Source organism: Erpetoichthys calabaricus, chromosome 3, assembly GCF_900747795.2.
Source record: "Erpetoichthys calabaricus chromosome 3, fErpCal1.3, whole genome shotgun sequence".
Taxonomy (NCBI): Eukaryota; Metazoa; Chordata; class Cladistia; order Polypteriformes; family Polypteridae; genus Erpetoichthys; species Erpetoichthys calabaricus.
In genome coordinates, this window is record NC_041396.2 from 43,593,342 (window position 1) to 43,735,643 (window position 142,302).

At 41.0% G+C, this 142,302-nt stretch overlaps 1 protein-coding gene across 2 annotated transcripts; it reads right to left on the reverse strand.

Annotated features, from left to right (window-relative positions):
• Positions 1-66,042: 66,042 nt before the first annotated feature.
• zgc:158258 (uncharacterized protein LOC791186 homolog) lies at positions 66,043-118,362 on the reverse strand. 2 transcript variants are annotated; one of them, XM_028796705.2, is made up of 4 exons: positions 118,204-118,362; positions 90,205-90,348; positions 89,965-90,115; positions 66,043-68,602 (listed from the first exon to the last, which is right to left on the reverse strand). In XM_028796705.2, the coding sequence occupies exons 2-4, from the start codon at positions 90,304-90,306 to the stop codon at positions 67,122-67,124; spliced, it is 1,734 nt and encodes a 577-aa protein (XP_028652538.1). In that variant the 5' UTR covers positions 90,307-90,348; positions 118,204-118,362; the 3' UTR covers positions 66,043-67,121. The 2 variants fall into 2 exon arrangements, with proteins under 2 accessions (XP_028652538.1, XP_051780521.1); XM_051924561.1 differs by lacking the exon at positions 118,204-118,362 and adding an exon at positions 90,474-90,495.
• Positions 118,363-142,302: the final 23,940 nt, after the last annotated feature.

Genomic DNA, 142,302 nt, shown 5'->3' on the forward strand with positions numbered 1-142,302 from the left:
GGGTGGCAAAGTGTCTGGGAGTGTGGAGGATTGATTATTGATTATTGTGGTTTGTTATTGAGTATTGTGGAGAGGAGGGTGCTTTGTGCACTTATTTATAATAATAAATATTATATTTGGACTTTTACCTGGTGTCTGACGTCTAGTCTGAGGGTTCAAGGGGTCACGGAGACCTCTATCTATCACAATGTATATGTATATATATATGTTTATGTGTGTGTGTGTGTGTGTATATTATATATATATATATGACAGCAACACTCATAACAATGACAACACAATTACATATATATATATATATATATATGTAGATATGTATATATATATATATATATATATGTGTCAATGTATGTATGTATGTATGTCTAGATATTAATATATATATATATATGTAGATATGTATATATATATGTGTATATATATGTAGATGTGTATATATATGTAGATATGTGTATATATGTAGATATGTACATATATATGTATATATATGTGTGTGTGTGTGTGTGTATGTATGTGTGTATATATATGTATGTGTATGTATGTATGTATGTGTACAATGATCCCTCGCTATATCACGCTTCGTCTTTCGCGGCTTCACTCCATCGCGGATTTTAAATGTAACCATATGTGAATATATATCGCGGATTTTTCACTGCTTCGCGGATGTCTGCGGTCTACAGTACGTGTGCTTCCTCAATTGATTTGCCCTTTTGAATTCAAACAAGGGTTCGCATTTGAATTCAAACAAGGGACGCTATTGGCGGATGGCTGAGAAGCTACCCAATCAGAGCACGAGGTTAAGTTCCTGTGTGCTGCTGATTGGCTCAGCAACGGAGTGCTGCATTAACCAGGAAGTCTAATCTCACTCATTCAGCATTAACGTGCCCAAGCGCCAACAGAAGATGCAAATGATTGCAGAAAAGGTAAAAGTTTTGGATATGTTGAAGGAAGGAAACAGCTACACCGCTGCAGGACACCATTACAGCATAAATGAGTCCACGATTCTTTTTATTTAAAAAAGGAGGAAAAGCATATAAGATCTACGGCCGCAGTGTCCTTTAACCAGGGTGCAAAACGAGTTGCAAGTGGACGTGATAAGGCAGTAGTCTGGATGGAATCTGCTTTATGGATTTGGATTGAAGAGTGCTGGAAGAAGAACAACGGCGGTGCTAAACAGTCGCCTGAAGAGGCTCCTTTAGAAGAGCTGTAACGCTATCCTTTGTTGTGCAGTAAAATTAAACTCATCGTTATTGGACAAGTCGTCGTGTCATTGTTGGTGAGTAACCATAATTAATTATTTACGTACAGTACTTATTACATGTACATAGTTTAGTGTCACTGTACACACATTTTACTGTATACAATTTTTCTTGCATTGTACGTATTTATTACTGGTGGCCTGTCTGTCGTAATGGCTGTAACATATGTGATATTGGAGATGTTCGATATCTTTAAAATAATATTTAGGTTTTACTGTATGTAAACTGTGTTTACATACATAATTTCAACGAATCTTACCTAATATCTAGATAGATAGATAGATAGATAGATACTTTATTAATCCCAATGGGAAATTCACATTCTTCAGCAGCAGCATACTGATACAATAAATAATATTAAATTAAAGAATGATAATAATACAGGTGAAAAAAACAGACAATAACTATGTATAATGTTAAATATTAACGTTTACCCCCCCCTGGTGGAATTAAAGAGTCGCATAGTTTGGGGGAGGAACGATCTCCTCAATCTGTCTGTGGAGCAGGACAGTGACAGCAGTCTGTCGCTGAAGCTGCTCTTCTGTCTGGAGATGACATTATTTAGTGGATGCAGTGGATTCTCCATAATTGATAGGAGCCTGCTGAGTGCCCTTTGCTCTGCCACAGATGTTAAACTGTCCAGCTCCATGCCATCTTTCCTCTTAATGCTGCCTCCCCAGCACACCACTGCGTAGAAGAGGGCGCTCGCCACAACTGTTTGATAGAACATCTGCAGCATCTTAATGCAGATGTTGAAGGAAGCCAGCCTTCTAAGGAAGTATAACCGGCTTTGTCCTTTCTTGCACAGCGCATCAGTATTGGCAGTCCAGTCTAAATCTAAGAGAATACAAAGGGTTTATGCTGTATAATTGTGCGTGAAATGTTTATAATAGTGTGGGAGAGTTTATAAGGGCTTAAAATATATAAAAATAACCATATAAACATATGGTTTCTACTTCACAGATTTTCTTATTTCGCGGGTGGCTCTGGAACGCAACCCCCGCGATGGAGGAGGGATTACTGTATATGTGTGTGTGTATATATATGTTGATATGTGTATATATATATATGTATATATATGTGGATGTGTATATGTATATATATATGTAGATATGTGTATATGTAGATATGTGTATATGTAGATATGTATATATATGTATATATGTATATGTATATATATGTTTATGTGTGTGTGTGTGTGTGTATATTATATATATAAAAGACAGCAACAAAATTACATTGACAATCATGTTACATTATTTTTAAAATGTTTCCTTTTCTTTTTCATAACCTCTTTAACACACTACTTCTCCGCTGCGAAGCGCGGGTATTTTGCTAGTGTATATATATATATATATATATATATATATATATATATATATATTCACGGCATTTGTAGTCTGTGTCACAATCTGATTGTATGGGTGGTTACCTACCAGGTAATGCTTGTGGTTGGCCAGCAATCTGCTAACATCCGCCACGGTGCCCTCAGTTTGTGATAAATATATATATATATATATATATATATATATATATATATATATATATATATATATATATATATACAGTGCATCCAGAAAGTATTCACAGCGCATCACTTTTTCCACATTTTTTTATGTTACAGCCTTATTCCAGAATGGATTAAATTTATTTTTGTCCTCAGAATTCTACACACAACACCTCGCCTCCACTCCTCTCCTCTCCTCTGAGCTCCGTCCTACTTCCACCCGACTCTTGCCAATGACTGGAGGAAGGCGGCCCACATTGTGTTGTGTGGCGAAGGACTTAAGGGGTGATTGGTGCTGCAGCACTGGGAGTGTGCACTTTAATAACTGTAAATATGTATAATAAACGTGTGTGTGGTGAAACCAACATGTCTACCTGTCTGTGTCTGGGCTGTTCCCCACAATGGCATCCCAGATGGGACTCTGCCTGCTACAAGGCAGGGACCCCATAAAAATAATTTTGTGGGCAGTCTGGTACAGCAGGTAAACCCACACACGCGTCACGGGAGCAGGTAGGGACTGTCCAGGTCTGCGTCGGTGGCAGACTTGCACTGATCTGCGGGGCTTTCCGGAGGCGACAGCAGGGGGGAGACCCGATTGGGCCGGAGGAAGAGGCCCACAGGAAGCAGTCTGCGCCTGCTGACTTCCTGTCCTTGCCTGTAGTGCTGCATGCGCTGGAGGACTCCCTTCAGGCCGTAGCGCCGCTGTTGCAGGGGCTCAGTACGCTCCATGCAGACCTGCAGGAGCTGGAGGTGAAGGCAGGCGCGTCATTACAGACGCTGCATGCTGCGGTAGAAGGGTGCGTCGCTGGATCCTTTGGCCGGAGCTGTACGGCGGGGAAGGTAGGTAAAGCCGACCCCATAAAGCATAAGGGAGAACCAACTGAAGGGGCCCATGACATTCGTGGACGGAACCAAGTAGGTGGGTCTCCAGCAACGGAGGTGACGGTGAAGGCTGTGAGTGAGGTGAGGGGAGAAAGATCGAGAGGGCAGGCAGGACAGAGGCTGATGAGTGGCCTGGGTCCTAGCGCCCGATGGCCCTGCCTGCGACAGTCTCCCGTCGTTCTGTATGGACGCAGACGGGCTTGGATCTGTGCGTTTCCCATGCGCAGACCCAGACCGTCGGGGTGTCCAAGAGTGACAGGAGGAATCAAGGGGTGAATGCCGGTTCCTCCGATAGGAAGGGACGTGCAGCTGGGTGCGCACGTCCAGAGAAGGGACGATCCCCAAAGTCAGCAGAGAAGAAAAGAGTGCAGGCGGTCCCGTCAGTGTCGTCATCAGGAGGGACACGGAACCCGCGGAAGGGGGTGCTGAACAGGCAAGTTCCGGGGTGCCCGTCAGAGGAGGGAGCGCTGCCAGTGCATGGCACAGAGGGACGCCAGGGAAGGGTGTCCAGGCAGCGGTTCTGCCCTCTTGTTTCTGTGTGTTGCAGGAACGGACCTGGGACGAGCAGTAGGACCTGCTTTGTGGGCAGCCGGCCCTCATCGGACGGACCGTCTGGCAGGAGGACTCTTCGCTGGCGATGGGGTGCCACCACAGCTGGTGGAGGGCTACAGAGGGGTGAGTGGCGCTAACAAAAGGGGGTGCGCCAGCCTCGGAGGGGGTGCCGAAGGAGTAGGCCCCGGGGTGCCGAGTTGGACCCCGGCGTTTCAGGAGTAGGACCCACTTCAGGGGGTGTGCCGCTCCTCCCGATTGGTCCTTCGCTGGCTGTGGGGCCACTGTGGCACCCGGCTGGGGTTCCTACCCGGCCGGGATGCCCAGGGAGACAGGAGGATGGCTCATGCCTACTCCAGACCACGAGGGGGCAACCGCCCTGGTTGTATTGGGGGCCACGGGTACAGGGCTTAGAAGCTCAACCCTGTAGGGGCCCGTGGTCACCACCAGGGGGCGTCCCCGTGCCTAATGGACCCTGGACCCCAGCACTTCTGCCACACCAGGATGTGCTGTGGGTAAGAAGAGAGGGGAACACCCGGAATGCTTCCGGGAAGACAGCCGGCACTTCCGCCACACTGGGGCGCGTCGGGTGGAAGATTGCCAGTGCACACCTGGAGCACTTCCGGGTATGAACAAAAGGGGCCGCCTCCCTTCATTCGGGGCTGGAGTCAGGTGGAAGAGGACGAGGCCTGGAAGGAGAGAGAAGGAGGCGGTCTGAAGGAAAGGCATTGTGGTATTGGCCTGGACTTTGGGGGAGTCTCTGGGTTGTGTGGCACAATAATTGTAAATAATAGTTGTATAATAAATGTGTGTTGGGTGACAAAATGATGTCTGCCTGCCTGTGTCCGGGCTGTTCCCCACAATATATATATATATATATATAATATATATATATATATATATATATATATATATATATATATATATATATATATATATATATATATGTATATATATATATATATAGTAGATTTTACTCCCTCTGAAATATAAAGAAAGGAACTTTAAAGTTTGGACTGCCATATGTTTTTATCCCACACATCCTAGCCACCTGCAGATGACCTCTGTCTGTAGTAGACAGAGAGGAGCTCGGTGCTGACAAGGTCAGTCACGACAGATTGAGCCTGAGAGACTGAACCTGATTTGTCCGGTGAGGTCGGGGACGAATCCTTACCTCAGAGTCCAGGACAACTACATCAGCGCATCTGGTGCTCGCACCTTCAATCTTCACAAGCCAAATAGCAGTTACGGGCCCCGAAGAAACAATGGCTGGAGAAGAGCAAGTTGCTGCATCGGGTCCTAGGGAAGTGGGAACTGATACTATACAACTGAGTTTGCATGCCTGCAATGGGCCAACAGCAGTTTAGAGTTTGCAAATGACTCTTACTATATGTGAGTGAGATAACCCAAAGCTCAAAACACCACACTTTATGATTAAGGATGGTTTCTTACATCGGGTGATTTCTGATTGCATAGGGGAAGGGCCTGCGGTGGGTTGGCACCATGCCTGGGATTGGTTCCTGCCTTGTGCCCTGTGTTGGCTGGGATTGGCTCCAGCAGACCCCCCATGACCCTGTGTTCGGATTCAGCGGGTTGGAAAATGGATGGATGGATAGGGGAAGGGCAGATTGAGTAGTTGGTGGTCCTGGGCCGGTATAGAGAGTTGCTTTTAAAAATTGCTCACACCCATTTCCTGGGGAGTCATTTCAGTTGGAGAAGACAAGGGATCTCATTTTGAAAAGCTTTTATTGGCTGAACATGGGCTGAGATGTGGAGTAGTTTTGTAGAGCCTTCCTCTACTATCACGTTGTTTCTGCTCATAGACCTGCTAACCTATCTCTGGATGTCCCTTTTGAGAGGGTTGGTTATCAGTACATGCTTGTGTTGGTTGATTATGCAATAAAGTACCCTGAGGTGCAACACCTAAGCTGTTGCTAAGGATTTATCAGAAATATTCACGCATATTGGCATTCCTCGTGAGATTTTAACTGACCAGGGTACACCCTTCACTTCCATGCCATGAAGCAGCTGTGTGAGAACTTTGCAATTAAACAATTGAGCACCACTGTTTACCACCCACAGACGAATGGCCTGACTGAGCGATTTAACAAGACATTAACAAAGATGATTTGGCGGGTGGACCGTGACGATCTGACTTTCTGGGACACTGTGCTACCCTTCCTCCTGTTTGCTGTTCCTCCCAGCTTGAGTCCATTTGAACTGTTATTTGGCCGCTGACCACGAGGGATGTTTAAAAAAATGGGTACGATTTGTGGTCTTTTCGCTCTTGGAGGCACAAAAATGTAATCATGACAAGAAAAGCAAACTTTACGAATTTAGAAGGGGTGATCGGGTATAGGTTTTGATCTCGTCAGACCCACATAAATTTCAGGACAAGTGACTGGATCCGGCAGTTGTGGAAGAACGCATGTCTCCTGTTAATTATTAGGTCAGGATTCCTGGCCAACGAGAGCCTGTACAAGTCTTGCATGTGAATCTTTTGAAAGAGTGGCACAAACCCCAGGAGGTGTTGGCCATGTCAGTGTCAGTCTCTCAGACTGAGGTTATTATTGGTGATTGTCATGGTCCAGCCAAGATTTTCACCCTAGCTGGTGTTCAAAGTTGTGTCCTTGTGAACTCAGTCATTACGTAACAGAATAACCGCCCTTCAAAAAAAAAACCTGTCATCTTCGTATTTGCAATGTACAAATTGTCAATGTGCAATTTTGTTCCCATTATGAGGCCTGTATGATCAGCCTCTCACCTCTGATTCGGCTCAAAAAATATAATGAAATAAAGGAAATTGAGGACCAGTTGTTTGAGGCCACGGCATCCTTGGCTAGAATGCAAGATTTGGAGGAGGACAATATTTTTCATGATTTGGATGATCGTGTTGCTTACAGTCAGGATAAAATTTCTTATCTGCTGAAGCAGTATGCTGTTCAGGTGGTGAAGAACCAGACAAATGCTACAGCTGCGAAAAGTATGCCAAAAGCTGTTGCACTGGCATTGGAGTACAGATTGTCTGCTCCAGTCAAGCCCATGGGGGCTCTCCAGTCAAGCTTGAGGCCAGAACAGCACAAAAGTCATAAGTAAAAAAACAAGTTATTGGACCCTATGTATGCTACGGAGTGCTTAGAACCAGCTACTCCTGTTTTCTTAGAAGAGGTTTTTTAATTGCCTAATTAACAGCACACTGATTTTTCAATTGTGCCATCTGTGATTTTGTCTAGAACTGAGTCAAGCAATCCTGCATCCGAAGTTATGTACCCTGGATTCGCTACAGATTGTTGTGATTTTGCTACTCCTATTTTCTTTGCAGAGATGTTCGAATTGTCAAAGCCACAGCATTCCAGTATAACGTTCGAACCCTCTCAGATTATGTTCAAGGTTAAAACAAGTAAACCTGCATCTACATCTCCAGTCCTCAATACAGAATGCTGTGAGTCTGCCTTACCTATTTTCATTGCTGAGTTTTTCAAATCACCTGTCTCAATGTTTGGTGCTAAAAATAAAGTGCCAATTACCTCGACATATATCATTTATTTTGCTGAAGCCCCTTCAGAGCTCACGTGGATTGCTAAAGCCCCACCAGAGAACACAAGGAGTGTCAAGGCAGTCAAGCCATGTCCTGAGCAGGCTGAAGGTTGTGGAAATGAAAACTTTAAAGTTTCTTTAAATTGGCAAGGAGGAGATTGTCACTTCATTACAGTATGGAACAAAAGAAATGTTAAGAGGCGAGTAAAACCCACAAATATTCATCTCTTAGCCTTGGTGTTTCGTTTGAGTCATCCATGCTGGGGGGCAAGTGGCTGCCTGCGATGGCCCTAAGAGGGAGCACCTTGCCCAAGTTTCTGTCTGAGATGACCCTAGAAGGGGCTGCCCTGCCTGTGTTCCTGTCCCTTGTGACCCTTGGAGACGCCACCTTACAATGAGTTGTTGTCCGAGATGACGCCTGGAGGGGGCATCCTGCCCAAGTTGCTGTCTGGAAATGACCCCTGGAGAGGGCACCCTGCCTGAGTTGCTGTCTGGGATGACCCCTGGATGGGACACCTTGCCTGAGTTGCTGTTTGGGATAGCACCTGGAGAGGGCAACATGCCAGATTGTTATTCCTGTTAAGAAGCATCCCATCTGTTCTGCTGAGACCACTAAGAGGAGGTGCTTAGCCATCAGGGGGTGGTGCCCAGCCAACGGTCCTGCCAAAACCACCAGGGGGTTGTCCCCAGCCAGCTGTCCAGTCTGCCCAGATGAGACCACCAGGGAGTGGTGCTCTGCCACCTTTCTCGTCCCCGACTATCCCGTCTGCCCTGCAGGGAACAACAGGAGGTGGTGCCCAGATACCTGTCCTGTCTGCCCTGCTCAGACCACCAGAAGGTGGGTACCCAGTCAGCTGTCCTGTCCCAGCTGTCTGCCTCTCCTGCTTTGTTGGGACCACCAGGAGATGGTACCCAGCCGTCCATCTCTCCTACCTTGCAGGTACCTCCAGGAGGTGGTGCCCAGATGTCTGTCTCATGTGCCTTGCAGAGACCACCAGTAGGTGGTGCCCAGATGCCTGTCTTGTCTGCCTCGCTGGGACTGCCAGGAGGTGGTGAATTGTTTGGATCACTCACCCTGATAGTTCCAGTTCTTCTTTCTACTCCAGGTTTTCTCTTCATGTCTCCACAGGGGTCCCTTGTTAATTATGGACATTTTGGACTTCATGATTGTGATTGGGGTTTCTGGAAGGGGTACTGTCATGATTAAGCCTGCATTTTCCCTCTGCCTGGTAATCAAAGTTGTGTTCCTTGTTTGTTTTGTGTAATTTTATACCATTTACTTATATTAATGTTTATTTTACTTATTATATCTGTTTTTCTATGTGTGGGTTGGTAAAAGGGAATGACCTTTGTTATGTCCCTTATGCTTTGTGGATGGCTCCCTAAGGGGTAGGGCCACCTGTCAATCACCGCCAGGAATGGCCCTCCATCCTATTTAAGGGAAGGCATCCCATAGTTCCTGCTGGTTCATTGAATGCACTGGAGTGGAGAATTCTTGTGTATTGGGACTATGTAACTGATCTTTTGAACCTCTGCTCTGTTTTGACTACGACTTTTTGGATATTGTATTGGGTTTTCTGTGTTTACTCTTGCCTTTCATGCAACTCTTTGTGTTCTTCGGAGCTTTGTGCCTGTAGAGGCTATTGTGAAAATAAACCTTTTACTTTTATCAAGACTTGCCCTTAGAGATATTAGTTGGGGTATTTTGGCGGTGTTTTACCCCTCTAGTGGGCAACACTGGAAGTTGTTTTGCAGCTGTGCTTTTTGAACTCAGCTATTTCATGACAGTGATGATTTGATGAACACCCAGAAGGCTGAGTTGCTGTGGCTGATCAAAAGGAAATCTGATGTCTTTCCCGGCCGTACCCGGCCAGACTGAAATTGCAGAAAACTAGATCAGAACGGCAATCGGCGTTAAAGTACAGATGTGCTCGTATCATCTTCCAGAAGCAACAAGGAAGGTGATACGTGAGGAGCTGAAGCAGGTGCTCAAACTGGGTGTAATTCGTGAAAGTAAAAGTAAGTGGTGAAGCCCAGATGTTCCGGTCCCAATACCAGATGGCTTGGTTCAGTTCTGTATATATTTTAGATGCTTGAATAAGCATACCCAATACCACATATTGATAACTTGTTGGAGAAGCTTTGGCAAGCCTCGTATATTTCCAGCCTGGATCTCACAAAGGGGTACTGGTAAGTGCCCCTAGAGGAGTCGAGTTGCAAGAAGATTGCATTTGCACCCCAAATGGGTTGTTCAAATTCACCAGGCTTCCTTTTGGTCTCCATGGTACGCCACTGACTTTTCAGCGGATGATGCATCAGATTCCATTCCATCTATGCTGGAGCGAATCTCAATGATGTGGTCATTTTTAGTAATGATTGGAGGTCGCATCTCGATCGCCTGCAAGCAGTGCTTGACAGTCTGAGGCTGGCTGGGGTGACAGCTAATCCTAAGAAGTGTAAATTGGGTGGGTCAGAAACGCATTATTTAGGGAACCTCAGTTGGACAAGGTGGGTGAAGTGCCTATGTATCTGCATATGGAAACACAGAAGCAGTTTTGAGCTTGCCTCAGACTTGCTGGTTATTACAAATTATTCATTCTGAATTTTGCACTTACAACCAACTGACAAAGGGACGAAAAAAAAACACACTACTGTATTGTCTGGACTGATGATTGTGAGAGGGTCTTCTCTGACTTGAAAGCCGTTTTGTCTTTGTTCCCATCATTCCCAATTCTGCAGAATCCAGACTTTTCTAAGGGATTCATTCCACAGATGGATGAGAGTGCTTTCAGTTTGGGGCAGTGCACTCTCACTGTTTTGATAGGAAGGAACATCTCATCACATTTCTGAGCAGGAAATTGCTCCTCATAGAGCATAGTTACTCAACCATTGAGAACAAAATGTTTGGCTATTAAGTGGGCAGTGAAGACCCTCCGCTTCTACTTATGGGGTTGGCAGTTTACCCTGGTGACTGACCATGATCCATTCCAGGGGCTCTACAGACAGAAGGATACAAATACCTGCTGGTTTATTAAGTTTATTAAGTATTAACCCCCGCAAGAAAGCCATAAAGACATATGATCTTGGGGGTGGCAGGTTTTAAGATGCTGTATTCCCCCATTGGTCTGAAGTATGGCATTTTGGAATTGGCTTGGATCAGAAGCTTTTAAGTACTTTGACGTCCTATTGGCTCTAGGGGTTGGACAGAGAATCTATAAATCTGCTTGCTCAACCACATTATCTCTCTCTTACTAACCTCTGATGATGAAGAAGCATATCTCTCTTACCAAACTGATGAAGACCATCACACCATGAACTGAAGAAGACAACACAATGGAGAGCATAACTTGGCAGCCATATTGAACAGGCTTTCAGCCTGTTCTGAAGAAAGCTGAGCACCAATGATGCTTTAACTAGAGACATTTTAAATTACAAGTCTGTGTGCCGCCTGAAACTACACATCACCATTTAATCAGGTTGTATGGTTGCCAATACTCAAATGTACTTTGCATATTATTATTATTTATGAATATTACCAATAATACATTGTTTTTATGTGCAACTTAACTCCTGCTTGTCTTTTACTATACATATAGAAGGGAAGGTGGGGATAAGTTATATACTATAATACCTTATAAACAGTGGTAAGTCGGGGGAGATTAGGCATTCTGACAAAGGCTACTTATTAATAATACAATAGGGGAAAGTAGAGCAATATATTACTCTACCAAGACAAAACAGTTGCTTTGAGATTTTTGCACTCTTTTTGAGACCCTCCCCAAGTGTGCTACAACATGGTTGATGCATCTGTTGAGGGTTGCTTGTCCGTCATCGAGGCAACTGGTTGATCCGGGGAACAATCTAACCCAGCCACTGACCTGGCCCTGCCGCTGCTTCTTTGCTGTGTCTGTGTGCATTGAAGTGTTTGCTCCGGTTTGAATAAATACCCTGACTGTTCCTGTTTTACTGGAAAAAGTTGGTTTTCTTGAAGCCTTTGGACTCAGAGTCTTCTCTTGGGTGCAAGACAGTGACTTGCACATCACGATATAAACATATACTGTAAATATATATCATTTTATAATGGGAAATTCTTTAAGACTGAACAGCTGCTAATGTCCTGTTTATCATCAGCATCAGCAGTTCCGTTTTACAGCTAATTTCTTGATAACCCAATTTGGCCGTTTTACGCCAAATTCTTCTTCTCCGTCAAATTATACCATGCGTTTCAGTATCTGTAAACTATAGTTTCATTATATCCCATGTCACCTTATCAGTCCAACATTTCTGCAGCCTACCTCTAGGGCTCTTACCATCCAGATAGTTCAAGATTATGCTTCAGCCAGTCATCACATACTTTCATACCATGATGATTTCTGCAGATTCAACAATCAACATTCTCCCTGTTGCACAGATGTTCATTCTTTAATGTATCTTTCAGAGACACATCACACATCTACCTTATCATACACATCTCACTTCTCTCTAACTTCCTCAGGTGTTCAGATTTTAACACCCAGGTCTCCCTACCATACAGCATACAGGCTTGGACTTTTGTAATAACAGTATCTATGTTTGTTTTGCTAGTCATGTGGGTGGACTGCTGCAGACTTTTGCAACTGGATGCCCTTCCTAATGTCAACTGTCACCAATTTATCCAGGTTTGGGGCCAGTGACAATGAGTCAGTGGTTGGTATAGATGTTGTCCCATTATCTAAGATATATCATTAGAGTGACCTCAGTAACTATAGACTATAATGTTTGATTAACACTAGTATGTATGAGTATGTTTGTATTAGGAAACAGCCAACTTCATTTTAGACAATGGAGACCCAGCTTCACTGACATATTAGTGTTTAATGAGTAAGCAACAAGAGCAGTTGGTCATAGTGCCACATACAATATTACCAATCTAGATTTTCAAAATGCTCAAATGCTAGAATACTTTATGAGAGCCTGTCAGTTGAATTACAAGAAATGGGAGTCCAATATACAGCACTGAGATGAATACACAAATGGCCCAAACACAAAAAGTAAACTGTTATGGCGTGAGGACTGTGTTCAACAATTCATTTCTTTTTTGTCTCAAAAATTCTAGTTCCTGTATTTAAAGCAAATCTGATTTCATCTAATATCTTTTCCCTATCACTAAGCCAGTAATACTAACACAAATGATTCCTAAAAATATAAACACTGGGGCTTCACTGTTCAATTCCCCATTAAGCTGAATTGGGTTTTGAATATTAGTGTAAAATCGCCAATTGTCTCACTCCCCAGTTTCCATTAAACAGCAACTATTAGTGGGTGAAAAACTAATCTGAATTGTAACATGAAATTATTACTGTGAAAAAAAAATTACATCTGAGATCTGTGTTTATTCACAGTAGTTAAAAAAAAAAACTATGAACTGCGGACTCTGGGTATTCTTAGAGTTGATTGTACATTTACAAAGTCTTTTTTTGTACCATCTCATCTTCTTATTTTTACTTATCTCCAACTCCTCTTTTGCTTTTACTTCAACTTTTTAACTATACGTATCTAAAAAATCTTTGTGGCCAAAGTTGATACATTTTCCTTTAAAGTTTTCCTCATGACAAGAAATTGTAATATGATTTAGGATGATCAACACAGGTAGGAAAATGATAAGAAATTCAACAGGTAGTGAATCTTAGGTCTGGCAAAGACACAATGGGGGTAAGAGTTCAAACCTGTTCTCTCTTACTGGGGTGCAAGAAGGGAATACATTCTAGACTCTGAAAATGTCGTCTATTAATCTGTTGTTTGAATTTGCCTGTTCCTTTAAGATTGTGGTTGAGCCTATTACTGCTGCAAACATGAAATAAGGAACACACCCTAGATGGGATGCCAACTCATTTCAGGTATCTGAAATGTACAGAACAATATTCAGTACTTACTCATTACTGGACACAAACCCAGCCACAGAGGATGCACAAACCACTGTGTTTCTTCGTGCTGGTCCCAAGCCCGGATAAATGGGGAGGGTTACATCAGGAAGGGCATCCGGTGTAAAATTTTGCCAAATCAATATGCGGACAACAATACAAATTTCCATACCGGATCGGTCGAGCCCCGGGTTAACAACGACCGCCACCAGTACTGTTAGCTAACAGGGTGTTGGCAGATATTGGGCTACTGTTGGCCGAAGAAGAAGAAGGAGAAGAACAGGGGGAAGATGTGTCCGGAGGCAGGAGGAGAAGAGGAAAGTAAAGAGAGTGGAACTGAGGGTAGGAACTTTGAATGTTGGCAGTATGACTGGTAAGGGGAGAGAGTTAGCAGATATCATGGAGAGAAGGAAGGTTGATTTATTGTGCGTGCAAGAGACTAAATGGAAAGGGAGTAAGGCCAGGTGGATTGGAGGTGGATTCAAATTGTTCTATTATGGTGTGAATGGGAGGAGAAATGGGGTAGGAGTTATTCTGAAGAAACAGTATGTCAAGAGTGTTTTGGAGGTGAAAAGAGTGTCAGGCAGAGTAATGATTATGAAGCTGGAAATTGGAGGTGTGATGATGAATGTTGTTAGTGCATATGAACCCCAAGTTGGGTGTGCAATGGGTGAGAAAGAAGATTTTTGGAGTTAGTTGGATTAAGTGATGAACAGTGTACCCAAGGGACAGAAAGTGGTGATTGGAGCGTATTTCAATGGGCATGTTGGTGAAGGGAACAGTGGTGATGGGTAGGTATGGTGTCAAGGAGAGGAATGAAGAAGGTCAGAGGATACTGGATTTTGCCAAAAGGATGGACATGGCTGTGGTGAATACATATTTTAAGAAGAGGGAGGAACATAGGGTCACGTACAAGAGTGGAGGAAGATGCACACAGGTAGATTACATCCTATGCAGAAGAGTTGATCTGAAGGAGATTGAAGACTGCAAAGTGGTGGCAGGGGAAAGTGTAGTTAAGAAGCATAGGATGGTGGTCTGTAGGATGACATTGAAGATCAAGAAGAGGAAGAGAGTGAGGACAGAGCCAAGGATCAAATGGTGGAAGTTGAAAAAGGAAGACTGCAAGGTTGAGTTTAGGGAGGAGGTGAGACAGGGACTGGGTGGCAGTGAAGAGTTACCAGACAGCTGGGAAACTACAGCAGATGTAGTAAGGGTGACAGCAAGAAGGGTGCTGGGTGTGACATCTGGAAAGAGGAAGGAGGAAAAGGAAACCTGGTAGTGGAATGAGGAAATATAGGAGAGTATACAGAGGAAGAGGATGGCAAAGAAGAAGTGGGATAGTCAGAGAGATGCAGAAAATAGACAAGAGTACAAGAAGATAAGGCGCAAGGTGAAGAGAGAGGTGGCAAAGGCTAAAGAAAAGGTGTATGATGAGTTGTATGAGAGGTTGGACACTAAGGAGGGAGAAAAGGACCTGTACCGATTGGCTAGACAGAGGGACCGGGCTGGGAAAGATGTGCAGCAGGTTATGGTGATAAAGGATAAAGATGGAAATGTATTCACAAGCGAGGAGAGTGTGTTGAGCAGATGGAAAGAGTACTTTGAGAGGCTGATGAATGAAGAGAACAAGAGAGAGAAGAGGTTGGATGATGTGGAGTAGGGGTGGGCGGTATGACCAAAATTCTGTATCACAGTATTTTTCTAAATTATCCCGGTTTCACAGTATTCGACGGTATTTTTTCCCCATGCATGAGTGGATGTTAACCACATTTTCCACTGCAATTACTGCAGTAGACTGGCTAAGAATAACCTATTCCACTGTCATGAGCACTGTACATTGTACAAAAAAAACATTTTAATGTGCACACAAGTATTAATACAGGTTTGCATGGCCCCATAAAGTGATAGTTTTCAAGGGGGTGGCACTAATGAAGAGAAGGAATCACATTGCATGACAGATGCTGTCAAAATATAGAACCTTTTTATTGAACAAATTTTGCAAAAACTTAAACTATAATTTTGACAACATATTTTCAACCATCCAAAGAGGCATTTAGACTTAGTAAAATATCCAGAGGTGCTTGTCAAAAGTTGTATTGCACTGAACATGTCTTAGAAAAGGAATAAATAGTAAATATTTTTTGTAAACCAACTACACTTTCTGTTAATGTTAACCATCTCTGTCCGCTGACACGTTAAAGTGACTTTTTAAACAGCTTTACCATCATTAAACTACATAATAGTTAAACTAATAAATAATAACAATAAAATAAATAATAGTATTATTACTGATAGTTGCACTGTTACTTCAAGCCAGGTGCATTACACAGTATTCACCAAATTACAATAAAAATAAAATAAAACAAGTGCAACTTGGTGATGACATCTTTACCAACTGAACCATCATTTAGGCAAACTGCATTAATATGGACCTTGCTTCACGCTAAGCTATATACATAAATAATAAAACTGCAACTTGCATTTATAATGCTATTTGTGGTATAGTGGTATAGCCCTACGGAATTGTATTAGGGCCATGGTGAAGAAAAAAAAATATGGACACAGTGAAGAAAAAAACAAACTATATGTCGAGAATAAAGTCGACATGTTGACTTTATTCTCGACATTTCCACTTTATTCTCATAGTTTATTTTATAACTAAAGTAGAATGTCGTAAATTAAACTTCATCCTAAAATCAATATTTAATTTACTAGATTTTCTCAAACCCCATCATAAGTTATGTAGCACATTAAATGCTTTGTGTTAAGTATTCCCCGAGCCATGTTAAATCGGTACGTGCTTCTTAAACTGACTTCCTCCGCACTAAGAGGAGGCGCCAGCAGCAATCACTGCACAGAATCCATTCACTTCATGATATTCCTGCTCCCTGAACATTTAGAATGCTAAGATAAATACTTGATATCATTTTCATGATGAAATGCACTAAAGCATGTATTAATCATGTGGGGGCACAGCAGCATGGAGGTTGCACTGCTGCCTCACAGCAAGGGTGTCTCGGGTGTACCCTGCCTTGAATTTGCATGTTTTTCTGGTGGGTTTACTTGGCGTGCTTCAGTTTCCTTTCAAAGTCATGTAGGATGTGGGGTTTTGTTATGCTATATTGACCCTGCTAGTGTACGATTTGCTTGTATTCACCCTAAGATGTGCTGGCAACTTGTTCAGGATTTGCTCCTGACTGACACACAGTGCTTACTGGGATGGGCGCAACCCTGAATGGCATAATTAAACATGTATAACGAAGATATTTTTAAAGTTCTGAACACTCCATGAGCTAAGTTTATAACTAGTTTTAATTTCACAAAGACGTTTATCGTGTGGTATGTGGAGAAAGAAAAAGGAAGGATAGGAACAGGGGTTTTGGTACATCAGACAGACAGCACGCGTGCAATAAAGAAAGCCCGCTCAGAAGAACATCCATTGAATTCTGTGTTCGTGTCTCCGACCACCAGATCACAAATCCAACATTTACACAATATTTAAGTTAAACCTTTGCAATACCCATTCATATATCCAGTTTTTTGGAGCCTCGTCACACCTGCCATAAAGTTCTCTACACTGAACATACACCTGGGGAGCCCTTACTGCGAGGGAGCAGCACTACCACCACTCTACCGTGCATGTTTAATACCTGCTTTAATGCATTTCATCATGAACATGATATCAAGTATTTATCTTAGCATTCTAAATTTACAGAGAGCAGGAATATCATGAAGTGAATGGATTCTGTGTGGTGATTGCTGCCAGCGCCTCCTCTTAGTGCGGAGGAAGTCAGTTTAAGAAGCGTAGTGATTAACAACTGGGTCGGGGAACACAACACAAAGCATTTAATGTGCTGCATTAACTTATGACAGGGTTTGAGAAAATCTAGTAAATTAAACATTGATTTTAGGATGAAGTTTAATTTACGACATTCTACTTTAGTTATAAAATAAACTATGAGAATAAAGTGGAAATGTCGCGAATAAAGTCAACATGTCGTCACACTATTACACAGTACCCAGGTTCATTACACTGTACTGGAAACAAATAAAACAAATACAACTTGGCTTGCAGTATTATCCAGTAATATAGAAACAGTATTTACACATTTGAACATAATGGTCCACATCCGACCTTTTAAAACCAAAGTATCTCCAGGCAACGGACGTGACTCCTTTTTTACGGCAAAAGTTCTTCTGTGTCATTATGTTCAACTTTATCGTCAGCTACAGCATCAGTTTCGGAATGTTCTCTGTCCATTTTCACCGTGCAATACCTACACTACCTATTTAGCGGTGTAGCAGTGAAAAAGAGCCCCCGCGCAACACCTCTGTGATTAGCGGTGTAGCAGTGAAAAAGGTCCCCACTTGAACAGTTTCCCGCTGCGCTACATTCCGAATGTCATTTAGGCAATTTAAACCGGTGTTGCGGTATAAGAAAAATCCATATCATAACAAAAATAAAAAACGGTTTTCAGTATGAACTGGTATACCGCACAGCACTAATGTGGAGATAGTGAATCAGGAAGTGCAATGGATTAGCAAGGAGGAAGTAAGGACAGCTATGAAGAGGATGAAAAATGGAAAGGCTGTTGGTCCAGATGACATACCTATGGAAGCATGGAGGTGTTTAGGAGAGATGGCAGTGAAATTTTTAACCAGATTGTTTAATGGAATCTTGAAAAGTGAGAGGATGCCTGAGGAGTGGAGAAGAAGTGTACTGGTGCCAATATTTAAGAATAAGGGGGATGTGCAGGACTGTAGTAACTACAGGGGAATAAAATTGATGAGCCACAGCATGAATCTATGGGAAAGAGTAGTGGAAGCTAGGTTAAGAAGTGAGGTGATGATTAGTGAGCAGCAGTATGGTTTCATGCCAAGAAAGAGCACCACAGATGCAATGTTTGCTCCGAGGATGTTGATGGAGAAGTTTAGAGAAGGCCAGAAGGAGTTGCATTGCATCTTTGTGGACTTGGAGAAAGCATCTGACAGGGTGCCTCGAGAAGAGCTGTGGTATTGTATGAGGAAGTCGGGAGTGGCAGAGAAGTACATAAGAGTTGTACAGGATATGTACGAGGGAAGTGTGACAGTGGTGAGGTCTGCAGTAGGAGCAACAGATGCATTCAAGGTGGAGGTGAGATTACATCAGGGATTGGCTCTGAGCCCTTTCTTATCTGCAATGGTGATGGACAGGTTGACAGACGAGATTAGACAGGAGTCAACGTGGACTATGATGTTTGCTGATAACATTGTGATCGGTAGCGATAGTAGGGAGCAGGCTGAGGAGACCCTGGAGAGGTGGAGATATGCTCTAGAGAAGAGAGGAATGAAGGTCAGTAGGAACAAGACAGAATACATGTGTGTAAATGAGAGGGAGGTCAGTGGAATGGTGAGGATGCAGGGAGTAGAGTTGACGAAGGTGGATGAGTTTAAATATTTGGGATCAACAGTATAGAGTAATGGGGATTGTGGAAGAGAGGTGAAAAAGAGAGTGCAGGCAGGGTGGAATGGGTGGAGAAGAATGTCAGGAGTAATTTGAAACAGATGGGTAACAGCAAGAGTGAAAGGGAAGGTCTACAGGACAGTAGTAAGACCAGCAATGTTATATGGTTGGAGACGGTGGCACTGACCAGAAAGCAGGAGACAGAGCTGGAGGTAGCAAATCTTAAAAATGCTAAGATTTGCACTGGGTGTGACGAGGATAGATAGGATTAGAAATGAGTACATTAGAGGGTCAGCTCAAGTTGGACGGTTGGGAGACAAAGTCAGAGAGGCGAGATTGCATTGGTTTGGACATGTGCAGAGGAGAGATGCTGGGAGAAGGATGCTAAGGATAGAGCTGCCAGGGAAGAGGAGATAGGACATGCAAGTGATGGGTGTAACAGAACAAGATGCAGAGGACAAAAAGATATGGAAGAAGATGATCCGCTGTGGCAACCCCTAACGGGAGCAGCCGAAAGAAGAAGAAGACACATTACTGGACACAGATCCAGTCAATGGGATCAAATGTCTGAAATGTTCTCTCTCCGGATTGCTTCCAGATCTCATGCCTAATGAGACATATTAAGTTATAAAACATTTACATTTCTTGCGTTCAATATGTTTACATATTGGCAAGTCTCAGTGATGAAAACGGTGAAGTATATCTATGGTGTCAAACTCCCATTGTCTCAAAAATCACTTACCCAAATTTTCCCCCTAATCCAACAAATGGTCTAATAATATTCAGGATCATCCCCTTAAAATTGCAAATAGTGTTTTATCCCTAGGTTATTAAAATCTTAACTTGTATAGAGTCAAGACTCCATTACCTATGCATTACCTCTGGAGCGAAGTGGTGGCTCTGAGGCTAATGATCTGCGTTGGTATCCAGAAGGTTACTGGTTTGAATCCCTGTCACTGCCAAAAGAGATCCTACTCTGCTGGGCCCTTGAGCAAGACCCTTAACCTGTAATTGCTCAAGGGGCGCTGTAAAATGGCTGACCCTGCGCTCTGACCCCAAGGGGTATGCAAAAACTAACAAATTCCTAATACAAGAAATTGCATAATGCGAAATAAAGAACAAATACATATATATATATATATATATATATATATATATATATATATATATATATACATATATATATACAGTAATCCCTCCTCCATCGCGGGGGTTGCGTTCCAGAGCCACCCGCGAAATAAGAAAATTCGCGAAGTAGAAACCATATGTTTATATGGTTATTTTTATATTGTCATGCTTGGGTCACAAATTTTCGCAGAAACACAGGAGGTTGTAGAGAGACAGGAACGTTATTCAAACACTGCAAACAAACATTTGTCTCTTTTTCAAAAGTTTAAACTGTGCTCCATGACAAGACAGTGATGACAGTTCTGTCTCACAATTAAAAGAATGCAAGCATATCTTCCTCTTCAAAGGAAACAGAGAGGAACGCAAACAAATCAATAGGGCTGTTTGGCTTAAGTATGCGAAGCACCGCCGGTACAAAGCTGTTGAAGGCGGCAGCTCACACCCCCTCCGTCAGGAGCAGAGAGAGAGAGAGAGAGAAAAACAAAGTCAAAAATCAATACATGCCCTTTGAGCTTTTAAGTATGCGAAGCACCGTGCAGCATACTTAAAAGCTGCACACAGAAGGTAGCAACGTGAAAATAATCTTTCAGCATTTTTAGACGAGCGTCCGTATCGTCTAGGTGTGCGAACAGCCCCCCTGCTCACACCCCCTACGTCAGGATCACAGATAGTCAGCGCAAGAGAGAGAGAAAGAAAAGTAAGTTGGGTAGCTTCTCAGCCATCTGCCAATAGCGTCCCTTGTATGAAATCAACTAGGCAAACCAACTGAGGAAGCATGTACCAGAAATTAAAAGACCCATTGTCCTCAGAAATCCGTGAACCTGCAAAAAATCCGCGATATATATTTAAATATGCTTACATATAAAATCCACGATAGAGTGAAGCCGCGAAAGGCGAAGCGCGATATAGCAAGGGATCACTGTATACAGTATATATATAAAGAAAGTAAAATAAAATCATTACAGTCCCAACATGTGCTACAAATTGTCCACCAGAGGGAGCCAATGTCTCACATTTCACTCTCTATGCCATAACACGTGTGAAAAATTATAAACTTACAAAGAATTGTTTCAATTGTGAAGTTATAGACATAGAGGACATAGAATCTCTTTGGTGTGGTGAAAGTCAATAACCAGTCACTTGGCTTTCCTGATGTTAAGATGCACACAATTCTTTTTGCACCAACTAACAAACTTTTCCACCTGACTCTTATCCTCTTTCTCATCCCCTTATTAATACACCCCCATAAGTGCAGAATCCTCCAAGGATTTCTTCAATTGACATGACCTGGTGTTATATTATAGTCTGAGATGTACAAAGTGAAGAGAAAAGGAGACAGGACTGTTCCTTGTGGTGCTCCAGTGCTGCTCACAGTCCTTGAGCCTCACAAACTACTTCTGCTGGACAGATATCCAGGACAGCATAGGCTCATCCACCTACATACATCTGAGCTTACTGCTAAATAGTGCGGGATGGAATTGAAGGCACTAGAAAAATAAAAAAACACAATCCTCACAGTGCTGTCAGCTTTGTCTAGGTGAGAATATGCCTTGTGAAGCAGAGAGACAATTGCATCCTCCAATCCAATTTTTGTGTGACAGGCAAACTACAGTGGGTCCAGGTGGTCTACCACAAAAGAACTTCTATATTTCAGGACCAGCCTCGCAAAGGTTTTCATGATGTCAGACATAAATGCCACTTAAACTTAACTAGTTAATTTTTCACAATTTATTTATAGTTTGTATCTTCAGTGTTACCTAAAAACTTTCATTCCAGGTTATTCATCACACCATCAAATTCAGCATCAGAAATCAGTTATGCGATATCAGGTCCGGCAAAAATGTTCTTTTTCAAAAATCGTAAACTTTCTCCACAAATACATAAAACAAGCATCATCGTTTGATAGGACTTTTATCAGCTCTTTATCTGACTCCACCAAGCTATGTGTGATGATGTTTTACCAAACTAACTTTTTTTCTAGCTGGCCAGTCCTTCTGAACCCAATGTAAATTCTTGACTCTGTCCTCCCACAGAAATTATCATTAAAGTAAAATTTTGATATTAAATTAATTGAAGTGTGAAGACAATAAAAAAACTATAACTGACAGCTAAAACATTTGTTTTGTGAAAAAAAGTTTAAGAGATTTAGAAAAATGATTTTCATTTTTAAATTTATCACTCAAAATATATATAAAGAAAAAAATCACATGAGATAGTCAAAACAGCTTTTCAATGTATTCCTGTGTAATGTTTCTTCCAAATACAATACTCTCAGACCTGCTTCATCCAAATTCAGGCCAAAACTTAACCTGTCCATTGCTGTCCTCATTTCCTCACACCATGACACTTTAGACTTAACAAGTCAACACGCACATTTTTAAGAGGTGGGAAGAATCATGAAGGCTTACAAGCTAAGGGAGCACACATACAAATGCCATACAGGCTGTGAATGGGGTGCAAGATTTGGACACTGGACTCTTGAGGCAGCAAAGCTAACTACTGCATTACTGTGCCAATTCTGACTAAAACTCCTTTCATTTTTATGATTAATCCTCACAGAAATCCTATACAGTTAGGTCCATAAATATTCGGACAGAGACAACTTTTTTCTAATTTTGGTTCTGTACATTACCACAATGAATTTTACATGAAACAGCTCAGATGCAGTTGAAGTGCAGACTTTCAGCTTTAATTCAGTGGGGTGAACAAAACGATTGCATAAAAATGTGAGGCAACTAAAGCATTTTTTTAACACAATCCCTTCATTTCAGTGGCTCAAAAGTAATTGGACAAATTAAATAACTGGAAATAAAATGTTAATTTCTAATACTTGGTTGAAAACCCTTTGCTGGCAATGACAGCCTGAAGTCTTGAACTCATGGACATCACCAGATGCTGGGTTTCCTCCTTTTAATGCTCTGCCAGGCCTTTACTGCAACAGCTTTCAGTTGTTGTTTGTTTGTGGGCCTTACTGTCTGAAGTTTAGTCTTCAACAAGTGAAATGCATGCTCAATTGGGTTAAGATCAGGTGACTGACTTGGCCATTCAAGAATTTTCCACTTCTTTGCTTTAATAAACTCCTGGGTTGCTTTGGCTGTATGTTTTGGGTCATTGTCCATCTGTATCATGAATTGCCGCCCAATCAATTTGACTGCATTTAGCTGGATTTGAGCAGACAGTATGTCTCTGAACACCTCAGAATTCATTCGGCTGCTTCTGTCCTGTGTCACATCATCGATAAACACTAGTGTCCCAGTGCCACTGGCAGCCATGCACGCCCAAGCACACTGCCTCCACCGTGTTTTACAGATGATGTGGTATGCTTTGGATAATGAGCTGTTCCACGCCTTCTCCATACTTTTTTCTTGTCATCATTCTGGTAGAGTTGATCTTGGTTTCATCTGTCCAAAGAATGTTTTTCCAGAACTGTGCTGGCTTTTTTAGATGTTCTTTAGCAAAGTCCAATCTAGCCTTTCTATTCTTGAGGTTTATGAGTGGCTTGCACCTTGCAGTGCACCCTCTGTATTTACTTTCATGCAGTCTTCTCTTTATGGTAGACTTGGATATCGATATGCCTACCCCCTGGAGAGTGTTGTTCACTTGGTTGGCTGTTGTGAAGGGGTTTCTCTTCATCATGGAAATGATTCTGCGATCATCCACCACTGTTGTCTTCTGTGGACGTCCAGGTCTTTTTGTGTTGCTGCGTTCACCAGTGCTTGCTTTCTTTCTCAGGATGTACCAAACTGTAGATTTTGCCACTCGTAATATTGTAGCAATTTCTCGGATGGGTTTTTTCTGTTTTCGCAGCTTAAGGATGGCTTTTTTCACCTGCATGGAGAGCTCCTTTGACCGCATGTTGTCTGTTCACAGCAAAATCTTCCAAATGCAAGCACCACACCTCAAATCAACTCCAGGCCTTTTATCTGCTTAATTAATAATGACATAATGACAGACTTGTCCACACCTGCCCATGAAATAGCCTTTGAGTCAATTGTCCAATTACTTTTGAGCCCCTGAAATGAAGGGATTGTGTTAAAAAAAATGCTTCAGTTGCCTCACATTTTTATGCAATCATTTTGTTCACTCCACTGAATTAAAGCTGAAAGTCTGCACTTCAGCTGCATCTGAGTTGTTTCATTTAAAATTTATTGTGGTGATGTACAGAACCAAAATTAGAAAAAAATTGTCTCTGTCCAAATATTTATGGACCTAACTGTATGAGAGGAAAAATGTTTCTTATTTAGTGCGGTTTAAATATTTCTGCATGGGAACAGACTATACATTCATTCATTTAATTCAATTTATTTTTATATAAGATATTTCTGAGTATAGGGTCAGAGTGCTGAAATGAATATTTAAATTACAAGTGGAAAGCCAGGAACCAACCGAAGGAGGGTTACCAGTCTATCACCGGATACACTCATACACACTTATTATCCCCAGTTATCTGATAGTTGCCAGTGCCAGTGATGTGCATTGCTAGGTAGGCAGAAAGTGGACTGATCTGAGAAGACCTCCACAGACTGTGTGGTATAGTGGCCAAGGAAGTCACCCTTAAAGCACAACACTGTCCGTTCAATTCCAACCTCTGCTTCATTATTTGACACTGAGCAAGCAACTTAAGCCCAAAAAAAACATATCCTAATGTAATTCATCTTGGAGGAAGGCAGCACTCATATATACAAAAATAATAATTGTAACTGTGTGGGATATCCAACAGTGGTCACTAATAAATGTGAGGAAGGGGAGCCCCTATTGTGCTGTCATACTACATGTCCTAAATTGTGGTATGACTTGTTCAGTGTGTTATTCATAGGCTCCGATTACTTTCTCAAAAGTATTTTTTTGCTTTTAGGTTTTATCAGTTTTTGAAGAAGAAACTTCATGGTGGATACAAATGACATATGTACACAATGTCTCTGTTTTCCTGTAAATGCAGTCAGACAGTTCATGCTAGCCATCTGGCAGACTCCTTCAGAAGTTCACATTCAGCAATCTAATTCACATGCCTGTACTGATACCTAAAGGAAGCTATTTTACTGTGATTTTTGTGTACAACAATAGTGAGTGCATTGGCCATGCACTTACTGTTTAAGCCCTGCAGATGGAGCACAATGAGCATTAGTGCCAGCCTCCAAAAGGTAGTGTGGTCTACCGTCAAAGACAATGCTCTGTAAACCTCAAGACTGCTGGTTCAGTCCCCTTCTTTAACTAATTGCGACACCCTGAACAAGTCACTCAACTAGCCTGTATGCCAATCTTACAAACCAATATGACCAAATGGACTACAGCTCTGCAATTGTATGGTGCCTTGGGGCAGCCTTCAATATAGAAAGGTGCTATTGTTACAACAGACAGTGTAATACTGTGAAATATTTTAAAGCATTTAAAGTTTAAATGTAACAGGCGACACACCACTGGTTAAAGATGTCATAATTTAGCTCAGATGAAGTAATATGGCTGATAGATAAGTACCTATTAAAATTACCAGATGAGAGTACCCCTTTGGTAAAGCTGACCAGGTAAAATCACAAAACCATTGTGCTGGGGTGCTTTTGTCACAAATGCAGGAAACAGATTAACGATTATGCTGAAGCAACCAATGGGAAAAACCTTAGAAAGCAGACTTAACATTTTCCAAAAGCCTTGCAATTTTTCAGCTGAGGTGTGGCTGCCTGCTTCAGGATTTGCTGACTGAATACAAAGCTCTTCTTTCATAACTTCTTAACACCTAAACATTCTCATTGTAAAGTATATTTGTGGTGCATTGCCTCTGTAGGGAGGTGTTTTTCGAAGCCATCTGTACCCAGAAATACACCAACGTAGTGAAAATGTAATGTAAATAAGCTCAAAGGAGGAACAAGTACATGGAACAAAAAATCTACCCATAAAAAAAAATAGACATGATGGCTTTCCAGACATTCCACAAAGATTACTAAACACTTGTCTAAATGGTGGCAGGGTGCTAGTTCAGTTTTTCACCTCAAAGTATGGCAGCACACAATTTCCTTCTCAACTTCCCGCACTTCTTTTTAGATCCTGGTCCTTTTTCTCCCAAAGTTTAACCGTCTTCCTGAATCAACAGGTCCCTGCCCATTGGCTTTAAATCCCTTCCCATCCTCACTTCCAGGGACAATGGTGGCCCTACATTTACTCTGGAAACACCAGGGTACAGCTCCCACTGAGCCTTTAGGTATCCTTAAAGGGTCAGATCTCTAAAGCTGATGCACAACACAGGTCCTCTGTATGCACCTTTATGGGAATATGTGCTCTCTAATTGACAGGTACTGCCATCTCTTAATGTTCTCTTACTGACTTTACTGTCTAAATTTGGATACAGATTAACATAATTGCTGACAACTGCTGGGTCATCTGTCCTTTAGGGTCCTGGAGAAATTTGTACACTTCTACCCAGCCCAGTGCTCTCTTGTGCTCACAATGGTGCCCCTCCCCAATGCTCTTCCACAACTAACACAACACATACAAGGCCTAACATCCCCTCAAAAGACACGGCTGCCACTGGTTTTCTCTGTTATAACTGAATGACTTCAATGAGACTGAGAGTTGACCTGTATCATCCTGGTGGTGCCTTTGTCCCAATATCTGCTTTACAGCTCAGTCTTCACAGCACACAAAGAAAAATTCCAGTCCATGGCAGATTTCAACTGATGAGTACAAGTCTGGTGGTGACAAAAACATGTGTTACATGTGTTGTACTGCCAACAGTGTGAGAATCAGGTCTTTCAATTTCTTCAGTGCCATCAGTACCATTCAGCCATCCCTGTTAAGAGGTAAGCTCAAAGGTATGCAGGTGGATGATCCTATGGTGCCCTGGATAATGGACTGTCAGGCAGATCGCAGTTTGTGAGGTTTGTCCTGTTTCTGATATGAATGGGAGCAACACTAGAGCACAAAAAGGAACAATCCTGTCTGCTTTTCCCCAAATCATTTCCTGTAAACCTGCCTATTATTTCAATGGGACTTCTTGTTTATTATAAGATATCTTAAAATGTATTTGAGATATCTTGAAATGAGCAGGAAGTGATTTTGGGATATCTGAAAATGTATTTGAGATATCTGAAAATGGACAGGAAGCTGTTTTGAGATATCTGGAAATGTATTTCAGATATCTTAAAAATTGTATTGTAGATATCTGAAAATACTATTGAGATATCTTGAAATAATTAACCCTAACCCTAACCCTAACCCTTTTAAAGATATCTTAAAATGCATTTTAGATATCTTGAAATACAATTTGAGATATCTTGAAATACATTGTTAGATATCTGAAATGAAGCAGAGACCAATTTTAAAATATCATGAAATTAATTTTAGATATCTAAAAATGTATTTTAGATATCTCAAACAACAGTGAATTTTAAGTTATCTTAAATGCTTTTTGGGATATCTTAATTATATTTCGAGATATCCTAAAATAACTTCCCACTCATTTTAAGATATCTCAAATTCATTTTGAGATATCTGAAATGCATTTTCAGATATCTCAATATAACTTCCTTCAGATTTTAAGATATCTCAAATACATTTTCAGATATCTTAAAATACCTTCCTGTGCATTTCAAGATATCTCAAAAACATTTTGAGATATTTTAAAATAGATAGGAAGTCCCATTCAAAGAATAGGAAGTTTTACAGGAAGTTATTTCGAGATACTGTATCTCAAAATGCATTGGAGATATCTTGAAATGCACAGGAAGTTATTTTAAGATATCTCAAAATGTACTTGAGATATCTCAAAATGCACAGGAACCTATTTCAAGATATCTCGAATTGCATTTAAGATATCTTAAAATGCAGTTCAGGTATTTCAAAATGTACAGCATATCATTTCAAGATATCTTGAAATCTATTTGAGATATTATAAAATGCTTTTTAGATATCTTAAATAGATGCATTTTTAGATATCTGTAATTCAATTTGAGATATGTAAAATGCATTTCCAGATATCTTAAAATTCATTTTGAGATATCTCTAAATGTTAATTCGGCTTGCCATAACTTTAACTATAAAAATTACACCAGGTCATGACGCTTGAAGAAATTCTCAGATGATTCTGCACTCATGGTCTGTATTGATAAGGGGGGGTGAGACAGTGGATAGGAGTAATCAAAGAACTACAACTCAACATCAGCTAAACCAAAAAACTGGCTATTTACTTTTTGTTACACCAAACAGCCTCTATGACCGATCAATGTTCAGGGAGTGAATGCAGAGGTGGTGTGCTGATACAAGTGCATGGGGGTTCATATCAGTGGCAGGTTGGAATATTCTAGTAACACAGAGGAACTGTAAGATAAAGAGCAAAGGAAACTCTTTTCTACTTAGGACACTGCACTCCTTTAATGTGGGTATATTCTACAACTGTGGTGTGCTCGGCCAGTAACATCACTTTAAGAGAGGCCCACATAATCAACAAGCTTATCGTAAAGGCAGGCTCAGTTATGGAACATATTTGGGACCAAAGGAGGTTGTAGAGAAGGAGAGAACAAAAACAAAACTGAGTGTCATTATGAACAATGCTGCATATTCTCTCACTGATACACTAAAACTGGGGACTTTCAGCTGAGGAATTATTCACCAAAAGTGTGTCAAGAAACACGACTGAGGTTTCTTTACATCAATAGCAATTCGTCTGGATAATGCCCTATTGTGACTGCTCTCTTTTCACTGAACAAGTCAAAAGGTTCTTTGTTCTTTTTTGTAATTATTGTGTGTATCTGAAGGGGGCTGTTGTGGTTGTTTGTTATAATATTCCTTGAGCTGATTTGACTTGATAAGATTTTTGTTCTACAGTTATGCCATTACAGTATGGCCACTCTGATTGCGTCAGGTTTCTCTGGTACCTGGAATTACTGCAAAGCTTTCACTTTAAGACCCTCCAATCACCTCTAAAGTTAACATCTGATATTATAAAGCAGGGACTGTATGCAAAAATATATACAATTTCACATCCTTTAATAAAAGTTTAAAAGACTAATTACCTTAGAAATTTAAATTATGAGTCTTTTTCCTCCAAATGTCAAAAAAATCTTTTTAATGATAAAAGGGATCTTTCTCTTTCAATTGGGGATTCTACATGACTCTTTGTGCAATTCCTGCTTTATGATGCTAGAAAGTAACTTTAAGGCCAATCAATTGAAGAAGAATGAATATCTTGGAGCTAAAAATGGATTATGGTTCAAGGGAGAGCCAAAACCTGACAACAACAGACCCTCCAATGTGGTCTAGGTCAGGGGTATCAAGCTCATATCCCAGAGTGCTGTAGCAACTTCAGCCATTTTTTGAACCAATAGCCTGTTACTTCTGCCAATGCTTCAATTGTCTTAATTTTAATCGGCTTGCTTATCAACATTCAGAAGGATTCACTACTTCTTTTTTGAAAGAAAAGGTAAGAGTTGGAGGAATACTGAGAAATTCTGAATATTGAGTGTTGAAAACATGTGGGTGGATTTGGAGATGTGCAGTGTGACAGAAAGAGAGAGAATGCTAAGATTCCATAAAGTTAAATTATGTGTTTTATTAACAGCAAAAACTGGCTTCTAAGAAAGAAATTAAAGTGATAATGGAGAGCTCCCTAGAACTGATTTTGACTCCTCCGATTTAGCTGGCTGCCAGTTGGCTTACTTTGCATTTCATTACTGTTTTCACCGCTTGTTAAGAAAAGAAGAAACACTTAAGGGTTCTAATCTTAAAAAGCAAAACTATTAAAAATAAGGCAAAAACAATCTGTTCTATTAGCAGTATTAGTTAGTTACTAATTAATTAGGTGGTTGGAACAAAATCCTATAGCCCTTTGGCATCTAAGTTTAAAATCACTGTGAGGATCAAAGCAATCAAGTCTTTTACAAATGGAGCTGCTATCAGCACTGTCCCTTTACAACAGTCCAAACTTTCTACACTCACACTAATGTCAGAGATCACATTACATGACAACTATTCAGAAGGTTGGGGTTAGGGTTACGTTTACTCAGGGTTACTAAGTTGCTGATGTTGTTGCCCGAGGATGCCAGATAACATGACTAGGAATCACAGGAGATGAAAAATAGACATTTCCATGACGACTTTCAAGCATGGTTTCATATTTCTAAATACAGCAAGCCATTTTTCAGACAGCCAATAACGTGCTGCATGACAGACCCGGAAATCTATAATGATTTCTAGGTTTATCCACAATCTTCTCATTTTTTTTTCGTTTTTCCATTCCGTTGTACCTAAAACATCAGACACATCAGCCTCTCTTCCGTGTGTGAGGTCCAAAAAACCCTTATTACTTGTACTTTCATTATATATATTGTACTTCCAGATGAGCCCATTTTAGTTGTCATTTCTCACATGCACACAAGCCTTATCTCTAGGATGAGTTTGATTTTGTAGGGAGCTACCAGCTACTGGCATAATCAGCTGGTGTTTCTGATTTGCTGCCAGCTGTAGATCTGTCTTCTACTATTTGCAACCACATGTTTCAGAAGAAGGCTTTTATAAGGAAATGAACATGTCCTATAGCAGAGTGTAATTTAACCAGCAAAGGTTGAGTGGCAAGTAGTGAAAATGATTCACCATCAGGATCCAGCATTTTTACTTGTTACATAAAATTTAATGAGTAATACAGCTGAAGTTCAACTCAAGATTTTTCGAACTTGTGCCTGCTAGATTAGGATTCACAAAACCATAGTTTCTACACTATGGGTCGGTCGCGGATTACTTGCTTTTGGGTTGCACAGAGTTATGAATTGCCGTTATATTAAAGAGGAAAGAGTTGCGAGCAGTTTATGAAGTGTGTTGTGATGGGTCCCGTGGCTAGTTCAAGCAATTGAACATGCTAATCTATGACAGTCAGTGGCGATTCTCCAAGGGGGACCAGGACCCCCAGAACCCATTTGACGATCACCAAGGATTGGGTCTCAATCACACTAAGAAGGGCAGTGGCAGACCTACATTTTTGAGGCCCTGAAGCTTCAACCGTTTTGGAGGCCCCTTCTCAACCAGCAACAAAGTCTGTGTAGCCACTGTTATCTCCTTCAGTGGGGTTGTTCCATTGCAGATCATCACAAACTTTATTATTTTGATGCTTTAATAACCTTTTTTATTTTAACTATTACTTTGTATTGAATTAAACTATATTATTATTATTTTTTTAAAATCCTTCTCATATAGTAGACACACAAAATATTTAAGCAATGTAGACTAAAGTTGCTTCTGGGGTACTTCCAAATGACTGATTAGTCAATGGATGATTGGGACAACAGGTCCTATGTTATTACTTTGTTAATTACGTCATTTCAGTAACTGCTTGACTATTTGACAGCTTTTATTTTTGGTGCAGTGCCAGTTTAATACCATTGTAGGCCTAGAGGCAGGGTGCAAACGAATGGCTACGAAAGTTCACGCACTAATATCTTCATTCTGGGCGTGATATGCCTGCTTAATGCAATTTGGAAGAGAGTCATCAGTATAGCTTTGTCTACAAAATAATCTGTCACTAAAAAAAGGGCGTGAAAAAACCTGAAAGCCTATATTTAGCTTAGAGGCCGACACACAAGACATTCAGGTCCGGGTGTGGAGACTCAGGCTGCATTTTGGGAATAAGGAACAAATGGTCACCTGTTAAGACTGGTTAAGTAAAAATAAAAATGAATCAAAGTAAAAGTACAACTTGCATATCCTTCCAGCTTTATAGCATACACAGTAAAAGGAGTAGCCTCCAACTTCAGTGCCTATAAAACGGATTTACCCTACTGGAAATGTTCACATTTTATTGCTATAAAACATTCGATCACAGTGGATTTAATTTGGCTTTTTGACATTGATCAACTTTTAATAAAATTAAAACAGATTTCTGCAAAGTGGTCTAAATTAATTACAAACACCAAACACAAAATAGTTGATTAAATAGGCACTGTAACTTAAGACACACATCTTTTGAGAAAACCAGAACTCACAGCCATATACCCATGCATACATGGCCATAAAAGAGGCAATAAAAGAAGCACAATGCCTAAACAAACATCAGGAAAACCTGTTCTATCATAGACCGAACAATGGACACATTGAAAGCTGTTGTGCAAACGAAGATGGTGGCAAAATTGGATGCCATCATGAAAAATCCCCTCCCCTCCATGAGGCGCTCTCTTGGAGCACTTTTAGTCACAGGCTCATTCCTCCACAGTATGCTGAGGTGCACCTCTGGGGGTCTTTTCTGCCCACTGCTATCAGGCAATTCATTGCTTCCTCACGACAACAACAGCAATTTATTTCTTGTACGAATAACCGAAAATTACACAAGGAAGGCCTCAATGGACGATATACAATATACAGTAATCCCTCCTCCATCGCGGGGGTTGCGTTCCAGAGCCACCCGCGAAATAAGAAAATCCGCGAAGTAGAAACCATATGTTTATATGGTTATTTTTATATTGTCATGCTTGGGTCACAGATTTGCGCAGAAACACAGGAGGTTGTAGAGAGACAGGAACGTTATTCAAACACTGCAAACAAACATTTGTCTCTTTTTCAAAAGTTTAAACTGTGCTCCAAGACAAGACAGAGATGACAGTTCAGTCTCACAATTAAAAGAATGCAAACATATCTTCCTCTTCAAAGGAGCAAACAAATCAATAGGGCTGTTTGCTTTTAAGTATGCGAAGCACCGCGGCACAAAGCTGTTGAAGGTGGCAGCTCACACCCCCTCCGTCAGGAGCAGAGAGAGAGAGACAGATAAAAAAATCAATACGTGCCCTTCGTGCTTTTAAGTATGCGAAGCACTGTGCAGCATGTCGCTTCACGAAGCAGCTGCACAGAAGGTAGCCACCGTGAAGATAATCTTTCAGCATTTTTAGACGAGCGTCCGTATCGTCTAGGTGTGCGAACAGCCCCCCTGCTCACACCCCCTACGTCAGGATCAGAAAAAGTCAGCGCAAGAGAGAGAGAGAGAGAGAGAAAAGTAAGTTGGGTAGCTTCTCAGCCATCTGCCAATAGCGTCCCTTGTATGAAATCAACTGGGCAAACCAACTGAGGAAGCATGTACCAGAAATTAAAAGACCCATTGTCCGCAGAAATCCGCGAACCAGCAAAAAATCCGCGATATATATTTAAATATGCTTACATATAAAATCCGCAATAGAGTGAAGCCGCGAAAGGCGAAGCGCGATATAGGGAGGGATCACTGTATATTTATTTAATTTTATTTATTTACTGCTTCACTGACTGGCTTTCTTATTTGTCCGAGTCTGTATCCTTGATTTTATGTTTCTGCTGTTGTATGCATGTGAATATCCCCATGATATTAATAAAGTGTATATAATCTAACCTAAAATTTGTTCAGACCACAGCCACACCTGTAAACAAGTAATCAATCTGCATGTTTGATTTGGTCATTTGTTTAAGATTATTTCTAAATTTTATTTTAACTGTCCCAGATTACTTTACAATGGCAGTTACGTAGTTTCTTGGGTCGGAATCAGAACAAGCCAGAATCATGCTCCCTTTACTAAAAGGAATGTAAGATTTTTTGGAGGTTTAAAATACTAGGCAGGCTCCAAAAATGAAAACTTTCACTTTCAGTTGTTGTAGAAGGTAAAGGAATAAGGCTCGAACTAATAACTGTTGCTGAAACACTTCTGTTTTAAGGAAGGCAATCAGAGATAAAAAAATAGATGTGGCAAGCAACCACTGTAAAATGAAAGACCACAGTGGAAAGCCACTACACATGGTGATTGTCTAAAGGTGATATGGATTTAGGGCTTCATTTCATAAACAGCTGGCTCACTTCAGCATACAAGTTAAACATGAAATCATCTCGGTAAACAGGAGTATTAAGACAATGAAAAATGAACACACAAACCACACATGTCACAGGTTGGAGGGAACTGGCTTCACCATTAAAGAGAACAGTCAGATAGGCAGGAGCAGATCCTTATGTAGTGGCTACAGTTACTACAACACATTTTTCCATCTGGTCCAAGAGTGTCTTGTGGTCAATTTTATCATAACCAGCAGAAAGGTCAAGAAAAGAAAGACTAGAACATGACAATGTTGTGACACATAAACTCTTACATTTTTTATAGGTTGTTGCCTCCTGAAAGAAAAAGTAACATTCCAAGGACAGACCAGTGAGGGGCTTTAATGATGGCTTCACACCTTATCTGTAGTCTTTGTCTGCTGCCAAGAATTCAGTTTGAGAAAGACTGGCACAAGTAATGCGTGAAAGCTATTAAAAAGGCAAATAAAATGTCAGGTTACATTGTAATAACTGCTAAATACAAGTGCATTTTGCACTGAAGCCAGGAAGCACTTCTTTACGCAAAGCGTTTTAGGAATCTGGAATGAACTACTGAGACATCATGTTGAAGTAGAGACCTTGACAACCTCTAAGAAGTATCTAGATGAGATAATAGGCCAGCTTAGCTAAACAAATAAGCAAGATGGACTGAATGGTCTCCTCTTGTTTGTAAAATTTCTGACATTCTTATGTTAAAGGCAGAACATAAATTCTGGATGAAACATAAAACCCATGTGGCCAAAAGGTCTTTGCAGAAAAAGAACATCCATGAGACAAAAGCCACCTGGCTACCTATCCAGAGAAAAACCAAATCAACAATTATCAAATGTTAAGCTCACTATAACTAATGGAGCAGGTTCAAAACTCAAAACAATCCATAATCACTGCTTTTTACCTACATGTATATTGGATGGTACAACTTAAAAAAAAAAAAAAATTTGCACCATCAAGGTAGTTATCAATTAGCTTAAAGCAAAACTTGAACTTCTCTCTCGAAACTCCATAATGAGTATAAAGCCTTCAGATCTCATTCTTTCTTTCTGGTATCATTTATATAAACAGTACATTTTATTTTCTTTACACTCTTTAAATCCCTTTCTACACAATAGCAGCTGAGTCAGGTTTGCAGTGGAACGCTTTGAAAAAAACATTCCATTTCCCTGAGGTCATTGTACATTGTGAATATTGGCACGGGAATGCCAAATGCAAACAGACTGGCCACAAACAGGTTTTCATGAAAATTGTAAGGGTGCACAGATCCTTGGATCAACAGCAGTATGAATGCTGCTTGGGAAAGAAGATCACAAGAAACCTTTTGTTTGGACAGCTAACCTGCTTCTCACATAGCATTTTGAAAAGAAAAAGGAACGGAACAGTTATCACCTATCTACGGGGAGGCCGCAACAGCCTGGTTCTGCTTGTGTAAGCCTCCAGCTGTGGTATATCCCTTAAATGGGAAAATGACTGTTCGTCAACATGACTTTTCCTTAGCAAGACTGATTTTGTTTTATGGTGTAACAGAATTATTGTGGATTATATTTTGTAATGAGTACATAAAACTTACTTTTACAAAACAAAAAAAAAATAACAAAAAGGATTTTCTTTGGGACATGTGCAATGGCTTTTTAAAAAAAACTATTGTTTGGACTCTGACACAGCTAACCTGCTTCTCACATAGCATACTGAAAAGAAAAAGGAACAGAACAGTTATCACCTATCTAAGGGGAGGCCACAACAGCCTGGTTTTGCTTGTGCAAGCCTCCCGCTGTGGTATATACCTTAAATGGGAAAATGACTGTCCCTTAACATGACTGTTCCTTAGCAAAACTGATTTTGTTGTATGGTGTAATGGAATTATTGTGGATTGTGCTTTGTAATGAGTACATAAAACTTACTTTTACAAAACAAAAAAAAATAAATAACAAAAATGATTTTCTTTGGGACATGTGCAATGGCTTTTTAAACTGATTCTTTAGTACTTACAGTACTCATGCTGCCATTTTAACAACTCTTTATGTCACTCAATTCCTGCAGTACATACAATTTGCCCATTGTTTCATGTTTTGACTAAATGCTAGAAGAGTTTCTTGCCAAAGTTCTCCTATATTTCTTTGTCATTTTTCTTGCGTTTAAATCATTTTATAATCTACATGTTCTCTCTTTGTCCTCCTTGTAATTAAAAATGCAAAAATTGCACACTACATTGTAAGAACAGAAAAAAGAAAACACTATGCTGATAATCTACAATGTGCTAGTGTTTTGTCTTCGTAGGGTCCTACAGTGAACTCAATATTAACAAAATGTCCCAAATCCCATACTCTTACCCCTCTGTCACGTGTGGCTGCTACTGTAGTTAAATATCCCCCCCATTCTTTTACATTTTATAACCCCAGGGAACTAGACAGAGTACAAGAACAGGCAGGAGCAAACGTTACACATTTATGTATTATAGATAATATGCCAAAGGTAAATCTGCATAGAGCTGGCCATACACAAAAATTGATTGACCCTGCAAGAAGAAGACTAATGATGAAGGCTACCAAGAGACCTATGAGAACTCTTAAAGAGCTACAGAATACAGTTGTTGAAATTGAATAGATTGTGAAAACAACTGTTGAATGGGAGCTTTTCCAATTGCAACTGTATGGGAGAGTGGTAAAGAGAAAACCACTGCTTAAAAAAATACAGAGTTTTCCTAGAAGGCAAATGGGAGGCATCCGATGTCATCTGGAAAATGAATCGATGATCTGGTAAAAGCATACTTGAGACTTTGGCCATCAGACTCAGTGTTATATAGGTGTAAGACAAACACTACACATTATCAAAAACACACCACCCCCACCATGCAGCATGGTGGTGGCAGTATCAGGATGTGGGGATACTTCTCTACAGCAGGTCCTGGAAGGCTTGTGAGGATAAAATGAATGTAGCAAAATAAAACCTGATGCAGTCTTCAACAAACCTGTGTCTGGGGAGGTTTTTTGGGGGAAAATGACAACGCCAAGCATAAAGCCAAAGCTATACAGGAATTGCTTAAAAACATCCAAGCTAATATCCTACATTGGCCAAGTCAGAGTTTTGCATCTAAAAATAAAGAGATGGTTTGGTATATTAGTTTTTTTCAGTCTGGCTGACTATCCCCATCACTTCAACTCAGTGGTTCTTAAACAGTCATTGCCAATGTAGGTCATAGAGGAGCAATGGCATTTGCTTAACACTGCCGACAGTGACCCATTGCAAAACACTAAACAAACCATATGTGACCCATGCCAAATGAGTACTGTAAGACCCAATCTTAGAAAGTTAATGCTTAAAGTTAAATTCATATAGTGTTTGCTTGACTCCTATAGAAGAATAGCAAATAGAATATAATTTTCCTCCATCCATCCATCCATCCTCTTCCGCTTATCCGAGGTCGGGTCGCGGGGGCAGCAGCTTGAGCAGAGATGCCCAGACTTCCCTCTCCCCGGCCACTTCTTCTAGCTCTTCCGGGAGAATCCCGAGGCGTTCCCAGGCCAGCCGGGAGACATAGTCCCTCCAGCGTGTCCTGGGTCTTCCCAGGGGCCTCCTCCCGGTTGGACGTGCCCGGAACACCTCACCAGGAAGGTGTCCAGGAGGCATCCTGATCAGATGCCCGAGCCACCTCATCTGACTCCTCTCGATGCGGAGGAGCAGCGGCTCTACTCTGAGCCCCTCCCGGATGACTGAGCTTCTGACCCTATCTTTAAGGGAGAGCCCAGACACCCTGCGGAGGAAACTCATTTCAGCCGCTTGTATTTGCAATCTCGTTCTTTCGGTCACTACCCATAGCTCATGACCATAGGTGAGGGTAGGAACATAGATCGACCGGTAAATTGAGAGCTTTGCCTTATGGCTCAGCTCCTTTTTCACCACGACAGACCGATGCAGAGCCCGCATCACTGCGGACGCCGCATCGATCCGCCTGTCGATCTCACGCTCCATTCTTCCCTCACTCGTGAACAAGACCCCAAGATACTTGAACTCCTCCACTTGAGGCAGGATCTCGCTCCCAACCCTGAGAGGGCACTCCACCCTTTTCCGGCTGAGGACCATGGTCTCGGATTTGGAGGTGCTGATTCCCATCCCAGCCGCTTCACACTCAGCTGCGAACCGATCCAGAGAGAGCTGAAGATCACAGCCTGATGAAGCAAACAGGACAACATCATCTGCAAAAAGCAGTGACCCAATCCTGAGTCCACCAAACCGGACCCCCTCAACACCCTGGCTGTGCCTAGAAATTCTGTCCATAAAAGTTACGAACAGAATCGGTGACAATGGGCAGCCCTGGCGGAGTCCAACTCTCACTGGAAACGGGTTCGACTTACTGCCGGCAATGCGGACCAAGCTCTGACACCGGTTGTACAGGGACCAAACCGCCCTTATCAGGGGGTCCGGTACTCCATACTCCCGGATTCCCCGAGGGACACGGTCGAACGCCTTTTCCAAGTCCACAAAACACATGTATACTGGTTGGGCGAACTCCCATGCACCCTCCAGGACCCTGCTAAGGGTGTAGAGCTGGTCCACTGTTCCGCGACTAGGACGAAAACCACACTGTTCCTCCTGAATCCGAGGTTCGACTATCCGACAGACCCTCCTCTCCAGAACCCCCGAATACACTTTTCCAGGGAGGCTGAGGAGTGTGATCCCTCTGTAGTTGGAACACACCCTCCGGTCCCCCTTCTTAAAGAGGGGGACCACCACCCCGGTCTGCCAATCCAGAGGCACTGTCTCTGATGTCCATGCGATGTTGTAGAGACGTGTCAACCAAGACAGCCCTACAACATCCAGAGCCTTTAGGAACTCCAGGCGTATCTCATCCACCCCCGGGGCCCTGCCACCAAGGAGTTTTTTGACCACCTCGGTGACCTCAGTCCCAGAGATGGGGGAGCCCACCTCCGAGTCCCCAGGCTCTGCTTCCTCATTGGAAGGCATGTTATTGGGATTGAGGAGGTCTTTGAAGTACTCCCCCCCACCGACCCACAACGTCCCGAGTCGAGGTCAGCAGCGCACCATCCCCACCATATACGGTGTTGACACTGCACTGCTTCCCCCTCCTGAGACACCGGACGGTGGACCAGAATCTCCTCGAAGCCGTCCAATAGTCGTTCTCCATGGCCTCCCCAAACTCCTCCCATGCCCGAGTTTTTGTCTCAGCAACCACCGAAGCTGCATTCCGCTTGGCCTGCCGGTACCTATTAGCTGCCTCCAGAGTCCCACAGGACAAAAGGGACCGGTAGGACTCCTTCTTCAGCTTGACGGCATCCCTCACCGCCGGTGTCCAGCAACGGGTTCGGGGACTGCCGCCACGATAGGCACCGACCACCTTACGGCCACAGATCCGGTCAGCCGCCTCAACAATAGAGGCACGGAACATGGCCCATTCGGACTCAATGTCCCCCACCTCCCTCGGGACATGGTCAAAGTTCTGCCAGAGGTGGGAGTTGAAGCTGCTTCTGACAGGGGGCTCTGCCAGACGTTCCCAGCAGACCCTCACAACACGTTTGGGCCTACCACGCCTGACCGGCATCCTCCCCCACCATCGAAGCCAACTCACCACCAGGTGGTGATCAGTTGACAGCTCCGCCCCTCTCTTCACCCGAGTGTCCAAGACATGTGGCCGCAAGTCCGACGACACGACCACAAAGTCGATCATCGAACTGAGGCCTAGGGTGTCCTGGTGCCAAGTGCACATATGAACACCCCTATGCTTGAACATGGTGTTCGTTATGGACAATCCGTGACGAGCACAGAAGTCCAATAACAAAACACCGCTCGGGTTCAGATCGGGGGGGCCGTTCCTCCCAATCACGCCCTTCCAGGTCTCACTGTCATTGCCCACATTAGCATTGAAGTCTCCCAGCAGTACGAGGGAGTCCCCAGATGGTATGCCCTCTAGCACCCCCTCCAGGGACTCCAAAAAGGGTGGGTACTCCAAACTGCTGTTCGGTGCATACGCACAAACAACAGTTAGAACCTGTCCCCCCACCCAAAGGCGGAGGGAGGCTGCCTTCTCGTCTACCGGGGTAAACCCCAATGTACAGGCTCCAAGTCGGGGGGCAATAAGTATACCCACACCCGCTCGGCGCCTCTCACCGGGGGCAACTCCAGAGTGGTAGAGAGTCCAGCCCCTCTCAAGGAGATTGGTTCCAGAGTCCAAGCTGTGCGTCGAGGTGAGCCCGACTATATCTAGCCGGAACCTCTCAACCTCACGCGCAAGCTCAGGCTCCTTCCCCTTCAGAGAGGTGACATTCCACGTCCCAAGAGCCAGCTTCTGTAGCCGAGGATCGGACCGCCAAGGTCCCCACCTTCGGCCACCACCCAACTCACATTGCACCCGACCCCCTTGGCCCCTCCCATAGGTGGTGAGCCCATAGGAAGGGGGACCCACGTTGCCTCTTCGGACTGTGCCCGGCCGAGCCCCATGGGTGCAAGCCCGGCCACCAGGCGCTCGCCATCGAGCCCCACCTCCAGGCCTGGCTCCAGAGGGGGGCTCCGGTGACCCGCGTCCGGGCGAGGGAAAACGCCGTCCAAATTTTTTATTCATCATAGGAGGTTTGTATAACCGCTCTTTGTCTCATCCCTCACCTAGGACCAGTTTGCCTTGGGTGGCCCTACCAGGGGCATAAAGCCCCGGACAACAGAGCTCCTAGGATCATTGGGACACGCAAACCCCTCCACCACGGTAAGGTGGTGGTTCGAGGAGGGGATATAATTTTCCTTCGTAGCCATAAACAATGGTTTAGCCTTTTACCCCCTGTAAGCTGATATGAGATAGAACTTTTTTGCTACAGTATATCTGAGATACAGTGTGTTAATTAAGTCAGTTTTTAGTTGTTGTTTAGAACAAGTCCCATTGTTAGCAGGGATCAAAAGATCCATTTACAGCATAAAAATGGGATTAGCATACAGTTTTCAGACTGTTTAGAAATGGTTCAACTGTATAACCAAAATTAAAGAAATGAAACAAGATTTATAAGCTTTAAACCAAACTTTTCTTGAATAAGAACTTTGCTTTGCAATACCAATTTTTTCTCTATTTTTGTGTGAATTGTTTTATTTTGATTTTTTACTAAAGCTCTTAAAAATGAAGACATTTTGTCTGTGGAATCATTTGAATGCATCAAGCTTTTTGCCAGAATCCCATTAAGCATACTGAAGCTGCAGAACTTTGGTAATTTTGGGTAAATGCAGCTTCAAGTACTATTGAGAATCATGGCTGTATGCGACCCATGTTTTGCCAACACACAATCTAAATGGGTTGAACCCTTAGTTTAAGAACCTACAGTATACTTTAATTATTGTGTTAATTGCAATTAAAAGCTATTTTTTGAAAATCTTTAATTGTGTTTCCAGCTGCATCCAGTTAATTCAATCAGTTCTTCAGATTTATTATTGTTTTCATGGGGTGGGTTTTAATAACAAATCAGATAAAGATCTAAAAGAGTTAATAATTGATAAATTGAATTTAAGTCATTTCTGTTGATTATGCCCCAATAGTAGGTGGAACTTCTGAAAAATCTGTTTCAGGAATCTACTTTATAAATCCGAGAGACATGGTATCCCAAGTTCAATGTAAGTAATAAATGACAATAATATTATCTGTTGGCTCTCTATGTTACTTTAACAGCAGGTGCATCTATTTTGTAACAATTTTGAATGTCTGTCCGTGAAGAACGGGTGATCATGAAACACTTCGGCCTGAAGGACATGATGATGTTGAAATTTGGATACCTTTGGATTGCAGTATGGAAGACATTACGGCTTTGAGAGACATTGTTAATAACTTGTCTGGCAGCAAAACTTTTAATACTGGAAGCTGATAACCTCAAGGATAATGTTGTTTATGTTTGGAGGATGGTAAATTTAATGAAAGTTTCATGTAACCTGTCTTTTGTTTCTTTGGTGCTCATGTTAACAATAATAAGTGACAACCTCCAAGGGGGTGAATTGTTTTTATAGGCACAGTACAGTGATCCCTCGCTATATCGCGCTTCGCCTTTTGCGGCTTCACTACATCGCGGATTTTATATGTAAGCATATTTAAATATATATCGCGGATTTTTTGCTGGTTCGCGGATTTCTGCGGACAATGGGTCTTTTAATTTCTGGTACATGCTTCCTCAGTTGGTTTGCCCAGTTGATTTCATACAAGGGACGCTATTGGCAGATGGCTGAGAAGCTACCCAACTTACTTTTCTCTCTCTCTTGCGCTGACTATCTGTGATCCTGACGTAGGGGGTGTGAGCAGGGGGGCTGTTCGCACACCTAGACGATACGGACGCTCGTCTAAAAATGCTGAAAGATTATCTTCACGTTGCTATCTTTTGTGCAGCTGCTTCCTGAAACGACATGCTGCAAGGTGCTTCGCATACTTAAAAGCTCGAAGGGCACATATTGATTTTTGATTGAAAAACAAACTCTGTCTCTCTCTCTCTTTGTCTGCTCCTGACGGAGGGGGTGTGAGCTGCCGGGGTGTGAGCTGCCGCCTTCAACAGCTTTGTGCCGCGGTGCTTCGCATACTTAAAAGCAAACAGCCCTATTGATTTGTTTGCTTTTCTCTATCTATGTGACATTCTGTGCTCCTGACAAGCACTCCTTTGAAGAGGAAGATATGTTTGCATTCTTTTAATTGTGAGACGGAACTGTCATCTCTGTCTTGTCATGGAGCACAGTTTAAACTTTTGAAAAAGAGACAAATGTTTGTTTGCAGTGTTTGAATAACGTTCCTGTCTCTCTACAACCTCCTGTGTTTCTGCGCAAATCTGTGACCCAAGCATGACAATATAAAAATAACCATATAAACATATGGTTTCTACTTCGCGGATTTTCTTATTTCGCGGGTGGCTCTGGAACGCAACCCCCGCGATGGAGGAGGGATTACTGTATATATAAATTATTCTTTTCTTGAGGCATGAGGCAATGAGCATTTGTCCCCCCCCCCCGACTCTCTCTCTCTCTCACACACACACACACACACACACACACACACGTACACAACGCACGCACACAAAATCACTCACTCCTGGTTCCCAAATGTACTAGATTCCCTTCATATCCTTTAGTTCAAAAAGTCATTTGGTTTCTCATTATCACACCCTCTTCAGGTCCCTGCATATTATACTTCTCGTATTATCTTCTGTAGATCTCTAATGGGTTCACCTCAAGGGTTCACTGGAGCACTGAACTCACTGTTCTATCTTCTGTCCCACTTGATGTTAACTTCCTCCTCCATGATGGGTTTTATTTTGCATCTCACAGGCTGATGCTTATCTGCACTGGAATTATGTCTTATGCATTAGTTTAATGTTAGGTGACAAAAGGAAAGGCTCTCTGATTATATCTCTTGGCTTCTTACAATAGCTAGCTATTTAGAGCTCAGAAAGATTTCGAAGGAGTACACCAAAAGTCTGATTACATCAGGGTGTTTGTTTTTTGGTTAGATTTTGTAAAATGATAGAATGAAGTTGGTTTCAGGCTCTCTATTAGAATCTGCATATTTTTTGTTCATGTGCTTCTTTCTTCATTCCATTACAGGGCTTTCATGGACAGTCTCAGATTAGAAAGGTAACATAAAAACTTAAGTGTAGGAATAAATATTAAATGTTTATAAGCGGTGTTCTATGGTTCTTTACCATTACAGAGTTCCAGTACAATTGTAAATGCTTACTTTTTACAACTAATGTAAGAACAAATAAGGCAACTTGATTTAGTTACAGAAAATGTCAGAGATGAGGAATAAACTAACAACCTGGTGAGAGGCAGTTTGAGGGAAGAAAGTCTACTTTTTATTTTGTCAGCCTGCTCAAGCAAAACACAGAAAATAGGCCTAGGCTGGTAAGCTCTACTCAATTTCCACCCAGTCTCAAGACAGGTCAGACAACCTAGGCTGGCCTCACTCCCTCTGTTGGTGTCAGCTATATCCTGTAAAGCATTTGCTGGAATCTTGCACGACCAGTTAGACAGCCACGTAGACACGAACTGTGAATGCATGCAGACATGCTGAAGCTATCACTCATTTTTGCTGTCATCGTTGATCTATTGGGTCTGGGAATCATCTTTTAGCATAACTTTATTTTAGGCTATTTTTAAATTTATTATATTCTGTCTGATTAGTTTTTTATTAACATTTATTTAGAAAAATACCAGTGATCAGGGTTAAAGGCTTTTAGAAAAATATGCACTCATTTTCTAACAGATAGTATATGACAGATTCCAGTGTTCCATTGCAGGACCCAGTCTGACAAAAGAACCTCTCACAAAAAAATACAAAAAGAAAAAAATTGGAAGAAGGCATACAGTGTCCCTTGAACAACCTCCTGTGAGAGAACAGTGACAAAAGGTGTTACACATAAAGAAAGAAAAAAACCCTTCTGATTTCAACTTAAAACTGGAAATATAATGTGTAAGGTCTTTGTTTATCTCCCAAAGCTAGATGGAGGAATACTGAAATTTGAGCTTGGAAGGGCATCATCATTAACAAACTCATCCTTGCTAGTAATTGAGTTTATTATCTAATTTTAATGGCTTGCTAGTGTTTTTATTCTCAGTTCTTCACTTTTTTCTCTTTCATTTCTTCACAAATATTTTATTAAAACAGACACCTAATCACTATAAGGTGAGTACCTCAGTGGTCTGCATTTGAACTATTAGTCTTTCTGATTTATATTAATGACAGAGATTTTGGAATAGTAAGTAAGCATGTGAAATCTGCAGATGAGACTAAAATTGGAGCAATAGCAGACACTGAGGAGGCAGTAAAAACAATTCAAGAAGACTTGGACAATCTTCTTAACTGGACAAACACTTGGAAAATGCAGTTTGAGGTAAAAAAAGTGCAAAAGTACTACATGTGGGCTAAAGGAACATCTGTTATAAATACAAAATAGGGGACACTGTCCTACAGAAAGCAACCCCAGAAAGGGGTTTATGATGACACAATATTATCATCTAAGCAATGCACAGAGGCTGTTAAAGAAGGCAAATAAAATGATAGGTTATACTGTATTATAAAAACTCAAATATACATCAAAGGGCATCGTGTTCTGACTATATAATGCACTATGGAGGCCAAATCTGGAGTATTTTGTACAGTTCTGCTCACCATGCTACAAAAAGACACAGCAGCACTTCAAGCTGTCCAACCAGGTGTATCCCATGACTTAAGGACATGGCATACTTTGACAAACTCGGTGAATTAAATCTGTTTAGTCCTTAGCAGACTGAACGGAGATGTAATACAGGTCTTCAAAATTTTGAAAGGCATCAATAAAGTTGATCCAGCAGAATTGTGTAACTAAATGGTGAATCATGTAGTCAATAGAGGTTTTTTGGGCAAGTCATAAGGATACCTCCCATCCACTAGACAGCACCCCCTGGAGTAGCTTGTTGCATGTCCCACTGGATGGAGACTCTGTGGCAGGCCCAGGACATGCTGTATCTCTCGGCTGACTTGGGAACACCTAGAAGCTTGAATCTGTAAATGGGGACAGGGAAGTCTGAGCTGAACTACTAGCCCTGCTGCCACTGTGACCCTCACCAGGAAAAGCAATTTTGTAAGATGAGATGAGACAAGACGAGATGATATGGTCTCTATCGTAGTAAATCATATCAAAAATATTTTACAAATGACAGTACATACGAGGCTCCAACAGTGAATCACATACACATAAAAACTTCATGTTGTTTTCTTCGTCAGCGACTATACCTATAAATTTCTTTGAGTGACCATAATCGATGAACTAAATTCGGCACAACACATTTTGTCACTTGACAAAAAGGCTCACCATTGCCTCTACTTCTTAGACATCTGAGGGCAGCTTACATTTATTCATCTGTTCTCACGAAAGTGTACAGTGGCACCCATCCTTATTGGCTGCATCACATCCTGGTATGGCACCTGCTCAGCTCAAGAATGTAAAGCTCTGCGGAGGGTGGTGAAGGCAGCACAGAATATTAACGGCATTGAGCTGCCTTATTTTCAGGACAAATACACTTGCTACCTTAGGAAAATGAATAGTGTAATTAAATGCCTCAGCCATCCTGCAGAGCCGCTTTTCTACCCCTAACTTTTGGCAAACAGTACAGGACTACTGGCACCCATACCAGCAGAAACAAGGATAGTTTTTCACCTCAGGTCATAAGGTTGTTAAACATTCAATCATAACAGCAGAATATTGTATATATACAGTACTTAGCATAAATGAGTCCACCCCAAATGATTTTTCAGAAAACCATCTGCCTCCCTTTAGAATGAATACTTTATATGGGATCCAATACCACAAAACATGGCAGCAAATCTGGGTTATTGGTTGCTAATGAGATTTGTAAGTACAAAAAATATAATTGGAATTTTTTTAACAGAATGATTTAAGATCATGGTGTAAAATGAGTACATCCCAATGAAGGTCTTAGGAATAATACTTGATAAAATGCTAATTAACAGGAATTCAACAACAGATGAGTCTAATCAATCATCACACAGGTGACCACCATAGAACTAACAATTAAGTGTGGCACTTAACAAGTAAAATCCCCTACGATTCAATTCTGACAATAATGGTAGTACATATTAGAATATATTAGAATTTCTCATGAGTTTGCACGCAGTTTGTGTGAGGAACTTTTAGATTTGGGTACGACTGCCAATCCTAATCTGATGTGGGACAGCATCTGTGACAAGACCCTGAAGGGTTGCTGAGGGTTGTGTTGATGTTACCGGTGTTCCCAGAAGGAGGTGTTTCATCTCGCAGGGCACCCTGGATATCATCGAGTTGCAGCGCACGGCTCAATGGCAACTTTGGTCTGTACCGGGAACTGAGAAGGATGGCTGCGAGGGCAGATAAAGAGGTGTTTGTTAGAGGAATCTGTGAGCAAGTGACACACCATCTGTAGTCTAGCGACCCACGTCCTGCTTACAGAGGAATCGAAGCATTACGCACATCTGAATCTGTTCCTCGGAGAGTCGCAGTCAGGGCAGCTGATGGAACAGTCCTTACGGATGACACTGTAGTTGTGACCCGCTGGGCTGGCTACTTTGAGCAGCTGTTCAACGCTGATCCTCCGGCTAGGACATTGGATATCTCTGGGTCCACGGTTCTTGAGGATGATCCTCCAATTAGCTGTGAACCACCCAATCTCACTGAGATTGCACAGGTGGTGAACCAGCTGAGGGGGGGAAAGGCTGAAGGGATCTGTGGTATCCGGGGTGAACTTCTCCAGGCTGGTGGTAAGGCTGTCCTCCTGGCATCCTTTGCTTCCATTTGGGAGACTGGCATCATCCCAACTGACTGGAAAACGGGACTTGTTGTCCCTACCTGGAAAGGGAAGGGTGATCGCCTGGATTGCAGCAACTACAGGAGGGTAACACTGCTCTCGGTGCCGGGTAAGATCCTTGCTAGTGTCATCCTCAATAGGATCCGTGATCACTTGCTCACCTACCAGCGACCGGAACAGTCTGGTTTTTACACCTAAGAAGTCTACTATCGACCGCATCCTGGTACTGAGGGTTCTCATAGAGCGCAAACGCAAATATCGGCAGAGTTTTCTTTGCAGCCTTTGTCAGTTTTCGCAAAGCGTTCAACTCAGTTGATTGAGCTGCCCTGTGGGACATCCTGAGGGTTCGCGGGATCCCTTCGAGGTTGCTGGATGTCATGGCCGGCCTGTACACTGGTACTGTGAGTGTTGCGCAGAGTGGAGGCAGGACCTCTGCGTTTTTCCCAGTTGATTCTGGGGTTCGTCAGGGGTGTGTTCTTGCTCCTACTCTGTTCAGTGCTTGTATGGACTGGGTGTTGGGCAAGGTCGTGGGGTCCAGCGGCTGTGGGGCATCTGTGTGAAGAAAGATTCACGGATCTTGACTTTGCGGACGATGCTGTGATCTTCGCAGAGTCAATGGAGGCTCTGATTGGGGCGCTTGAGAGACTGAGTGAGGAGTCTGAGTGTCTGGGCTTGCGAGTGTCCTGGATAAAAACCAAGATCCAGGCCTTTAATGACCTCTTGGGCACAGCCATCAGCAGTGTGTCTGTTTGCGGAGAGAGTGTTGACCTTGTTGAGAGGTTTACTTATCTTGGCATTCATGTCTCTGGTGACTCTTCCTGTGAAGTCAGTAGATGGATTGGGAGAGCATGGGGGGTCATGGGAGTGCCACACATGTCTTTCCAGTGACCTCTATGCAAAAGGACGAGGGTCCAAGTCTTTAGAGTCCTGGTGCTTCCTGTCTTACTATATGGTTGTGAGACATGGACGCTATCCAGTGACCTGAGACGAAGACTGGACTCCTTTGCTACTGTGTCCCTCCGGAAAATCCTTGGGTACCGTTGGTTTGACTTTGTGTCGAATGAGCGATTGCTCATGGAGTCCCGAATGAGGCACATTACCTGCATTGTGAGGGAGCGTCAGTTATGGCACTACGGCCATGTGGCACATTTCCCCGAGGGTGATCCAGCTCATAAGATCCTCACTGTTGGGGACCCAAGCGGCTGGACCAGGCCAAGGGGTCGCCCACGTAACACCTGGCTGTGGCAGATGGAGGGTCATTTCCGGAGGGTAGGACTGGACCACGTGTCTGCCTGGGGGGTTGCCAACCGGGATCCTGAGCTGTTTCGAAGTGTACTGGGTGCGGCAACACACTGTACCAGTGCATGCTCCCCAACTTGACTTGACTTGAGTATATATATTGTATGTCTTACATATGTTGCATGCCACATATACCTTGTAGTTTTTTTATTTTTGTATTGTATTTTGTTAACTGTTCTGAATAGACATACAAGTAGCAACTTCATTCCTTGTACTTTGTGTACATGACATGACTTGTATAACGTCATATATACTGCTGAGTAAAAGATCTGCAATCTTATATTAGAAACTGGAAGAGAATTATGAATGATGAGTGCTGATGTAAACAACAAATCTCACTTTAGAAATAACCTCACATTTTGATATTTGCTGTATGTTCTTGCTGCATAGATTAAGGTTGTCGGATAACCTGACAAATTGTACTGACCTGTTCTGAACCTTGTGTATGAAGAGATTTTTTTGTTGCTGCACATAAGGCCTCTGCACAGAACTATCTTCACAGTATGTTAGATCCATTTTGGTATCAGTTTATTCATCTATGTATGCTGTCTTCAGATAGACATTTTCAGAAATAGAGTCTCAGATTTTAGACCTAGGATGATAAAAAAAAAAATTTAAAAATTGAAGCATGGTATGTCATTAGACTATAAAACTTCTGGTGCCACTTTAGCTTAAAATTTTCAAAATATTGCAAACGGCATATGATTTCTATGAACTTGATTTCCCCCTTCATTTAAAGATATGCATGTTAGTCCAACTGAAGACTGTAAGCTGGCCTTGGATATGTGAATGTGGATGTATGTGTAAGTGATCAGTGTCCTATTCAAGGAAGGCTTTTGTGCCTAATATTGCATTTCAAATAGGCTGGGTTATAGTAGAGCTATTCAATCAGGTTTATTATGAAACATTAAAAAAACCTCAGTTAATAAATATCCTGGTTGTGGTATTAATAAAATGGGCTAAGAACAGAGCACATACTGTATTGCATCACCCAACTATCTTCATTATGCTACTGGCTTCCTTTACATTTAGGATTTAAATGAAGACCTTTATGTTACATATTGCCATGTGACTTGTTCCATGCTTACGCAACAAATTATTAATGACCTTTCATCTGAATACAAGCCCAGAAATTCTTCTAGATTTGCCAACATCAGCCTTGTTACCTTCCTAAAGGGAAGTAAAAGGAGAACAATGGAACTGCCTTTTGTATACAATATGTTTGCCTAAATTGTGAAACTACCACTAACCTCATGTAAATAAATTGTCTATTTGAGATTAGCCTTGCTCCCGGTGCCCACAGCAGCTTTTCTTAGTACTCATAGGTCAGACATACAGCAGACACTTAAAATATAAACTTCTGAGCATAGGCAAGTGTAGAAGTTCGGTGGAGGAAGAACCATAACAGCACAGCTGTAGGTTTATATGTTGATTGTGGCTACAACATACGTATTTAGGTAAAAACCAAAACAAAATTCTTATCTCCTGCCTAGCAATATTTGTCCTGGAGCCATCCATAATGGTAACAGGTAAAGCTAAAGCAGGGCATGCCACAGTCACTCCCAGGCCACCTGAAAGACAAGTGTTCCATTATTTTTGGTGAAATTTATTTAATTTGTGCCATTTCATTAGATATGTTTTTGACCATTTTATATTCTTTTTCACATTTTTGCCAATTTTTTCATCTGGATTTTATAAATGGGGATATATAAAAAAATACTTTTTAAATTTAGAGTGGCAGGTGACCAGAAAAAAATGGCCCAAAATGGTAGTCAGTACTTGTGGCAACAAAAGTAACAGTAAAGAGTAGGGTGGCGCTGGTGCTGATGTCATGTACTCTCTGTTTACTGTACACCTCCAGGACAATGCCTTTTATTTTTATGTCACAACATAGACACATACTGTAGATTCCTGCATCCAATTGCCAATGAAGACAGGACAACTGCAGATAGGTGGAAGGGACAGACAACTTCTAGAAAGACACGCCAACTATCTGAGAAAGTACAAATCACAGTATCCAGTTACTTCTACATTACTGTGCCCTGGGGTTAGAATAAGGTCACCATCCCAAAGTTCAGCTGGCTGTAAAATATTCTGCTTTATTACACTCTTTGAACAGGGCAAAAGGCCAACCTGGGTGAAGCCAGTATAGGGTTATGATGACTCAATTCACACCTCTGCATTTTTAAATGGAAATGAAGTAGTGTGGATGTAGCTTTGGAGTGTTTGTTCCACTGGGAAATGCACAACACGGGAAGCCAATTCCTAGTACCTGCACTTTCCTGCTTCATGCTTCCTAAGGATGAAGCTGACCATATACACACTCCAAGGAGGAATGTTCATTTTTAGAACTACAACCACCATAATAATTTGTAAAGCAGGCATTGTGTGAAAAGAACATTAAAACACATGCCAAATGGTGTGAATAATGTGCTGGACCCTTTCTCAGCCAGGGAATTGTAATGGAAGGACAATATGGAAGGAGGCATAACCCGGCTGGGATGGAACTGAAGCAACATCCCTTACAAAGGGATAACTTAATAAAGGAGGAGTAGTTGGTGCATCCAGGGCAGTTCCTCCCCCAGTATGATAGATGGTAGGGCTCCATAGTCGTGGACCCAGTAAGGATACCTGCAAGGATTTATGGGAGTCGTAGTCCTGAGGAACAACACTTTTGGGGTCTGACCCGGAGGAGATACTGTCTGTCTATGCCCCGGTACTGGATATTCAAGTCAGGGGACTGTGACGGCCATTCCAGAACATTGTACTTCTCCCTCTGCATGAATGCCTTTGTAGATTTCGAACTGTGTTTTGGGTGATTGTCTTGTTGGAATATCCAATCCCTCCGTAACTTCAACTTTGTAACTGATGCTACATTATCCTGAAGAATTTGTTGATATTGGGGTGAATTCATCTGAACCTCGACTTTAACAAGGGCCCCAAGTCCCTGAACTAGCCACACAGCCCCACAGTATGATGGAACCTCCAACAAATTTGACAGTAGGTAGCAGGTGTTTTTCTTGGAATGCAGTGTTTTTCTTCCACCATGCAAAGCACTTTATGTTATGACCAAATAACTCAATTTTTGTCTCATCAGTCCAAAGCACTTTGTTCCAAAATGAATCTGGCTTGTCTAAATGAGCATTTGCATACAACAAGCGACTCTGTTTGTGGCGTGAGTGCAGAAAAGGCTTCTTTCTCATCACCCTGCCATACAGATGTTCTTTGTGAAAATTGCGCTGAATTGTAGAACGATGTACAGATACACCATCTTCAGCAAGATGTTCTTGCAGGTCTTTGGAGGTGATCTGTGGGTTGCCTGTAACCATTCTCACAATCCTGCGCATATGTTGCTCTTGTATTTTTCTTGGCCTGCCAGACCTGGGTTTTACAGCAGCTGTGCCTGTGGCCTTCCATTTCCTGATTACATTCCTTACAGTTGAAACTGACAGTTTAAACCTATGAGATAGCTTTTTGTAGCCTTCCCCTAAACCATGATACTGAACAATCTTTGTTTTCAGATCTTTTGACAGTTGCTTTGAGGATCCCATGCTATCACTCTTCAGAGGAGAGTCAAAGGGAAGCACAACTTGCAATTGACCACCTTAAATATCTTTTCTCATGATTGGACACCCCTGTCTATGAAGTTCAAGGCTTAACGAGCTAATCCAACCAATTTGGTGTTGCAAGTAATCAGTATTGAGCAGTTACATGCACTCAAATCAGCAAAATTACAAGGGGACCCAAATTTTTGCACAGCCAGTTTTTCACATTTGATTTAACTTCATACAACTAAATACTGCTTCACTAAAAATCTTTGTTCAGAAAACACCCCAGTACTCAGATGTTCCTAGGAAATGAAAGACATACCACTGTTATCTTTTTTGTTGAAAGTAGAGTAAATTATTATGCAGGCTGAGAGGGGTTCCTAAACTTTTTCATATGACTTTATGAACTTTCTGTTATTGCGTAAATTGATTGATGACATCAGTATCATTACTAGCACAAACATAAGCCAAATAAGCTTGCTATGCTAGATGATGAATGTGCAAAGGTAGCATGCAGGCTGTTAGCTACCTTCGTATTTTAGCTACCAGCATTTTGCTTTTCTTTGTATACACAGCAGACGTCATAGACATCACCAACTTCTGTAGTGGTCAGAAAGGTTTTAAGGAAAAAATCATCCATTTAGCCTTAAGTTACTGTAATGTCTTAATAAAATCTAATCAGTCCTACTATCTAAGTAGGCCTTCATGGCCATATTAAGTCAATAGGGAACATGGCATAGGGTTAAATTGTGTTCATTTTCTTAATCAATTTAATAGCTGCCATCAGTGACATGGGTCATGAATATTATAATAAATGATACTACTTGGGTATATTTATAGCATATATATTTCCAGATATAAGTGTGTTCTTTAATGTATTCTTAGATTCACATATTTGATTGTGCATTTGCCTCAAAGCTTCTGTTTAAGATATTTAGTTGTTACTTTATTATTAATACAGTAATTACATTGTGTGCACTCTGCACATGTTTAGTTTACCATTACTTTGGCTATTGTATTAAACAAAGACATCTTTGTTTTTTTACATCCTTTGTTTGTTTTAGCACGGTGTATATTTTTTATTTATTTTTGCCAGCAGTGAACCTTGCCTAGGAATCCACATGGGCTTCAACCGGCACTGTGTCTAACATTTTGGATGCAGATCTACTCAGCCTGCACACTTACTTAAAAATGCCTTTGAATGGTGAACATTGTTGCTTCCTTGTTCTCACAAGGTAAACACTAGAAGGTTACACAAATCATTGGGATCCCAGTGAAGAACGATGATGGGGACTGGGCCGGCATGCTTAGGATGTACATTTTTCAAGAGCTTCTCCTACATGACTTTACTGCATGCCACACCACTGATATTTCTGGTTGTAGGCAGCAGCTATTGAGGCTATGACAGGAGCCAACTTTTTTCTTCTTGATTTCCTCATTTTAGACATTTTTTGTTTTCCTTTTCTCAATATCCTCCAGCTGTTCTTTCTTTTATCTTCATTACATAACACAAATGCAATTAGTTCTTTTCTTCAAAATTGCTAATTGTTTTGCATTTAACTATTTGGCATCTCCACTATAAAGTATTCCTATAATAATAATGATAAAAAAAATTGGTCTTTCTCTTTGAAAAGAAAAAAGTCATGTTTAATAAGTAAGAAACCTCTAAGAATGACTGTAATAAAAGGATTCCTGGAACTAGACTGTGTGCAAATCCACAACAATTACACTTCCATGTCTGCTTAAAGTGCACACTTGAATGCTTTAAGTATCCTAATTTTTTGGAATATTTTTAATTTTACTTTTATTTTTATATTTTGGAAGATTAAAAAAGAAAAATCATGAAAAATATAAATATGTTTACCGGAATTATGCTTACATAAATTCTCATAAACTGCAGAATACAAATAATTGTCATGGGGGCCTATCCCAGCAACACCATGAGTAAGGCAGGAAACAACCCACATTCACTCACACTTACAGTCATGGCCGAAATTATCGGCACCCCTGGAATTTTCCCAGAAAATGCACCATTTCTCCCAGAAAATTATTGCAATTACAAATGTTTTTGTATGTACATGTTTATTTCCTTTATGTGCATTGGAACAACACAAAAAAACAGAGAAAAAAAGCCAAATCTGACATCATGTCACACAGAACTCCAAAAATGGGCTGGACAAAATTATTGGCACCCTTTCAAAATTGTGGGTAAGTCGTTTTACTTCAAGCATATGATGCTTGTTTGAACTCACCTGTGGCAAGAAACAGGTGCTGGCAATATAGCAGTCACACCTGAAGCCAGTTAAAATGGAGAAAAGTTGACTCAACCTTTCTGTTGTGTGTCTGAGTGTTGTCACACTAAGCATGGAGAACAGAAAGAAGAGCAGAGAATTGTCTGAGGACCTGAGAACAAAAATTGTGGAAAAATATCAACAATCTCAAGGCTACAAGTCCATCTCCAGAGATTTTCATATTCCTTTGTCCACTGTGCGCAACATAATCAAGAAGTTCACAACACATGGCACTGTAGCTAAACTCCCTGGATGTGGACGGAAGAGAAAAATTGATAAAAGACTGCAACGAAGGATAGTCCGAATGGTGGATAAACAACCCAAATCAACTTCAAAACATATTCAAGCTGTTCTGCAGACGCAGGGTGCAACAGTGTCAGCTCGAACTATCCGTCAACATCTGAACGAAATGAAACGATATGGCAGGAGAGCCAAGAGGACCCCACTGCTGACACAGAAACATAAAAAAGCCAGACTGGAGTTTGCCAAAATGTACTTGAGGAAGCCAAAATCCTTCTGTTTGAACGTCTTGTGGACAGATGAGACCAAGGTAGAGCTTTTTGGTAAAGATCATCATTCTACTGTTTACGGAAAACAGAATGAGGCCTACAAAGAAAAGAACACAGTACCTACAGTCAAACATGGTGGAGGTTCTAAGATGTTTTGGGGATGTTTTTGCTGCCTCTGGCACTGGATGCCTTGACTGTGTGCAAGGCATCATGAAATCTGAAGACTACCAAAAGATATTGGGGCGCAATGTAGGGCCCAGTGTCAGAAAGCTGGGTCTGCGTCAGAGGTCATGGGTGTTCCAGCAGGACAATGACTCCAAACATACCTCTAAAAGCACTCAGAAATAGTTGAAGACAAAGCGCTGGAGAGTTCTGAAGTGGCCAGCAATGAGTCCGGATCTAAATCCGATTGAACACTTACGGAGAGATCTCAAAATTGCTGTTGGGAGAAGGCGCCCTTCAAATCTGAGAAAGCTTGAGCAGTTTGCAAAAGAAGAGTGGTTGGAAATTCCAGTTGAGAGGTGTAACAAGCTTGTTGATGGTTATAGGAAGCGCTTGATTTCAGTTATTTTTTCCAAAGGGCGTGCAACCAAATTTTAAGTAGAGGGTGCCAATAATTTTGTATAGCCCGGTTTTTGAGTTTTGTGTGAAATGATGTCAGGTTTGGCTTTTTTTCTCTGTTTTTTTTGTGTTGTTCCAATGCACATAAAGGAAATAAACATGTGTATACCAAAACATTTGTAATTGCAACAATTTTCTGGGAGAAATGGTGCATTTTCAAGGAAAATTCCAGGGGTGCCGATAATTTCGGCCATGACTGTACCTGCCAGCCTTCTATATTTAGCATTTTTAGTTTTATAGAAAGAATTAAAAACATTAAACAGTTTAAAAATGATCCTCTCAATCTCCCATAGTTCAATATATTAATTTAACTATCCATATTCCAAAAATGTGAGTTTTGGTTTTATTTAAAAGTATTAAAACTAGCAGGTGCACCAGAAGCCCAGTGTCCACAACAATTCTGCACCACCACCAATGTTTCCACATCTCTATAATTTTTTAGCTGTGTTCACAAGTTTCAAGTCAAAAAGACATAGACAAACGAAGAAAAATTGTAAACACTTCACAGATAAGGATGAAATAATCCATCAATGTCCAATACCCTTACCATGTGTATTATTCAAATGGCAGTGGGCTAATATTTCCGTATTTTGCTCCGCATCAAGTACAAGACCAACCAGAGTATTAAAACAGTCATTAAAAAGCCATTAAAAGTGAAGTTGGGACTGACTAACCAGCACAGACTTCTAATCAGAAGGAACACCCCAACCTCTGAATACTAGGAATGCCATTGATAGACACATAGCCCCATGTAGGGAGAACAACATCAACAGTAAAAGAACAATAACAACACTGACCCAGTCATGTTCCATAACTAACATAGGGGGGTCACCCCAGCTATACTTTTCTGGGAATTCTCTGGTCATTGGTGTTCAAAGGGGAAGAAAGATGGCGCTGCTTTCAAAATTTGCATTCTGTCTTTTCTTATGCCCATAGGATGTAGCCATTTTCAAATACCTTTGCCTATAACTAATTATGATCTCCAGTAAGGCTCCTTGCTTCCGTCTACTTCATGCAGTGATACCTGTTAAATGGACCAAAAGCTAAAAAACAAGTACAAAGACAGAGACAAAGGGCACCTATTAAAAATGACTTAAAGATTCGGAAGTAAACACTCATCTGTTGCACTTCAAATTCACTTTCTGCACACTTTATTATGTTGTACATTTACAGTAATTTCAAATGGATACATTTGCAATTTTTGCCATTCAATCTACAGTCAATCACCCACAATCACAAAGCAAGAATATTTTTTTAGAAAGATTTGCAAATTTATTAAAAATCAAAAACAGAAGTCTCTCATTTATGTAAGTATTCAGATTCAGACCCTTTGCTGTGGCACTGCAAATTGTAGTCAGGTTTATCTCTGTTTGCTTTAATTATCCTTGAGATGTGTTTATAACTCGATAAGAGTCCACCTATGGCAAACTGAATTGATTGGACATCATTTACAAAGGCACACACCTGTGTATATACACTGCATACCAGGACAAACACTATGTCATGAAGCCCAAGGAACTCTCTGTAGACTTCAGTAGTTAAAATGGGGGTAAGGCATAAATCACAACAAGAGGAAAAAAACATTTCTAAACCTTTGAGTGTTCCCAGAAGTCCAGTGGTCTTCATAATTGTGAAATGGAAGAAGTCTGGAGCCAACAGGACTTCTCCTAGAGTCCTGAGTAATGAGCAATAATGGTCTTTGTCAGGCAGGTGACCAAAAATCCAAAAGTGACCCTAACTGAGCTTCAGAACTACTCTGCTAAGTGGAGAGAACCTGACAGGTTGGTAATAAGATCACTGCAAAAGTACAAAAACTGTTCTAAATAAAGCTGTTAATACTAACTCATTCAGTCAGATTGTTGTATAAAAAAATTGAGCAGGACAACTGAACGACAACTTTAATAACCCAATTATTCACAGAAACATGATTTCTGAAATGCCATGTTAAATTTTTATTCTGATTTGAGAAATTAGGTTATTGGCCTCAGGGAAACCTGCTTAACAGAGGAAGATTTCTAAATGAAAAAACGGATTATGTGACCATGTAAACCCTTAACCAGGTTACTGTAGTCTGTGCATGCATATACTTTTTTGCTTTGCACACACTTTCACGGATAGAAGTGTCTTCAGAATACATTTTCAGTGTTGGATGTTCTTGTCTGAAACAATCTGTTTCAATATTTCAGAAATCGCTAAAATTATGTTAATGTGCTGAATGTGCAAAACTTTGCAACACAATCTCGAAAGGAGTAGGGTGACACGGTAAAAGTAACTAAGTTAAGTAGTCTGATTACTTTTTAAGGTACCGAGTAACCTAACGCAATACATACCTTGCTGAAGTAAAAACACCGGCGTGATAATATTCAAACAGCACGGGGTGTAACCCAAGAAGCACATGCACAGAATCCTTTAAATGGCTCCGTCGCACAGCCAAGCAAAACATTGTGTGATATGTGCTGTATGGTTACAGAAACCTATAAAAAAAAAACGTCAATTTGACTAAACATATTTATAAAACACAAGTAAATTATCACAGGCGCCATTCTTATTTTAGAATTCACAGTGATAATTAACCCTTTTTGGCGCAGTTTAATAACGTCGGAGCGTTTTGTCAAAGGGAAACTCTAGATTTCTTACTTGCGCGCGTAATCGCGGATTATTAATAAAACCGAGTTTCTCCCTTAACCGGACTACTGTATTCACTTTACCCTTTGGAATGAAGTGCTCGCCCGAGAGCCGCGGAATACCAGAGTCACGCGAGATCAGGCCGCGTGTACGAGAATTATAGTTTGGCGCGCTTCTGTGGGTAAAACGAAGTTGAATCTTATCCCTGTATACTGCCTCAGGCAGAGAGGAAGATCTGAACTCGATATACTTGAGAAGCCTGCCGAGAGAACCAAGGAATGACCTTAATTAGGCTGAGCTGTTGACGTGCACCCGCATTTCCAAAGGTTTAATTGTACGTGTCTATTGTTTATGTGCACCGTTTGGCAGTTTCATTGTAATGGCTGGCCCGTTCTGTGTTTACTTAAACGCTTGCCTTGTGGTGTTATTTACTCTTATTATAATCAATGACACTGCCTTTCATTAATAATATTCATTTTATATTATCATGCTAAAATAGCACGGTCATCTTGTCGATCGTTTATCAATAAAAAGAAACCGAATTCAACAGTTAGTGTATGAAATAAAAAAATGTTTTATTAAATAAAACAAGCTGCAACAGTAGTGGAAATGGCAAGAGTGTAAAGCCCATTACCACCTGTGACTCGTGATACTGAATCAGTCAACAGACTTGCCAGGGCTCCAGAACACTTATGACATGAATTAGGAAGCGTGTACTGCATATAGCGAGGTAAGCCCAAGTAGGCTTTCTTTTTTACGCCTTGTCGCATTCCTCAGCCCTCCTGCTGTCACTGCCGCCCGTATCGCGTGTGAACTGATCCTCGCGCTGCCTCACACTGCACGTCCGCTGTTATGGTGGATAGTTTTAATGCCGATTATATTTGAAACATAACCACAACAATTTATGTTTGTATAGCCCCAAATCGCCTCATATGTGATATATTCTTGCATTTGGCGTTGTAGCTATTACTGTTGTACTATTGTATTGTATTCCTGAGGTGGGAATGATAGATCTGTGAAGAGGATTACTTGGGTTGTTTTGTGTATTGTATTTACCCCATGTTTTAACACATTACACGTCAAACCTCTGGAAAGGGTTCTTCTACAAACCTTCAGCTTTGGAGATCTTATAATTATAGTTTGAAAAGTCAGGTAAAACTTGAGTCAGAATTCAGTTTTGAAATATTTATGATATACGATTACATACGAAAATATGCGATTTTTTTTAATGAGAATTATCATCATCATTATGTGCACTTAGCTTTTCAGGTGGCACATTTTTTTTCAAATTTTTTTCATTTTTTTTCAAGCAATTTTTTCAGTGAGCTGGACTGACCAGATTATTTGATTCCCCAGCACATTCGCCTGGTTTCCTGAAATGGACATGTGTACAATTCAGTATTTACTAATCAGAATGAGAATAAAAGAGTTCTCACTCTATAATCGATTGGCTAATACCAAAGAATTCTATGGAGCTTTTGATTAAAGACGTCTGTAATTGCATTTTGACTAGTCCACATTTGAGTAAGGGATGTTCACAGCTGCGTTTTGACCAGTTAATTTGATATTAGGTTGGTGCAGTGGCTAACACTGATGGTCAGTAATCCAGCATGTTGGTTTCTAACCCTGCATCAATTTGTTGCAGATTTGGAGTCTGCACATACTCCCTATGGCTGCACGGGTTTTACTCCATTTCCCCAAAACCATGCTTATTTTTAAATGGGATTTTTAAATTGGCTGAGTGCATGTGCATAAATGTAATGGGGCTTGTGCCCAGTATTGTTGGGATAGGCTCTCACACCTGCAATCCTGAATTGGATTAAGTGAGTTTAGACTGTGTTCTGTTAATATACAGTAGATTAGGGTTGCAGGGGTCTGGATCCTATCATGGCAGTACTAGGAACAAGGCAGGATACAGTCCGAGGTAGATATCTTAAATTCACACATATGAAAGGTATCTATAATTATAATTTTAATTAGTCAGAATGTAATTATAGTTACTACAGTTTAAATTGTGGTCTAAATGAAGCACAATTATTTCCATTTAGATATAAAACTTTACATCTTATTCATATATCAGAGGTCTTCTCTCATACTCATCTAGAGATTAGTAAAAGGAAACATTTAATATTGAAGTAATCAGAGATATGGATATATCCACAAGGTTAGCAATGGTTCAGCATACTGTAAAGATCTTTTGATGTATTCCTTGTAAAGTGATTTTTTTTTCAATTTTAAATAAACAGGACACTATTTCCCATGGTTCAGTTGCAGGGGCTTAGGACTCTTCTACATAAACAAGTTAAGTGCAAATTGTTCATTAAGCAATAGTGTCCTTTCAGGTACTGTAGATGTGCACCTATTTGTAACTCTTATTTTCACAAAGTCAAAATGTAATTCTAGAAATTGAAAATAAGAACCACCATAAGACAGTTAATGTTAAAACAGCATGCCATACCCTCATGGCTGTCCCTTAATTGTTTCTCTGTAGCAGTTTTCACAGGCCTTTTTCACCGCTTTATAGCGAGCCCACTCAAGATAGTGGGTGTGCAGAAGGCATATGAAATTGTACTTGTAGTTGGGTAAAAAATGTGTGCTGTTTGCTCTGAAGTAGCCCTGAGTGTTTACCTGATTGGCAGAGTGCAACAGACAGTTTCACTACACTGCTATACTTGTAACTCCTCTTTGGGGATGCTGTAGGAAGGCACTGCAATAAAGGCCTGTTACAAAGATAACGTGAGACAGAGGTATTTATTAAAAGTTTGCTGCATAATTCACTTTAGGCTTTCAGTGAAATGCTTGACAGATTGATGAGCAGAGTATTTTTTGCAGAGGACACACACCATCTGATTAAAAGATGTGCTAACTCACAGCTTTCACTTCCTGATCTTAGATCACACACCAGCATAGGTGACTGAATATCAAAACTCTTGACCATTAAAATCATTATTTGTGTTTTAACTTATGGAAACACATGTCTTTCAAGGCACCAGAAGACAGAGTATCAATTCAACATTAATTCACAGCTATGGTCCCTCTGTGACAACAGGAACATGGGCGTGTTAAATTCTTATTGCTGCATTCCTAGTTCTTCAGCTGTGCACAGGACAGCTTGTTTTAGGGTAAATTATATTCAAAGGTGCTGGGCGGAAATAAAGTTTAACAAGAGGACAGTGAAATGCTAAACCATTGTGAAATATAGCCAGATGGTAGCAGAGTTGCTTGGTTTTCTTTCTATAACCTTATTCAAATATTGTTTGCAAAAATTATTCCAGTAAATGTTGGAGTTGCTGTAAATTCCCATTTTTGCGCCTGCTTTTGTTTGTAACTCAAGCTATAGCAAGTTGCTACTTATGTAAGTTATTGCACCAGAACTTCAGTTATGCATTTTTTTTACAGTTTGTCTGCTTTATAATAAGAACTTGCCTTTGCTTCAGATCATTGTCATACAGAGTCTGTATAAAGTAATACCATTTCCTAGTACAATACAATTTATTTTTGTATAGCCCACAATCACACAAGAAGTGCAGCAATGGGCTTTAACAGGCCCTGCCTCTTGACAGCCCCCCAGCCTTGACTCTCTAAGAAGACAAGTGGGAAAAAAAAAAAACCTGAGTAGGGAGGAAAAAATCCTGGGAAAGGCAGTTCAAAGGGATACCCCTTTCCAGGTAGGTTGGGTGTACAGTGGGAGTCAAAGAGAAGGGGGTCAATACAATACACAGAACAAAACACAAGTAATCCTCTATACAGTATAACAGTAAAATAAATACTGAGCAGAATTTTACAGTAGATAGTACAGTAGATATCCCATAATATGATTTGGATTTGTTTAGAGTTCTGGAGACCGCAGCCATCAAGCTGCCTACCCCCATTGGCCATTCCACAGCTGGGACAGCGCTGGGCCAGACAATCCGATGAAAATTTGTGACACTCAAAATTCCTGTCTTCATGATTCCTGTACAGTATAAATAGTATTAATTGGTGTTTATACAGTGTATCCGGAAAGTATTTACAGCGCATCACTTTTTCCACATTTTGTTATGTTACAGCCTTATTCCAAAATGGATTAAATTCATTTTTTTCCTCAGAATTCTACACACAACGTGAAAAAAGTCTGAGGTTTTTGCAAATTTATTAAAAATAAAAAAACTGAAAAAATCACATGTACATAATAATAATAATTCATTACATTTATATAGCGCTTTTCTCAGTACTCAAAGCGCTAATAAGTATTCACAGCCTTTGCGACGCCTGGCATTCACACCAAAGAGTTCAATCTTTGTCTCATCAGACCAGAGAATTTTCTTTTTCATGGTCTGAGAGTCCTTCAGGTGCCTTTTGGCCAACACCAGGCGGGCTGCCATGTGCCTTTTACTAAGGAGTGGCTTCCGTCTGGCCACTCTACCATACAGGCCTGATTGGTGGATTTCTGCAGCGATGGTTGTCCTTCTGGAAGGTTCTCCTCTCTCCACAGAGGATCTCTGGAGCTCTGACAGAGTGACCATCAGGTTCTTGGTCACCTCCGTGACTAAGGCCCTTCTCCCCCGATCGCTCAGTTTAGATGGCGGCCAGCTCTAGGAAGAGTCCTGGGGGTTTCAAACTTCTTCCACTTACGGATGATGGAGTCCACTGTGTTCATTGGGACCTTCAAAGCAGCAGAAATTTTTCTGTAACCTTCCCCGGATTTGTGCCTTGAGACAATCCTGTCTCAGAGGTCTATATAGACAATTCCTTTGACTTCATGCTTGATTTGTGCTCTTGACATGAACTGTCAACTGTGGGACCTTATATAGACAGGTGTGTGCCATTCCAAATCATGTCCAATCAACTGAATTTACCACAGGTGGACTCCAGTTAAGCTGCAGCAACATCTCAAGGATGATCAGGGGAAACGGGATGCACCTGAGCTCAATTTTGAGCTTCATGGCAAAGGCTGTGAATACTTATGTACATGTGCTTTCTCAATTTTTTTATTTTTAAAAAATTTGCAAAAATCTCAAACTTTTTTTCACATTGTCATTATGGGGTGTTGTGTGTAGAATTCTGAGGAAAAAAATGAATTTAATCCATTTTGGAATAAGGCTGTAACATAACAAAATGTGGAAAAAGTGATGTGCTGTGAATACTTTCCAGATGCCCTGTATATAGTTCTGTGAAAAAGTATTTGCCCCTTCCTGATTTCCTCTATTTTTGCTAGTAAGCATAATAGTTTTTAAATGATCATTTGATTAATTGAAGGTAAAAACTTCCATTTTCCAACCTGCTGAATCCGAACACAGGGTCACGGGGGTCTGCTGGAGCCAATCCCAGCCAACACAGGGCACAAGGCAGGAACCAATCCTGGGCAGGGTGCCAACCCACCGCAGGACAACACCTATATCAACAATGTGAAAAAGTATTTACCCTCCAGTCACTCAATCAATTAACCAAATTTAAATAAAGGTTAAACTGGACTAGACACACCCAAACTCAACTGCTGCCAGCCCTGTTGAATCTAGGCATCACTTAACTAGAACCTTTCCAGCAATGTAAAGTTGGTTAAAAGGTCTAAACAACCAGCATGCCATGCCTTCACCAAAAGAAATTCACTGAAATATTTCATTATTGAAAGGGTTACAAAGCAATTTCTAAAACCCTGAAATTCCACTGAACTGCTGTGATAGCCATCATCTCCAAATGGAGAAAACTGCGTGGGATTGACCAGCCAACAAAATTACTGTAATAGCGCACTGAAAAGTCATAGAAGAACATCTAAGGAATTGCAGGCCTCTCTCAGCTCAGTCAATGTCAGTGTTCATGATTCCACCATTTGAAAGACACTGGGCAAAAATGGTATTCATGGTAACATAAAGGCTAATCTAACATTTGCCACAAAACAGCAGGATTTCCCCCCTCAAATTTTTGGGATAATGTTCTGTGGACTTATGGGTCAAAAGTGGAACTTTTTGGCAGGGCTTTTTTTCAAAGCAGAGTTGGACTGGGATTAAAATTCAGGTTGGGACTTTCACACCCACCCATGCCACATCACGACAATGTGCAAAAAAAAAAAAAAGTAATGTTATATAAAAGATGGTTTTACTTTCACCAAGAAAATTAGTAGGTGGCACAAAGCTTCACTGTTCTCTGCAGCCTTGTCAATCATACTGTCAGTGACAAGTCCAACAAGAATCTCCCTTTCTACTGAAGAGCAAAAAGGCCCAAAGGTTCTCCTGTGTAACAGTAGTCTGTTATTTACAAGCTTCAAGGTGGAGAAGATTTGTTTACAGGCCACTTGTGTCACACACAAGGTCAGCAGGAACTTGTAACCAAAGCCAAGTTATTTTTACACAGAAAACATTTTCATTAACAGTCTGCTTTTTATTGCTAGTTTTAAATAGCAGATAAACAATGAAAACAGAATAATTAAAAACTTTACAGTTCCATCAGCGGCAAGGAAGCCTATGACTTGTGCTGATCTGGATGTCTTAATTCTACCAGAGTGGGTCAGCATTGCTAACACAGAGAACTAGCGAGAACAGGAAGTCAGCCTAAACCATTTCCCTTTACTGAATACTCTTTATAAAAAAAAAAAAAAAAAAAGAACAAAAAAAACTGAATGCTTATAAATAGGAATATACATGAGTGATTTATTACAGATTGAGCATAGACATAGCAGGTGCTCCTTGGGTGCTGCTGCCTGATATCCCCCCTACCTGTGTTAGGTCAGTCTCTGGCATGAACTCAAAGCACAGCTCTTGCTATCTCGTTTGTGCAGTTGCATAGGGTTAGGAAGCAGAGATTTTTGTGGCAGTGTGGATAAAGTGAGCAAGACCATAATGATCATTAACACAGGACCAGAGAAAAGATTTTTCCAAAATGAAATAATATATAATTAAAAAAAAAAACCCTACAGTAGGACTGTAAGGTTTACATGTGTTCCATTTGTTCAACAAAAGCCATATTCCCTTTGAAATGAGAAAGAGGGGAAATAAAGCAAAAGTATTTGAAAATGAAGTAAGCTTAAAAGAAACTTAAATAAAATAAGAAATGTTTATAGAAATATTGAAAGTTGTTGAATAACACTGCAAATATCATACAAATGCACATTCATGCTGTTTTAATTAAAATAGTCCTGTATATTTAATGTTTTAATATGCAACAAGACACATTACTGAAGATTTATATTTGACAAACCGATGTATACAGTAAATGCTTGAACATAACTGAATTAGTCATAGGCAGAGAATTAGGAGTTTAACAAAGTTTTTTTTTTTTAAGCTAACACTGTATTGTATGGGTTCATTTAAAAATTACTTTGATTGTTTTGTAATTAAGTGAAATACTTGGTGTTGAAAATTGAATTACTGCCTAGTGATAATTCTTCCATCTATTCCATTTCTGAACAAAAACCCAACACAGTCATATGAAGCCTTTCATCTTTGTGATGTAGTAGAAAACTTGACAACTCCACATATGCAATGACCAGGCTAAATTCAAACCCACGTCTGATTTATTTGGCAATTTGAAACATGCAATATATTTATTTCTGAACAAAAAAATGAAGTCTCACTTCAGTCTAAAAATTGTATGCCTAACTTGAAGGACGTAAAGGATAATCAGTGAGACAAATTCATTGGTTTGATGATGTATCCCAATTTCACATTCCTTCATATACATCAGTGTTTAATGGCTGGTCCCCATGGCTATTTTGGTGAATTAAACAAGGACAGGCACATCTGAAAAACAGAAATGCAGATTTCTTGTAACAGGAAGTAAACCTAAAAGAATAGCTCAGAATAGAGTTCTGATTGGATAAATATTTATTAGAGCTTTTGAGCTGAAGCAAGACTGACAAAAAATGTGTTTTAGAAAAAGGCGAGAAATAGTGGTGTCCATTATGCAAAAAAACGGGCAGAGAAGCAGTTGCACTGTACGTCTCATTCCCAAAATAGTCAGCCAAAACATGAAGAGGTGATCAGTGAAAAATCTCAAACCACAGAGACATGATTTAAAGGCTGCAGTTGTGCTATTTTTTAAATGCTCAGTATTTTATAAGCAGTATGTTTGCCCACTATTTCACATACAGTACATTTTTGAAATTTCAGGAAAACATGAATGAATCTAAAAGACGCTAGAATGTCTATTATATCATTACCTGAAAACAGCATCCAAAAGAGAGTGAGGTAATTAAAGCTATACCTATTAACTTTACAATACAGATTATATTTTACAGCAGGGGTATTTCATTACAGCTCTTAGCTTTACAATATTGATTATATTTTACAGTCATGAAAGTCACATTGTTTTATTGCAGGTGCCATTAAAAATCATATTAACCCCTGTAATGTTAAACTAGTAGATGTGCTTCTGTGATAAATGTCAAGAAAAACCTTGCTTTATTAAAAGTGTGGAAAATATTCAAAGCAAAGTACTGGAAAAATACACATTTAAAAATTGCAAAACAAATATACAAGAAAAGGGACAAATGCTGTTGATTCCACCCCCCCCCACCCCCAATCAAAGGGTTGTCAATTTACATCTTTTCACGTACAACCAAGGAGGAGTAAGAGGGTATAATGACATACAAAATGTAAAATCTAGCTGTTCAACTAAACTTGAAATTGTCACATTTTCCAACAGTTGGAACACAGAGTTTCAGAACAAAAAACAAAAAGTAACCCAATTGCTTCTACTCAGCATGTTTCTTCACGTTACTGTAATCCACTAGCAGCAGAATTCCAACAGCTCAGTCATGACATGCTGGTTACCCCTTCAAAATAGTCAAACCAAAATGGTGAAGTTCACTTTTTGTGGAATTAAGATTTACATTATCCTTCAGGTGGTATATACCATATTTCTTTGGTCCTTGAAAGTACTTTTATTAAAATAGTGATTTATTTAAATTTTGGCTACTTTACAATAAATACAATTCCAATTTTACAGAAATCTCTCAGTCTTTCAACAACCCAAGCTTTCTCAGAGCTACCTTCCTATCCTCTTCTGTTGAAGTTCTTGGCGTGATCTGGATACTGTTATTCAGAAAATGCTGCGTCTTTTCAGGGACTCGTGGAGCAGGATAAGATTTCCTTACTATTTTTGAGTTCAACTTCATCTCTTCTTTTTGTATGTCCCCATCCTGAAGGTCAAAATCCTTTCCATTTCCAAGGGAGGCTGGGCGAGGTCTGGTGTTCCGGAGGGAGCTTTGCAATGAAGTGTCTGAAACAGGTTTGGCAGCAGTTGAGTCAGTTTTAGGAGGGTTGGTCTGGTTCGCTTTATTAGCCATGTAGCTGGCCAGACCCATTCCTGAGCGTTCCAGGGTTACAGATTTGAAGTTTGCAGACTTGCTGAAAAAAATGTTTTCTTGTTTGATTGTACGCAGGTCTGTTCCTGAGCGAGGGCGCATACTGCGACTATGTGAGAACTCTGTCTCTGCATTGTCTACACGGCCTTCAGGCAATGGCTTGGGCTTTGGAAAGTCTCCAAGAGATATCTGTCCAACAGGTAAAGCCTCCATTGACCTGTGATGTTTCAGAGGGTGGCCAAACTCTGCTTTCAGCTCTGAATCAGAGTGCTGTTTAAGTAATCCAAGTTTCTTTAGGGCTTCAATTCTTGATTTTTGTGGGTCACTAGTAGCTAATGGTTTTGGAATACCCTCAGTTGGGGATGCTAGATTTGGGCTAGTTTGCTCTTTCCATGCCCTGCTGTGGATTTCATGGTTTGATAAATGTCCAGTTCCTATTGATGTATTTAACTGTATATTTGGAGGGAATTTCTTTGGCTTTGGAGCAGTAGGTGGGGCGCTCCTTGTCTGAGGTTCACTGGCTTCTTCCTTTTTATGAGGAGCAACTGAAGCAATAGAAGTAGGAGCCACAGATTCCTTTACACGGAGGTCTGAAGACTGAGTAGATACAGTTACGTTTTGAGTGGGGAGGACTTTGTTTATTTCTGCTGGATTTAGGGGAGCTTTCTTGATACTTGCTCGCTCCCTTAGTCTATTTAGTCCTTCTAAAGTCAAAGGTTGGCTGGAAGCAACACTGGTCCGCTTTGCCAAGGCTTCATTTTTGTTGAAAGAAACATTTGAAATCTCTTGGGGTTTTTGTTGCAGCTCTCTGGAAAAAAGCGACCTCTGAATATTTTCATTTATCACTGCTTTCTCCACATTATCTCTAAAAAATGGTGGTGGTGGTGGTGGTGGTATAACATCTGACACATTCAATGCATTACGACTTAACTCTCGAGCAGGGACTTTTGGTTTTCCACCTGGAGAATGGTCCCTTTCAGTTAATTCACTGGAAGTTGGAAGTATTTTAGAAGAGGACGTACCCCTGGTGCTTACTGCATCAGCTTTCTTCCCAGGCACCAATAAATTAGACTGGAGACTGCTTCTGCTTCCCCGGGGTGATGCTGCTGTGTGACTATTTCCATAAACATCTAAATAAAGAAAAAAAAAACATTTAGCATACAGCATTATAATGGATGACGTGAGAAAATGTAAATAAAAATTCAGCAAAATGAAATCTGAAATCAGGAAATAAAAGTCATTTTCTTAACTTTTAAGCAACCAATGCTAGAATGAACACCAGCTGAACACAAGACACACTGTAAGCCAAACTGGGCATAGCCCATTTTGCTAGTGTTTTAGTGGCACACAAGGAGTGTTAAGACCACAGATTTTATAGGAATGCAGAAAGTCAATTACATCATCTCACCTGCATTCCAGAATGAATACTAAAGTGAATGGCTGAACTGCAGCTCTACCGACACTTTGGTCAGCTCTGGGCCTTGATCCAATCACCACAGTGATTTCTTCAAAACTAGGTGTACTCATCACTCCTGTCTCTTTGGAGTTGAAAGTGAACAAAATCACTATTTTCTGGAGCTAAAAGCCAATGATCTGCTTTCCTTTGGGGAGAAAATTAACCCATTATATGTGAAGGAGAAACTTCACAAACATTCTTTGACATAGAATTTACTCTTTACTCCATGGGGCTGGATGCCATTAACTAGCTCTAAGAAGCACTTTTCTAAGCCAAGCTCTGTGTCAGTGATTGAGCCCTGTCTGAGAAGTAGCATTGCTTCCTGAAGGGTACTTCAGTGCCAACACTCTTGTGCCAGAAAGATTAACGCTTTTTTCTATGAAATTGCAGGGGACACAGCAAAGAGATTAACAGAAACATCACACCACACCATGGACAAAGAACCACATAATAAAAACCAACAGCACCCTCCAGCACAAGCAGAGTCCCCTACTTGAACCTGGAGCAACAAACGCAACTCCACACAGCATCAGACATCATCCTTAACGCCTTGGCATCATAAAATTGTTCATCTGTGCCAAGATAAATTAGAACTCTAAATAGTCAGAAATCAGCCAGCCTCTTCTGTGTAACATGTTTGTCTGCATCGTATTTCTTGCATCCTGTCTTCTATGTTGATATTTATGCAGGTATCATATTTCTATAATCTTTGTGTTTATATTATTCTGTTTCTTAAAACAAGTGTGCTTCAGTTACCTTGATATAATCTAAATGGCACAAAACCCCTCCTACAGATGAAAGTAAGGAAAAATAAATTGGGAGCTTTGGCAAATAATTTACTTAATTACTGGCATTGCGGAAGGAAAAACTGATTATTAATCTGCCAATTTATTAACATCAATTAACCTGTTCCTCTTCTCATATCAACATTCTTCACAGCACCCTCACATTTACAGAGTAAGACAGTACAGAGACATTAACCAACATAACTTCCTCTTTTTTGACTCTGGAAAGAAACCAGGGTTGTTAGAGGAACACCAGGGAGAATATGCAAACTCCTCACAGATGGCACCCCTACCAGCAATCAAATGTGGGATCAAGCTCTGCAAGATGGCACCACTCCTTCATAATGCATCTTCTAGAGGCCTGATTCAAATAAATATGGAATGTGCAGCTGACTGTGGCTGTTGTCGAACTGATATGAAAGGTCCCTCTCTTTCTACTGAATGCTTGACAGCCTAACCCATGCAGAACAACATTCTTTTCCTTTCACAGTGCATACTTTTGAGAAAACATACTTGCATACCAGCGCCATGAGTGATAAACACAAGAAACATATGCTAAGTCTAGAAAAGGCACAAGTCAATTTATAGAATGCTAGCAGTTAACTCATTTAAGTCACATAATATAAGAGTGTACCTCAGAGTCTCAAACTCAATTGAAAGATGGTCATAATGTTTATATTTCATAAAATGTTCTGATTTTCAGTTTAGTAGTTGAGCAAACTGCAGTGTCAACTCATTTACTGCCTAAAGCAAATGCAATATTTATTGCATCTTGTCAACCCAAATCATGTTTCACCATTCCCTTTTCCCTTATTCAACTATGAAAAATACATTATAAGGTAAAATAAACTGCGTGTTAATATTCTATGTTAAATAATCACGGATGATAAATTTATTTTGGACTCTGTACCACTCTGGAGTTGCCCCCGGTGAGAGGCGCCGAGCAGGTGTGGGTATACTTATTGCCCCCCAACTTGGAGCCTGTACATTGGGGTTTACCCCAGTAGACGAGAGGGTAGCCTCCCTTCGCCTTCGGGTGGGGGGACGGGTCCTAACTGTTGTTTGTGCGTATGCACCGAACAGCAGTTCGGAGTACCCACCCTTTTTGGAGTCCCTGGAGGGGGTGCTAGAGGGCATACCTTCTGGGGACTCCCTCGTTCTGCTGGGAGACTTCAATGCTAATGTGGGCAATGACAGTGAGACCTGGAAGGGCGTGATTGGGAGGAACGGCCCCCCCGATCTGAACCCGAGCGGTGTTTTGTTATTGGACTTCTGTGCTCGTCACGGATTGTCCATAACGAACACCATGTTCAGGCATAGGGGTGTTCATATGTGCACTTGGCACCAGGACACCCTAGGCCTCAGTTCGATGATCGACTTTGTGGTCGTGTCGTCGGACTTGCGGCCACATGTCTTGGACACTCGGGTGAAGAGAGGGGCGGAGCTGTCAACTGATCACCACCTGGTGGTGAGTTGGCTTCGATGGTGGGGGAGGATGCCGGTCAGGCGTGGTAGGCCCAAACGTGTTGTGAGGGTCTGCTGGGAACGTCTGGCAGAGCCCCCTGTCAGAAGTAGCTTCAACTCCCACCTCCGGCAGAACTTCGACCAGATCCCGAGGGAGGTGGGGGACATTGAGTCCGAATGGGCCATGTTCCGTGCCTCTATTGTTGAGGCAGCTGACTGGAGCTGTGGCCGTAAGGTGGTCGGTGCCTGTCGTGGCGGCAATCTCCGAACCCGTTGGTGGACACCCGCGGTGAAGGATGCCGTCAAGCTGAAGAAGGAGTCCTACAGGACCCTTTTGTCCTGTGGGACTCTGGAGGCAGCTGATAGGTACCGGCAGGCCAAGCGGAATGCGGCTTTGGTGGTTGCTGAGGCAAAAATTCGGGCGTGGGAGGAGTTTGGGGAGGCCATGGAGAACGACTTTCGGACGGCTTCGAGGAGATTCTGGTCCACCATCCGGCGTCTCAGGAAGGGGAAGCAGTGCAGTGTCAACACTGTATATGGTGGGGATGGTGCGCTGCTGACCTCGACTCGGGACGTTGTGGGTCGGTGGGGGGAGTACTTCGAAGACCTCCTCAATCCCATTAACATGCCTTCCAATGAGGAAGCAGAGCCTGGGGACTCTGAGGTGGGCTCCCCCATCTCTGGGACTGAGGTCACCGAGGTGGTCAAAAAACTCCTTGGTGGCAGGGCCCCGGGGGTGGATGAGATACGCCCGGAGTTCCTCAAGGCTCTGGATGTTGTAGGACTGTCTTGGCTGACACGCCTCTGCAACATCGCATGGACATCAGGGACAGTGCCTCTGGATTAGCAGACCGGGGTGGTGGTCCCCCTCTTTAAGAAGGGGGATCGGAGGGTGTGTTCCAACTACAGAGGGATCACACTCCTCAGCCTCCCTGGAAAAGTCTATTCAGGGGTCCTGGAGAGGAGGGTCCGTCGGATAGTCGAGCCTCGGATTCAGGAGGAACAGTGTGGTTTTTGTCCTGGTCGCGGAACAGTGGACCAGCTCTATACCCTTAGCAGGGTCCTGGAGGGTGCATGGGAGTTTGCCCAACCAGTCTACATGTGTTTTGTGGACTTGGAAAAGGCATTCGACCGTGTCCCTCGGGGAATCCTGTGGGGGGTACTCCAAGAGTATGGGGTACCGGCCCCCCTGATAAGGGCTGTTCAGTCCCTGTACGATCGGTGCCAGAGCTTGGTCCGCATTGCAGGCAGTAAGTCGAACCCGTTTCCAGTGAGAGTTGGACTCCGCCAGGGCTGCCCTTTGTCACCGATTCTGTTCATAACTTTTATGGACAGAATTTCTAGGCGTAGCCAGGGCGTTGAGGGGGTCCGGTTTGGTGGGCTCAGGATTGAGTCACTGCTTTTTGCAGATGATGTTGTCCTGTTTGCTTCATCAGGCCGTGATCTTCAGGTCTCTCTGGATCGGTTCACAGCCGAGTGTGAAGCGGCTGGGATGAGAATCAGCACCTCCAAATCCGAGACCATGGTCCTCAGCCGGAAAAGGGTGGAATGCCCTCTCAGGGTTGGTAGCGAGATCCTGCCCCAAGTGGAGGAGTTCAAGTATCTCGGGGTCTTGTTCACGAGTGAGGGAAGAATGGAGCGTGAGATCGACAGGCGGATCGGTGCGGCATCCACAGTAATGCGGGCGCTGCATCGGTCTGTCGTGGTGAAAAAACTATGAACTATGGGTAGTGACCGAAAGAACGAGATCGCGAATACAAGCGGCTGAAATGAGTTTCCTCCGCAGGGTGTCTGGGCTTTCCCTTAAAGATAGGGTGAGAAGCTCAGTCATCCGGGAGGGGCTCAGAGTAGAGCCGCTGCTCCTCCGCATCGAGAGGAGTCAGATGAGGTGGCTCGGGCATCTGATCAGGATGCCTCCTGGACGCCTCCCTGGTGAGGTGTTCCGGGCACGTCTAACCGGGAGGAGGCCCCGGGGAAGACCCAGGACACGCTGGAGGGACTATGTCTCTCGACTGGCCAGGGAACGTCTTGGGATTCTCCCGGAAGAGCTAGAAGAAGTGGCTGGGGAGAGGGAAGTCTGGGCATCTCTGCTCAAGCTGCTGCCCCCGCGACCCGACCTCGGATAAGCGGGAGACAATGGATGGATGGATGGATTAATTTTTGATTGCACCACTTTTCTTTAATCCATATTAATCAGCTAATCTTCCAGGATTTTAAATTACAATGGCTCTGAATTTCCTCCAAACAGAATTTGCCTTTGTTTGGCAGGATTCATTGAGTTACTAAGTAAGCTGGATTTTGATATGATTAGTTTTGTTTGAGTGGTTTACAAAACTAAATGCAGACCTTTTCCTAGTGCACCAGAATTACAGAGACAGTTGGCGGTCTTGGTACAAATACAGTACAGATGGTTGGCTTAACTGAATCCCTTGGATCAGTTATTGAGTTCCTCTCCCCATTTTACTGAAGACATCAGCTTACTATACAGAAACACTGCCTCAAGATAGATGTAAAGGACTCAAATGACCTTGTCTTAAAAACTTTATTATAAACTAGCAAAATACCCGCGCTTCGCAGCGGAGAAGTAGTGTGTTAAAGAGGTTATGAAAAAGTAAAGGAAACATTTTAAAAATAACGTAACATGATTGTCAATGTAATTGTGTTGTCATTGTTATGAGTGTTGCTGTCATATATATATATACATATACACACACATATACACACATATACAGATATATTATATATACATATACACATATATTTTTTATATTATATATATTATATATATATATATATACACATACATACATACATATACACACATAGATGCACTTACAATAACATAGAAATCAATATAAACAACATTAACATCATTATCATATGAGAATATTAAGTAATATATAAGAAGCACATTTCATATAAATATAAATTATTAAACAGTAAAATCTTCTTCAATAATTTGCTACCGTGGCTTTTCGTTGGTCTGTCCAGGATTTTAAATCACATGTAGCTTGCAAACCGTTTCACGTATTGACTTGAAATGTGGTACACATATAATACGTCACGTCTGCTATCCGCTTTATGGGTGATGAATGTATTACTCTTTTTATGTTTATTTTATTTTAGAATCAACTCCTATCTGCGCACACCAGGGCGGCCGTGGGCAGATGCGTATGGTGTATTCACTCCATGTTATCATGCATTGCGCTGTCACTGGTATTTTCATAAAAGAATTTGAACAATATATAAGAAGCATATAAATTATTAAACAGTAAAACATTAACATTTAAGAAGTAAAGTTACATTGAGTACTACTGCAGTGCCTTCGGGTATACCTAATTTTTTCTTTGCCCATTACATGCTTAAATGTATACATTTTTTGGTGTACCTACCCAAGAACACGCGACATATAACCGACCGTGGGAGAAGCATGGATTTTAAACACGCGTTGAGTTCATCTGCTGGTCTCCCTCGTGGAATAACTGGTAATGTTTGAGTAAAATCTACAGCGAGTAAAACGACATTACCTCCTTTTTTTTTTTTACGATCTCTGAGATCTTGCTTTTTTCGGTTCAAGGCTTCATAAGCTGTTTTATGTTCAATGTTGTACTTAATAAGTACTAATTATCCCAAACCATCATCTTTGAATGTTGCAAGACTTTCGCCTTGTATGTAGATCGGGGTAATTACATTCATTGCATTCCTAGTCTGAATCACAATGTGATTGTATGGGTGGTTACCTGGCACTGTAGGGTTGCCACCCGTCCTTTAAAATATGGAATCGTGCCGCGTTTGAGAATGAAATTGCGCGTCCCGTTTTGAATCAATACTGGACGGGATTTATCCCGTATTTTTTTTATCATTTTTTTTTTTAAAGCAGCGTCTCATGCAAATCATCCCACATGCATTTTATGAAGATGCCTCCTTTCCTACTTTTGATTGGGTAATACTTGATGTCATCGTTAGTTTGATTGGTGTTTTTAACTGTCCAGTGAGGAGGGCATGTCTTTTAAGTACAGTCTGCAAAGTGTTGGCACTGAGATGTGGCGTCAGCGCCATACTTGAAGCCCCTAACGTTGCGGTCAGCAAGTCGGCTAACATCCGCCATGTGCCGTCTTTCAGTTGCGAGAAGCAGATCATAGAATGGTTGAAACTGTTGCCCCTAACGTTGCGCCACGGCGTGTGGTTCGTTTATACCTCGTGTCTTCTCATTAAACTTTTATCTCGCGAATATATTATTGCAATCCGCAGCGGGAGCGTTTCTATAAACTTAATTTAAACTTACGTTTTACACCGTGCTTTGTTTCCCTTATGAACATGCTTGTATGCTTAACTCGCTCCGTTCTCAATTGTTTAATAAATTTTTTGCTCTTCGCTGTTTGCGGCTGTTCCTCCATTTCCTCCTACTTCGTTCTTTTATCTCGCGAATATGTTATTGCAATCCTTAACGGGAGCGTTTCAATAAACTGATTGAAAATAGTTTTGCATTTACCTTTTTAGTAAAAGGCGAGCTTTTAAGCCTGAGAAATCACCGTGTAAATGCACACGTTTAATTGGACATGTGTTAATATGTATGGTTACACAGTATTAAAAGACACTGAACAACGTCAGTTACCTTTGTTCCCGCGTTTGATAAAAGGTGAGCTTTTAAGCCTGAGAAATCACCCCGTAAATGCACACGTTTAATTGCACATGTGTTAATATGTATGCTTACACAGTATTAAAAGACAGTCAAAAATTAACGTCATTTACCTTCGTTCCCGCGTGTGACTCGTGCTGTAAATCTGTTCCTTGTTTTTAGTTCACGTGATTACGTAAGAGGCGTGATGACGCGATACGTGACTCCGCCTCCTCCATTACAGTGTATGGACAAAAAATATGTTCCAGTTATGACCATTACGCTTTGAATTTCGAAATGAAACCTGCCTAACTTTTGTAAGTAAGCTGTAAGGAATGAGCCTGCCAAATTTCAGCCTTCCACCTACACGGGAAGTTGGAGAATTAGTGATGAGTCAGTCAGTGAGTGAGTGAGTGAGTCAGTCAGTGAGGACTTTGCCTTTTATTATTATAGATTAAATATTGTAAGGGAAACAGTGCTCAGCAAAACCATTTTACCCAATGCCCAGATCTCACTGTCACATGAAACTAACAGCAGGCCGACAGCAACAGAACAGCAATTAAAAACACTGAAGAACTACAAAAAACTGAGCTTAATGTGGTTTCAAGTTCCAATTTTTTGTCACATGTACTTAGTACATCGAAGTACTTATCTGTATGTCTCTCAAAGAATGGTGAAAACGTTACAATATCAACCACTGAAATTGAATACAAACTTAGAAGGTGAATGCATCAGTAGAAGAAAATGTCATGCAGTTATCAGTACGAGTGGCTGGAATTACCCAAGGAGAACTACTGTCCTTGAATCTAGAGCTGCAAATGCCAACGGTTCTGTCTTGCTTGTCCATTTAAGACTCTGTGTGATATGTATGCTGCACAGAAGGTAGCTGTGTGCAATTAATATCTTGTGTGGACTTCACCACCTGCTAAACTGCTTTGTGGCCCTAAGCTGAGCAGGTACCAAATCAGGATGCTATGCAGCTAGTGCAGATGGACTCTGCTGTACCCCTGTAGAAGCTGTTAAGCATATATGGTGATATCCATGCTTTCAACAACAACAAACAACACTTATTTCTATACACTGAGAAAATAAGCATGATGGCAAGTCTTCTTGACAGTAGGTTGTCTGTTATGGTGACTGAGAAAATTAAAGCTTTTCCACAGGAACATCATCAGTGTAGATTAGAATGGTGTCTGTTTCCATAAATGTATGACCAGCTCCTTGATTGTTACTGAAATTAGGGGAAAGATTGAAGTCTTCCAGTTAGTGACAGCCTCTGCTGATGGATTTTGGACTTCTGAATTTCAAATCTAGGAGCCTGGTAAACAGCTTTGATGGTACAATAGAGACTATAATCAATACTCCTGAATAACAGTTCCGTTTCTAGCAGGTTCGGTATTACAGGATAGTGAGTTCTGGGGCTGAATTAGCTTATGCTGTATTGTACATCTGTTACGTTAGGAGACCATTTTCCTTAAATATGCTGTACACTTCAACACTATAAAAATATGCATATAAATTTAACAGTGTATCACTCCCCTCACCATATTTTCAAGCAACAGTAGTGCAACAAGAAAAGCAAATGCAATAACCCAACTCATCATATAAAAGTAAAAAACTTGATAAAAAAAATGTAGAATGTAAACAAAGGTTGAAAATAAAAGTCTCACAAGGTAAAGAATGAATTTACTTTTTAGTTTTTTTAATCATTTTTTCTGATTAGGTGATCATGCTGAACCAGGGCCCATCCCATTAGCAGCCAATGTTGAATGACATACCTTACCATTTGGTTACAAGGCACACTCAAGCAGTTACTGTTATTCACTCAGACTGGTTCAGTTTACAGTTATTTATTAACCTAACCTGTATATCTCTGGTATGTGCAAAGAAATCAATGTCCACAGAATGCATGGGTTCAGTGTAGACATTGTATTTCACTAATATTCAGAATTCTAGCAATGAAAGCGTATGATCACAGAGGTGAATGTGATATTATGTACCTTGATTTTCCAGAAGTTTTATTATATATTATAAAAAAAAATCCTGGGAGACGAGACGTGATCTTCACGTGAAGATCACGGAAGACACTTAAAAGACCCGCAAGACGAAAGAGATTGGCCACAGAGCGTCTTGCGGAAACGTAGAACATGCGATTCTTGCAAGACACGCCCTACTTACAACCAATATCAAAGAAGGCCACGTGCAGCAAAACACTCAGTCGTGTCAAGGCTTTGAGCAGACACAGATCCAGGGCTCTCAGCGCATATAAATCGTATAAGGACAATACGTTATAGATAAAACGTAGTGCGGAGAAAAGAGACTCAAAAGCGGTGGAGAGAAAAAAATGCAAAAAAGAAAAAGAGTAATCTAGGTGCAAATTCAGAAAATAAGTAAGAATCAGTCTGGAACAAGTGGAACTGAAAAAAAAAGCACGTCCAGTCGGGCTCAGAATTAAAAGACAAAGTATAACTTCATAAAGACGTTCAAAAACATTGGTGCTATACACATGCAGAGCAGGTTAGAGATTATGAAAGCAGTGGAATTCGAAAGGCTCAAAAAAAATGATGGCGCGATACACATGCAGAGAAAGGTAAAGAATATGAAAGCAGGAAAATTTGAAAGTATTGTAGCGTCCCTTCCAGGTTGAAGCCTTTTTTTTTTTGGAGTGACTCTTGGGTTTGATTGAGGGTGGGCAGAGTACAACACGGAAGACTGACAGCGGTGTATTGATTGATGCTGTAAGGGGAGGGGGGGGGGGGTTGGTGAGGGTGCTAGAAGGTTGTGTTTGGGGTTACGATTGAATATATGGACATAAGTGATATGTCAGAAGTATGTAAATATTGTAAAGCTTTGAAGTTTAAGTCAGAGAATTTCAAAAACGGGGTTTACCTCACATGAATTTTTTGGTTACTTGTTTTGTCTATGCTGAAATTCCAAACAGAGAAACCTATCCTGCATTATGGTACAAAGTCATTGGTACAAAGTCAAAGTCAGTTGCGGTGTAACTCGTCCTTCAGCTAACTAAATCCACGGTTTTCCAACTGTGGTACGCGTACCACTGGTGGTACTTCAAGTCATTCCAAGTGGTACTCGTGTGGTCCTTTATTTTCCACAAATCGATGTTGCTAGAATGCCAGTATGTTGCATATAATCATATATAGCATAAGTATACTGCTGTAAATGCGTGGAAGACTTCAAGCTGGCTTTTATTAGCGCGGGCACCCATTTCCCGAAAACTCGTTACCTACTCACGTCTTTGGTCCGAAATTGGAATAGCACAGAAATAGACAACAAGTTTCGTCCAGCCGGTGAATCACCAGAAGTTGGAGTAAATGGATTATTATGCCCCAGGCGCCCAAGCTTAAACCCTCGCAGGTCTTATCTCAAGTCTACCCTTTCTCAAAGTGGATTGCGAAATGACCTTTTCGTGTCTGTTTCTTTGAACAAACAAAAGAATTTGGGGGGAATTGACAACTGGCTTCTCAGCAGTCTCATTTCTTCAGTTCGATTTATGGTTTGTCTCAAGGAAGGTGGTGCGTTTTACCATGTTGTGTCCTACACAGTTCTTTCAAGATGGACAAATTTATTATCAGAAAAGTGGCAACATCTGTGCAAGAATCACAAAGAGGCGGTTCGAACACCAAAGTTTCCGGTGCTACTGTAACAACATTTCCGCCGAATGCTGAGCGACGAGATACACTAAAAGAACCACCAAAAAAGAAAATAAAGACAGTCCAACCAAATTGCAAGTACAGCGAAGACTATTTGCAATGGGGGTTTTATTACATTGAAAGCGACACTCATCAGCAGCCTGTGTGCGTTATCTGCAATGAGGTACTGGCGAACCAGTGTATGAAGCCATCCTTACTTCAGCAACATTTTACAACTAAGCACAAAGATCACAACAGAAAGCCGTTGTCGTTTTTTGTTAGGAGTAAACACGTATTTTTGAAGCAGCAGACAGTGTTCAGAAAAACAACAAGTGTGCCTGACAAGTGTTTGCAGGCATCATATGCTCTGTCATTGCTAGCAGCAAAACAAAATAAACCCCATACTGTCGTTGAGAAACTTGTGCTTCCTTCGGCAATAGAAATCGTATCAATCATGTTCGACGACAAAATGGCCAGAGTTTTGAAAAGTATCCCATGTTCTGATAACACTGTGCAAAGGAGAATTAAAGATATATCAAAGGATTTGATACAACAGGTTGTTGAGAAGATAATTGCAGCTAAGGAGTTTTCGATGCAGTTGGATGAAAGCACAGATATTTCAGGCGAAGCCCAGTTGGTCGTTTTTGTTCGTGTTCCAGGTTCTGAAGATATTATCGAACATATTTTGCTTTGTCGACCTTTACCTGAGAACACAACTGGTGAGGAAATTTTCAAACATATTGATGATTTCTTCCGCGAACATGATTTTCTTTGGTTTTGGTGCATTGCAATTTGTTCAGATGGAGCAGTAGCAATGACAGGAAGAACAGCTGGTTTCATTGTGAGAGCAAGGCAACAAAATAATTCGATAGTTTCTTCTCATTGCATCCTGCATAGAAGTGCGCTGGCATTGAAGAGAATGAGTGAGATTTTGCATGACACCTTGAATGATGCTGTAAAAATTATTAATTACATCAAGAGCGGCCCTTTGAACGCGCGGTTGTTCCATCAATTGTGCTAAGAAATAGGTTTTGACCATAAGATGTTGCTTTTCCAAGACATGGCTTTCAAGAGGAAAAGATCTGATGAGGATTTTTGAGCTCCGTGATGAGGTGTATCTCTTCCTGAAAGATTCGTTATCCCTTGCAGAGAAGTTTGAAGATGTGTCATGGGTTTGCCGCCTTGATTACCTTGCAGACGTGTTTAAAAAATTAAATGAACTGAACGTGGGATACGGACACAACATTTTTACAATGGAAGAGAAAGTTTCAGCTTTTCATAAGAAACTCTATTTCTGGATGAATCAGGTCGCAAATGGAAACTTGGAAATGTTTCCAATTCTCTCGGAATTTCTAGCAATGAACGCTGCCGTCGATACAAGGGAAATACAGAAAGTTATTACCAACCATCTGAAGAAGCTCCATTTGGAATTTGCATCATATTTTCCATTCTTAACGTCAGGAAGCGATGTTGGAAAGCGCTGGATTACATCGCCGTTTAATATGGAGAACATTATGAGTGCCGATCTTTCCATCCAGCAGCAAGAGATATTGATAGATATGACAGATAATCAGCATTTCCAAGAAATGTTCAAAGTAAAATCAGTGACAGAATTCTGGAGTCAAGTGAGGAAAGAGCATGATGAACTCGGTGCTAAGGCGATTACAGCTCTGCTACCCTTCGACTCGACGTATCTATGCAAAAAGGCCTTTTCTTCCATGACAAGCATAAAGACGAAACCAAGAAATTGTTTGTATTTGGAATACAATCTGGTGGTCTCGGTAAGCACACTTTCTCCACGGATCCAGGACCTGATGGCAAAAAAAGCGCACGTTTCGCACTAAGCATGGCAGTATGAGTGAGTAACTTTACAAGTGATAATGTATTTTGCATGTGAACAAAGTTATTAAAATTCTTCACGTGAGCGAGAATCTGCCGTCAAATAACTGCGCATATGACTTTTCCGTCGTTTTACCTGTTTATACAAATCCCACTTTTTTAAAACGATTCTTTAATTAGTTTAATATCACTTTAACATCATAATTATAGTCATTATAGTGATTATAGTGACTTTTTCTTCAAAACAACACGGGCGTAAATTAACGATTCATTGACAGTGGTACTTCAGTTTACTGGTCCTCGCGGAGTGGTACTTGTTCAAAAAAAGTTTGAAAACCGTGGAACTAAATCACCTAAATACAAACATTGGTGTTATGAATAGATTATTTAAAAAAAAAAAAAAAGTTTCTTCCTGTGAAACAAAGTTTACTCGATCAAAAATAAAAAACACGACTTTCTTGATATTTTAGTTTATAATTTAAAAACGGAATAAGAATCTGAAAATCTAACAACATCACATTAAAGTTTGACCAATTCTGAAAAGAATGATACCAAACATATATGTAGGTTTTAAAATAAGCCCGATTTCAAGTGTGACAAAAAACGTGACATAAAATCGTTGCACATTTAGGCTTAGGATTTTATACATTTAGAGTAGATTCTGGAAAGTATTCACAGCGCATCACTTTTTCCACATTTTGTTATGTTACAGCCTTATTCCAAAATGGATTAAATTCATTTTTTTCCTCAGAATTCTACACACAACACCCCATAATGACAACGTGAAAAACGTTTACTTGAGGTTTTTGCAAATTTATTAAAAATAAAAAAATTGAGAAAGCACATGTACATAAGTATTCACAGCCTTTGCCATGAAGCTCAAAATTGAGCTCAGGTGCATCCTGTTTCCCCTGATCTTTCTTGAGATGGTTCTGCAGCTTAATTGGAGTCCACCTGTGGTAAATTCAGTTGATTGGACATGATTTGGAAAGACACACACCTATCTATATAGGGTCCCACAGTTTAGAGTTCATGTCACAGCACAAAACAAGCATGAAGTCAAAGGAATTGTCTGTAGACCTCCGAGACAGGATTGTCTCGAGGCACAAATCTGGGGAAGGTTACAGAAAAATATCTGCTGCTTTGAAGGTCCCAATGAGCACAGTGTCCTCCATCATCCGTAAGTGGAAGAAGTTTGAAACCACCAGGACTCTTCCTAGAGCTGGCAGGCCATCTAAACTGAGCGATCGGGGGAGAAGGGCCTTAGTCAGGGAGGTGACCAAGAACCCGATGGTCACTCTGTCAGAGCTCTAGAAGTCCTCTGTGGAGAGAGGAGAACCTTCCAGAAGGACAACCATCTCTGAAAGCAATCCACCAATCAGGCCTGTATGGTAGAGTGGCCAGACGGAAGCCACTCCTTAGTAAAAGGCACATGGCAGCCCACCTGGAGTTTGCCAAAAGGCACCTGAAGGACTCTCAGACCATGAGAAAGATAATTCTCTGGTCTGATGAGACAAAGATTGAAATCTTTGGTGTGAATGCCAGGCGTCACGTTTGGAGGAAACCAGGCACCACTCATCACCAGGCAAATACCATCCCTACAGTGAAGCATGGTGGTGGCAGCATCATGCTGTGGGGATGTTTTTCAGCGGCAGGAACTGGGAGACTAGTCAGGATAAAGGGAAAGATGACTTCAGCAATGTACAGAGACATCCTGGATGAGAACCTGCTCCAGAGCGCTCTTGACCTCAGACTGGGGCGATGGTTCATCTTTCAGCAGGACAACGACCCTAAGCACACAGTCAAGATATCAAAGGAGTGGCTTCAGGACAACTCTGTGAATGTCCTTGAGTGGCCCAGCCAGAGCCCAGACTTGAATCCGATTGAACATCTCTGGAGAGATCTTAAAATGGCTGTGCACCGAGGCTTCCCATCCAACCTGATGGAGCTTGAGAGGTGCTGCAAAGAGGAATGGGCGAAACTGGCCAAGGATAGGTGTGCCAAGCTTGTGGCATCGTATTCAAAAAGACTTGAGGCTGTAATTGCTGCCAAAGGTGCATCGACAAAGTATTGAGTAAAGGCTGTGAATGCTTATGTACATGGGATTTCTCTGTCTTTTTATTTTTAATAAATATGCAAAAACCTCAAGTAAACTTTTTTTCATGTTGTCATTATGGGGTGTTGTGTGTAGAATTCTGAGGAAAAAAATTAATTTAATCCATTTTGGAATAAGACTGTAACATAACAAAAGGTGGAAAAAGTGATGCGCTGTGAATACTTTCCGGATGCACTGTATATATATATATATATATATATATATATATATATATATATATATATATATATATATATATATATATATATACACACATACACACACACACATATATACATACACACACACACAGTTAGGTCCATAAATATTTGGACAGAGACAACTTTTTTCTAATTTTGGTTCTGTACATTACCACAATGAACTTTAAATGAAACAACTCAGATGCAGTTGAAGTTCAGACTTTCAGCTTTAATTCAGTGGGGTGAACAAAACGATTGCATAAAAATGTGAGGCAACTAAAGCATTTTTTTAACACAATCCCTTCATTTCAGGGGCTCAAAAGTAATTGGACAATTGACTCAAAGGCTATTTCATGGGCAGGTGTGGGCAAGTCCGTCGTTATGTCATTATCAATTAAGCAGATAAAAGGCCTGGAGTTGATTTGAGGTGTGGTGCTTGCATATGGAAGATTTTGCTGTGAACAGACAACATGCGGTCAAAGGAGCTCTCCATGCAGGTGAAAGAAGCCATCCTTAAGCTGCGAAAACAGAAAAAACCCATCCGAGAAATTGCTACAATATTACGAGTGGCAAAATCTACAGTTTGGTACATTCTGAGGAAGAAAGCAAGCACTGGTGAACTCAGCAACGCAAAAAGACCTGGACGTCCATGGAAGACAACAGTGATGGATGATCGCAGAATCATTTCCATGGTGAGGAGAAACCCCTTCACAACAGCCAACCAAGTGAACAACACTCTCCAGGGGGTAGGCGTATCGATATCCAAGTCTACCATAAAGACTGCATGAAAGTAAATACAGAGGGTGCACTGCAAGGTGCAAGCCACTCATAAGCCTCAAGAATAGAAAGGCTAGATTGGACTTTGCTAAAGAACATCTAAAAAAGCCAGCACAGTTCTGGAAAAACATTCTTTGGACAGATGAAACCAAGATCAACCTCTACCAGAATAATGGCAAGAAAAAAGTATGGAGAAGGCGTGGAACAGCTTATTATCCAAAGCATACCACATCATCTGTAAAACACGGTGGAGGCAGTGTGATGGCTTGGGCGTGCATGGCTGCCGGTGGCACTGGGACACTAGTGTTTATTGATGATGTGACACAGGACAGAAGCAGCCGAATGAATTCTGAGGTGTTCAGAGACATACTGTCTGCTCAAATCCAGCTAAATGCAGTCAAATTGATTGGGCGGTGTTTCATGATACAGATGGATAATGACCCAAAACAGAAGTGGAAACTTCTTGAATGGCCAAGTCAGTCACCTGATCTTAACCCAATTGAGCATGCATTTCACTTGTTGAAGACTAAACTTCAGACAGAAAGGCCCACAAAACAAAACAGCAACTGAAAGCCGCTGCAGTAAAGGCCTGGCAGAGCATTAAAAAGGAGGAAACCCAGCATCTGGTGATGTCCATGAGTTCAAGACTTCAGGCTGTCATTGCCAGCAAAGTGTTTTCAACCAAGTATTAGAAATGAACATTTTATTTCCAGTTATTTAACTTGTCAAATTACTTTTGAGCCCCTGAAATGAAGAGATTGTGTTAAAAAAATGCTTTAGTTGCCTCACATTTTTATGCAATCATTTTGTTCACCCCACTGGATTAAAGCTGAAAGTCTGCACTTCAACAGCATCTGAGTTGTTTCATTTAAAATTCATTGTAGTAATGTACAGAACCAAAATTAGAAAAAAGTTGTCTCTGTCCAAATATTTATGGACCTAACTGTCTGTGTGTGTGTGTGTGTATATAAGGTACAACTTTATTATCCATATTACTAACCGAGAATGCTAAACCGGATGATAGACGCAGGCACATCCGGCCATGGGCCGTAGCTGCAAAAAGACGTACTGCGCAGGCGCAAGAAAGGGCCACGAGAGGCGGACAAGACCACAGAAAAAAGGAGTGAGCAAAGAAACAAGAGGACAAAGAAATGAGACGCCGCAAGCACAGAAAAAGGGAAAAGGCAAAGAAAAATGTAGTCAAAGGCAGGCACCACACGAAACCCATTGCACACGAAACTAGCACACAAAAAAAAAGAAGACGCTCGCGCACAACGGCAAGGCTCCCCCCCTACAGGCACCGGACGGGATACACACCAAGAGGGGGATTTAACAAGCCCCTGGAACACAAAAAAAAAAAGAACACAAAACCACCCCACACACCCTACAAGCAACGGACGGGACACACACAAAGAGGGGTATTCAACAAGCCCCTGGAACACAAAATGAAAGAAGACGCGCGCGCAACAACAATCCTCACCCACACCCCCCCCCCCCCAAATCAATAAGAAGTGACACCCAAAGCCACATATCTAAAGGAAACGTCCATATTAAACATACGTCATCTCAAAACCTTCACACTAGGCAGCATAGGTGGATCTCATTAAAATAAAGCACTATTAACCGTTCAACTGGAGAAAAGGCTCCATATTAACAGTGAGTGCGATCCTCCTTATTACTTATACATATTTCGCACGCTGAGGAACAAACAAGTCATGCATACACGGTCACGGGTACAAAACGATTCGGATCGGATAACGGGACCAAACATACGAACACGAATGAAACCAAAACAATACACGGCGGCGCATACAACACGCTTCGGAAAATACGTGAGAAAAAATGTCTCGGATCAAAAAATTCAAAGCTCGAGTAACCCCGTTACAGAGACGTGCCCAAATGAACAGACACATTGAACGTAGATGCATACAGTACGCGTCTCAAAGTGCTGCATCGAAACAAGCACGATTTCAAAAGAAAGAGCTCGCGACTCAGACATACAAAAAAGGGAGCAAAGCAACGCGCATATGACCGGCCAGAAAACAAGCAAGCGGGACTCAAAAAGCAGAAAGCTTAACTGACCGACATACAAAACCGGACAAGGCACGATACAAACAATGCACGACGTAGAGTGAAACGGACTTTGCGCAAAGCGGAGGCGAATCAATTAAAAATCAAAAATAGCGCGTCACAAATAATGAACATGCAACAACGCGGCACTCAAACGCCACAAGCAAAACATGCCCGTCGCAGACATCAACGCCAGACGTCTGCTAAACGCTTACGCCAGTTGGCTGACAACGCTTTCAATAATGAGTCCACTATTGAGGAAAATTCATTGGGATTAATGAATGTCATTTGCAATCATTGTCATTCACTTAACTTCACAGAAGAAACAACTGGCAATACAAATAATGAATTTACACGTTGTTGTCAAAAGGGGCAGATTAGAAAGCCTCCTTTACATTCATATCCTGAATATCTACAGAAGCTTCTAACTAAGGATGTGCCTGAAAGTAAAAACTTTATGAACTGCATTAGATCCTACAATAGTTCATTTGCTTTTGCATCTACCGGAGAACATAACAGGACACCAAAAGGCAATGGCCCTTACTGCTTTCGCATATGTGGTTAACACAACGCACTATATTATGTCCAAAAAATATTAATGTTAATCACATTATTAAACAGGTCATTTCATTACTTCCTGGAGAGACACGGCTCTTTCTAAGCTCTGACAAAGTTGACTCTGATGACGACAATGAACATCTGAATTTACCCTTAGAATATTTGAACACTATTAACCCGGACGGATGACCACAACACAACCTTACCCTTAAAAACGGAACAATAATCATGCTATTAGGAAACCTTAACACTAAACAGGGTTTATGCAATGGCACACGGTTAGTCGTCAACACCATAACACACGATGTTATTCAAGCAACAGTTCTTTCAGATTCACATGCTAACAATACTGTTCTCATTCTTGGAATTGACCTTATGAGTTCTGACCTGGAATTACCTTTTACATTGAAACACCGACAGTTCCCCATTAAACCTGCATTTGCCATGACCATCAACAAATCACAAGGACAAACCATGGACAAAGTTTGGATCTGCCTCTCTGAACCCGTTTTTGGACATGGACATCTTTATGTTGCCTTCTCATGTGTTCGACGTTCATCTCACATTAAACTTAAAGTTAAAAATGATCCATGCCAAGGAAGACTCATTCAAAGACAAGACACCATCTTTACTACTAATGTTGTATACAGAGAAATATTCCAATAAAACATTACTCTATGCCAAACACTCTATTTTGTATTTATATAGGCATCATCCAAACCTGCACACTATTCTATATCTAATTCATACATCTCACTCTTTATCATGCCCCACCGCCAGGGGATGGCGAGCGAAGCGAGCAGGGGGCGGAGCCCCCTAGTACCTTTATAAATTAAGGTACAACATGAGAGGCTAGTAATCATAGTATAAACTGGATACTCAGAGTGCAGTGTACTGGTGGGTACAAAATTGACTTAAGACACTGGGAACAAAGGGCTATACTGGGAGGAACTTTTTCAGAAGTAGGTGATGTTAAAAATAGTGTCCCACAGTGATTAGTGCTGGGGTTGGTGCCCTTTTTAATATGCAAAAACAATCTGGATAGACATACAAATGATGAGCTGGTCAAGTTTATAGAATCAACAGAATCATTACAGAGGGAAATGGACAGAATACAGGTTTGAGAAGACTTATTGCAGATGAAATGTAATTTTAGGTAAATGTAAAATATTACACAAAGTAAAAATGTTATTTCAATACACATTGGAAATATGTACACTGTTTCAACCTTATAGACCACAGTTTGTTTCCTGGTTCCAGTCAAAGGCTGCCACTTGGAGACTCAATAGATGGCTAAGTATGCTCAGCAGAATGGGCAAAAGGTTAATCTGCAGTTGTGTTTAACATGGATGTCCATCCAGGTGCCTTTTACTTTGGTAGAGTATGCAGAAATTTCACCTTATCTTGACTAACAGATAAAATTTAGAAAGCTTGCTTAACATTGGCCTCCAAATGCTGGTACAGGCTGCAGAAGGTCTTTAGCCCACCTCAGCAAAATAACGTCACTAGTACATATTACATATTATGTATACCTTTAAAAAAAATTTTTTTTTGTTCTTCATAAGTGGGATTTTCTATTATTTATTTTTTCCAAATCTCTATGTCCAGCATGTTCTTACTCAGTGGTTCTAACCAAAGCCTCCACATTATAAGCTGGCAACACAGTGTCCATTAGCAGAGCTGCTGGTGTCGTAAAAGAAACGCAGTGAGTGCGTGGAGGAGTTTGATACTGTTTATATGTCAGTAAAGTTATATACAGTAATCCCTCGCTATATTGCGCTTCGCATTTCGCGGCTTCACTCTATCGCGGATTTTATATGTAAGCATATTTAAATATATATCGCGGATTTTTTGCTGGTTCGCGGATTTCTGCGGACAATGGGTCTTTTAATTTCTGGTACATGCTTCCTCAGTTGGTTTGCCCAGTTGATTTCATACAAGGGACGCTATTGGCAGATGGCTGAGAAGCTACCCAACTTACTTTTCTCTCTCTCTCTCTTGCGCTGACTTTCTCTGATCCTGACGTAGGGGGATTGAGCAGGGGGGCTGTTCGCACACCTAGACGATACGGACGCTGGTCTAAAAATGCTGAAAGATTATCTTCACGTTGCTACCTTCTGTGCAGCTGCTTTGTGAAGCGACATGCTGCACGGTGCTTCGCATACTTAAAAGCTCGAAGGGCACGTGTTGATTTTTGCTTGTTTGTTTTTCTCTGTCTCTCTCTCTCTCTCTCTCTGCTCCTGATGGAGGGGGTGTGAGCTGCCGCCTTCAACAGCTTTGTGCCACGGTGCTTCGCATACTTAAAAGCCAAACAGCCCTATTGATTTGTTTGCTTTCCTCTCTCTTTCTGACATTCTGTGCTCCTGACGCGCACTCCTTTGAAGAGGAAGATATGTTTGCATTCTTTTAATTGTGAGATGGAACTGTCATCTCTGTCTTGTCATGGAGCACAGTTTAAACTTTCGAAAAAGAGACAAATGTTTGTTAGCAGTGTTTGAATAATGTTCCTGTCTCTCTACAACCCCCTGTGTTTCTGCGCAAATCTGTGACCCAAGCATGACAATATAAAAATAACCATATAAACATATGGTTTCTACTTCGCGGATTTTCTTATTTCGCGGGTGGCTCTGGAACGCAACCCCCGCGATGGAGGCGGGATTACTGTATGTATATGGAGAGTTTATTTAAGTGATTTAGAATTATCCTACACTAATTAGCCTCTTTTTTTTTGTATTCTTTTACACAAACTGATAATTTACACTTTCAATTATTACTTCTGATATTTATTGCAGCCATTTTTTTTTTCTATGCACTTAAGTTACAATGCACTTTGTCCATGTTCTAAGAGACAAAGAAAAATTTCCGGCACAGATACAATGGTCAAGCAAACACTAAGGCCGAGGTACATGTAATTTAGATCAGTAAAAGATGACAGAGAAAAAAGTACACTGAAACAGCAGAACATTGTTGTAATACTAACCCTTAAATTTGCTCCTTCCTAAGTCAACTCCATCGCTCTCACTATTTGATAATCCACTGTCCGACTCTGTATCCAAGGAGTCAATGGTTTCCTCTAAAAACATAAGGCACGCTCTCTCCTCAGGAGACAGATACTCCAAGCTGTCATTACTCTGCAAGAGGTTAGAAAAATCAGCTATTACAGGCTGAAAGAAACATTACTTCAGAAATTAAAATAAGGAAAAAAAACAGAAGGGCATACCATGGTGGACTGGCTTGAGCCAAGGCTGGCCATACTGTCACAACTACCTGTGCCACTCAATCTGGTGATGCCGTTCATTGGCCAGCTATCCGTTTTCGGCATCAGGAACAGGTAGGGAAGGTGCAGTTAGAGGCCGACTTCCTTCTAGAACAAAGAGGAAAAGTTCTTTCTGTTAGTCAAAGATAAAAAAAAAAAAGGCGTTTTCTTTAAAGTACAACGATAATGAGCTTATACATCGCTCTGTTTAATTTTTTTTAAGCCATCACTACCTGAATTGTTAAATCAAGCAGCCTAAAAAGATCAAACTGGAAGAACATAAAAGAAAAGATACTGTAGTTGCTACATTTGAGACACTGAGAAGTGTGGCACCTGTAAACTAGAAAGATTCAATATGCGATCTTTGTAACACACATAAAAATAATTTTATAAAAAAGTAAATAAAATGAAGAGCTTGCTTTGTTTATATGCGTGGGCTGACCTGTGGGTCTTTTTTTAGCACCCATGAGAGCTCAAAGGATTGCTAGCTCCACTGCAGCTTTCTCTGCGAAAGAACAAAGCCCTATTTGTAAACGGCAACCCTTTCACATACTGTGACCTCAATTAGGTTATTTAAGCCAACTATCCAACCAACACAAAAAGAGTGCAGCTTTTCTAGGCTGGGTGCTTTGCAATAATATCTTCAGTTAAAGGCACCATATCAATGACAGAGTCACCACTATCTGTACCAGTTATTGAACTAAATACCAAAAACCAAAGCAGCTATATGTGATGAAATCCATACAGTACAGTAAATTTATGTATTTATTTAAGAAGAATTTGTAATCAGGGACCACTGTACTTTTACTTTTCATATATATATATATATATATATATCGTAATTCTCAATTAATTTACACATATTAGGTATCCCTGGACACGATTCGACCACTTTTGGAGTTAGTACAGTTATTAGCATTGCAAATATAAATCTCTAGAAATACATGTTTTATATAATTATTGTGTCCCAAATGTAGCACATTTGGGGTAGGAAAATATACATTTTCAGCAAGAGAAAATTCTTTCATGTCATGTAATTAAACTGCCAAAAAAAACAAAAAAAAACACACACATCACAGCCTTATACAGGGAAACACGTGTGCTGTTTGCAGACATTTTCTTAAAGCAGTAATGCTTCTAATTTGAAACTGGGAAAGAGGAAACCCTAAAAACAAAATGTAAAAGTTACCAAGGACCGGGCTTTAGGACAAAGCACACATTGTCAGACAAGGCCAGTGTTCACTACATTCACACCAGTATTACCTGAATATCTTTTAATATACAAAGGAAGGTATTTGACAACTGAAAGGCTCCAAATAAGCTTTACAAAATATTATGCTTAAAAAAAAAAAAACACATGAGGCCTAAGAAACAAACTGCTGAGGTCTCTTTTAAAAACACTCCACCCAAAAATTATGTTACTTACCACATGTAATTTTTAATGATGGCTGAGAGAAAAAATTTTAATCTCGTGTTTTCATGGAGAATGAACAAAAAATGTTTCTGATGTAATAGAGCCCAATGGCGACCAGTGTTACACAACAGCAAACTAAGTCAAAACACATCCATGGTGAAAAACAGACAAACAAAAATTCTCACATTACTTGTGACTCATAATCCATGTGTTCCTTATCCAATCATATCCTCAAAATGTGCAGAACACATTTATTTTTCACTAAAATATTTTTAACAGCGGGGCTTCAGTTCAAAAGCACAGAATTATGGGAGTGTGTTTTCCTGTTTAGAATAAACGCAACTTTTTCTAGAAGTAACGGTTACTAATTTTTACCAAAAGATGCAGGTATCTTGTATGTTGGAGCATATGACTGGATAACGGACATATGGATTATGTAACACGAGTAACATTTAGAGTAATTTTTTTCCTCTATGGACATTTTTTCCACATTATTTGCCATTAGGCTCCATTACATCATAAAATTTTGTCTCACATTCTGTATGAAAACATTACAATTTTTTCTCAGCCATCACTACAAACTACACTTTTATGCTAGATATAAAAAAGTGACTGTGGTATTCCTTTAGGGAGGCTAACCACGTACATGGACCCATGTGGTCCTTAACCACGTAAGACTGAGAATGGTTTGTTATCCCAGCATGCCTTTTGCATGCATCCCTTCTGCAGAGTCAAGCAGTACCTTTGCCATTGAAGTTTGTGCTGCTTAGATAAAGCTTAATACTTACGCCAACCACATTCAATTTTCCACCATTTGCAGAATACTAACACATATAAGATACAGCAACAAAACTGAAGTGGATGCAGTATACCATCAGAATCAACACAACTTTAAATAGGACTGTTTTCATATTTAGTAGTTTAAAAAAAATATGCAGAATAAAATTTTATTAAGCAGCAGGCCATAGCACTGAAGTGAAAAATGGCTTTCCCACCATCACTGCCATCTGTGTATAATTAAACTGGACACAAGCAGTGTATGATACTAAGACTGGGTGGCTAGCTGCTCATATTGTGACGACATTGGAAAACCAGGCCAACTGCTGTTTGTGTAAGCACATGTAGTGTAGAAAATGGCCTCTGGATATCTTGGGCTAAAGGAAAGATGAAGAATTCAACAGTCTGGGCTTTCCTAGTCATTAATTCTTACGGATTACTTTTTAAAACTGCTCATCATTAACTATGCATTGATTGATCTTTTGAGGGCACCCAACAGGTGGCACGCTTTGATTAGCAGTCACCTTGGAGAAAGCCAGTAGCCTTCATCCCCACTGACCTGAGTGAACTTTAAATCAATTCTGTGATATTTATGTTTTGTTAGAATTGTTTATATATACATAAAGTACACAGCGTTCCAGGTTTACTTTGAGTCATTCAGTTTGCATGGCGGCTCTAGTTTTATTATAGATAATGTCGATTATTGGGCTAATCAGAGGAGAGGTATGTTTTGTTAAGTAGCCAGAGTATAAAGAAATGTCAGTCACAGCTGGACTTCTACATTAAAAGCATGGTCCATTGCAGTGATTCAAAGACTTAGAAGACTGAAACCTATTTAGGTGGCACTCTCCAATTTGTACTATGCAGTTCGGTATAGATAGATTTAAGACATGACATAATTGTGACATATAATATGTTGCCCAATCCTAGTTAAAAATAGACAGCTACTTTAAAGATTGCACAAAAATGAATCACATTACAACCAAGTCAGTAGGCTTATAGTTGACTAGCTGGAAACATGGTTGACTTTGCCAAGAAAAAAAAAAAAAAGTCAGGCTAATTCAGAATTAAAAGCCTGTACTGTGGTTCCTCTGCTTAAATCTAAGAAGCAGTGCTTTTATGTTTTATCACTGTAACACTGCCAGGACAAAACGGAAACACCTACTGTATTCAAAGACACTGTGCTAAAATGGAATAACCTGCTTTTACGCAATGCGGACATCATGTTCTTATCAGGGCTGTAAATCTGTCTGCTGACTGTCTGTGCTGCGTACGGTTGCCAGACAGGAAGCAGCTACATCTGATATTGAAAAATGAAAACTGCTTTAATAATAGTAATTCTTTGAATTTATATAGTGCTTTCCTCACTACTCAAAGCGCTCAGCAATTGCAGGTTAAGGGCCTTGCTCAAGGGCCCAACAGAGCAAAGTCCCTATTGGCATTTACGGAATTCGAACCGACAACCTTCCGATTGCCAGTGCAGATCCCTAGCCTCAGAGCCACCACTCCGCCCGATATTAGAAATACTGTGCATATCAGTTAATCCCTTTCTTGTATTTATGTTGTTTATTTCTAGAAGACAAATATCTGAATGTGAACTTACACCAAATGGAGAACTGGAGTTTCTTTATCAGCTCCTTGAAAGGTAAAAAGCATCTGTAAATCATTTTTGTCAGTTCCATAAAATTTATTCCAGGATAGCATTTTGTTGGAAGCAATTGTTCTGTGAGCATAAGTCAGAATTTTATTGGGGTGGAGATGCCACATTCTCACATTTGACATTATTGCTGTTAGCCAAATTTAGAATAAGAGGCCAAATTAAATAAAAAAAAAAAAAAAAAAAAAGACATGCAATATGAGCATATGAGAAGAAGATATAAATTAATGGTTTCACATTAGTTCTTTTATGTGCATACAAGAAACTTGAGATGCTATGAGGAATGCAACAAATAAAAATATATTAAATCTCTTCACTTGAATTACCCAGAAAAACAAATGACGTCTTTCAAAGAAATATCAGTTTCATTCATTTCTTTCCAACAACCTGGACACATTTTAAAAAAATGCAGCCACTTTGATTGACGTGTTCCAGAGCTATAAAGCATAATGAGCCACTCATGTCCTAAAAGCAAACAGTCCTCCCAGACGACAAAGCACTTAAACCGATATTGTCTAAAGTCGAAAGGCAGTCATATACAATTTCATGGCCCTAGATGGGAGGGCTTATCTCCTCTGTCTGTAAAGAAAAGGTTAGCTCACTAATCTTCTTGGGCTACCTTAAAGCTCCTTATGTTGCAGACTTGCACTGTCGTGTGGAACCTGAATCATACACGCACGCACACATAGAGTAAAGCCAAGATCATTTGCTTAAATCATAGCCCCAGCTCAGATGGCTCACTCGCAACTGGCTGCTCAATTGAATGGAAATTAGTAGGAAGCGTGCACTCATATTTCCTCAAAGTGCTCACAATTGAATGAATTCAGCAATGCAAGAGTGGTCACTCGCTTTCTGCACTGCAAACCTAATTTTAACATATGCACATTATATATTACATAATTTGCATTACATAATTTGCATTTTGTGTGCATATCACACACACACACACACACAGTAACAACTACATGGAGGTACAATATTGAGTGTAGAAGTCTTACAGGGCTCAGTTTGCCTTGTTTTCGAGTTTCTTTTGGGGACTTCAGTTTACCCAGTAGTTCAAAAATCAATCGCTAGAAATTTTTTTTGTCTCCAAATTTGCACTGGGTGTGACAAGGATGGATAGGATTAGAAATGAGTACATTAGAGGGTCAGCTCAAATTGGACGGTTGGGAGACAAAGTCAGAGAGGCAAGATTGTGTTGGTTTGGACATGTGCAGAGGAGAGATATTGGGTATATTGGGAGAAGGATGCTAAGGATAGAGCTGCCAGGGAAGAGGAAAAGAGGAAGGCCTAAGAGAAGGTTTATGGATGTGGTGAGAGAGGACATGCAGATGATAGGTGTAACAGAGCAAGATGCAGAGGACAGAAAGATATGGAAAAAGATGGTCCGCTTTGGTAACCCCTAATGGGAGCAGCCGAAAGAAGAAGAAGCCACCAAAGGGAAATTTGGCTTTTTACAGAAGCCAGCTAGCTAGCTAGACAGATAGCTAGCTAGATAGACAGACAGGCACACACCCACATACACAATAGTTTGAACGCACACCAGAACAACTACAAAGAAAGAAATTTTAAAAAAAGACTCCTAACTTGGAACTCCCAGTCAAAATGAAGCATTATGCAGGATGTATTGCTATTGGTATAGGACCTGTAGTTGCGTTTCTTGACACATCAGCTGAATGATTCTATGGCTGAAAGTCATCAGTGTGTCACAGATAGAGGATGTGCAGCATTGTTCACGAAGGCACTCGTTTTTCATTCGCTCCTTTGCTACTACCTCCAGAGTGTCTCTCATAACGGAGTTTGCCATTTTGTTTAGATGTTAATTCGGTAGGCATCTCTTGAAGTGATGTTACCAGCCCAGCACACCACAACGTAGAAAATTGTACTAGCCGTCACAGAGTTGTAGAAGATGTGAAGGATGTCACTTCCCTCATTAAAGGGGCACAGTCTCCTAAAGAAAGAGAAAAAAAAGAGCCCATCCTGCCCTTTCTTATGTAGTCCCTCTATGTTAGAAGACCAGTCCAATCTGTCACTTATGTGGATCTCCAAGTACTAGCAGGAGTGCGCCACCTCAACATCCACTACCTCTTTGGCTCTTTACATTGGCATCGCTATTCCAGCCTAGTTTCGGAGAGTGAACTTGTCTATGAGCCTACCAAGACTGGCATACAATAGAAGATGATTCTCCCCTCCCACCTTTTGTAACTGTAATGGGTGCCTGATTCCCGATTAACAGTTTAGAAAATGGAGGCAAAGAATACTTAAAATATTTGAGATGCAATCCATATCTGCTTTCTGAAATAATAATGATATTTAGTAATGCCAGTTTCTCTCATATTGGGAAAAAGATTAGGCAGAAAGATGGATGAAAAGAGAAAACTAAACATGGGGTCAGAGAAGACAACACTGGGGGAATGTCTTTTCAAAATATGAATGAATTCACCACTATTCCTGCTTTTCCTCTAACATCACAAACTACGGCCAAAAGATTCCTTCCTGGGTTTTACAAACAAGAAAACTGAAGGATACTACGTGTGCATTGAATACTTTGAACATAAGCAAAGGATGTTTATGTGCATGTAGACACACTTTTCATCACAGCAGTGATAATTATTCTTTGCTGAGTCACGAGGACAGAATTTGAAGAAAAAGCAAACCTGAAATAATTATTAAAGGTTTATGATGAAGAGCATACATTCTGACTTATATGATGAGCTGCGGTGGTACTGAAATTGAACAATGACATAGGAACAGAGAGAAAGTAAGGGTTTTAATATAAATCTTACATCCTGTATGATAATACAGGCTGAAACCAAACAGACACAACTAGGAGTGTTCATTGGATGGTTGAATGCAAAGACAGCCATTCAGGGTCAAAATAATAATAAGCATATTTAATAATAAAATAAGCATTGCAACAGGTCAAGGAAAATATGCATTAAAAAAAGAATAATATTGTCACATGCACAGAATACAGTGAAACAGCAAGTCCAAACAGCATGCAACACATTGTCACTCTGATGCCACAATAAGCTGATTTTCTGTTAAATAAAATGAAGGTGTTTGCCACAACTGCCAATATTTTGATAGTAGAAGTATCTCTGTGTTGTTTGCCAAACTTTCAAGCAACAATGCAACCAGCTCTGCACTGAACCACATGAGACTACAGCGTCCTGTAAAAACCTCTCGACCCAATGACAGAACAACACAGGTAAACTTTAGTAGCTTCATTCACTGCCTTAGTTTGAAAATCTGATGTATTGAGAACAGAAAAGATCTCAAAATAGACTGCAAAAATGTCAGCAAGGGACCTGCTGCCCCTCCACTTTGTGGAAAGCCAAGACATGAAAGGATTAGTAAGTTATGGTGAGAGAGTATGAAGGTCCCTGCCACAAAATACTGTAGTTGCGTCTTCTCACTTCTACAGGCGCTCTGATCACTCCTATGTGCGCCACTGGTTTCTGATGAACTTTGTCAGATGATCCACAACAGGTAAAATAACAAAAGTAATTTAAAAAACCGTTAAGAGAGTTTTTATTTCAATAAAAACAAATCTGCTATATATTTTGTCCACTACCACAATGAAGTATTCCGCAGGGTGTATAAAGCCTTGCATGTGTCTTGGAAAATATATTCAACATGTTTCCCTGCTGTTCGTTGCTTAATGCTAGCAGACAGTACATCTTCCTTCTCTCCGGCCAGGGAGCATGAAACAAAGGAACCCAATTTGTGTCCAATTGTGCCAGCTCAGATAGTTAAGATTCAGACAGAAAGGAGCTGAACTGTCACTGAAAACCTGAGACCCTCCTTATAAGAATAATAATAATAATAATAATAAGTCTTTGCATTTATATACTCCATTTTACTGGGCTAACTACAGGCAGATCTAACTACCATTTGTACATCCATCGGCTACATTTTTGCTCAATATACACAATGATTCACTGCACAAAATACAACCCTTTTCATATCAGCCACTTTAATAAAAGTAATGCAAGGTATTAAATAGATTAAAACATGAATGAGCTTTAATTACAGTGGGAAAATTGCTTTTGAATTTATGAAGTGCTGATACTGAACTAGTGTGGTGCTGAAGTGTCACTCTTTGCATGGCTGCAGTCGGGTCCTAATCTGGGATCCAGAGTTGGTTTCTCATGTGGTGGGTGAGGCAATGTGCTGTACCAGCGTGTGCTCCTAACCTCGATGCCAGCAAAATTATAATTGTTGGGTTGGTCAACCAAATATTTTCTCAGTTACCCTTATAGATATCCTAATAATATACATAAACATAAAGTGCACTTCTAGTAATGACATCAATATGGCCTCTCAGAAGGTGTTCCCATGCCCACTGGGATTCCTTTACATTCACAGGTGACTCCAGGAAGATTTATAAAAATGATAAAATAAAACAGGACAGTAAAGGAAAAGCATCAAAATCTCCTATAAGTCAGACAAGTATCAAGTTGGAGTAGAATTTGCATTACCTCACATCATCTTCCCCTAAATTACATAACATTCTCGAGCCCACTTCATCTAATCCACGGCAATGGGTATAATGCAGTAACAGTGGCAGATGCTTGAAATTCTCTGATGCTTCTTAGGTGCCATTTAAAAAAAAAAAAAGCAACTTAAATACAGTAACACTGAAAGCTAATTTTGCACACTTGATTTAATTGATCAAGGAATTTGGAGTGGGGACACCCAGATGCAATTTTTTACTACAATAAAGTTTAAAAATAAAAAAAAACATTTCCAACATATCTTGTGACAATGTTTTATCGAGCACACAGAAATGACCAGTTCCTTCTGGGTAGCAGCCAGTTGTCTTTCATCTGTAACACCCCTCACTCAGCAGCAGGGCACTGCGATTTCTCTTTGGTTTTATTTCTTCTCATGACCTTTGCGGGATTGCATTCATGTTTGCTACAGACATACTTCTATAATTGATTTGTCCTTTTCCATCTCACCTCTGAGCATCTAACTCGTCTTCCTCTTTTCGGTTCCCCTTCCCTCTTTTACAAAGCAGTACAAAGTTTCAAAGCCAGAAAAAATTCTTACCATAGAAGATCAACCCTATTTATGCATTTTAAAGCCCTTTTTCAGCTTCATCCAGATGCTAATATGCACAACCCCAAACCTTTTCGGAACCTAACATAATAAAAAGAGGTTGACACCTGCTTAGCTAACATGTGCTTTGCATTTTCTTTAGAGAATTGGGTTTTCCAGCAAAACAGTAAGCCTCTGTGATGCCAAAATAATTATTTCTTCATTCAAAGGACTCTTCTATTTCCCCCAAAATGATTTAATAATATCATCCGTGAATCCATTTGCTTAACCACTTCATCAGTTCAGGGTTGTATACAGCTGGTGTCCTTCCTGGCAGCACAAGGCAGAAACCAATCCTGGATAGGGCGATAGCCCATCACACTCGAATACTCCCCCATCAACCAAACTTTTACATCTTTGGTTTATGGTGGAAAACTCACTTACAGACGCAGAGATAATGCTTGATACTCCACACACACGGTGATTGGGCTGAGGACACTGGAGCTGGGAGGTAGCTGCAGTAACAATGTATTCCATAGTGCTGCCCTTCAGAAGATGACTATCCACAAACTTCGTTCGAATATGGGGTGAGAAATTGCAATAGAAAATCAAGTACAAGCTCATGAAACATAGTTTATTATTTAGTCTTACGACAGACAGCAGCACTATGAGGTACAAGGTAAAGTTATCCAGAGGAATTCGGAGGGGAGAAAATAGAAAAAATAAACTTAGGACTATGAAATATACTGTAAATGTCAACCCCATTTTAACACCTAAAACATGATTTAGAATGACCTTCAATAACTTAAGTAAAGCTGTGAGTGATTAGCTAAAAAAAAAAAAAGTTTGGTTCTGAATTTGATTTATAAATGGTCGCACTACATTCCTCATGTATCTGTCCATTTCCTGAACTCTCTTTTTCCATTACTGGGTTGCAAGCAGCAACTTGACAATTACAGCAGTTTCACTTGTATTTTGCTTTTTCTGTGAAAGCTGACCACTGCAAAAATCAGATTTTAAAACTAGTTACAGCAGTTAGTGTGATGTAACAGAATTGTGGGCTTTTCTCACAAGGAAAGTGAATACTTTGATTTACAAGCACAAAGTGAAGCATAAAGCTGTTAGGAATGTGGCTAACATAGATGTTGCAGAGTGATACACATGCTTCCTTTTAGAAAGTAATAAAGGTTTTTCTTCTTTTTAAAAAGCAGCATTTTCCCCCATTTTATTGTTACTTGACTTGTACAACACATGAAACTTTATAGGCTGCAGAAAAGTATATCTTTGCAAATGAAATGGTCAGACATAAATACTTCAACTGGTTAATTGCTTTCCCCACCCTAGAAAGAATTCAAAGCCCAAAATTATCTCCAAAAATATTTATACAGCACTCTACCATCTTATCTACTGCCTCCCTCAAAAGTTCTTTATCTATTCATTCACTTAAGTCTTATCAATGCCTCTACCTTCATCTAGAAACAGTCCTTGTGAATTAGAATTTGAAGCCTTTATTGTCATTATACCATGTATAATGAAATTACAGAGCAACTACTCATTTCAGATGCAACGAAAAATAAAGCAATCAAACACTTAAACAAGTATCAGTGTTGCATATAAAAAACACTAAATAAAAGAATTTAAAGAACACTAACACTAGAATTACCAGAGCCTACAAAAAAACTCTTAAGACCCGGCCCACCTTAAAACCGTTCTCACCTCTCCACCAGCGTCTTTTGTCTTCTAAATGTGCTGCTTAAGACGAGCAGCAAGCAGCCAGCTATTCCATCCCCCACCGTCGCAGAATGTTCACGAAGTTTTCCCAGCTCATGCCTTGTTTGATTATCTGGGAGTGACTGAACTGCTGGAGTTTTAGAGTGGAAATAATAGATCGCTATTTGGAACACACGCATTTCATGTGTGTTCCGTTTCTACAGTAATCTGTGTAAACACATTGTTAAAACTGAAACTTTTTCATATTTTAGTAATAAATGTTACAAAATGTAGGCATAAATTATAGAATGTGTGAAGCCTTAAGTCCAAAGATCAAATAAACACTTTCACAAAAGGTTCAAGAACAATACACCTTCCGTGGCATAACACTTTGATTTGTTGGCTCAGCAAACTCTACCGTGCCTCAGACACCCGAGTTCGATTCCCAGCTGGGGAGAAAGTGTTTTTTTTTTTCTTTTTAACCTCAAATGGACATAAAATTTATAAACTGGCATGCACTGTAAATCGTTAAGTTTAAAGTGTCGAGCGCGGTTATTTCTGTTGATTAATTCATGCTTTTTACTTAGAGTCAGAACAGGAGCTTATTCAGCTTCTGATCGGACTCTAACAGCGCCAGTATAAATTCACACCCGATCTGACACTGTTCGTTTAAAAAAATAATATTGCATTATAGCGCGTCTTTATGTGAAAACAGCAGTGTCAGATGGGGAGTGTCTGATGATTGCATATAGCGCTGAAGTTACTGCTCTTTACTATGCTTTCCTCTGCATGTCCTGGAGTACAAAAGAAACAGCGGTAGTATGTATCGTGATACACTGCAGAGCTATAGCGTGTCTTTATGTGAAAACCGTACTGTCAGATGGGGAGGGGAAGGATCCTGAACGTGACTGAGACAATGAAAAGTGAATTAAAAAAAAAAACAAAAAAACAAAGCTAACCTTTACAAGTAACCATAAATTACACCAGCTGTTACAGACTGAAATCAAACGTATGTTTTTATTCTAAAATAGTAAGAATAAGAGCAGTTCACTTCTCAAAAGGGAGTCGTGCAGGATCGAACTTGTGACCTTTTGATTCCCAGTCAGCAGCTGATACTGTTGCGCCACGGCGGCAGTCATAGTAAATATGTGTCAATGTCGCATGCTAAGGCGGCTTTTTTTCCTGCAGTTATATTTTTGAATAAAAGCGCACTTGTTCTGCTATATTTGTACCTTTTGTGAAAGTGTTTCTTTTATCTTTGGACTTCAGGCTTCATACATATAGTTTATGCCTACATTTTGTCATTTACTACTAGAATATGAAAAACGTTTGTTTTAAAAATGTGTTTACACAGATTACTGTAGAAACGGAACACACATGAAATGCGTGTGCTCCAAATAGCGATCTATTATTTCCACTCTAAAACTCCACTTCACTCCCAGATAATCAATCAAGGCATGAGCTGGGAGAAGTTTGTGCACGTTCTAAGTCGGTGGGGGGATGGAATAGCCAGCTGCTTGCAGCTTGTCTTTATCTGCACATTTAGAAGACAAAAGACGATGGCAGAGAGGTGCGAACGGATTTAAGAAGCGATTTAAGGTGGGACAGATCTACGAGTTTTTACGTAGGCATTGGTAATTCTAGTGCTAATTAATAGGTGCTAATTGCTAGGCAACAAATGTGGTATTACAAAACAAGAATATTACTCATCATGCAGGTACAACAATTGAACTACCTTGGATATGAATATTACACAAAGAATACTAATAACATAAGATATTGCACATACGACAAATTGAACAATATTGCACTAGGCTGTGATTATTGCACATGAATTACCAATGATATGAATATTACACAAATCATACTAATACTGTAGATTTTGCACATAGGACAGATAGAACAAATATTGCGCTGGACTGTGCTCATTTCACATTATTGTACATCCAAGAAAGGGTGAGCAGGGGAGTGGCGAGAGAGAAAAGGGAGAGGGATAGAGACAGAGACGGGAGAGAGATGATCAGTGCATGTTGAGATTTAATGTAGTTATGGCTTAGGGAAAGAAACGGTCCCTAAGTCGGTTTGTCCTTGATTTGACTGACCTGTAGCACCTACCAGAGGGCAACAGGTCAGACAGGTGAAAATCAGGATGTAAAGGGTCCTTCAAAATGTTTTTTGCCCTGCCAAGGCAGCGGGAAGTGTACAAGTCTTGAAGGGAGGGCAGAGAGTAGCCAGCAATCTTCTGAGTTATACTGATAACACGCTGAAGCCCCCTCCTGTCTGCTTCAGTGCAGCTTCTGTACCACACTGTAAAAGATCACTAGCAGCTTTTGATCCAGATTATTCTTCCTAAGCAGTCTCAGGAAGCAAAGTCACAGCTGTGCCCTTTTAATGACTGCTTTTGTATTTGCAGACCAAGACAGGTCAGCAGAGATGAAGGTACCCAAGAATTTGAAGGCTGGGACCCTCTCCATACAATCACCATTGAAGTAGGGTTTGAGATCTACACGGATCTCCCCTTTTTGAAATATTCACCACTTGTCATTTTCCCCAAAATCATCAGCACAAATCTCATTGTCCTTACCACCTCGACAGACCCTTTGCCCCAGCTATCTCTGACAGCCCAATGTACCTTTTCATTTGCCAATAAGAAACCCTGCAAAGAACCACAGCTTTAAAAGATCATCTGATCCAAAAAGAGAAAAAAAAAGTGTTCTCTTGAAGGTAGCAGTTCTTCATCTTCATGTTTCACTCTTAAAAATAAAAGGTTCCAAAATGATTCTTCAGAGTAATGCCATAGGGGAACCGTTTTCAGTTGCCGAAAGACCCATCAACGTGAAGGTTTCAGAAAGAACCTTTATTCACTTAGAATTATAACAGGCTTCAAAAATAACTATGAATAGATGGTAACGGATTTGTGAAACACCAATGGGTTTCTGATTTTAAAAGGACTCTCGCTGAACACATTAACAGGTTAAGTCCTGGTTTTCTCAAATCAGTGTCCTGTTAGGCGGCCTACAATCCATTCAAAATTTCAGGTTTGTTTCTACATATTAGGAAGTTTTTCAAAGCACAAAGAACCAATTTCATATGCAAATGCTTCCCAGAATGAAATGGTGCTTTGTTAAGCATTAGCTCTATTAGGAACCACAGCACCCGGTAAAGAACCATTTTGTGCCATTAAAGAACCAGGATATTTTTTTTTTTTTTTATAAAGAGTATCTGACCCTCTTCCAGCATTCATGAGCCTATTTCTTTCCCATTTAGGTCATTTCTCTCTTCTTTGTTGACCATACCTTCCTATTTTAGATAGTGTTCATCACTGGCACTTCAAAATGTGAACACACGGTGCCACTGGGCAGTTTTACTCCTGTTATTTACAAAGCTAATCAACAGTATTTAAGAAAACAGTCCATTACAGACTGAATTTTAATCAAGAAAGTAATATAAATGTTTAAATGTGACACTTCCACTTTACCAAAATACATTTCCAGTACCTACAGGGTACAAATTCCCTCTGTGTATGTACAAAACGATGTATTTGAGGATCGTTTGAACCGCACAACATCAAGATTCCAGGCTTCTTCTTAGTTCTAGCAATGCATACTTGAGAGAGGTGACATAATTGAGCGAAATAACTCTATATTAAAAAAGAAAAAAATCTAAATCAGGAGTCAGCTTCTGCAGTTTTAAAAAGAGATTGTAAAATTAAAAAGCATAATCTGATCCAAAAATCCATAATTAGCTAGGCATTTAGACCATTTCATAAATGGCCACAAAAGCAAAAAGATGAGTAAAAGGAATCAATCAGTACACTGACTAATAAAACAAACTCTCCTTAATTGTACTAATCTGTCCTTGATTTTTTTTTTTAATTTTAAAATTTTGAGTTACAGTAAATGGAAAGTGCAATAGATGCACATTCCAGGTTGCTTATATTGCTTATACAGTGTCTACTAATCCCATCAGGTAGTCCAGATGATTTGATACCTTGTGCTTTTGCTCCATGTTTCACAAGCTAACTAAATAATTCACAAAGATGGAAAGAATCTCATCCTGCTGATAGCACCCCACTCATTTGGATAATAAAATTCTATTGTTCAAAGGAGACCTGTAATCGCAAACCTGGTTTCACCAGGCATGTTAGTTTCAGGCTTTTTTTTTTTTTTTTTTTTTTTGCATACCACAAGAACTGCTAAACTTCTCCCACCCTGCTGTTTTTGATCCTAACTAAAGCTTTTTCGTTTTTGGAGCAGAAGCAATATGTTCATATAATTGTGCCATCTTAAAAATTTGAAGACAATCTGGTAAGGAAGGCAAACTGAACAGTAGTTAGCATGCCCTGGGAGGCATCAGTGACTGTGGACAGAAAGGTTGGAAGGTCAAAACCCAAAGTGACACGATTGCTTAATGAAGCCGATAGAGTCACTGAAGCACCATGGATAACTCCAGTAAGCCAATTCTACTGCTGAACAATTTTAATTGTGTCCCCCCTGGAGTACAGTCACAATCAAGAGTGCAGCTGGAGAGATGGCCTGAATCACAGCGATCAACTGACCTGAATCGAGACATTTTAACTGAAAGAAGTCACAACATAGAAGGGGCTTCTTTTCAATATTATTAAGATGCGACTTTGAAAGCAATAATTATATTAAATTCATACACACATACATTTACATAAAAATGCCCTGCCTGGGGTTTGTTTCCTGCCTTGCGCCCTGTTTTGGCTGGGATTGGCTCCAGCAGACCCCCGTGACCCTGTAGTTAGGATATAGTGGGTTGGATAATGGATATATATAAAATAAATCTGGTTAAATCTCTTTCTCGCAGGACATACAACGCTGCTTGCTTTGTAAGGGGGAGTGGGGCTGAACATACGCTAAGGAGATGTGGTCGGAACAGCTGCTGTCCTGCTGCTGCTGATGGCGGGTTGCGTGTTCTGTTTGTCGCGCTGCGCGTCGATCATTTAAAAGCCTGTACAGCAGCTGTCCTTTTGTCTCACTGCCTTGTCTCACGGGACATTAAAGTGTCTCTCGCGGGACGTCAAATTGTCTTCCAAGAAGATAACGTCTCATCTCCCTACCAAGATTTCCCAAGATTTTTTTTTTTTTTTTATATATATATACTGTATTTGTAGCTGGAAATTCATAAAGGAAGCAAATGAATCGCATATCTTAAAATAATTTTATATTCCTAAGCTTTGATTCCTATCAGGAATCACCAGAGGAAAATTACAGGAACCCAAGGCAATGTATTACAAATAAGGAGGAAAGGATAGGTGGATGTTGTGTGGGGGTTCGGCGGGTGTTGGTCATAAAGTCTTATTTATTATGTGCATGATCTTCTTTTCAAGCCTGCATAGGATGGGTTCATTCCCACATGTCTATTAATGGTGCTTTCATTGGATAGCCACGATTCAGCCAGTTCTCTGGCACTTAAAGTATTAGCCTTGAATTTTACTTGCACAGAGTCCAATTTAAATGTTTGTCCAGTGGAATTTGAACATGAACCCAGCATATGCAGGCTTGAAAAAAACATGCAAATAATAAATAAGACTTCCAAGACCCTCCGGACCCCACCTTATCAAACCCACCCCCAAGAAATTTGCCTCCATATACATACATATGCACATACCCACACATTTTATTTTTACATAAAACACACACACACACACACACTACACATAAATAAAACAAACCACTCATCATAGTTGCATATTTAGCGCTTGACCAAAAGGTCTAAAACTGTACTGAGATTAAAACATCACCTGACTGTAAAACTAATGGAGTAATCTATTTTTCTGTCCCTGCCCTCTGCTTTAGAGAGTAAAAGTTGACTAGCAGGTGCCATATAATGACACAAAGTAATATATGACATTCTTGAAAACATGTGGTTACATAACATTTGCTGCACCCAATGAAAAATATATATTTTTTTTTTGTTTAGAATCTGTTAAAACCTTCCCGTAGGGGAAATGACTATGAAAATTTATTGGCATGCAGGAGAGAATTTTGAAATGAAACACTACCAGTCCTCTGGAATGAATGAAGTGATTTGTATCATTTTATCCTAAAAACTGCTGGTATGACCTTGATAATGGGATTGTTCTCAAAGCTGAAATGGCAAATTGTTTTTCTTAGTTTCTTAATCTTTGTTGCAAGTTATTTGCAATGGATATGTTTAAAAGCTTGTATATTATTATTATAATATTTTGTATTCTTTGGTTTTCCTATATCCTCCCTGTGTGGAGTTTGCATGTTCTCCCCGTGTCTGCGTGGGTTTCCTCCGTGTACTCCAGTTTCCTCCCACAGTCCAAAGACATGCAGGTTAGGTGGATTGGCGATTCTACATTGTCCTTAGTGTGTGCCCTGTGGTGGGCTGGCGCCCTGCCCAGGGTTTGTTTCCTGCCTTGCACCCTGTGTTGGCTGGGATTGCCTCCAGCAGACCCCTGTGACCCTGTAGTTAGGATATAGCGGGTTGGATAATGGATGGATGTTTTCCTATATATTACAAGATTATCTTTTCATCCTGGGCTGGTCTTGAAGTTAGAGATCTGGCCGTCCCAACTTTTGGTCCTCCATTTTGTGAGCTTCGTGCTGAAGGTCATTGTGTTTGAACTCTGCCCTACATGTATGCATATGCCCACTCTGGCTTCTTTGCTGCCATCTCTATTTTAAGGTGGTTTTGTTGCCCCACTTTTTAAAATGTATGGTACACAAATATGGGATTCTAGCTGTGAAAGAATCACTCACAATGATCTGAGATGATATATACACACACACATATACATACACACACACACACTATAGCTGTATCTCTCACTATTTATTGTATATAATGTACAATTTTATGAATTTATCTTAGAAAAATGAATAAAATGGTACTGATGACCTATTTATAATCAGTTCTGACTTTATAAGTCTTTATAATAAGCAACCAATTTCTTTACACACTTACCCATCAAACTACACACAGATGTTAACAAGGCCAGAGGTTTGAACTGAGGACCTCTGAGCTATGAACAGTTGCACTAAGCACAACACCCCATTTTATAGCTTACTTCCAGGATTATTCAATATACTTGATTATTTTTCTCATATACGTTAATAAATGCTCATGCTGGAGGACTATTTCATGTGTTGATCTACCCCTGAGTGATTCCAAGGTGAATGTTAATGGGTAAGGAATGAAAGGATTCTGACATACTGAGAAAAACAAATAGCTTTATGGATTGCTTCATGTCTATCAGACACACGTTGTGTACTAGAAGAGTGCTCACCGGTCCTCTCTGGCTTCTTTGCTGCTGTCCCTTCCTTAATAAGGGGCACATACCCCATTGTATTCACCATTATGGTATATGGATATGGATTTATTTCCAGCACACAGCGTTTTCAGTAAGCCCTTAGTGTTACTTTTCCCACGCACCTTTCTTTGTCATTTCATGCGAAAGTTCCTTTTCATGGCCCTTGAGGTTAAAATTAGTCAAACACACTTCCCATCTTTTGCTTTATCTATATGGGCTGTGTTTGGTTTTTATTGTAATGCTTAGTTTCTGTATTTCATACAGTACTGTAATTCTGCTCGGTCTGTGAACTGCCTTGTGACGTTTCTTGCTGTTTATGTTCCTAAATGAAATGTAGATCGATGAAATCACACCAATGACGTAGGTGGATGGTCACCTCTGGGAGCAGCTCAGAGATATTGGAAGAATGCCAGCATATACAACTGGAATAATATGTTGCAATTGTAGCAACAGAGTTAGCAGCGTGGTGTAGTGGCTAAGGGATGGGACAGTAGGTTACCATTTTTACACACCTCTAACCACTGTGGGACCCTGAGCAAGACACTTAAAAAGCCAGTGCTTCAACTATTTAAAACAGAAAACAAACAGTTGTACAAAGTGTATTACTTAGTTCTTGAGACTTTGTCTAGTATAGATAGATATAGCTATATAAAATGCAGGTGGTTTATTTGTCAGATATAATAACCTCCAGAAAATACGGCAAACTATAGCCGACTGAAACCAACAAACCGATCCACCGAGTGCTATGGCACCTTAAAACTTAAACAAAAACAAAACACGTGACATTCAGCACAGCAAGTCTGCTCTGTTGATACAGTTTCTAAAGTAATGATGTTACTAAAAGAGAGACAGAAAAGTTATGAAAATAGTGGGCAGATCTGCTCCATAGCACGGAGGTTAATCATTAATAACCACGACTGAACAAACAGGCTGAGACTTCCTAGCAAACTTCACCATGTTATGCAGTGCATACCCTTTGCACCGCCAAGAGACTACTAGCAGCAGCTGGAATGATTACCTGCATTAATGTTTACCCAAGGCTAGAAGGATCTCCCTTCTCTACCTACCTTGTTGAAGGGACGTCCTAATCTTGTAGGTCCTCGCACCAGTGTGAGATTAATTTCACTCAAATTAATGAGAGTTTAAAAATGACAGCAAAGAGAGACAAGAACAGCATATAGGCACAGCTCCGAATGACCCTAAACATGGAGAACTTGGTTAGAAATGGAATGAACAAACCCTGTTTAGAACAAATTTTAAATCACTTAACATAAGGGCTGTCATTGTTTAGCGAGCTGTTAAGCTTACTAGTTTTATTTGCTTTTTTTAAACGGCTTTCAGATTTAGAGGTAATAAACTGCTCTACAATACATCCACCCATCTATCTATCTATCCATTCATTCAAGTCCACTCAACTGGAGCAGGGATGTTGAGGAAGCTGTAGCCTATCCCAGCTGGGCCCTGATCAGGCACAAAGCAAATGCAACCCCCAAGACAGGGTGCCAGCCCACTGCAGGGTTAATGCACACACAGTATACAATACTATATAATGCAATTTATTTTTGTATAGCCCAAAATCACACAAGACGTGCTGCAATGGGCTTTAACAGGCCCTGCCTTTTGACAGCCCCCCCAGTCTCGACTCTCTAAGAAGACAATGAAAAACTCCCCTGAAAAAAAAAAGGGGGAAAGGCAGTTCAAAAAGAGACCCCTTTCCAGGTAGGTTGGGCGTGCAGTGGTGTCAAAAAGAAGGGAGTCAATACAATACAATACAATACAACACACAGAACAGAAGTAATCCTCAGTCTACTCTCTATATATAAAATCCTAAGCCTAAAAGTGCAGCAGTGACGTTTTTATGTCATGTTTTTTGTCACGCTTTAACTCGGGCTTATTTTAAAACCTACATACCGTATATATGTTTGGTATCATTCTTTCCAGAATTTATCGAACTTTAATGTGATGTTGTTAGAATTTCAGATTCTTATTCCGTTTTTTTAATTATTAACTAAAAAAATATCAAGAACTCGCGTCCCATGAGACAAGACTTTGTGCCAAGAGATTTAACCAGGCCTGGGGCTAGAAATAAAAGACAAAGAGCAGGACAGCTGCTGTACAGGCTTTTAAATGTTCGAAGCACCACGTGAGATGCAGGTCACACGACATGGCAGCAGCAAGCTAGCAAAGAGGAAGTAAAAAAATAAAACATATTTGTTTCCCATTGTATCACCGTTTAAGAGGGGGTTACGGAGGAGCGACCATGTCTCCTTGGGGTGTGTTCAGCCCCCCTCTTCACAACACGAGCGGCAGAGACACGAAGTGGCTGGCAGGCAAAGCGAGCAGGTGGGAACCCCCTAGTACAATATAATAGTAAAATAAAAATATTACAAGTACAGAGCAGAATTTAACAGTAGATGATATCACATGATATGATTTGGATTTGTTTAGAGTCCTGGAGATCTCAGCCATCAAGCTACCCCTCCCCCACCCCCATTGGCCATTCCACGGCGCTTGGACAGCCAATCCGATGAAAGGACCCCTCTACCCGACGATTCTAGGTTCAATTTAGTATCATCAATCCACTTCAATGCGGTGTTACATTTGACGAGTTTTGCAGAGATTTTTAGTCGTTGCATTCATTTATATAATCTTAGCCAGTCAGAGTCCGTCGGCCGTGTGCTCCCCTGAATGCAGTCGTTTAATAAGACATGCCCAGCAACTCCCTCCGACAAAATCAGACAGGTTTTCAGTCATGTTGGTCCAGAATGGAGTTCAGCAACTGTGTTCGGCAAATCTGATATACGCCATGACTACAGGTACACGTAATGTGACACCGGATTAACTTGCTCATCTTTGGATAGTGGAAACCCAGTGAAAAGCAAAGCAGACAAGGGTAGTACATGCAAACTCCATGCAGCACTGTGCTACCATGCCGCCCTGCGACAGAACATTACATATTAAACAGTTAAATATATTCATTTTTGTTCAGCAGTACTTTTCTTATTCAAACAGCTTTGTATGCAGTTTTAATTTAAAAAGGTCTCTACAGTCAGAAATGTAAGACAAGTAACATTAGCAAACCAGCATAATCCAATTCAGGGTTGCAGGTGGCAGGAGCCAGTCCATCACAGAGCCCAGAAACCCCCCGTAGGGCCAATTTGGAATTACCAATTAACTTTATTTGTATGTCTTGGGAATCTAGCAGAAAAAAAAAACCTATCGAGACATGGAGAAAACATAGAAACTCCACACAGACAAGAGCCGGGCACTGATCCATACAGCAGCAGCACTAGCCACCATGTTACAATGCTGTCCAGTAGCACACATATCTAGTTTGGCTACGATGTTTGTTGCTGTCATACCACATAGGAGACTAGTCATCCTGTCCATTTTAAGTCACGTCAACTATTATAACTCTTTCAAATTTAAACTCCTGAATGTTTTTAGCATTCAGGCCAATTATAATACAGCACAAATGCAAAAATGAATCCACATTTTAAAGAAGCAGTGATATTTTAGATAGAATCTTTATTAATCCCAAGGGGAAATTCACATACTCCAGCAGCAGCATACTGATAAAGAACAATATTAAAGATTAATAACAGGTATACAGACAGACAATAACTTAATAATGTTAACGTTTACCAGCCCCTGATACCACCCCCCCCCCCCCCCAGTGTGGGGGAGGAACGATCTCCTCAGTCTGTCAGTGGAGCAGGACATTGACAGCAGTCTGTCACTGAAGCTGCTCCTCTGTCTGGAGATGACACTGTTTAGTGGATGCAGTGGATTCTCCATTACTGACAGGAGCCTGCTCAGTGCCCGTCGCTCTGCCACAGATGTCAAACTGTCCAGCTCCGTGCCTACAATAAAGCCTGCCTTCCTCACCAGTTTGTCCAGGCGTGGAGGCGTCCTTCTTCTTTATGCTGCCTCCCCAGCACCCAACCGTGTATGTGAAGGACTGCTGCCTTTATGTTAATTGCAAATGCTTTTAAATTAAATAAATAAAAATGATCTTTCTGGATTAAAACAAACTAACAGATGGTGTGGTTTAGAAACTAAGGAACTGGACAGTTCTATGCTGGTATTCGACCTCCTGTGTGACCCTGACCAAGTCACTTAACTTGCCTCTGCTCCATTTGTAAAAGATCATCATCAAAGATTGCAGACAGCCTCAGAAGTCGACAAAATTCCTTGAGGTGATGTTCGCTATAGAAGAGCGCAGAGCGTATAGGTTTAAAACGCTGTCAGATGGATATGTGAAAAACAACAGCAGAGACAAAATCCTATTAATAAACAGGATTTCAGTGTTCTGCATATCTGGAAAGCTCTTGGTGTACTGCAGCGTTGTTAGCCTGATGAGATGGTGTAAACTGCAGGGCCTTGAAGTTCCAGACGAGTGCCTTGCAATGCACTCGCTCAGAGAGGCCACAGCCACCCATAAAGTAAAACAAATAGCTTGTGATAGACCCCAGTCATCTTAAAAGGGGTGAGTGAGTGGGGGTGGGCAGGCCAGACCTACTGAACCAAAACGACAGCCCCATGTTCTTCACTGCAACCATTCTAAACACACGTTACTCTTAGCTCCAGAATTAGTGTGCATCGTAAAAATGTCTTTGTAGTTGTGCACTCCAGGAAAGGCCAGAAAACAAAGGCGGGCCCCCTTGGGCTCAGGATGTGGACATGTCCCCTTCGTATTCCTAAGAGGTGAAGCATTTTAATTGATTGCAACATTTATGATCTCCAGTGCAATGAACATGAAAGGCTTTTAGGGAGCAATGCTGACAATTAACGTCTTCATACTTATAAAGCATATTCTCTGCCTTAACGGTTCTTGTGTAGACTTTGGTTCTTCTCATCATAAAAGTCAAGTTTATGATGTATAACGTTCAGCCAGGAATGGCTTGGGTAGGAGTGTGGGACAAGAAATACCACAGTATGATCGGTCTACAGAGAAACAATACCATGCAGGCTGGGATGGTGGTGGGATGGTTGGCATGCTTGCCTTTCAACCGAGAAGTCCAAGTTTGAATGCCACCCGTTACATTTCATTCTCGTCATCAAGCCTATCCCTCACTATTATTGTTCTGGGCCCCAAGCCACTTCAGGTGAAGTCATACCGTCTCCAGAGTGTTTTTATTTCAAATTTAGAGTTTTTGCACCAGAAGGATAAACCAAGACTACTAAGAGTAGTTACAGTATGTGCTGTCACATATGCTTGTTGAAGAATCGCCTTTTAGGTTAATTGGAGGTAAGTGATACCACCCGGGGGGGGGGGAATGGGGGCACAGTGGCTAACCTTGTTGTCTCTTGTCACCCACAGCAGCAAGAAGATGCCCACTGAGGGAAATTGACTCAGCACTGCCGGCTGGAGGACTATAAAGGAGCAGATGCCCCAGAGAAAGGGTCTCATTTTGGACCCATACTGCCAGCAACACGGTGCTCCTGACAAAGACCCGCTTTGTCGAGCCAATACCTTTAAAGAACGTCACAAAGACTCCTTTTTGTTTCTGTTTAAAATTGCCTGTAAAGCCACTGAGCGTTCTTTTAGTTTGTTATTACTTATGTTAGGATTAAAACAGGGTTAGGGTTACCCTAACACTTCCTTGAGGTCCATGAATGTCCTTCCATCCATCCACAAATGCAACAAATTTAAGGGTAATACAATGTAATATATTGTATAATGGAGTTACATTTTATTCTTCCAAAGCCCATTAACTTTGCTAGTTGCATAGATTGTGATATTAATTAATTCTCTGACCCACACAAGTCTCAAAAAGGCACTATATAATTGTAATATAATAGACTGCTGCAGGATATTTCTTTTTAATCCTTCCACAATCCTGGGCATAAGCTCAGCCTCAGATGACACCCTGCCACGAAACAAGACAGACACAAGAAAAAGAAAAAATAAACAGGGCCCTAGTCTCATCCCATCTGTCACTTGTGATTCATACGCACGTTTGATGAAACTCCACACCTCTAAAATGCTATTGTGTCCAAGAGGGCTTGCAATTTAGGACATAATGCAAATGACACGTATCACCTAGTTCCTCCCTGAAGAGATGTCACACCGTCATGACACAACCACAGGTAACACAAAAAAAAAATGCTTGAGTGACATCTTTCAGAGCAGACAAACACAGACGCTTACTGTACGTTTGCTTGTGGAGTTCACCACACTGGGAGAAGGGAGACAGCCGGGGTCATCAACTCATTCTTATGAGGAAATTCCTACATTTTGCCTAACAATACATACAACTTAAAGTGCTAATCCATTATAAGACTTAAACAATAAAAAAACAGCCCTTCATTGTAAACATTTTTTTAAATGTTTAAATAAACCATGTATACAGTTTTAATCATAAACACAAATGAGTTTAATCACCCAGAACTGAGTCCGGCTCCCCGTAACACACAATTGGATTAAGCCGCTTTTGAGAACGTTGCGTTATATAATCCATCTGCTGCAGTCTTCAGCGACTCAGGCCGAGTTATAATGGCAGGAAGTGTGGTCAAACGGTGAACAGGATGACTTCAGTGCCAAAAAACCTGACCCGTTTAAACCTCGCTCATGACTCCTATATGCAAGTCCCTTAACCTGCTTGGGCCTTCTTCTCTAGTTAGCAGCATTGTAATAATCATGCTGACGACCAGACATTCATTCATTTCTATATAGTAGCGTCTGTGTATAGCAGTGCCATTGCACAGCACTTTACACGTGCACAGTGTGACTTGGACCTGTGGCGGGTGGAGGACTTACTCAGAGATCCACAGAGGATCAAAGGCATAAATTGAACCTTCAACTTGTGGTTTGCAGCCCTTTTTACTAAACCACTGAGCAACACTGCCTACCAACTATAAAATAAATCAGAGGCTACACGAGTACATTATAAAAATAATGCTTTTTGACAAGAAGAGACAAATGAGCCTTACACAGGTCACCTGTTTCTTTGGCTCAAGGGCAGCTCCACGAAGTTCTTCCACCCCAGCCATAACCCACCATAATGTGAAAGCGCTTGCCATCAGGGTGTGATGGATCACAGGCCTAATGATCGTGGGTCAGCAAAGTTTGATTTGAGGGTCTCAACCGAACTTTATTTAGGGAAAACAAAAATGAGGTGAATAGGATTGTCAAGCTTGCTGGGCTGGTTCTAATAAGAAAACCATTGCGACCGTGCCATGGAGAAGATCACATTATGCTTAAACTGGAATCCAATTCAGAGTCAATGGGAGCCAGAATCTGTCCTGGCAGCAATGGGTGCCATGTAAATGCCAATCATACCAGGCAATTGCAGGGCACAGAATCCCATATCCATATAAGAGCAAGTTTAGAATTTCCAATCAGCCTTTCTATGCACGTTTAGGATGTGATTGGAAAACATTGACTGGGCATTCACGAGTCCACAGAGCTGGCCGTGTGACGTGACGCCCACATGCAAAAATATTTGTCACAATGCTTTCATTTTGGTATCTGGTTTCAGGACCAGATGCTCTCTGTACGCAGTTGGCATGGAATTGTTTTTTTCTTACAAGGCAAAGTCTAGAAGGTAACGTCAATTAAAAAAAAAAAAAAAGTCCAGATGTCAGTGAGCAAGCTCAGTGATGCACTAATTGCGTCATCCAGGGTTGGTTCCCAATTTGTGCCCAGTGCTGCTGGGAGAGGCTTCAGCACTGCTGCCCAACCCAATACTGGATAAGCAGGTTAGAAAATGGATGCATGAAGCTTATTTCATTGTATTGCCAAGTCATCAAGCAATAGTGAACTGACATTATGTGGGAAAAGGTGACTCCAGTTTAACCTGAGGGCATGTTTCTGTTTGAAGTGAGTGAATCCATCAATCCGTTTTCTAACTCTCCTTTCCCAAGAAGCAGTAGGTGCAAGGAAAGAGCCAACCCTGCTAGGAGAACCAGTCCATTGTGCAGCAGACTCCAGCAATCCTTCCTTCCATTTTAATTAACTTAGCATGGTCATGGGAGAAAACCAGATTATTTTAAAAATAAATATCACTAGGATACCAAAAAATTCAAATGCGACACTGATGTTACCAGGCCTTGGACTGAACCCTGCTGACGTACACCCTTGAAAGTAAAAGTGCCAATAGGGGAAACATCTTTGGTTCCTAAAAGAACCATCCTCAAGAATGTTCTGGAAAAAAAAACTCCTCATTCATTTAGATCTGTGACAGGTTCCATGAATATCCAAGAACAATGAAAACAGAATTGTGAAATGGGTTCATGATTTTAAAAGCGCTCCTGTTGCACATATTAACATAGGTTGCTGTACATTGAAGATCTCCACTTTGTTCACGTACAAGGAACCATTTCAAAGCCCAAAGAACCCGTTGCGTTTGCAACGATCCCTTCCTAGAATGAATTGTGTAACCACACAACCCACTAAAGTGCCATTAAAAGAACGAGATTTTAAGAGTGTGGTGACAGGAAAATCAAACACTGACTAATTTGTGCCAGATGGACTTTTATAGTGATCATGAACACGGCCACAGAACAATTAACATTACAGCTCAAAAAGCACAGCATGAACACAAAACACAGAGCAATAAAGATAAGAGAGCAAATCTTAGGAGAAATGAGCACACACCAATTTGGAGGAGGCCCAACCTGAACATGCCACAGATGAAAGTACTGGAACAGCCATTTGCTTCACTGCTAACATATTCTCGCTTTGCCACCTCTGGAATTTAGTAAAATATGTGTTACCTGAATTATGCAACATGCATTCTCACATGACGCCTAAATGGTGCGTGCGTGAAGTTAGCTGGTGACTCAGTGTATTGGGCCTTTAATATATAATTAGGGTTGTTGCTATCAAGAAAGTTATGTCTCAGCATGGCTATATGTAAGGAAAAATGACAATTTGGAGGAAAACAAAAATCAATTCAGTTTATTTATTTATTTTTTTTTTTGAATAATGCCCCTCACTCAGTGCAGACCGAGAAGGCTGCAACAAGTCCACAAATAAATCAAATTGCAAACTTTACAAAATACCACTTAAACAGTGAATATACACACAGGAAGAAAAAAGGGGTTCTATATAAATTGAATTTAACAGTGTCCATCTATCAACATAAAACAAAGTTAAAATGAACAGAAAAGCCTCTAAATACGCTCGACCTGACGGTGTGTCGCGTACAGTAACACTGGGGTTCAGAAAATACATACAAAGCTAAACGAAGCACCAGGAGGAGCGGCAGTCATCTGTAATCCCAGACTCCGTCTTGTTTTCGATTATGACAGAAACTTACTTAAATGTGTGTGGCCGATTAGTATTTTAGCACAAACTGAACACGTCTAGCTATTATACGAGGTGCTCACGCGGGATTCGTGCGTAACAAAGCATGCGCCCTTTTCTTTAGAGACTATCAGTAGCAGGAAAAAAATATTACGACGCATAATTTCTCCTACTCGATTTGGTATTACAGAACAGTTGTACAAATCGCAGTGCGTATGCGGTTTAATTAATAACTGCTTCGAAATCAAAACACAGTCGCGCATTCCAGTAGACCAGTGCACTCGGATGTCTGTCACCCCGTCAACCGAGGGCTTTCACTTGCAGGGGCAAAGTGCGGTCGTCCCGACCCAGCTATGCGAGTTCCCGTAACAAGCCTACCCGCGATCCTTAATATATGAGGAGAACGTTGACGAAACGTGCTCCGAGTCTGCCACTTCAAGAGATCTCGGGGCGAAAAGGGGACACTAGCAGAGGGCGGGCGGGCGTGCTCATTCGAAATGTTTTGACAATTCTTGGGATAAAGTTCTTAGGCTGTTGAGCAAAAGGCATTCTCACTGGGCGCGGCTAGACTAAATCGCTCAATATTTAGCAACGAAAACCCCAAGTTAAGAGCCGGGGGCCATGTCGTCAAATTCTCCCAAGATAAAAACCCCATTTAGCAGAGCGGTTTCAACTTCAAAAGTAACCGTCGTATGTAAATCCGATTCAGGCAAAATCACAGCCCCACTAACCATGTCGCATTGCTTAGATGAGCTAGTAAACATTTTTGTCTAGTTACGTCGCGTATTGTAAGTGTTTCTTACCTGTTGTGCTGTCACGCTTGCGTTTACTTTATTTCACCAACCTCGATAAATTTACTCAAGCAAAACCAGCTGAAAGCAACTCCCAAGGGAGAGCTTGCTAAATCACCTGTAACAGGTAAATCCTCATATGACCGACTTCACCCAGTTTCGCAGTCGCCAATGACAGGTCGGGCTCCGCCCATTAAGAACATGCCGGCCAATCCCCTTCCTGTCTGCCTTGCTTGTCTAGAGCTTCGGACGCTCCAGTCCGGTTTTCGAGTTCAGCAGTAAACATTCGCGGGAATGCGCTGGTCCGTACAGACGCTTTCAAACCAACTCGAGGCAGCGTATTCGCGAGCGAAGCCGCCTCTAACCGAATTTGGCGTCATGTTTCTGATCGCTTGTGGTTTTAACTTTTTTTTTTCTAGATGCAGAAAACGGTGATATGAGAGATATTGTGCAAAAAAGGGTAACGGGATGTGAAATTGATAGTAAGTTATGATGATGGGAGACTTTTGATCGTTACATAAGAGGAAACTTGGAAAGAGGAAACGTAGTAGAGAAAGACAATAACACATTGTTTTCATATACTGTGTATATATGTATATATAATAAATCATTAAATATTATATATAAATATATGATTTCATATACTGTGTATATATGTATATATAATAAATCATTAAATATTATATATAAATATTAAAAATATATATTTTTTATTTATTTTTATTCTTTCCTGACAGCACCAGTTCACATTATGGCTGTGTCCCCGTCTCTACAGAGTATTCTCCAGGCACTGCAGTTTCCATGAAATTGAAGTTAACAGTCTCACAGCTACTTAATTCCCTCCAAGCTACTTATTAGCTTCCAGTCAGCTACTAATTCAGACAGCTTGTGCAAACCAGTTACTTATTCAACGTTAGCAGAAAGACACAATATTCTGCAATTGATCTATTAGTTGAAAAAAATCAATATGCCACATTTTAAACCTGCACGGGTGCAAATGAGTTACATTATGTTGGGCCATACTAATTGTAACAGTATTGTGAAAATACAGAAGCCTTTGTTAAACTGCAGTTGAGGTTGGGCCAGCCCAATGCAAGTACCCGAGTGAAACTGCCTGGCAAAGTTGGCACATTCCCATATTATTGGGATTTACTGTGATATCTTATGTAACAGAACAAGATGCAGAGGACAGAAAGATACGGAAGAAGATGATCCGCTGTGGCAACCTCTAACAGGAGCAGCCGAAAAAAGAAGACTGTGATGTCTTATGGGCATGGTAAAGGGTTAAATGCCATCAGGTCACCCTCATTTTCACAAATCTGAGAAAATATAGAAGCCTTTGTTACAATGCAGTTGAGTTTTGCACAGCCCAATACAAGTACCTGATTGAAATTGATACGCAATGTTGGTACATTCCCATATCTACTGTAATTATTGGGATTTACTGTGATTTTATATGGGTATTGTAAAGGTTAAATGCCATTGGACCACCCATTTTTCACAATAAAAAAAAAAAACATATATTTGATAAATTTCAGTTGAGTTTTGCCTGGCACAATGTGAGTATCTGGGTGAAATTGATGGACAAAGTTGACATGTCCCATTTCTAATCAATGGGATTTACTGTCATTTTTAATTGGCACTGTAAACCATTGCTGTTGGGCCACCCTAACTTTTCACAGTTTTGAGAAATGATAGATGCCTTTTTTAAGAGAGAGCTAAGGTTGCCCAGCCCAATGCGGGTACGTGGGTCAAATTGACTTGCAAAGTCAGCTCCTTCTACAGTACAGGTGCTGAGGTTTGTGTTGACTGGTGGCTTTAGTTGGCCCAGTGTTGGACTACTGCCCTCTCCAGATTTGGTCTGGAGTCACATCTTCTACTTCTTAGGAAACACAACTGTTTTAAAGTGAACAAAACCATAATGACAGTTTTTAAAGTCTTTTATTGAATCCATTGTTACATTTGCTTTTATCCGTTGGTTTGCAACCTCAGCAATAAGAATATAAATCATCTTAACAACATTATAAATATTAGCAGTAAATTATTGGTTCACAGCAGACCTGAATCACTGAAATGTATTGGAAACAGTTTAGAAAGAAAGCCACTCAGTTCTGTCAGACAGTCGCCATCCTCTTTGCTCGAAATTCCACATGTTACCATCAGGACGCAGATTTAAGTTCCATCCATCCATTTTCCAACCCGCTGAATCCGAACACAGGGTCACGGGGGTCTGCTGGAGCCAATCTCAGCCAACACAGGGCACAAGGCAGGAACCAATCCCGGGCAGGGTGCCAACCCACCGCAGGACACACACAAATACACCCACACACCAAGCACACACTAGGGCCAATTTAGAATCGCCAATCCACCTAACTTGCATGTCTTTGGACAGTGGGAGGAAACCGGAGCGCCCGGAGGAAACCCACGCAGACACGGGGAGAACATGCAAACTCCACGCAGGGAGGACCCGGGAAGCGAACCCGGGACCCCAGGTCTCCCAACTGCGAGGCAGCAGCGCTACCCACTGCGCCACCGTGCCGCCCAGATTTAAGTTTCAAAAGATAAAGAACAACAAGATTAAAAACTCTTTTATTCCTAGAGTTAAGAGCATTATCAGTTCTGTTACTTACAGGGATGCTGCTAAATGTTAAATTCTGCATTTGTACTTTATGTCCTGTTGAAAGTCATTATTTTTCTTTGTATTGATCGTGAATGTGTGTTTATGCAATAACATTGGTTGTCAAATGTTGTGCCTTTCTTTATCTCTTGGATCTCTGCAACAATGTGTTCTGTTTTTGTACTTTCATGTTGCAAACAAATTTGCCTCTGGGATAATAAAGTCGGACGGCACGGTGGCGCAGTGGGTAGCGCTGCTGCCTCGCAGTTGGGAGACCTGGGGACCCGGGTTCGCTTCCCGGGTCCTCCCTGCGTGGAGTTTCTCCCCGTGTCTGCGTGGGTTTCCTCCGGGTGCTCCGGTTTCCTCCCACAGTCCAAAGACATGCAGGTTAGGTGGATTGGCAATTCTAAATTGGCCCTAGTGTGTGCTTGGTGTGTTTGTGTGTGTCCTGCGGTGGATTGGCACCCTGCCCGGGATTGGTTCCTGCCTTGTGCCCTGTGTTGGCTGGGATTGGCTCCAGCAGACCCCCGTGACCCTGTGTTCGGATTCAGCCGGTTGGAAAATGGATGGATGGATAATAAAGTCTACCTAATCTTACAAAAAAATATTATTTGCCATCTGCAACTACAGCTTAGCTTTTTCACTCTTCTAACATTGATTAAAAAAAATAAAAGTGGCCACTGATGAAAGTTACCTTCATTGGTGCAATCAATGGGAGCTTGCTAAGACAAAGTATCCATTTGGTGTTTATTATTATTATACGGTGTCTTCATCAAGGAAGACGTAGGGGTCCAGGATACCGTTCAATTGCAGACATACAGTGTTTACAGTTTAATTCCAGGCAGATTAAGTGACATGCTCAGGATCACTAAAGGTGGAAGGCGTGAAATAAACCAAAAACCTTTGGATAGTATGGTCCAGTGGCTTAGCCACTATAGAACGCTGCCCACCATTTCTTCTGTATGTTCTAACTTATTAAATAAATTGTACTTATCATTTTGTTTAGCTTCTCTGATGTAAGGCCTACCAGCCTGATGTTTGGATGTAACCTGATTTCTGACAACTGTGAAGCATCACTTCTGGCCTGAGAGCGAATGTCTGCAGCCAGACTCTCCTGGCATGTCTTATTGCTTCTATCCAGCATTACTAAATTAGTCTGCAGTCTTGGCATCCTTTGCCAAGCTAATTATTTATGTAATATCTCTCTATTATATAAAAGAATCTTTCGACACAACAAGACTTTTCAGGAAACAAGACTTTTTGGAAAAGATTTTTTCAAGTCTTGCAAGACGAGAAAATTGCCTTAAGATTTTTTCAAGTCACACCCTCCTATCAACCATTTTCAACCAAGACCACAGTACTCTCACCTCTCAGTCTTGTGAATGCTTTTGTCAGACACACTTCCTGCGCCTCTTATATATTTTAACGTTTTCTTCACTTTAAGCTCCCAATTAAAGACGTATTATGTCCAAATCTTCATCCATCCATCCATTTTCCAACCTGCTGAATCCGAACACAGGGTCACAGGGGTCTGCTGGAGCCAATCCCAGCCAACACAGGGCACAAGGCAGGAACCAATCCCGGGCAGGGTGCCAACACACCACAGGACACACACAAACACACCAAGCACACACTAGGGCCAATTTAGAATCGCCAATCCACCTAACCTGCATGTCTTTGGACTGTGGGAGGAAACCAGAGCACCCGGAGGAAACCCACGTAGACACGGGGAGAACATGCAAACTCCACGCAGGGAGGACCCGGGAAGCGAACCCAGGTCCCCAGATCTCCCAACTGCGAGGCAGCAGCGCTACCCACTGTGCCACCGTGCTGCCCTGTCCAAATCTTATTGAAGAATTTCATCAACAGAGGAAATGAGTGCACAGGCAATCCTAGCATCGAGAAACGAGGAAGTCAAACAAATTAACACCAAAAATGTTGATCAGTAACACAGCAAAATGGTTAAATGCGTATCAATAGACTCTGCTGAAACAGTTGGTGGTGATCGTGTGGAAGATGAAAACAACAACTTACAATATCACGAAGAATATCTACAATCGTTAACATCATCTTGTCTTCCACAGCACAAATTACTGTAGAAAGAAGGATGTATCCAAGAAAGGTAATGTAGTACATCTTCCGCGCATAACAGACACCAAAGGAAATCTTGAAATGCCATTCGTATTAAAACATTAACAGTTTCCCGTTAGAATAGTTTTTGCAAAGATAATTAACAAATTTCAGAGACAAACGTTCGAAAAAGTCGTTTTATTTAGTAGAGAGAAAGAAACGAAATTCAGTCACGGGCAGTTATACGTCACGTTGATGCAAATGTAACACTTCACATGAAAATTAAAATCTGTTTAAATTGTACATCCGCATCCCCATACGCGAGTGGCAGAACCGCAAAGAGTTAGGAACGTAATGTGTTAGGAACGAAAGGGATGCCACATCGTTTGATGGAAATGAAAATTATTAACCTACAGAGGACTGAATTCAAAGACACCCCGAAAATCAAAGTAAAAAATGATGCGGCAGACTAGTCCATTTTGCCAAAATTTCATTGCAGCAACTCCAAATCGTACTCAGTAGTTTGTATGGCCCCCATGTGCTTGTATGCATGCCTGACAACATCTGGGGGGTGGGTGGGGTGGGGGGGCATGCTCCTAATGAGACGACGCATGGTGTCCTGAGGGATCTCCACCCAGATCTGGACCAGGGCATCACTGAGCTCCTGGACAGTCTGAGGTGCAACCTGGTGGCGTTGGATGGACCGAAACATATTGTCCTAGAGGTGTTCTATTGGATTTAGTTCAGGCGAGTGAGTGTGGGGGCCAATCAATGGTATCAATTCCTTCATCCTCCAGGAACTGCCTGCATACTCTCGCCACATGAGGCCGGGTATTGTTGTGCACCAGGAGGAACCCAGAACCCACTGCACCAGCGTTGGGTCTGACAATGGGTCCAAGGATTTCATCCTGATACGTAATGGCAGTCAAGGTGCCGTTGTCTACTATAGTGGTCTGTGCATCCCTCCATGAATATTCCTCCCCAGACTATCACTAATCGACCACCAAACCAATCATGCTGAACGATGTTACAGACAGCATAACGTTCTCCACGGGGTCTCCAAACCCTTTCATGTCTGTCACATGTGCTCAGGGTGAACCTGCTCTCATTTGAGAAAAGCACAGGGTACCAGTGGTGGACCTACCAATTCTGGTATTTTATGGCAAATGCCAATCAAGCTCCACGGTGCTGTGCAGTGAGCACAGGACCCACTGGAGGACGTTGGGCCATCAGGCCACCCTCATGAAGTCTGTTTCTGATTGTTTGGTCAGAGACATTCACACCAGTGGCCTGCTGGAGGTCATTTTGTAGGCTCTGACTGTGCTCGTCCTGTTCCTCCTTGCCCAAAGGAGCAGATACTGGTCCTGCTGATGAGTTAAGGACCTTCTACGGCCCTGTCCAGCTCTCCTAGAGTAACTGCCTGTCTCCTGGAATCTCCTCCATGCCCTTGAGACTGTGCTGGGACACACAGTAAACCTTCTGGCCATGGCAGGTATTGATGTGCCATCCAGGAGAAGTTGGACTACCTGTGTAACCTCTGGAGGGTCCAGGTATCGCCTCATGCTACCAGTAGTGACACTGACCGTAGCCAAATGCAAAACTAGTGAAAAAACTGTCAGAAAAGATGAGGAGGGAAAAATGTCAGCGGCCTCCACCTGTTAATCCATTCCTGGTTTGGTGGTCATCTCATTGTTGCCCCTCTAGTGCATCCATCCATCCATTATCCAACCTGCTTTAATCTAACTACAGGGTCACGGGGGTCTGCTTGAGCCAATCTCAGCCAACACAGGGTGCAAGGCAGGAAACAAACCCCAGGCAGGGTGCCAGCCCACCGCAGGGCACACACACCCACACACCAAGCACACATTAGGGATGATTTAGGCTCGCCAATCCACCTAACCTGCATGTCTTTGGACTGTGGGAGGAAACCAGTGCACCCGGAAGAAACCCACGCAGACACGGGGAGAACATGCAAACTCCACGCAGGGAGGACCTGGGAAGTGAACCAGGTCTCCTAACTGCGAGGCAGCAGCGCTACCCACTGTGCCACCGTGCTGCCCCCTCTAGTGCACCTGTTGTTAATTTCATTAACACCAAAGCAGCTGAAACTAATCAACAAGCCCCTCTGCTACTTAACTGGCCAGATCAATAGCCCAGAAGTTTCACTGACTTGATGCTATACTCTGAGTAAGAAGGGTTCCTTTAATTTTTTTTGAGCGGTGTATATTGGGATTGTCTAGTAAAAGGGCGATAAAATGATAAAATACCAAAACGTTTAAAATGAACAGGACTGAGTAAGAGGATATAAGGATGTTACAATCTCCATTGAAAGAAATGGCAGCAATGCACCACTGAGTGCAAAATATGCTCATGAAAAAAGAAGAAGAAGCACAATCTCATTATTTTAGCAGCAGACTTTATAGCGAGAGGATACCCCAGCAGAGTCTAGCTATACTTCAGAGCTCTGCTCCGCTGAGGAGCTAATCAAACTAAGCACAAGCTGTCATGTTTAGTGGTCTTTACATTACGCTTCAGTGATGTTGCATGAGGAGCCCAGTTATTCCCGTCTTTCTCAACACACCCATTTTGAAGGCGTAGCTTGCGTTTCATTCTCATAAAACATCTTTATGCTATTGTTAAAATTAGGGTTGTGAGAGAGATATCTGACTCGTGAATAAGGACGAGTGCCAAGCAGGTGTGGCACTGTAAACAATGTGAAAAAGTGTGTAATCTGAATTGTAGAGCTCTGGAGGTCTGCTGCTAGACCTCAGGTTCGGTCCTGGGGGTCCACAGTGGGGCAGGTTTTCATTCCAACCATTTTTGTAATTAGAAATCAGGCCTAGTAGATAATGAAACTTGGTATTTAATTATATGGCTTGTTAGTGCTTCCATTCTTCTTTTGTCATTTTTATTTCTGAGAATATTATCCATATATTTGTGGTCCGGTACAGATTTGTACATCTTGGTCCTTCCCTTCTTTTTTATTTGTTTTAAAACATTGACACAGACACTTCAGATGCGTGTGCACAGGTTTATACAGAAGACAGTGGTTCCTTTGTCATTTGCACCTCATTATTAACGGATGGCTGGTTAGGAAAACAGGCAACAATTAAAACCTTAATGCAGTTATTTAAAACTAAAATAGGCACTTAAGGGTTCAGAATTGTAGCAAACAAGTTAACTAAAACTAATCCCCAAAACATATTGCTTTGGTAGTAAATAAATGGGTTTAATTCCGATTTGTTTAAAGCAAAAACCTGCAGCCACTGTGGACCTCCAGGAGCCGAGTTCCCCTTCGTGCAGCTCTGGTTTTGTTCTTGAAGTGCGTTGACACATGGCAGCACTGCAGTACTACTCTTACCAGTCATTTTGCTGATAATTTTGGCTAAAACAGCAGCCAAGTCAATGAAGTTTCCTAATTGGAGCTCAGCTCTCTTTCATGTATCTTGTTCTGTCTTTACACTGGTAACTGTTCAAGTGGTGACACCACAATATGTCTTACAACAGGTTCACACTCTCAGCTTACACTCTATTAGCCATCCATCCATTGTCCAACCTGCTGAATCCGAACACAGGGTCACGGGGGTCTGCTGGAGCCAATCCCAGCCAACACAGGGCACAAGGCAGGAACCAATCCTGGGCAGGGTGCCAACCCACCGCAGGACACACACAAACACACCCACACACCAAGTACACACTAGGGCCAATTTAGAATCGCCAATCCACCTAACCTGCATGTCTTTGGACTGTGGGAGGAAACCAGAGCGCCCGGAGGAAACCCACACAGACACGGGGAGAACATGCAAACTCCACGCAGGGAGGACCCCGGAAGCGAACCCGGGTCTCCTAACTGCGAAGCAGCAGCTCTACCACTGCGCCACCGTGCCGCCCTCCACACTCTATTATAAGCATTTACAATTCAAAATACCACAAATACTACGTGGAAATCACTTCACCACATCGGATTAAGGAATGATGGCAGGCTGGCTGGATTTTACAAATTCGACCGTCATTGGCCCTTTTGAGACAATACAGTATCAGACAAAGTGACAAAGTACTTACAAGCTTCATTAGTTAGCTCACACTGAACGAGACAAGTGCAATTGAATTCCCTGACCTTGTGGTTTGAAATCTGCCTTCCTAGATGCTAACTTCAGAAAAAAAGTTTAATAATTAGCTGCTACCGGGTTAGATGCAGAAGCCACCTTTGTCACGCAGGGTGAACAGAGGAGTAGAGAATGAACACTGTAAAATCAAAGAAAGGATTCCATACGAAGAGTTGGAATGATGTTTAATGATGGCGTTTAAAGGTGGTGAGTTGGGAACTCCAGTTGTGTCAGTTGTAGGTTTGTAATGAACGTTTTTCTTCTGGTGGCCTCTTGGCGAGGCTTCAATAGGGAATGCAGAAATGAGGTCACTTGTCTTCTGGCTGGTGTCCCTCTGAACTGTGGGTATAAAAGGTGTTAACTACAGTGCCCCTTCTCGACTCGGGGTGGAATTGCTTACCTTGTCAGAGCTCTGATGATGTCCATGAAGCACACATGCGTGACAACACCTAAATAAAAGGTACTAATACTGTATATTAAAGGGCAGCAAACTAACTCAGAGCATAAAATCTCTCTATTATATAAAAAAATCCTGAGACCAGACAAGACTTTTTTCAAGAGATTTTTTCAAGTCCCGCGAGACGAGACTTTGGCCATGATTTCCTCTCAACTATATTCAAACACACACACAGTCCTCTCACCGCTCAGTGTTGTGAATGCTTTTGACAAACACAGTTCCTGCACACTCCGCTCTTATAGATTTTAATGTTTCCCTCACTTTACGTTCCTAATTAAAGAAGATGTATTACAGGTATGTCCAATTCTTATTGAAGAATTTCATCACGAAGGGTTATCAAAAGAAGAAATGAGTACACGGGCAATCCTAGTACCGAGAAAGGATGAAGTCAAATGAATCCATCCATCCATCCATCCATCCATCCATCCATCCATCCATCCATTTTCCAACCCACTGCATCCGAACACAGGGTCACGGGGGTCTGCTGGAGCCAATCCCAGCCAACACTGGGCACTAGGCAGGAACCAATCCTGGGCAGGGTGCCAACCCACCGCAGAAGTCAAACGAATTCATGCCAAAATTGACAATCAGTTACACGGCAAATTGGTTAAATGTGTATCAATAGACTCTGCTGAAACAGTTGGTGGTGATTGTGCAGAAGATGAAAACAACAACTTACAATATTCTGAAGAAAATCTACAGCCGTTAACACCGCCTGGTCTTCCACCACACAAATTACTATAGAAAGAAGGATGTATCCAAGAAAGGTAATGTCGTACATCTTCCACAGATAACATTAGACAACAAAGGAGATTTTGATTTGCCATTCATGTTAAAATGTTAACAGTTTCCCATTAGTATAGCTTTTACAAAGACAATTAACAAAGCTCAGAGACAAACATTTGAAAAAGTCATTTTATTTATTACAGAGAAAGAAACGAAATTCAATCACAGGCAGTTATACGTTGCATTGTCATGATGAAAATCCAAACACAGAATCAAAATTCAATGCGATATTGACGAAAATGTAATAACTAACGCAACATGAAACGTAATTTACTTTCAAATTATTACATTTTACTATTTTTAATATGGTTAATAACTTGCTGTAATGTAAAATAGTTAGTTCTATTAGGCATATGTAAACAATTCCCACGAAAATAACAATCTGTTTAAATCCACATCCCCATACGCAAGTGGCAGAACCGCAAAGAGGCTAGCGTGTAGCGCAGACCTGGGGCTTGGAGAGTGAATCGTACATATTAATAATGATTCCAGTAACTCAGTCATTTAAGAAGGAGGATTACAAGGATAACTGAAACAAAAAAATAGGAAGGCCATCTGACTACACGGGCAACATATTGCTGACTTGGCCCTTAGCTTAAATAGTACAGTAGGCTGGCTTCATAACATAACATAACATAATATAATATTTTTGGCCCAGCTTAATCCAATGCAGGGTTAATAGATCCTAGATAGATAGATAGATAGATAGATAGATAGATAGATAGATAGATAGATAGATAGATAGATAGATACTTTATTAATCCCAATGGGAAATTCACAATTCCTGGAGCCAATACTGGCATCACAAACATTCCTACAACTTGCACTCACACGGTACAAGTTTGGAATAAAAACTAAGCTAACCGTCACATCTTAAGATATGCACAATAATGAAAATCCTCCTTACATTCTGTCCCTTTCTCTTTATCAAAATATGCATTGTTTGAATCTCCGACCGATTTTGTTCTGGCAGGGACTGGCCACTTAATGACCTGGTCAGGTCGGAGTTCCGTCTGTGACCATCTCTAAGGCCACGTCTAGGATTGGGGTGTTTGACAAATTCTGGGATCAGAATCAGGCGTACCTGCATTATCGATGTTCTGAGTCCCTGAGTTTCAACCTAAAGCTGTGAAGAATGTGTGCCTTGAGTGGAGAGGATAGACCATCTCATGGTGTTTTGCCAGTTCTGTGTAGTCTGCAGGCTACTCCTTTAAATTTCCATTCATCTCCATTTATTTGATCACAATTTTATTGCTAATGACTTCCTCAGACTATGGAACCCCTGGTTTATTAAGCAGTATCTTAGCTCAGAAAGGTGTGCACACTCACTCACTTTCCATTTTGTTGTTCTCAAGAAGTTATTTGAATATAAGACATAAAATAAGCACTTCATTCAAGCAGTGAATTGATGCCATTATTTGCAGAGTGTAATCCACCAGAGAAAGATCACCCAACTGCTCAAATTTCCTTCAGCCTGTTCATGCAGATTAATAAAATAATAAAATGAGCCAACACAAAATTTGGACTTTCTATGTGGGCTAACACTAATAAAGGGCAATTCTTCAGAAGAAGTTGGAGAAAGTAGTGTGGTAATCCATGCCAAACAGACATACAAGAATTTTCAAACTGCACACTGCAAGTCCAGTAGCAGCTCTAGGTACCATGTGGCCTGGTGTTTGATGGTCAGTGTGATGCCAGCAATTAATTGAAAAATGATTTTCTTCCTGCATTTGTAATCTTTCTGCACCAGGATTCTGAACTTCTTTAAAACAGGAGCACCACACTTCTGGCTTCTTTTCCACAAAGTGGATGGAGCACATGTAGGCTTCAATTTCAAATGTAGTGTAGTTACCTTCAGATGTGGGTAAAAATCAAGACGTGGCATGATGTCTTGTGAACAGTGTATTCCTGATCCTCATCTCCAATCTTTTCTTCTCAAATGACTGTGGCCACTTTTAAAGAAAGTTCTTCCTGCTACTCCATGCAGAACTCTTTCAGCTCTGTGATGTTTGAGGGGTGTCCCCAATCCCCCAATTCATCTCAATGGAATTTAGATCTGCACTTTCACTTGGCCACTCCAGAATCCTCAAAGACTTCAAGTCCAAGGAGGTTATGCTGAAGCTTTATAACACACTGGTTAGACCTCAAAATGACATAGCAACACTAGAAGAAGTCCAGAGAAGAGCAACTCACCTAATTCCAGGGCTACAGGGGATGAATTATGAAGAAAGATTAAAAGAGCTGAGCCTTTTCAGTTTAAGCAAAAGAAGTTTAACATGTGACATGACTGAAGTGTTTCATTTTTTGAAGAAAATGAGTACAGTGGATTGAGACTGTTACTTTAAAATGAGTTAATCAAGAACAAAGGGACACAGTTGAAAACTTGTTAAGAGTAAATTTTGCACAAAAATTAGGAAGTTTTTTTTTTTTTTACACAGAGAACTATAAACACATGTAATAAGTTACCAAGTGTGGTAGACAGTAGAACTTTAGGGACTTTAAAAACTCGAGTTGATGTTATTTTGGAAGAATTAAGTGGACAGGACTGTCGAGCTTTGTTGGGCTGAATGGCCTGTTCTCGTCCAGATTGTTCCACTGTTCTTATTTATTTCTTTTCAGCCATTCCTTAGTGGATTTATAAGTATGTTTAGGGTCACTGTCAGGTTGCAAGGTTCAGTTTTGGTTGAGCTTCAATCTTCTGCCAAAGGGTCTCACATCATCCTCAAACATCCTCGGGTACAATGAAGACTTCACAGTGGATTCTGTGATGGTGATTTGCAGCAAAGCAGCCCAATGTCCACCACAAAGCTTTATAGTTGTTAATGGGCAACTTTAATTTTGCTCTGATGTTCTTTCTGGAGTGCAAAGGCCTCCTGCTGGCACAACTCCCATGTAGATTTAATTTGTGCAGCCTGTTTCTAATGGTACATTAACAATGGCAAGAGCTATATGAAGGGCCTATGATGATATTCTGAAGTTCTTATAGACTTCTTTCAGTGTCCAGCATTCAGCTCTTGGGCTGAACTTGCTGGGGCTGTCTGGCCTGGCCTGGACAAATTTACAGTTGTTTGAAATCTTCTGTAATTGTAGATGATCTTCTGGACAGTAGAATGGTTATTTTCCAATTGTTTGGAGATCTTTTAAAATCCTTTCTCAGACTCATAGCATCTATAATCTTATTTCAGAAGGCCTCAGAGAGTTCTTTCATTCTCAGCATAATGATAACAGACAGTTTAACAAAAAAGAATTAGGTTAGGTTAGGTTGGGGAGCATGCACTGGTACAGTGTGTTGCCACACCCGCCACATGACAAAACAGATCAGGATCCCGGTTGGCAGACACATGGTCCAGTGCCACCGTCCAGAAATGACCATCTATCTGCCACAGACAGGTGTTACATGGGTGTCCCCTTGGCCTGGTCCAACTGCTCAGGTCCTCAACAATGAGGATCTTGAGGGCCAGTGCACCCTCAGGGAGTAGCGCCACATGGCCATAGTGCTGTAACTGATGCTCTCTCACAATGCAGGCAATGTGCCTCATTCAGGAATCTGTGAGCAACTGCTCAGTTGACACAAAGTTAAACCAGCGGTACTCACGGATTCTCTGAAGAGACACAATACCAAAGGAGTCCAATCTTTGTCTCAGGTCACTGGATAGTGTCCATGTCTCGCAACCATATAGCAAGACAGGAAGCACCAGGACTGTAAAGACTTGGACCTTCGTCCTTTTGCAGAGATATCAAGAGCACCACACACCCCTTTCCAGCGACCTCATGACCCCCCCATGCCCTCCAAATTTGTCTGCTGACTTCATAGGAAGAGTCACCAGAGACATGAATGTCACTGCAGAGGTAAGTAAACCTCTCAATGAGGTTGGTATTCTCCCCACAGACAAACACACTGCTGATGGCTGTGCCCAAGAAGTCATTAAAGGCCTGGAAATTGGTTTTTATCAGGACACTCGCAAGCCCAGACACTCAGACTCCTCGCTCAGTCTCTCAGTCTCAGTCTCGACAGCTCCAGTCAGTCTGCATTAATTCTGAAAAGATCACAACATCAATGGCAAAGTCAAGATTAGTGAATCTTTCTTCACCAACTGATGCCCCACAGCCACTGGACCCCACGACCTTGTCCAACACCCAGTCAATACAAGCATTGAACAGAGTAAGAGCAAAGAACACAACCCTGATGAACCCCAGAATCAACTGGGAAAAACACAGAAGTTCTGCAATCAAGTGAGTTGAATGCTTTACAAAAATCGACAAAGGCTGCAAAGAAACTCTACCGATATTCGCATTTGTGTTTGATAAGAACCCTCAGTGCCAAGATGCAGTCGATGGTAGACTACGTAGGTGTAAAACTGGACTGCTCCAATCACTGGTGGGTGAGCAAGTGATTTACGGATCCTATTGAGGATGATCCTAGCAAGGAATTTACCTGGCACTGAGAGCAGTGTTATCCCCCTGTAGTTGCCGCAATCCAGGCGATCACCCTTACCTTTCCAGATAGGGATGACAAGTCTCGTTTTCCAGTTATTTGGGACGACGTCATCTCCCAGGTGGAAGCAAAGATTGCTAGCAGTGCCAGGAGGAAAGCCTTACCACCACCCTGGCGAAGTTCACACTGGATACCACAGATCCATGCAGCCTTCTTACCCTCAGCTGGTTCAGCACCTGTGCAATCTCAGTGAGATTGGGTGATTCACAGGTAAATGGAGGATCAGCCTCAAGAACCTTGGACCCAGAGATATTTAACGTCCTAGCCGGAGAATCAGTGTTAAACACCTGCTCAAAGTAGCCAGCCCAGCGGTTTACAATTAGAACCTTAGAACACTCTAGACGAGAACAGGCCAACAAAGCTCACCAATCGTATCCACTTATTTCTTCCAAAAAAAACATTAAGTCAAGTTTTGAAAGTCCCTAATATTGTCTACCACACTACTTGGTAGCTTATTCCAAGTGTCTATCGTTCTTTGTGTAAAGAAAAAACTTACCCTTAACAAGTTTCCAACTGTGTCCATTTGTTCTTGTTGGACTCATTAACAGTCTCGATCCACTGTAATAATTCCCTTCATAATTTTAAACACTTCAGTCATGTCACCCCTTAATCTTCTTTTTCTTAAACTGTAAAGGCTCAGCTCTTTTAATCTTTCTTTATAACTCATCCCCTGTAGCCCTGGAATCAGCCTAGTTGCTATTCTCTGGACCTTTTCTAGTGCTGCTATGTTCTTTTTGTACCCTGGAGACCAAAACTGCACACAAGATGAGGCCTCACCAGTGCGTTATAAAGGTTGAGCATAATCTCCTTGGACTTGTACTCCACACATCAGGGCACTACTGTATATAATCTGACATTCTGTTTGCCCTCTTAATGGATTCTGAACACTGTCGGGAAGTCGATAGCTTAGAGTCCACTATGACTCCTAAATCCTTCTCATAAAGTGGACTCTCAATTTTCCAACTGCCCATTGTGTTTTCAAACCTAACATTTTCACTTCCTAAATTGCAACCTCACCCGTAAGGACCATCACCTGCCCAGACTGCAACTCTCTAAGGAAAAAAAAAGAATAAACCAAAATAAATGTCTGAGTTGAAATTAAGATCCTCTCTAATGATGTTGTAGTCATCTGCACCTGATCTGGTGCTCCCAATTCAAATTTGTGGTATTTGGGATAGAGATAAATGTAGGGATGTACTTACTTTTTCCACATGCAAATTCTGCATTTATGTTTATTTAAATTATGCAGTGAATTACAAAATAAAATGTGGCATGATGTTTGTTATATTTATATAGATAATCTTAATCTGTCTGTATATGTTAAAGAAGAAATAACATGTCATGGGATGTACTCACTTTTTCACATGGTCTGTTCACGTTTTCTTTGCTTTTCATTCCCATTGCTTTAACTGGGCAGGGTCTTTTCATCGTTAGGCAGTTATTTGTCTCCACCTTGTGATGATAATGACTAACTACAACTAACTGAAGTTTTCGCCTCTGCTTGTTTTTGTAAGAGAAATGACTAGTTAAGGACCTAAAGTCACCATTAAATAACAGGATCTGGCAAATTGTCCTGTAACAACATTTAAATGCTCAGTAGACTACAATAGGCACAAACTCCTCTACAAATATTCCTACACATTTCACAACTAAAAATCCACAAAAATAAAAATTAAAATTAAAAGGCATTGTTGTCATGCAGTCAACATCTACAACTTGTATGTAACTTATGAGATTTGTTGGTGCAGATAAGACCACTTGTCTGGTTTAATTAATAACAACAACTTTTATTCCTGTAGCACATTTTCATATAATGAATGTAGCTCAAAGTACTTTACAAGATGTAAAAGAGAAAGTAAAGAAAAACAAATACAATTATTATTTAATAATGAGTAAGTAACAATAAACAAATAAATAAGTAAATCTATACAAGTCAATATAACACTGATATATACTTAACAGAAAAAGTAGCATCCTTATACACAATATGATATTATCTGTCTCTATACAGATGAGTACATTGATAAGGTGAAATGTTCGGGAGGTCAGAAAAACAAAAGCAAACAAAAAAAAGAAAACTCCAGTTAAGGTGAAGAAAAAAAAAACAAAATCTGCAAGGGTACCAAAGGCCAAAAGACCACCTGGCTCCCTCTTGGCATTCTATCTAATATAAATGTGATGAAATCGTTCTTCTTTGTTTCCAGGCTTTCCTGCTAGGGATTCGATCCAGCTGGGGATAAAGGATAAGTTAAAGGATACGGTTGGTATTTTTTAAGTTTAAGTTATTTCTTCATAATCTTGAAATAACTGCATTCTAACATGAAGCATATTTAATGAATTTAAGAAATGAACAAGCCCACTTTCATTTTATAATGGAGCTTATGGATACCAATGTCCCATTTTTATCGTTTTATTTAATAGAGAGAAAGAAACGAAATTCAATCACGGGCAGTTATACATTGCGTTGTCACAATGAAAGTCCAAACACAGAATACAATACAATACAATGCAATTTATTATTGTATAGCCCAAAATCACACAAGAAGTGCCGCAATGGGCTTTAACAGGCCCTGCCTCTTGACAGCCCCCCAGCCTTGACTCTCTAAGAAGATGAGGAAAAACTCTCAAAAAAACCCTTGTAGGGAAAAAATGGAAGAAACTGTGGGAAAGGCAGAATCAAAATTCAATGCGATATTGATGAAAATTTAATTCAAAAAATTGTTTTTACTGAAGTTTTACTGTAAAAGTGTAAGTATAAAAAGTATTTGTGTTTTAATTTCAAAGCCAAACAGAATGACATCGTATTACGCAACAAACACCTCTTACAAAATTTACTTTCAAATGATTACTTTTATTATTTTTTAATATGGTTAATTACTTGCTGTAATGTAAAATAGTTCTATTATGCCTATGTAACAATTCCCATGAAAATAACAATCTGTTTAAATTGCACAACCGCATTCCCATACGCGAGCAACAGAACTGCAAAGAGGCTAGCGCGTAGTGCAGGCACAGGGGTTGGCGAGCAAAGCGAGCAGGGGGCAAAGCCTCCTACTAATATAAAAATATAATCATTATCTTACGGTTTACTCCTCAAATATCTGTCCCCATATCTGAATATATATATATATAAACTCTAGGGGAGACCACTCCATGGTCGCTTGGCTCTTTCAAAAATCTAAGTCTTTTATTAAGAATACATTGCAGTGTAATCAGTTCAGTTATGTGGACTCTTATGGACACTGCCACTCGGCATGCATCTCATCCTGTGTCTTATGTAAAATGACAATAAAAATAAAAATAAAAATAACGGGCTCGGATGAGTTTGGTGTTAGGATGCCATAAGCACACTGAAGGTGCCTGCTGCATGCAGAAAAACGAGCATGAAATGCACCCACACCACAAGGAAATGTTTGGGACAAGGACGCGTTTTTCCTTGATTTACCCCTCTGCTCCAGAGTTTAAACAATTCTGACGTGATTAAAGTACACATTGAAGACTTTCACTTAAGGAGATTTGCACACATTTCAGTCACAACATGTAGAAATGACAACGCTTTTTCTACACGGCCCCCCATTTAAGAGCACCATACTGTTTGAGACATAGCAATGGCAGGTCTATTAAAGCAGTTATAATTTAGTTGCATATCTCTTACATAAAATGACTTCTTGAAGTCTGTCATTCATGGACATCACCAGCTGCTGAGGATCTTCTGTGGCGATGTTCTGCCAAGTTGCTAGTGCAGCCATTTTCAGCTCCTGCTTGTTTCGTGGGCTTGACCCCTTAAGTTGTCTCTTCAGCATATGGAAGGTATGCTCAATTGGATTAGATAACTGACTTGGCCATTCAAGAAGTTCCCATTTTTTAACTTTGAAAAATCTGTTGAGCTGCTTAGCAGCATGTTTGGATTATTATCTTGTTTTAGGATCAAGCATCGCTCAATGGAGGCATTTACTGGACCTTGAGCAGATCAGATAATAATAATAATAATACATTTTATTTATATAGCGCCTTTCCCATGCTCAAGGCACTTACAGAATATAATAAAGAACGGCAGTGTATACAGTATATAGCATTGTACAAACCAGATAAATAAATAAAGAAGATTAAGACAGTGAATTCTGAAAAAAAACAGACAACATTACTGATGGTCTCGCACACACATACAGGTTACATGAGCATCTTGACAGAGGTAAACTGAGAGAAGGGTAATAAAGTCATGTAGAGCTACAAGCCTTCCTGAACAGATTAGTTTTGAGTTGTTTTTTAAAAGAATTCGTGGAGTCAGCTGACCTGATTAATTTCGGTAGGTCATTCCAGAGTCTGGGCGCTATACAGCTGAAGGCCCTGTCACCCATGGAGTGTAGATTAGTGAAAGGCAAAACAAGATTCCCAGAATCAGAGGACCTTAGTGGGCGGGCAGGCACATAGTGTTGGAGAAGGTCATTGATGTAGTTTGTCGCGAGGTTATTTAAGGCTTTGTAGGTTATTAGTAGGATTTTATATTCGATTCTGTAAGACACAGGGAGCCAGTGAAGGCGAAGCAGGATGGGTGTGATGTGCTCACTGCTGCAGGTTCGAGTAAGGAGTCTTGCAGCTGAGTTTTGAATAAGCTGGAGCTGTGATATAAGATTAGAAGGGGCACCTGCCAGTAGGGAATTACAATAATCGTTGCGGGATGTGATAAAAGCATGGATAAGTTTCTCAGCATTAGAGAAGGAGAGGATGTTTCTATACACCTCATAATTCATTGTGCGACTGCCATCAGCAGTTCTGTCATCAATGAAAAGAACTGCGTCAGGACCTGTGCTAGCCATACATACCCAGGCCGTAACAAACCCCATGGTGATCTGCTTTTTATCTTGGGCAGGTCCTATTGCCATCACTCTGATGCAGGGTCATCTTTGTGTCGTCTTTTTCCAGAATTCTGCAGGCCCTTTTGTGCAAACTGTAATCTGGCCATGCTGTTTTTATGGTTAACTAGTGGATTGCATCTCAAAGTGTGGCTGTCTTTGCAGATGGTCGTCTCTGACACGTCCACCTCTGCCTCCCAAAGACTGCTTCTGATCTGTCTGATTGGCGTTTGGGGCTTTTTCTTTACCATAGTGAGGATTCTCCTGTCATCAGCATTGGAGGACTTCCATGGCCTAGCAGGCCCTTTGCGATTACTGAGCTCATTAGTGCCTTTTTTCTTCTTAGTGATATTCCAGACAGTTGATTTACAGTAGGTCATTCTAAGGTTTTACCAAATAGTTTTGTTTTTGTTTTTCAGCCTCAGGATGGCTTTTTTCACTTTCACAGGCACAATTCTTGTCCTCATGTTGAACAATGGCCACTACACACTCCAAAGAGTAGTACCAACCCGAGGTATCTTGTGAAGCAATCAAAATACACCTAAGGAATCACAAATCCCTGTGACGCCAATTGTCCAAAACATTATGGTGCCATGAAATGGAGGAACCATGTATAAAAAGTCCTGTCATTTCTACAAGGTGTGACCAAAATGTATGCAAATGCTCTTAAATGAAAGTCAGCAATGTGTACTTTAATCATGTCTGAATTGTTTGATTTATAATTTTAAACTGTGGCGCAGAAGGTAAATCAAAGAAAAATGTATCTTAATCTTATAACCCAGCCACAGGGGATGCACAAACCAGTGTGTTTCTTCATGCCGGGCCCAAGCCCGGATAAATGGGGAGGGTTATGTCAGGAAGGGCATCCGGTGTAAAATTTTACTAAATCGCTATCCGTTCAACAATGCAAATTTCCATACCGGATTGGTCGAGCCCCAGGTTATCAACAACCGCCACCAGTATTGTTAGCCAACAGGGTGCTGGCAGAAATTGGGCTACTGTTGGCCAAAGAAGAAGGAGAAGAAGAGGTGGGAGACGTGTCCGGAGGCAGGAGGAGAGGAGGAAAGTAAAGAGAGTGGAACTGAGGGTAGGAACTTTGAATGTTGGCAGTATGACTGGTAAGGGGAGAGAGTTAGCAGATATGATGGAGAGAAGGAAGGTTGATATGTTGTGTGTGCAAGAGCCTAAATGTAAGGGGAGTAAGGCCAGGAGGATTGGAGGTGGATTCAAATTGTTCTGCCATGGTGTGGATGTGAGGAGAAATGGGGTAGGAGTTATTCTGAAGGAACAATATGTCAAGAGTATATTGGAAAAGGAATACTAAAAATAGAGCTGCCAGCTAAAAGGAAAAGAGGAAGGCCTAAGAGGAGGTTTATGGATGTGGTGAGAAAGGAGCAAGATGTAGAGGACAAGAAGATATGGAACAAGATGATCCACTGTGGCAACCCCTAACGGGAGCAGCTGAAAGAAGAAGAATGGACTGCACTATAAGACCATGAACCTGTGATAAAAAGTATTTCCTGTTTACTTCTGCTGTCACAAGCATATCCCATAAACACAGAAGGCACGTTTTCTTAAATCAAAACATTTGCTACTTTAGGGTGGACATATTCGGCAAGTTTTAAGGGTTTTCTTTAGAAAAGGACCCTGGTAACCAATGGCTCTGTTATAAACTGCAAGAATGGACTAATTTTTTTAGAAACAAGAATAAAACCATTCGAGGCACCTGTAAAACCTTAGGATGACCTAAATCAACTGTCTAGAATATCACTAAGAAGAAAGAATGCACTGGTGAGCTCAGTAATCGCAAATGGACTGGTAGGCCAAGGAAAACCTTTAGTGCTGACAGAAGAATCCTCATTACAGTAAAGAAACAGCCCCAGACGTCTGACCGACAGTGTCAGAGACAACTATCCACCGAAGACTTCATGAACAGAAATACAGAAGACACACTGCAAGATGTAGAGTCCACAAAAACAGGATGGCTAGATTACAGTTTGCAAAAAAAACTTAAAAGAAGCTTGCAGAATTCTGGAAAGACACATCATACAAAGATGAACCTGCATCAAAGTGATGGCAACAGGACCTGCACAAGATCCAAAGCACACCACCTCATTTCTTAAACATGGTGGTGAAGGTGTTACGGCCTGGGCATGTATGGTGGCCACAGGTACTGTCACACGTCTCTTCACTGTTGATGAAACTGCTGACAGCAGTGGCATAATGAATTCTGTGGTGTACAGAAACATCTGCGCGAGATTCAGGAAAGGCCTCCAAACTTATTGGATGGCAAGAAGATAATGATAGCAGACATAATGAATGCTAAGGTAAAACAGGTGCTTTTCAAAGCTAAAAATTGGCAAAGCCAGTTCCCTGATTTAAATCCAATTGAGCGTGTCTTCCATATGTTGAACAGACAACATAAGGGGTCAAGTCCCGAAAACAAGCAGGGGCTAAAGAATGCTGCCTTAGATGCTTGGCAGAGAATCACCAGAGAAGATCCTCAGCATCTGGTGATGTCTATGAATAGCAGACTTCAGCAGTCAATGCATGAAAGGGATATGCGACAAAGTACGAAATATGACTGATTTACTAGACCTGCCATTGCTTCAGTATGTCCCAAACACTATGGTACCCTGAAGTGGAAGTGGGGGGCCGTGTTGTTGTCATTTGTACATGGTGTGACGAAAACGTATGCAAATAACCTTAACTATAGTCAGCAATGTGCACTTTAATCTGAGTTGTTGGTTTGTAATTTTTGAACTGTGGAATAGAGAGGTAAAATCAAGGAAAAATGTCTTTGTCCTAAACATTACGGAGGTCACCGTAATAAAAGACGGATGGATGCGTCACGCGCAACACACTTTCAGGTGGCAGATTATTATTATATACTAGCTGTGTAAGCCTGTGCTGTAAAAAGCCCGGGGTCCTAGAAATTACTGAAATCGTCGAAAAAAATAAAATAAATAAATAAAAAATGAAATGTAGAGATGTCAGCTAATTGAAAGGAACGACTCTGAACGTCTCTCTCCTAGGTTTCGTTGTGCTGATGTGCTCGCCTCGCTTGTGTATTAATGGCGGGAGGAAAAGTAAAAGGGATACCGTTTTGCCGATGTGCTCGTCTCGCTAGCATAAGAGTTTCTCTCTTTTCCTGGCGGTTTTACTTTGGCAACAGAGTCGCTTTCTTCTTCTGACTCGTTAACTTTGGGCCGCCTTGCCGACTCTCTGAGCTTCATGCTGTAGTAGCTTCACACTTCCGGACAGACAGACAGACGGACACACTTCAATGCGTAGACATTTAGTTTTCTGTTTCCTCGGAGGCAGAGCCCACACCCTGACTCCACCTCTCTCACTCACACACACACACACACACACTTCCACGCGTAGACGTTTATATATAAGATCATTATTGTGCGGAAAAAACTTTTGACTTGGAAAAAAAACAAAAAACATCATTTAAAGTTAAGTTTTGGATGCTGGAACTCCTACATGTGTAATCTTTAAACTTGGACTGAACAGACAGAGGACTCATGATAAAGGACACGACAAAAGGCACCCTGCCACTAAAGAGTCCAGCCATGATGTGCTTTCTCCTGGCTCATGAGGAGGTGACAGGTGTTGTACACTTGACTTAGCCTAGGAGACTCCTGACAAAATGAACCCAACAGATGAAATATATAGAGGCAGATGGCGTGTACCTGTACCAAGGTCATCTTAGTCTCCTCAGGCGCCACCGTTTTTGAGTACTGAGAAAAGCGCTATATAAATGTAATGAATTATTATTATTATTATTACTGTGTTTCAGTGAGCAGGAAAGACGGTCAATCAAATCAATACACCAGGAGCCATTTCTTTTTTGGTCGTCTTTATTATCACTTACACATACATTATATGCCCTTTCACACTATAGTTAAAAGTAATGGCAGCATGTAATCACTAAAACCAAAATGCATATATTCAAGTGTTTTGGCCATGTTCCATTCACAAGCCCCCCATTATGGACTGCAGCCTTTTAAGAGCACCGTAAGACTTACTCGAGTTAAACAATCATTTCTGTTTCAAGAATTAAGAATGTGATTTGCTATCCTTTAGTGTTTCAAGATTAGGCAGGAAGGGTCTGCTGCTTTGCTTAATGCCCTAAATAATCACAAGTTAGTATGTGGGTATCTCTGGAAACACATCAATTAAAGAGCAAAAGGCTAAGAGGTGTGCCAGGCGCTAGTGCAGCAAATAAGGCAATCTGATGCATTCTGCTTTAGTATAGTTACGAAATTTGTTAACATTCACTCAGATTTGTTTTTATTATTATCACAGGTATAATGGCTGATGTATGACACCCAAATTGAACAGAACGATGAACAAGTTTTTAATTTAAAAAAAAACAAAACACATTGTCAATATATGTTACATATAAAATTTATACAAAAAGTAAAAAACACAACCTATCATCAGAAATTAATGTATAGGAGAGCACCCAGGGGTCCAGTTCAAAACTGAAGGGTTGTAGGCAGCCCCTCCTTTCTACGTGGCCCCTTGAACATTTACTGTGTCGCTGATCCTATTTAATAATAAGCAGCTGTGGCCTAAATTCCCATGGCCTGTCCTTCAGTCATAGTACCCGCACTGTTGAGTTTCACCAGCAGTAACAAAGTAAGTAAATAAAGCCTAAAATACAATATTCCTGTGGGCAGATACATTTTTGGACCTACAGGAGATACTGCCGCTCT

What these genes read in the sequence shown, in the direction of transcription:
- zgc:158258 (XM_028796705.2), bottom strand. Translation starts at nt 90,306, where the DNA reads ATGCCGAAAACGGATAGCTGGCCAATGAACGGCATCACCAGATTGAGT. An exon ending in GCTCAAGCCAGTCCACCATG is followed by an intron (nt 90,116 to 90,204) that starts GTATGCCCTTCT and finishes AACCTCTTGCAG; the next exon opens with AGTAATGACAGCTTGGAGTA. An exon ending in AGGAAGGAGCAAATTTAAGG is followed by an intron (nt 68,603 to 89,964) that starts GTTAGTATTACA and finishes TTCTTTATTTAG; the next exon opens with ATGTTTATGGAAATAGTCAC.